General features: G+C 40.7%; 2 protein-coding genes across 7 annotated transcripts in view; both read left to right on the forward strand.

The window, feature by feature from the left end:
* Positions 1 to 27360: 27360 nt before the first annotated feature.
* E2F3 (E2F transcription factor 3) lies at positions 27361 to 103680 on the forward strand. Of its 2 annotated transcripts, none has more exons than XM_087438076.1 (7): positions 27361 to 28100; positions 91430 to 91541; positions 92815 to 93016; positions 94275 to 94433; positions 97509 to 97623; positions 98889 to 99024; positions 100142 to 103680. In XM_087438076.1, exons 1-7 carry the CDS (start codon positions 27705 to 27707, stop codon positions 100402 to 100404), a joined length of 1383 nt encoding a protein of 460 aa, XP_087294202.1. In that variant the 5' UTR covers positions 27361 to 27704; the 3' UTR covers positions 100405 to 103680. The 2 variants fall into 2 exon arrangements, with proteins under 2 accessions (XP_087294202.1, XP_087294201.1); XM_087438075.1 differs by having other exon boundaries at positions 27363 to 28100; positions 92797 to 93016.
* A 34488-nt stretch (positions 103681 to 138168) lies between these two features.
* CDKAL1 (CDKAL1 threonylcarbamoyladenosine tRNA methylthiotransferase) overlaps positions 138169 to 144179 on the forward strand; it is a 657675-nt gene continuing 651664 nt past the window's right edge. For 3 of the 5 annotated variants that reach the window (XM_087438080.1, XM_014788718.2, XM_087438079.1), the window contains exons 1-2: positions 138169 to 138258; positions 139044 to 139087. The gene's annotated coding sequence lies outside the window, so the exon portion shown is untranslated. Of the gene's footprint in view, positions 138259 to 139029; positions 139088 to 144179 lie in introns of all 5 variants that reach the window. The other 2 variants (XM_087438077.1, XM_087438078.1) reach the window with 2 other exon arrangements.

The following is a 144179-nucleotide window of genomic DNA, read 5'->3' on the forward strand; positions in this document are numbered from 1 at the left end:
ACAACCTGATTACCACAAGGCTGCCACGCTGTGAGGAAGCCAATCCATATGGAGGCCAAGTAAGGCACTCCAGGAGACAGTCCTAGTCTTTGCATCCTGCCAGTCCAGGCGCCAAACTTGTGAGTGAATAAACCTTCAGAGTATTCCAGCCCCCAACTGCTGAGTCACCCCCAGCCTTCAGGTCTTGCTAGCTGAGGCCCCACAAGTCATGGAACAGACTATCCATCCCAACTGTTCGAATTCCTGATTCACAGAATCTGTGAACTTAATAAAATGGTTTCTAAGTCAAGTTTCTGGGTAATTTTTCATGCAGCGATAGTAACTGGAACAAACATTTTTAGGGTTCTTGATATTTCCTGTCAAATTGTTTTCCAGGCAGCTTGTAGCAATTTGGTCTCCCACCTGGAGTATATGAAAGCTCCCATCTCATGGCACTTTCTCCACGCTGACACATTTCAAAGTTCATCTCTTGTTTTATTTTCAAATTTTTACTATGGAAAATGAATGTTCACAAAAATGAGAAAAGCATATGAACGAATGCCCATGTACCCATCACCCACTTCAATAATTCTCACTCATGTTTCATCTCTTCCCCTTCCAACTCCCATTCCTTCTTTCTATCAGCAGAGCTGTTATATTTCCACATCACTCTTCTTAAGTACAAGTATATTTGTTCCTCTTGGTCAATGAAGACCAAGACTTGCCGGAAATAGCTAGACTAAACAATAAACAACAGCAGAGTTAGAAAAGAAGATAATAGTTACTGCATACTAAATAGTTTACATACAACGAGCTAGGCACTATTTTAAACACATCACACATAATAATCCATTTAAGCCTCACAGGAACTCTAAGAGGTAGGTAAAATTAATTATATCATCCCATTTTACAGATGAGGAAATAAAGGCACAGGAAACTAAGTAACTTTTTTTTTTTGAGGAAGATTGGCCCTGAGCTAACATCTGTTGCCAATCTTCCTCTTTTTTTCCTTTTTGATCCCCAAAGCCCCAGTAGATGGTTGTATGTCGTAGTTCTACATCCTTCTAGGTGCTCTCCGTGGGACGCCACCTCAGCATGGCTTGATGAGCGGTGCATAGGTCTGCACCCAGGATCAGAATCGGCAAACCCTGGGCTGCCAGAGCCGAGCACGCAAACTTAACCACTACACCACCGGGCCAGCCCCGAAACTAAGTAACTTGTTCACGTTTGCACAGCTAGCTAGTAAGTGATAGAGACAGAAATTGAACCCAAGCAGTCTGGCTCTGAAGCCCACGCTGGTCATCACTCTACTGCATCACTGCTCTTGAGGGAGACCCATTTCTGTGGCTGGTTATAGCAAATTAGTTTGTATGGCACACTGAACTAATTCTCTGATCTACCATTACCCCAGTTATTAGGGAGATATTTGAAAGGTGGAGATAATACATGGTGCCATTTGATCAGAAGGCTCAAGTAGAAGTATTGCTAGTTTATGTATGGAGCCTTGTAGAGAAAAAAACCAGGCCAGAAAGGAGACCACTGTGTTACAACCTAATAAGATCAGGGTTTCCGCTGCATATGGAGTAGGTCTCATTTATATTAAAAGGAAAAAATACAACTTCTGGATTAATATGGAGGACTGAAGCTGCCTCATTGCTAATTCCTAAGGAAATAATAGAAAAAAGTAGAAGAAAGTCCTCTCAAAACTCACTAGCAGCAAGGAAATAGCAGCAGATGAGGAAAGGGCACACTCCAGTGCTATAAACCTCAAAAAGGTGGTCCAGGAAGGACACAAAATTCAGGAGCCAAGCAGGGGAGCATCTTGGTAGGGCTGTCAACCCCAACGCCTTCTCTCAGGAGTCATAGAATCCTAAGCATTCTCATCAATATTCACATCTCCAAAGAGCCCACCTGTCTGGTTATCCTTATCTTTTCTGTTTTCTGATTGTGGTGAATGAAAATGGCTGCTGGGGCAAAATCGGGTGAAATAGTCAACAGGAATAACATGGATGGGAAAGCTCCAGAGCTACCCTCTTCATTGCAGAGGGGATCTAAATCTTGCAGAAACGGAGTACACCAGGTGGAATGAAGGTTGACACAGAAATAAGCACGGAGCTCAGAGTTTCTAACGAAGAGTGTGCACAGCCTCAGCTGAGCCTCCCTACCATGCCCAAGGGCACAGACAAACAGGAAACACCGAGCCTGCCAATTATAGCACTTTGGAGAAAACAAGCTGGTCTCAGATAACGTGGGAAGGTGGTCTTGAAGTCACCCACACTCCATCAGAGCAAACAGGGGGTTTAACAGAGCTGCCCGAACTTGAGCAAGACGTAAGGAATCAGCCCCAGCAAGGAGGCCCTGGTGCCTGCAGGGCTGGGGGTGGAGTGGGGGTGGAACGACAGAGTCTAACAAAACGACAGAGTCTACACACACCGCAGCCTGCATGAAAATTTAACTCAAGGAAAAGAAAGAATTGCCCTTACCAGAGTCTCAAGGACAAGGCAGAGCCATCCTGTGATCAGGGCCTTCAAGAGAAGACTATCATAGAAAGGAGGGATTGAAGAGAAGAGAAGCAACAAGACAATACCCAAGTGCAACATTCTCTTAAAGCCCAGATTGGAAGGCCCTTATTCCTTTGTGTGATTTGTTAGGATCCCCATTGAATCCTCAGAAGACAGCTATTTGAGCACCACAGTGTGTTTGGCACTAAGCTGTTTTCATGTGTTAACTCATTTAATCCTTACAGCAGCCCTATGAGATAGATACCATTACCATCCCATTTTACAGATAGGGAAACTTTTGCCCAAGCGCACACAGCTAGTAAGGTGGTCTGGATTGAGAGTCTGTCCTCTTATCCAATACGCTCCCTTGGTTCTCCTTTACTCAAAAAAAAGGTTTAATCTTCCTCCAAAGCTGGAGGAGCCCATTTGACTTATGAGGAGAACTCAACACAGCCTGCCCAGCCCAAATTAAGAGTTCTTTGAATCTCCTCCCCACTCCAATCTCCAGAGAGTAGCTGGGAAGGAGGAAGGCGGCTGCCATCCAATTATACTTTCTTTTGCTAACAAACCTTATTTTACATGTAAATAACCAGTTGAAATTAATCTCATCTCTATTAGGTGTTAAGATCTTTCTCTTAGGTAAATGAAAATCCCTTCACCAACAGGTTTAGCTTCCCAGGCTGTAGACTACACCCATACATAAAACTCCCACACAGGCACACACAGCTGGCAGCAGTGTTTTAACACAGACATAATTATGACTCACAAATAAGCATGGCTGGAGCATAAAGCACACAACCAGAAGTTACATAAGCATGGATGACATCTATTTTCTACTAGAGCAGTTAGTACATGACGCATAGTGGATTGGAGATTAAATTAACAGAAGGTAGAATAGGCCATTTATTGTAATGAATTCTAGAAGTGGGGGGATCTGTCTTGTAATCACTAGTCCACTGTGGGGAGTGTAATATTCCACCAACTAACAATAAGCTGGATGATAAGCCCAAATGTTGCTTCCAGAAAGGCATTTGGCCTGCAAACCACTGACTCTAGAAGCTTTCTCTCTGGACTCAATATCTCATATTCTCTAGAGTTCATTATCCTTTAATATTTTCCACATGCATATGATGATGGGTTTGGATAGCTCCAAGAAAGTACCCAAGTTGTTTCAAATTCCTCAAATGAAGAATAGGAGAGAGAGACAAAGCCAGGATCCTCAGCTCAGAAGCTTGAGAGAAATGTGAAATGCCTACAGCATGCAGGGCAGCAAAAGCATTTTACCCAAATGTTGTTCTCTCCTCCCTATTTAGCCTCCTCTGTCTTATTTGCTCCTTAATCCTTTTTTAAAATTTTTGATGTATGAGTATATGGAAAACTTGCAAGAATAAGAAGGATAGAAGAAGTTGATTATGGCCTTACCTCCAATGATCTATTCTTTATAAATATTATCATATATTATTATTATTATTATTATTGCTTTCTCTCTGGTACACTCACCCGTTGGCACATGTAAAAGTGTTAATTGTGAAGGTAAGAAGGTGGAGAGTACAAGTGACCTCATACAGAGAAGAGTGACTGAAAGCTGTATCTGCAAAGGTAAAACGCCCTCTCCAAGGAGCTAAAGTACAGGAAATGGTAAAGGAAATGATCTCATATCTTGGGAGACTCTGGGGCCATCCCTGAGGCAATCTTGGGTGTTTAGATTCAATTTAGAACAACTCAGTAAGAACCTCTACTATTTAGAAACACCATGGGTATATAAGTACTTTGGGTGGGCACATGTTTAGGAGACAGAAGAAGGAAGTACATCAGTGGAAGAATTAGGAAGAGTGACAAGAGAAGGAGAAGGACTGGGGAAAAACAATTTCAAAAAAGCCAAGAAAGTAAAGAGTTTAAAGAAGGAAGGGGAAAGTTAAAAGTGTCCAAATATTAGGCTTCTTGAAAATTTTTACTCCTTAAAAAAAGTCCTTTCCAGATCCTACATATCCATCTCCCACTCTCTCTCCAACTATTGTCCAACCACAAACACTCTTCCTCAAGAGAAGTCCTCAGTCTTTTTCTCACTCTCAACCTGTTGCTGAGAAAGTCAATCTACTTTCACTGTTTCAACTACCTCCCGTCTACACACTGAAGACTCTCAAATCTTTTCCTCCTGTCTAGACCTCTCCCTGTGGTTTAGGCTCATTTTTTTCAACTACTGGCTAAACAATTTCACCTGGATGTCCCACAGACCCAACTGAACTCTTCATCCTCTTTAGTCTGCAACTCTCAGCTGGACTCACATTAACAATTATCCAAGCTGGAAACCTGTGTGTCATCTTTGATATCTCCTTCTCCTTCAATGCTCATTTCCAATCCCTGAGACTTGTCACTTTTGGCTCCTAAACATTTCTCAAGTTCATCACCCCTTTCCAGGCTGAGTTCCTAACAATCATCTCTCTCCTCTACCATCACTGTGGTCTTCTGTTATCTGTCTCCCCATTTCAGGTTGTGCCTCCCTCAAATCCATCCTTCCCACATCCTCAGAGTTACCTGATTGCAAAGATCACCATTTCACTCTCCTGTTTAAAACTGTCCATTTGCTGCCCATTATCCATGGATACTATGGAAACAACCTAACTATCCATCGATGGATGAATGGATAAAGACAATGTGGTATGTATACACAATGGAATATTATTCAGCCATAAAAAAGAAGGAAATCTTGCCATTTGCACAACGTGGATGGACATTGAGGGCGTTATGCTAAGTGAAATAAGTCACACAGAGAAATACAAATGTTATATGATTTCACTTATATGTGGTATACCAAAAAAAAAACAAAAAACAAAAACAAACAAACAAAAAAATCCACCAGCTTATCAATACAGAGAACAGATAGGTGGTTGCCAGAGGGAGGGGGTGGGGGGGTGGGCAAAATGGGTGTCAGTGGTCAAAAGGTACAAACTTCCATTAAATAAATAAATCATGGGGATATAATGTACAACATAGTAACTACAGTTAATAATACTGTATTGCATATTTGAAAGTTGCTGGGAAAGTAGATCTTAAAAGTTCTCATGACAAGAAAAAAAATTTTGTAATTGTGGTAACAGATGTTAACTAGACTTATTGTGGTGATCATTTTGCAATATATACAAATATTAAATCATTATGCTGTATGCTTGAAACTAATATAATGTTTATGTCAATTATATCTCAATTTTTAAAAACCTGTCCATTTTATGCCCATAATCCATTAGATAAAATCTATATGGGCCCTCCATCATCCAGCCCCTGTCTCCCTCCTAAATCTCCCCTCAATGCTCCCTTCTCCAAACTCTAACAACAATGTACTCCACAAGGTTCCAAATACACAAAATGCTATTTTATTCCTCTGTATCTCTGCTCATGCCCCACCCCTAAACCCAGCTCCGCCTGACCATCTCACAGTCATACTCTAACACTCATCTCCACTTTGCTTTCTCCAAAAACTGTATCTGATTCTTCCAGACTAGTTTTCCCTCTGGTACTTTGTACATTGTAGGATTTTTTAGTTCATGCAGGTAAAACACTCTGAAGAGTGCCTGGCATATAGTTATCACTCCATTTTAAGCTATACAGCTCCCATCACATCCCATATTGTGTTATAAGTCCCTGTTTTTATTTCTGTTAGATACTGATCTCCTTGAGGACTTGCAGGATACCATTCATTTGCCTGTCCAGATCCACTCTCTGCCCTTCTCCTTCCTGCTCAGCTCTGGGAGGCTGATGCATCAATTGACTGCATCAATTGGCTTCCTCTCTGACTGGCTTCCAATTGGTTTGGAAGGGGCACCTCAGGGTAAGGAGAGTGAGGTCAAGGTATTTCTTTCTTGCTAGGTTGCCATCGGCTGACTGTGCCCTTGACTGAAGGTCATGCCCTGTCAGGAAGCATCTCTACGTAGCTTGCTGGTATTTCTCCTTCACCTCCCATGTTCTAATAGCTATGCCTCCCTGCCTCCACCCCCACCCCTGGCCATTTCAGGCCTAAGGATAGTAATTCCCACTATTACTAGCCTTAGGAGACTATACTATCTCATGTGGTTTTCCTAAACTCTGTCTACATTCTCCTCAAATGACCCAATTTGAAGTACCATCTGTTTTCTGCTAGGATCCTAACTGATACAAGGACAAAGATGGCTTCTTATTTATCTCTGTAGCCTCTCATCCAGCACAGCACTTGGCATATAGTAGATGCTCAATAATGATTGAGTTAACAAAAGTGTCATCCTACTGCAGTCTGTCAAGTCATGCCCAACTATGTCTGAGACAACAGAAAGTGGTGGTAATTAATAAGCTAATTGAACTTAGGTTCAAGAGGAGATAGAAGGAGAGGTAGGGGATTAGTCTCAACAGGGGACTCATGATTAGAGGAAAGAGGTGACGGTCTGAATCTTTCTGGTAAGTTAAGGAGAAATGAAGTTCACCTTTGGAATGTGAAAAAGGTTGGGACAATTAGTATGGGAAATGAGATATGGAAGACATAGAAAAAAAGAATCGTCAATTAGCAGAGAAAGCTGAGGTGATGTTAGTATTTGTTTGCATTTGCACATATGTATAGTACGCCAGGGCAGCAATTCTGTGACTTGGATGCAGGAACAAAATTCAAATAAACATTGTATTGAGGTCTCCTATGTGCCAGGCACTGTGGTAGGATCTGGAAACATAGTAATGAATGAGACACAATTTCACAGTAGAGAGGGGAAGACAAAGACAGAAACAGATCATTTCGAGACCATCTGATAAGTATTATGGTAACAGTCTGTGGGGAGCACCAACAGACACGGGAAGTGTTGTCCAACCCAGGCTGGAAGAGAGAATGGAAAAGAAGACCAGAAAGGCTTCCTGAGGAGGTGAGCTCTGACAGGTGTTCTGAGAGAGTCAGCCAGATAAAGAAGGGCAGCCTAGAGTTGGAGTAAGTACAGTGAACAGAGGGCCAGGATCCAAACACTATGACCTGCTTGGAAAACTCTGTTCCTTTATCATTAGTTTTAATTACAAAAGAGATCATCAAAACAAGCCTATAAATAATTTAAAGAAACCACAAGAGGTTTTCAGAGTAAAAACAGAAAGTCTGCTTTCACCTCACTATTAATGCCCCTCTGTCCGTCAGAGATAAACCCTGCTAATAGCTAGGAAGGTTTCCCAGATTTTCTTCTATATGTGGTGGAATAATATTTTGGTATATTAATCAGTTTGGTTTTGTCTTCAGTATTTGTTGTTTTTGTTTCTGATGGTTTGTGGGGGGTTTTTTGGTAATTCTTATTTATTTGTTGACCTTTTTAGTCACACTGCCCACAAACACATGCCATTGAAGCAGGGCCATGAGGCAGGGGCATTGCAGGAATCAAGATGACTCATGGCCAAAGCTGTAGATTCCAGAGACCTAAAATAAAAGTATTCTCAGTTCCCAAATCTTGGTGTTACATATCAAAATCAAAGCCCTGGAATATTTGGGGCTAAAAGTTTATGGCATGAACAGTAGTTTGGAAGTAGAATGGATGAAGAGCGCAACTTTCATGCCACTAGAGACTGGGTAGGAAGTGGAGGGATAGAAGGCACAGGACATGAGAAGGTGAGTTTGTGTGGCCCAGGATGAGGGACAGGACTTGAAGCAACACATCTATAGAATAGGAGACTGCCACCTTCCTCCCTGTGAGCAGCAGAGAGCCACCAGGCGATGTCACAGAGGGTCTAGCAGAGCCACTTGAGTAAGCAGAGCCAAGGAATACTTACACTTTTCTTCTGGTCGCCCTCTGGCAAGGGCTTCCTATAAACAGCAGCCAGCTGGACAGCCATTAATTGTTCAGCAGATATGGTACCTGTCTATGCCCCAGAACTTTGCCCTTTTCAAAGGCCCAGGCCATTTATAGGCCTCCGAGATGGCGCGTGGAGCCAGGATACATAAGTAGTGATGTGGTAAAGCAAGCCCCAGCATCTGTATTGGGTGGCCTAAGGAAAGCCAGCTTGCAACCTCTCTAGTGCTTGGACAGAGGGCACCACAGCCCAATATACAATTGTACACAGTTGCAGATTACTGTTTAACACTCACTGATCATACTACATAGACTGTTCCATAATTTGATAGTTTTATTTTAGCACCTGGAACAGTAAGGATGAAGTAAGTCCTCAAGAAATATTTGTTGAATAAATGAATGATATGTGGGTGATCTTTCCATGCAGAACATACAGACTTCCATTATTCTTTTTATTGGCTACACAGTATTCTATCATATGATATAACCTATTTAACTACTTCCCTACTAACTGACACTTCAGCAAGCATATTTCTGTAGATTAGATACAAAATGCAACTGTTGAGCCAAAGTACATAGACATTTTGATGGATACTGCCAAATTGTCCTCCAAAAAGGATATACCAATTTATACTTTTTGCAAAGGTAAATGATATGATAGCCAATGTTGACCAAGAGTCTATTGTACCCAAGGCACCTTCCCAAATATCCTGCATGGATTAATTTGTTTATTCCTTAAAATAGCTCTTTAAGAAATGTATTTTTATCTTCATTTTACGTATTTAGAACCTGAAGCATAGACAAGTCAAATAACTTGACTAAAGTCATGGATTAGTAAATTGGACTCCAGAGCATATGTCCTTATCCATGTACCTCTTTAAGGGAAGGTGTGTCTTACCCCACACCTTCATTAATAATAGGGATTTACACATTTTTGCCAATCTCTCACAAGATAATGTGGGTGAACATACTATATGAGCCCTAAAGTGGATGTAAAAGATAAAAGATTAGAAAGTTGACTCCATGTGGCTACTTTTCCAGTAGATCCAGGTTTTATTATTTTTGTGACTATATGAAAAGTTCTAATGTACTTGTGGACAGTGTAAGAGCATTGGTAAGGGATCTGAGTTGGAGACAGCAGAATCCACTCTAGCTAGTTTCAGCAGAATGCACTTATCATTGCTATTTAAACTGATAGAATTTCCAAGAGGGCCAGAACCAAGTTTGGCAGCCACACAGCCAGGCACAATGCTGCTGGGAGAAATACCAAAGTACACCAGGAGCCTGTCTAACACCAGGAAACCTCTCAGCTTCTGCTGAGACCAGTGAACAGCAGACAGTGGTGCCACCATCCAGCTACCCCCAAAGAATCACAGTCTCCACCATAGGATTCTGTCTCCCCACGGGCTGCCAGCTCATATTGTTTGCTCTACTCTCCAAGTTTCCGGTAGAAGCGACTTGCAAAGAAGTCTGAGAAATGTACAGTTAGCTTTCTAGCCTCTGAAGTACCATCCAGAAGGGTTTGGAGTGAGTTCTACACAACCAGCAGATTCCACTACAAATAAACATATGATTTTTCTCCATAAGGATTCAATAAAGTTTTGTCCTCTGTGAATGAGGGGGAAAAAAAGATATGATCTATAAATATCTTTATTTTTCCTGAATTGGCCCTTTTGCAATTTGTCTTAAACATGAGGACAGGACTATGAGTGAGAACTAGTGGCTCCAGCTGTGAGGAGAACAAAGAGCAGAACTGGAAACCAGCAAAGATGTAACGTTCCCAAACCAAGCAATTGATCACTTGTTAATGTAGGTATAGCAGTGGTGGGTATCAGTGGCATTGTCCCATCAGCACTGACTTCTCTGCTTCTGAGAAGTGCACTCCCTATCACCACTCCCATCTACATGGCTACTAAAGGACCTTCCTTATTCATTTATGCTCTTTATAATTCTTGCACAACTGCATCTCCCCAGCCAAACGTGACTGATCTAGGGGTGGGCACCTGACTCAAGCTAAGAAAATGAGTGCCTTTACTGGTAGTTTTGAATTTGTGACTCAGAGATGGAACCCATAGGATATGAAACGAAAGCTGTCGGTAGCCCTGAGTTTTGCCAAGTAGAGGAAGGCAGTCTGCAGTAAAAGAAATGAAGCCAACTCAAGTAAGGAAATCCATGGTCACAGAGCGTTCCAGTAGTGTTTAAGCTTCTGGTTCAAGTAGTCCCTGAGACTACGCTGCATTACAGCCCTCTTGTGACTTACAATATCTGATCAATTTTAAGACACCATCAGTTAAAAGATGCACCACAATGCTATGTATGTATTTTATGTAAAGACACTTGCAATTAAACTATAATGTGCTATCAGTTGTTAGGCTCATTTTATTTCAGAGATATTTTTAAAAATTGTAATGCAACTTTCAGGATCAATGAAATAGAGCAGTTGTTCAACTCTTCCTTGGAGTCTAAGCAAATTCAAGTTGGCTTGCTGTTAGTTACAATCACAAGAATAAATAATATATTATGGACTTACATATGGGAATATGACGCAGAGATAAGTTCCGACCTGGGAATAGGATAATGTGAACAAGACATGGCAGTAAGTGTTTCTTAAGGGAAAAATTATTTCATGCAAGAATTATAAAGAGCAGAAATTACCCTGCAAATAATTGTGATTGCCAGTGTCCTTATTTGCTCCAATATTACTTGGAAGTACTCTAGTGATTCATCTTGAGGTGAAGAAGTAATGATAGTAACAATAGTTTCAAGCAAGTCAATTAAGATGTTTTCCTATAATTATCAAACATAAATACAACTTTGAATATTGGTTAATATACATGAGCATCTTCTCAAGAGTTAGAAAGTCCTCAGAATCCATCCTCCTAATATGATTAAATCGTATTCTAACAATTAGTGATGAAAGAAAGATTCAAACTAAAGAAAGCATTGAAACTCCACAAATAAGTAAACTTTTCTTTGGTAACAAAACAATTTGGAAACTCAGATTTCCCTTTGTCAGTGCAGGTAAAGGGCCCTATCTGAAAGCCTACAGAGATTTACAAACTGTTAAAGATGGTAATCCCTCCGAAAAGAATTTATGGAGCTAAAACGAGAATTCATTCTTACAGGTTCAACTGTCCTGTAGCCCACTTTTACTTAAAATTTGGCTTGTGGTCTTGCTTCTGCCATAGCATGAGCTGTGAACTCACACAGTCTGCCAGATGGCAGTGGGAAGCCCATTAGTTATGCATCGCACATCCTGATCAAAACTGAGAGAAATTATGCTCAGATTGAGAAGAGATGCTCGAGAGTAAGGCAATGATTAGAATTTTCTGTGTTTTTACAGAAGATTTCACACAATCGTTGTCCATAAATAAACTCATTCTTATGATCTGTGGACCCAAATCTGGGATAACTTCCAAAGGAACCCTTCTCATGGTTTGGGTCAAAATGTGTGCAGTTCCCATGATATTCATTAGAGAACCTTAGAGCTGATGCCCTTTCAAGGTTATCTCGAAAAGTCTGAGAATCAGAATGTAAGCTACAACATTAAGTGTTGTGCCTTTCAGAGGAGGTCTGTTCTTTAATAGGTACTGGGGAGGAAATAGAGGACTTCAGTTACAAAGGAAACTTATTAGAATCTTCGAGAGAAGAGGCTTAATGAAAATAAATGAGAAATGCAGTGTATAAATACTGCTGATGAGGAATATTCTAAATGCTACTTTGAAAGGGGTGGGGGGACCCAAAGTGTATAAAAGACCATTAACTGATTGTAAAGTTTATAATCTTTGAAATAAAATATAAGATTGTGTTTATCGCTCAACAAAATCATGAAACTGTATTGTAATCAAACATTACCAGTTTTACGCTAAGTAGAAGACATTTATATAAGGGCTTGTTCTAACGTACTCTCCTGAGAAAAGATCTTCCTTTTTGTTGTTTTTTTTGTTAGTGCCATCCAGTCGATTCTGACTCCTAGTGACCCGTGCACAGCAGAGCAGAACCCTGCCTGGTCTTTTGCACCATCCTCTCACCTTCCGGCACTATACCAGACAATGCTCTGTTGCTATTCATAGGGTTTTCATGGCCAATTTTTTCAGAAGTGAGTGGCCAGGTCCTTCTTCCTAATCTGTCTTAATCTGGAAGCTCCGCTGTCCACCATGGGTGACCCTGCTGGCATTTGAAATACCGATGGCATAGCTTTTGGCATCACAGCAACACGCGGCCCCCACAGTGTGACCACTGACTGGCGGGTGGTGTGGTTCCCTGACCCAGAAATAAATCCGGGCTGAATCTTAACCACTAGACCACAAGTTTTGTTGCTTAACAAGAGCCGATCATTGAAAATATGTCCATGGAAGCCAGTCCCAGCTCTGCTTTGAATTGTCTCTTTGGCAAGGAGCAAATGAATAAATATTTCTAGTCCTTGGTTTCCCCATCTATAAAATAAGAATAAAAATACCAGTCTTTCCCCATCTACTGAGATGCTGTGAAGAAAAATATCAGAGAGCGACATTTCAAAAGGGGAAAGCACTGTCTCAGACAAAGAGAGAGAAAAAAATCTTTATGCCCTGTCCCCAAATTTTCTGAGAAAGCTAGGCTAAATCAACAGATATTCACTGAGTGTCTATTATAACTCCCAAATCAGCTCTGAGGGAAGCTTAGAAGACCACAAACATGCAGCTACAGTAATAGAAGTAGGGAAAATAGTGCTGGGGTCTAAGGTGAACATGGCCCTCTACTCACGCGAGACACAACGTCTACACTCCCTGCTCTCGTGGAGCATCCACTCTAGCACCCAGGGGAGCCCTGGAGCTGCGGTGTCCAAGCCTGGCTCCACAAAAGAATCACTTAGGATGCTTCCAATCCCTGGCTGCCTCTCCCCAGATCCAGTGAATTGGAGCATCTGGAATGAAGAGGGATATGACTGGTAGAGGTAATTGGATGACATCACTGGACTTCGAATTTGAACTTGAATCAGTGTGGCTTTGCCTTTATTTCTGTTCAGCAAGATTTTGTTTGAACAGAGAATTCAACATCTACAACAATGCAAAATCTTTGATTTTGAAAAACCATAGATCTAATGGGTTTCCTTTTGGGTAGTAAATTGTTTCTAGAGTTTCTTTCATTTATTCAACAAACATTTATTGTATGCCTGTTGTGGCACTAGGGTCTTATAACAAACTTCTACATCCAGTTCCAATGTGAGGGTGGTTTCCCCACCACCAGCAAGCAATGCTCCAGATACCAGCTGGGTGTTGTACAACTCAACTCAATTCTGACACTGTCTACCCAGAGAGAGCTTCAGGTTTCACAGGTTAAGAGCTCAGTGCCCCAAGACTGCCCCCCACTTCAGATGCCAATCACAAGGTCAGGTTCTCATCTTTGCTTCTGACAATCCGGCTACACATTGGAGGCTCCAAAAACCCTCTACTTGGGTTCGATTAATTTGCTAGAGCAGCTCACAGAACTCAGAGAAACATTTTACTTACTAGATTACTAGTTTATTATAAAAGGATATAACTCAGGAACAGGTAGATGGCAAAGATGCATAGGGCAACGTGTGGGGAAAGGGCACAGAGCTTCCACGCCCTCTCTGAGCATGACACTCTCTCCAAATCTCCATGTGTTCACCAACCTAGAATCTCTCCAAACCTCATCCTTTTGGGTTTTTTGGAGGTTTCATTACTTGGGCATGATTGATTAAATCATTGACCTTTGGTGATTGATTCAACCTCCCCACTCCAGAGGTTGAGTAGGGCTGAAAGTCTGAACCCTCTAATCACACAGTTGTTTCTCCTGGCAACCAGCCTCCATCCTTAGGTGTGGGTCCAAAAGTCACCTCATTAACATAACAAAAGACACTTATGTCACTCTCGTCACTTAGGAAATTCCAAGATCTTAGGAGCTCTGTGCCAGAAACAGGGAGGAAGACCAAATATATATTTATTATTATAAATCACAATATCACAGGTCTCAGCAGTGAAAAGACCAAGTCCGAGCTCTTATGAAGCTATTACCAACAAGGACTGGACATCCAGGCCCCCGGTTTTATTTTTTTAGGTCTTATTCTTTAACTAAACCAGATGTTCTTCCCATAATCCACACATTCCTTCTTACCCCACCCCCTTTCTGCCCTCTCTTCCCTCCAGAAAGTCATTTCTATTTATTCGCACACACAGATTCTGACGTTTGTTCATCTGAAGTATATTATCCCTGCATATTTCTGCCATTGGTTCTGAACCAGGCAGCACGTCTGTGTAACATGTGCCTGTTCCCTTGCTTCATTTTCTTCTGTTTTATATTCGATGTGACATGTGGGAAATACGTCTTGGAGCAGGATGTTTACATGTACATACCTTGGGTAGATATGATTTGATGGGCAACGTAGACATAATCAATCAATCGACAAATATTTATGGAGACATTCCTGAACATATAAAACAATGTCCTCAGTCTCCAGAAGCATATCGAGCTTCCTGTGAGGGACAACTCAGTAAAGGTCACAAGGGCCTACCCTGTCCCTTCAGTAATCTGAGAGGAGGAGAAGGGAGGATTTTAAAGGTGACAGGCAAATTATCTCCTCTTGTAGTCCAAAGCCAAAATAATGACTGCCTAATAGTGAACAGTTGCACATTAGGTTCTAGCTCTCTGTTTGTCTGTGTGGGTGGGTGGGGGTGCGTGTATGTGTGTGTGTGTGTGTGCACCCACGTGCGCGCGATACAAGAACAGGGCTAGTGGGTACCTAGAGGGATAAACTTTTCACTGTTCATGGTGGATATCTCACCAGCTTTGGGCAGGATCGAGATAAGGTAAACTCTAGATAAACCAACTAAAGGGAAGGTGCCCCTCTGAGTGTCCTTTTCTCCTTTGTTCCTCCTGCTCCCCCTCAGCTGGGCTTTCTCATCATCACCACCTCATCAGCACCAACTCCCATCTTTCTGCTCCTAGACCACTGTTACCCCATGCCCCACTGTGTGTCCCACCTCTGTACTAGGGTATGAGGATGAAGCACTCTACCGACCCCCCACCTCCATTCATCAATAGGGTAGATCCAGCTGCTCCTGGGTGTGTGGACCTTCCTTCCTTTCTGCTCCCAAATGTCCTTCCTAAAGTTGGCTGATCAAAGAGAGAGGATGACCTTCCCAGATAGAGAAGGACCATTGTCCACATAAGGAGTCTACCAGTCTCTCCAACAATGCTCCAAGCTCTTGTTATTGTGTTTTCTCCACTACCAAATCTAGCCTCTCCCATCTAGACTCTTTGACTTCGCTGGTCAATTTTAGCAGATCAAGTAAATTATTCTATGCTAATCGGCCAATGGGAAAAGAGCCCTGGAGAGTCTGAACACTCATCCTCTACCTCTTTCAGGGCTTATCTGTGAGTTATTACAACCTCTAAGACAATGTCCCTATCTTTGTTTCCTAGCCCAAAGAAATGACTCAAAGGGAAGGAATTTTAGGCCAGGGTAAGAAGGATGGGAGATATATTAGAACCACAGGGCCTTTCACCTTATACTATTACATATAGGTCATCCTCAACACAAAACTAGCTTAACAAAAAAAATTCAGTGACCTTTTTGCAAGCCCTCTTATACAAGGAGAGAAAAAATTAATATATACTTCAAGTAGCATTCATGCTTTATAAATATTCTGCCATGGTTTAAGTTGAAAAGGTTTTCATACAACCATAACATGTAACTATTTCTCTATACATTTCCAATAAAATAATCTCAGGTTTTTTAAAAATTTATAATAAAATCTTGAAAAAATAACCTTAGGGATTAAATGTGGACTATTTGCTCTTTTTGGAGGGTAAGGGAGGAAGATCAGCCCTGAGCTAACATCCATGCCAAGCCAATCCTCCTCTTTTTGCTGAGGAAGACTGGCCCTGGGCTAACATCCATGCCCATCTTCCTCCACTTTATATGGGACACGGCCACAGCATGGCCTGGCCCCAGACTATCTGCTCTTAAACCAAGGACACATTATTTTTCTTTGAACTGTTAAACCATCATTGAGTAACTGAAAGATAAAAATCGTAACATTTCTGGCTTTTTATAAGAGCTTTTGTTTTGTTTTGAACAACTTAACATATAAAAAGAAAACTTTATCCTTACCAAAATATGTGATTATTTTTTTAATGAATAATTTGCTGGCAAAGGCATTTACTTTTGCTATGTAGAATTTATTAGAAGAGAATTTACCTGGTGTATTAGTATCCTAAGTCTGCCGTAATTTGGTGGCTTAAAATAACAGAAATTTATTGTCTCTCAGCTCTGCAGGCTAGAAGTCTGAAATTAAGGTGTCAGCAGGACATAACCCCACTGAAACCTGTAGGGGTATCCTTCCTTGCCTCTTCCAGCTTCTGGTAGTTTGCTGGCAATCTTTGGCATTCCTTGGCTTGCAGCTACATGCTCTAATCTCTGCCTTCATCATCACATAGCGTTCTCCCTGTGTCTCTGTGTCTTAGTAGGGCCATCTTTTAGGACACCAGTCATATTGGATTAAGGGCCCACGCTATTCCAGTATGACCTCATTTTACTTAACTAGTTATATCTACAACAACCCAATTTCCAAATAAGGTCACATTCTGAGGTACCGAGGGTTAGGACGTCAACAAACCTTTTTGGAGGGAAGACACAGCTCAACTCATTTGGGATCTGCAATTTTATTTGAGAATGACTTGGAAACCAGCTCTTGCTCTCTGGAGAAGCTGGGTACTCAGTTTAAACCAATGTTCCACTTCAGAGCTGTGTCATCTATAGGCCACTGGCCATTTAGGGTGGTATGACTTGTAGAAAGAGTATTGAATCAAGAGTATAAATATCTAAGTCAGAAATTCCGCTCTACATCCATACATCTATTTATCCAACAGGCACTTACTAAGTATGTACTATGTCAAAGCACCAAAAAGGCAAAGTTGACTAAAGAAAAAAAAATCTACTCAAGATATTCACAGTTTAGTGGAAGAGAGAAAAATAGAAAACAATAAGAAATCCATAGAGTGTCATTTTAATTCACATGCTATGGAAAAGGAGAAAAGGAGACCCCTAAGTCTGCCTGAGTTGTCTGGTGTAATTCACTATGATGTCTTACCCAGACAGATCAGAGATTGGCAAACTTTTCCTGTCAAGGGCTACGTAGTAAATATTTTCAGCTTTGTGGGTTAAACTGTCTGTTGCAACTACTCAACTCTGCCCTTGTGAAAGCAGCCCTAGATAATATGTAAGCAAATGTGTTTGAATTTCATTTAATTTTCCACATGTCATGGGATATATTCTTCTTTTGATTTTTTTCAACCATTCAAAAATGTAAAAATTTGGCCCAAGGGCCACAGTTTGCCCATTCCTGACCTAGATTATTGTCAAAGCCTTGGCCTCTCCAATATATTCCCCATACTGTAGCCAGAGGAATCCTTCTAAGACCAAATCTTATCACGTCACACATCTGTCTCAATGACTTTTCATTGCCTTCAGGATAAATTCCAAATGTCTTAATAATTGTTTATAAGGTTCTCCACAATTCCTTGCTGAACCACTTTTGTTTCCTGCAACAAATTACGCATTCCATATTCCTTGCTCCCATTCTATATTATCTAAATAATTCCTACTCATTTTTCTCCCTAACTCTTCCTCCAGGAAGCCTTCCCTAAACTCTCCCCGAATCCTGGGTTAGGTTATTCTTCTGCAGCATTTTAATAGCACAATGTATTGCCTCACATCACAGCACTTACTATGTATTATAATTATTATTATAATTCTATTATTATTCCATTCTCTAGCCTATATCTTCAAGCTTGGTGAGGACACCCTTAAGTCTATCTGTTTCTCACTTAAAGTTTCTAAATTGAGATCTGGCACAAAGTAGATGCTCAATAAACATTTACTGGATAAATGAATAATATGAGTTGGGGGTTGTCTGAGGAGGCTTCACAGAGGAGGTGTTTCCTGAGCTGAGTCTTAAAAGATAAGTAATAGTTTATAATTTTGACAGGGAGTGTTAGGCATTTGCAAGCAGAGTGACAGTTAATCAGACATGGAAGTAGGAGAAAGCATTTGAGGAACTCCAGGTAGGTCGGTATGGCTGCAGTGCATGCTGCCTGTTGGAAAAGAATGTGAAATGAGGCTAGAGAGATAACCTGAGAACTTGTAGGCTAAGATAAGGAATCTAGTCTTAACTCTTCAGGTAATGCAGAGCCTCAGAAAGACAAAGTTTGTTGGATTTACATTTTAGAAAGTTTACTTAGATCTCATCGCCCATGTAGATAGTCTAGATCCAATTAAAGTGCCGAGGTAAAGTAGACAAGATCATTTTGGCAGTAGGGTTGACTGGAGTTTGAAGCCAATCTCATATTAGGAAATAAATTTGGAGTCTGCAGCAACAGTGCATATAAGAAATAAGGACCACATGAATTAAGGAAATGTTGGTGGAAACTTAGTGAAAGTGTGTATTTGAAACTCAGGATAAATGGCCAGTTGGAAATATAGAATTAGAAGAAGTCACAGCCTATCAATATATGCTGTCCAATTCATTAGCCCACAGATGGCTATTTATATTTGAATTTCAATTAATTAAAATTAAATAGAACTTAAAAATTCAGTACATTGGTCACACTAGCTACATTTCATGTGATCATTAGCCATGTATGGCTAATGGCCACTGTATTGGACAGTGCAGAATCTTAGAACATTTCCATCACTGTAGAAAGTTCTATTGGACAACACTACACAGACTGTAGCTGAAGCTTTAGCTAAGGTCAAGATTGTCCAGAAAGTTCCTCAAGAAGTTAAACACAGAACTACCACATGACCCAGAAATTCCACTGTTATGTATATATCCAAAAGAACTGAAAGCAGGTACTTGAACAGATATTTGTATACTAATGTTCATAGCAACATCATTCACAATAGCCAAAAGGTGGAAGCAACCCAAGAGTCCATCAACAGATGAACAGATAAACAAAATGTGGCATATACATACAATGGAATATTATCCAGCCTTAAAAAGGAATGAAATTTTGATGTATCTTACAACATGGATGGACTTTGAAAACATCATGCTAAGTGAAATAAGCCAGGCACAGAAGGACAAGCATTGTGTAATTAGACTTATAGGAGGTACCTAAAGTAGTCAAATTCATAGAGACAGAAACTAGAATAGTGATTACCAGGGCCTAGGAGAAGAGAGGAATGGGGAATTATTGTTTAATGGGTACAGACTTTCTGTTGGAGATAATAAAAAAGTTTTGGGTATAGATAGTGGGGAGGGTTACACAACAATATTTATTTAATGTCACTGAATTGTACACTTATAAGTGGTTAAAATGATAAATATTATGTTACGTATATTTTACAATAATAATAATAATAAAGATTGTTCCGAGAAAATATAGAACAGGAAGAGGATAGTATAGAACAGGAAGAGGAGACAGTTGAAAAGAGATTTTTAAAAGAATAAAGAAGAAAATGAAGCCATCAAGGAGATCCAGAAAATCAGAGGGGTGGAATGGGAAACAAGAGGGTGTGCTGTCAAGGAAACCAAGGTGGAAAAGAAAAGTAATTTTCTACCCACAGGCCCGTTTGTAATATGCTGCCAACAATGTTCCCTATTTAAAACCCACAAGAAAGAGGTACAACCAGACTACCAATTATGAAAAGGTGGCTTGTGTTCCTCTGTTTCCTCCTATTCCAGATCTCATTCTCATCATTGCCTAAGTGAATTAAGTATCTTGACTCCACTTCTCTTCTTTAGCTTGCTTTTTCAAGTTTTTTCTGAGAAACTAGAAAGAAAACAGCTCATAACTTTCCCTTCCCTTAATGCTTGTGGAGATGTTTGCCTACATGGCATCGTTTCAATGACAATCCTACATGGGTGGGTTCAAAATAAATGCTTAAAAGGAAAGGAAATGGGAGCGGGCCTGGTGGTATAGAGGTTAAGTTCGCGGGCTCAACTTCAGAGGCCCAGGGTTCGTAGGTTCGGATCCCAGGCGCGGACCTACACACCGCTTATCAAGCTATGCTGTGGCAGCATCCCATATAAAGTAGAGGAAGATGGGCATGGATGTGAGCCACGGGCCGATCTTTCTCAGCAAAAAAGAGGAGGATTGGCAACAGATGTTAGCTCAGGGCTAATCTTCCTCAAAAAAAAAAAAAAGGGAGGAGAGGTAGATCTGAAGATGGCGATGAGGCAGCATCATACTTCAATCTCTCCTTACCCCCACATGAAAACAGAAAGGACATCTAGATAGGAAAACCAAAAACTCATGGGCAATATTTACAACAAAACTTGGTGACAGAGTAACCCCATGAATCCCAGTGTATAAGGAAGACGGACAGAACCAGGTGGTACCTGTTGGACCTAAGAACAAGAGAGCCACTAAACAGCCAGCAGATCTTCACTGGGATGCGGGTGAGCTGACGTGGGAACGGCAGCTGAAACTGAGACAGGTTTTGCCTTCCAGTAGCAGGCAAGAGCAAGGCACTGCAGTAGGAAGGTCTGAAGAGACAGCAGCAGTCCAGTCCATGTCCCTCTCAAAACTGACCCTCAGGGCTCCCTTTTAAGACAGGGAGACACCGAGGAGGAACTGCTAGGAATGGAATCAAAATCAATCAGGACAGGGACAAGAGAGACGAAGGAAACGGAAGGTCTAGACTAGACTGAAGTAGAGGGTGGAGGACGCACAACAAGGGAATCTCAGAGAGTAAGCCTCCATATTCATGACAACAATAGAAGATGGAGCTCTGTGAAGATAGACAAGCCTATCTGAACACTTCTCACTCTTAAAGTCCAAGAAAACGAATTTCACATACAATGAGCAACAGAAAAGTATTGAGGATAAATATAACATAAAATTATTATAAGAAAAAAGAAAATAAAGAGCATGCATGATTGCTAAGCTCACAGAACGAGGGACAAGCAGACATTGCATGCCTCAGATTTGCCAAAGGAATCAAATCTGAGTCTGATCCAGACTGTGGCTCCAGCTGCAAATCTGCAGGAAATGCAGAGGACAGAGGAAAATGGTCAATTGCACCATGAGTGTGCAATCTGCCAAATTCAGACTGTAAGGTTAAATGGTCCAGATTCTTTGAATGAGTTTCCTGGAGCTGCTATAATAAATGACTACAAACCTGGTTGTTCTTGGAACAACAGAAATTTATTCTCTCACAGTTCTGGAGGCCAAAAAGTCCGAAATCAAGATGTCAATATGGTTGATTCCTTCTGGAGGCTCTGAGGGAGAATCCGTTCCATGGCTCTTTCCTCGCTTCTGGTGACTGCCATCAATCTTTGGTGTTCCTTGTTTGGTAGACACATCACTTCAGTCTCTGCTTCTGTTTTCACATGATCTCTTCCATCTTTCTCCTCTCGTTTTCTCTTATAAAATGACATTGGATTTAGGGCTCACCCTAATCCAGGATAATCTCATTTTGAGATCCTTACTTTAATTATTCTGCAAAGACCCCTTTTCTAAATAAGATCAAATTCACAGGTTCTGGTTGACATATCTTTTGGAGGGGCCACCATTCAACCCACTACACTCTTCAAGATAAATTGTAAGATAAATAAAAGGATGGATGAGGAACCGTAGATTCAGTGACTTAGAAGACATATCAACATTTTTTAAATGGGCAAGACTTAACTATAGTTCCTGGAGATGCATATTTGGGTGATAAAACTTTTAAAACACAAGGAAGTGAAGACTAAAAATATCAGGCTAATGGTTACTTTTGGTGGGAGGGAAGGGGTTGTGATCAGGATAGGGCATGTGAAAGGGGTGTCAGGGGTGCAGGTCAAGCTCTATTTCTTGACCAGGGTGGTGGTTTCAAGGGTGTTCATCTTATAATAATTCATTAATCTACACATTTGTTTGGTTTGGTTTTCTGTATCTGTATTTTTTGTTTCAATAAAAGTCTGTCTCAAAAAGGCAAGGAAACACATACCTTTGAGATAATATCTTTCTTTTCCATCCAGTATATTTTGTCTGAATCACATTATTTGTTAACTGAGCAGGAAGAGCTTTCGTAAAAGAGGCAATTTACAATCACAGTACAGTCTAAATAAATAGTTAACGCTAACAATGGTAACATTAGTTGCTCAAAAGATACTACATACAAGGGAGTTTTCTGTGCCATAGTTGCCCAAGAAACCAATTCATAGGGCAGAGATTGCTAGGTCATGGATGACTGTATGGCAGTGTTTCTCAAGGTGTTCTGTGGATCACTTGCATCACAATTATCCTGCTTATAATGCAGATTCCTGGACTCCAACCAGAGATTCAGATTCCAGAGATGTGATTGAGAGCAATGCTCTATGTCAGATGTTCGTCCTAGATTTATTTTAAAACACAGAAGCTCTAACCAAACAGTACCTTCCTGGTCAAAGAACTGAAGACAAGAAACTCTACACTGGTATCTAACTCACTATCTGTAATAACTATAATGGTCAGTTTTCTAGGATAAGCACCTAGAAATTTTGTTATTAGTGTTTGATGAGGTAATGGCTTAAGGACATGCTCCTCTTTCTTCCTAACCAGGGACATAAAGCAGAGAATGTTATTTCTATGTGGGCAACTAACGGAATTGCAATAGAATAGCCTTAAACTCTTAAACTAGTCTTCCCCAGACCCTAAAATTTAAAACTATATACTCTAAATCAAATGTGGCAACCAGATTTGGCTGAACTAAATGAGGCACAATTTAAAATTTAGATGTTCCAAAGACTTTCTGGGCTTATGAGCAGTTTCCTTAATCTCCTAAATCTATAATTTTTCCATCTGAAGATTTAAAATTGAATTCCCACAAAACTGTTTACTAGCATTGTTTCTTGGGAGTTATTTATATTGATCTTATGGATATTGGCAAAACTGTACTTCAAAATTGAAAATGAAGACTTTTAGAGAAGATTGTAATGTCAAACTTTATATATATATAGTATGTACATATATACATGTATATATGTGTATATATGTAAGTGCGTATATGTGTGTGTATTAATAGAGCTTGTCATGTTAACAGGCAGGATGAGAAGAGGCAGGAAGGAAATCAGAAACACCCATCAAGGAATTTAGGCACAGGAGTGGCGATTCTAGCTGTAGCAATGGGAAATAGTCGGAAGTCCAAAGTCATACAGCTGACTCTGGCCCTCAATCTCTAGTGCTTAAAGAAATTAGCTGGAGGGACTTGTGAAATGAGATTCTTGGGCCCTGCCTCAAAGGATTCTGATTCATTAGGTTGGGGTAGAGCTCAGGAATCTGTGTTTTTACAAGCTCCTTAGGTGAGTCTGTACCAGGTGGTCAGCAAGTCATACTTTGAAAAATCTTCAACAGGGGCTATAGCCCAGGCTGGCAATTAGTATCATCAGTGTCCAGCAAGGAACGGTATCTTGGCAGCAATGCAAAACAAAGTGAATAGCAGCTAAGAGGTTTGAAGGTTCAGGTAGGAAGGCTAACAGACTATATTAGTTTCCCAGGGCTGCCGTAATAAATTATCACAAACTGGGTAACTGAAAACAACAGAAATTTACTCTATCACAGGTCTAGAGGCCAGATGTCCAAAATTAAAAAGTTGGCAGGGCTCTGCTCCCTCCAGAGGCTCTAGGGGAGACTCTGTTCCTTGCCTCTTCCAGCATCCGGTGGCTGTTGGCATTCCTTGACTTGTGACTGTTCTTTACAACCTCTCTCTCCATCTTCACACAGCTGCCTTTTCCTTGCTGTGTGTCTCTCTTCTGGTTGTCTCCTTTTTTTTGTGAGGAAGATAGGCCTTGAGGTAACATCTGCCAATCCTCCTCTTTTTGCTGAGGAAGACTGGCCCTGGGCTAACATCCATGCCCACCTTCCTCCACTTTTTATATGGGATGCTGCCACAGCATGGCTTGCCAAGCAGTGCGTCGGTGCGCGCCGGGATCTGAACCAGTGAACCCCAGGCCGCCACAGCGGAGCACGTGCACTTAACCGCTTGTGCCCCCGGCCGGCCCCCTCTGGTTCTCTCTTATAAGGACGCTTGTCATTGGATTTAGGGCCCACCCAGATAATCCAGAATGATTTTATTTTGAGATTCTTAACTAAATTACCTCTACAAGGACCCTTTTTCCAAATAAGCTCACAATCTCGGGTTCTGGAGATTAGGACTTAGAAGTATTTTGGGGGAGCCATCATTCAACCAACTACACAGGCCAATTCTGGGACAACTAGCTGCCTTGGGCCACTGTCAGAACAAGGGAAAGGGGGCTGGTGGTTGGGAAAAGCATTCTGGCTCTAGTGCTAGAGAGTCTAACCTTCAAGGGAAGGTCAAAGGGGCTCAGATTTAGGAACCATCCAGAAGCTGGCCACTAACAGATGAGCTGGTTGGAGCAGAAAGAGCAGCAGAGCTGACTTTATTTTATTATCCTGAACTTCTGAGTCAGAATTCTATAATCCCTACTAATCAGGACACCACTGTGCCCCTTCTCTGGGAAGAAGCTCAGCTGCCACAGCAAGTGGATATCCAGGGGCAGTAGGGAGATTAGAAGCTAGAAGTCAGATTGGACTACAAAGAGCTACAAAGCACAATCAAACAAATAAGTAGAATTATAAATAGCAACCACTTATTGAGCACCTGCTAGATGCCTGGGACTTTACATTTATTATTGCCTCTTTTCATCATAACCCTTCAATATGTGCATTGCAATATGGGTTCCCATTTAACATATGAGAAAACAGGCATCTAAACATTAAAGTTATATAGCTAGTAAGTGGCAAAGCCAGAATTTAAACCTAGATTACTCTGGCTCCAAAGCCTATTATCTTTCTACTAAAACATGCTACCTCTCCACAAATTAATAGCCTATCTCAAATTATAGCATCTTAGGGCCAGCCCCGTGGCGTAATGATTAAAGTTCACGGGCTCCGCTTCGGCGGCCCGGGGTTTGCAGGTTCAGATCCTGGGCACAGACCTACACACTGTTCCTCAAGCCATGCTGTGGTGGAGTCCCACAAACAAAATAGAGGAAGACTGGCACAGACATTAGCTCAGGGACAAACTTCCTCAAGCAAAAAGAGGAAGATTGGCAACAGATGTTAGCTCAGGGCCAATCTTCCTCACACACACACACACAAATTATAGCATCTTATCTTCCAACACTTCTTCTCTCTTTGAACCCTTCCTTCCACCTCCTCATCCTGGGGTTCACTAGACATAAAAGTCAAAACATCTGTTTCTCTACCAACTGCCCTACATTAAAAAATATAACTTGCCTAAGGTAGAATGACAAATATTTCAAAGCTTTCTAAACCAGAATCACAGATGTGGAGCCAGATTGTGAGCACTTGCTCCATTGTGACCGTGTCATATTCATCTTACTGAAATCATTTGTGGGGAGCTCCATCAGGCATTCTGTACACAGTCCCAAGTCCGAGGCTTGTCTCTATTCTTAAGACACAGGCCTATAATCACTGTGTATGCTATACCACACCTCGTCCACAACCCTCTCTACCACCACCAAATGCATGCCACCAGTGATGTTCTACAGGTGGTAATATCCAAGTAGTCACAGTACTAGTTTCCTCCACAGTGACCCATAGTGGAAGGTGACGTTGATGGAACAAAATCAAGGAAGTACAAGGTACTTCAGACAAGGTAACAGGACTGAAGTATTAAGGAGTCCTAGCCTGAACTGACATATCTTTTCAGGCCTTTTATAAAACTGAGTATATGAGTTTCGGGAAATTATTATTATTAATAATGATAATACAATAATAATGATAATAATAATAATAAAGTCTTAGGAAGGGGCTTGAGGTATTGCAATCCTCATCATCCAGCTCAGCAGCTATTTTGTACAATCCCGTGACTGGAACTGTAAGTGATGACCTGACACGTACACCTTTCTCCACATTCCTGCAAGGGTCCCTTTTCCTGCTCAGTCTCACAAGAGCAATCTTCAATTTTAAGATCCATGCATACTTGCACCAATACAGAAGTCAATTTGACAATAATTTAATATTTTTCTACTAAAAAAATTCTTTAAAAATATTTTGAAATAGCTTCGGGTCGTCGTGTTTGCTTTTAGTCAGAGAATTTGCTAGGGAAGCGAGACTGTAAAGCGCCGGTGCGGGCGGGCAGCGTTTGTTGGGAGCAAGACGTCATCGTCGGAAGCGTGTACTTCTTCGGATTACTGTTTGGCGGATTAGACACGCAGATCAGTCCTAGGTTAGCCCTGATTAACAGCCCTCGGTGCTTCTGGGCCGGTGTGTGGGGGGGATGTCTGCTGGACTCGAACCAATACTCGTGGTAAGATTGCACTCGGCAAAATATTCAGAGTTAATTTTTACTTAAACCCATTCCAGGCAAATAATGAAGCTACCAGGAATGATCTGTCATGTTAACTAAATGGTGCCCACAATCACGTCAGACGAACCTTCTGCCCCCACGATTCTGTCTGCCCACATGCTTCTGTCTATCAGCCTCGGCCTCGGGATCAGCTCTCGCCGCGGCATTGGTTGGATTTCAGGAAGCGAGAAACCCACGATTTAAAGGGCTCAGTTTCCACCTGCCAGGCATCGTCCGCATGGTCCAACTCGCCTTTGGCACATATTCGGGAGAATCTCCCACTGTTCATCTATTACACTAACTGGTCAAAGGAAAGAGATTTCCCGAAAGTGTCCCCTTGGTCACCTTGACAGTTTCCAAAAGCGAAACTTGCGCTGTAGACTAAATCGACACTGAGTCTGCGGGGCGCTGAGTCCCAGCCCAGGTCAGCAGAGTCTGCCCGGGGGGCGGGCGGGGACGGAGGCGGAGCCTGGACTGGGCGGGGTCTTCCGTGGGAGAGAAGGAAAGACTTTGCCCCACCTCCTAAAACCCCTGCTCTCTCCCAGCCAATCAAGGCGGCCTATGCAAATAGCGCCCCTGTCGCCTCAGTAACCATGATGCACGGCAGCCAATGGAAACCAGCAAGTTGCGGCCCGGCTCCACGATAGGGACTGAAGTAAGAAGATAGAGACCCAATGGGCTGTGGGAACGGACCTCGGCGGGTTGGGGGGCGGGGATATGCAAATATGGTTTGAAAAGCCGGCGGGAAATCTGAGTTTCGCGGGAGGACCTTGGCGCGTAAACCGTATCCCTTCATTCATTGTCAGCAGCAGCTTCCTGGAGCCATTTTTCAGCTGCCGGCCCCAGCACTCGGGCTGCCGCCGCCGCCTCGCAATCCGTTGCATCGGCCGCCCCCGACGCCTCCATCCCCCCTCGGGGCCCGATATCCGTGCGGCCGGGACCCTCCTCTCTCCAGAGCCCCGATTATTTTTGGCCCCCGGGGCCCGTGCGGTGCGGAAAAATAAAGAGAGAGAGAAGGGGCTCGGAAGCGCCGGGCGGGGAGGAGAGAAGGAGAGACTTGGAAACTCCGACTGCAAATAATAAAGAAATTGAAAACAATACATTAATATACCATAGCAATAAAAAGAGCAGGAGCGAGAGATGAGAAAGGGGATCCAGCCCGCCCTGGAGCAGTACCTGGTGACCGCCGGGGGTGGGGAGGGGGCGGCTGTCGTCGCCGCCGCCGCTGCAGCCTCCATGGACAAAAGGGCACTGCTAGCCAGCCCCGGCTTCCCCGCTGCCGCCGCCGCCGCTGCCGCCGCCCCGGGCGCATACATCCAGATCCTCACCACGAACACCTCCACCACCTCCTGTTCCTCCTCCCTCCAAAGCGGCGCCGTAGCCGCCGGCCCCCTCCTCCCCAGTGCCCCCGGCGCGGAGCAGACCGCCGGCAGCCTCCTCTACACCACGCCGCACGGACCCTCCAGCAGAGCCGGGCTGCTGCAGCAGCCACCAGCGCTGGGACGCGGCGGCGGCGGCGGCGGCGGCGGCCCTCCGGTAATGCCCTCCCGTTCCCACCGTCCCCAGCCCAGGCGGGAGGTGGGCTCGCACCGCGCGGGGTGGTGGGCGCGCTGCGGGCTGCCCCGGGAGAGCGCGGGCCCGAGCACCGTGGGCCTCGGCGGCTGGCCCTCCAACGAGGGTTTATTGTTACACTTGTGTGCTCCCGCCGGCGCCCGGAGGGTCGGGGGGCTCCGCCAGGAGCGCGGGGCAGCCGGGATTGCCTTGGCGCGAACCACATCAAACACTCCGAAACTTTTTGCGGCCCCCCGCTTCTTTTCCTGCACTTTTCCCTACCCCCACTCTCCCCTCCCCTCCAACTCGAAGCTTCCTCTTTCTCGGGCGTAGGAAGGGGTCACGCCCCGGATGGAGAAGGGGGTGGGGGAGGGAGTAGTGAACTGGGGAGTGGGGGACTCTGGGGGGTGGAAACTGAGGGACTGATGGGGTGATCGTCCCCCGCCAGCCTCGGAGGCCAGTTGGCAGCCGGGGGTCCCTAAGGCGTGCTCGGAGCGCAGGGGCTCTGCCAGGCTCGCTTGACACATTTGGGGATCTGTAACTCCCGGCAACAAAGGGGCTGGGGGAGGCGGAGGAGGGTGTTTGGGGTGGGGGAGTGGAGCTGGAAGCCGGGTGTGGGCTGGGGCGTGTGCTGTCTGGGGGTGAGGGGCTAGCGGGCTGGCGCTCCGGCCTGGGCGCATCCTGGCGGTGGCAGCGGCGGCGCCCGCGTGGCCCGAGCGCCCGGGCCTTCGTCGCCGGGCCCCGGGCCTGCCCTTGACCCGCCTCTCCCCTTGCCCCTTCCTTCCCCGCCCTGTCCCCTCCCCGCCCCCCGGCGACGGAGGGCGGGGGCAGCCGTGTTCCCGTCCCGCCGCCCGGGTCTGTCCCTCTCCCCGGGACCCGCCGGTGACGTTTCGCACACGTGCGCGGAGGACGCGCCTGTGACTGGGGAGGAGGCGGCGGCGGGAGGGGGCGCTGGAGGGGGAGAGGGGGGCACCCACTTCCTCCTGCTCGCCGGCTCCCTGGCCTGGGACGGTCCCGGCGCCCTCGCACCCGCCCCCGGCACGGCCACCCTCCCTCTCCTCTCCCTAACCCCCCCACGGGCGCCCGCCCTCGCCCGGCGCCGCCGGTCTGTTCGGCCCTCCGGGCCCCCTCTCCAGCCGGCCCCCCCACCTCCCCCCCGGAGCCAGGCTGGTTTCGGAAATGCCCTTACAGCAGCAGGTTAGTGACCGGGACGGCCCGGGGGCCGCTGCCGCCGCGGGGGCACCGGATTCTGTTGGGGGCTGAAGCCGTGAGGGTAGGCGGTTGAGCGGGGTTTTGGAGTGGGAACGGGGGGTTGGGTGCTTGAGGGAAATGAGTAAGCAAGAAAAATCTAACTAAGTAAATGCCCCGGCCTCCGGTTCTAGGAACCTCGGGGCGGGAGTGTCCGCCCCAGGGGGTGGGTATGGTGTTTACGTGTATTTTTTTCTAGGGGGCCGATGGATGGGCGATTGAAAACCAGAGGGGGGCTTCTCGCCAATGGCCGAGTTGAGCTCTGCTTTCTGTCTTCCTTCCCTTGTGCTGGAGGGGGAGGGGGGCGGGTCAGAGGGTAGGGTGTCTGTAGGATTCCCAGGCCACCCGCCACCCCCTCCCTTTGTCCCTGTAATTTATAAAGCGCCTTTGAGAGATGATTTAGGTCAGTATGCGGCTTCTCTTTTTGTTGATACTGGAAAGAAGTGTGGCCCGGAGGTCTTCCCCCTTTCTCCCTTTCTCTCCTTCAATCCCTTCCTCCATGCCTCCTGTCTTCATCCTCGTGGTGAGGCTTGGCCCCCACGAGGCTAGAAACGAACCAGACTCAGTTAGATAAATGGTTGGTTGAGAATACCAGTCGTTGACCTCACCTTGTCTCAGCTCCATATGGGCTTATTTTTTAGAGAATCAAGATTTTGCAGGGGTCTTTAAGAAAGTCAGCACTTAGGCAGCACTTTGGGAAATGAGATGATGGGTTTTGGAATAATGAACATTTTTATTTCCTTGCTCTTCCCAGTTTCTCCCTGGGTTGGATCTTAACTGCTTTCTAGCCCCGGAGATACTTGCTGGGGATGTATGATAGAGTCTCAAAGAAGCTCATCGTTTTTTAGTGACTAGGGTCTGCCAGCAGGGGGGAAACAGTGCAGGACCTGCTTACACATAGGGTATACGGTGTGCTGCATTCTCAGTCACAAGAATGTTCCATGCTTTTATTAGCATTAAATATTATTACTGACTTGACCGAAACATGCTTGGACATATTTTAAGCATATTTTCCCCCCTACACAGTTCTGTTACTATATTATAAACCTAATCTGAAACAACCAGCTATTGACATACTTCTTGGATGGGATTCAGATTTAAGGGAGGGTAGTTTTGATAATGGGAAGTTGTGAGACCACCAGATTGTGTGGTTTCTTTTTAATCTTAGCTGGCTTGTTTGGCCAGGTCTTCAAAATGATCTGGCCAAACTTATATGTAGTTCATTGTATTTAAGTATTTAAAGTATAAAAAATTACCCTCACCACCTTCCAAGTTATTTCAAAACTTTATCCTCAACATGAGATTATTATTCCAAAATCATGAGCACTGAATATAAAGTTTGATTTATTTTTTCTTATCAAAATTATATTAGACTTCTATCTATTTAAGCCTTGAAATTTTGTTGATATTTGTTCCCTAAGTGGGAAGGACACTATGGGGATACTTAAGTGATGAACAAAGAGACCATTTAAATACTTTGTCTTCAAGAAGAGGTGAGAATTCTTGTCCAGGTGGCCAGAGTTACAGACCTACCTGGTTCTGATTCCATGTTCTGTCTCAAGAATGTAACATCTAAGAACTTAGCCAGGAGCAAATTCTTCAACTTTTTGTAGATGGGAAAAGAGATATATGAGTACTACCTTACTGGCTGTATTGCCTCTGTCATTTACAAGTTGTATGATCTTAGGCAAATAACTTAATCTCTCAAAACAGTTTCCTCTTTGGTAAAATAGAAACAATAACAATACTAACTTTAAGGTTCTTTTTAAGGGTTAAATATGATAGTGCATGTAAAAGACTTAGCACAGTGCCTAGCAAATAGTAGATGCCCAATAAAATTAGTATTCAGAAATTTTTTTTGTAACTTGGAGAAATCAAGTAAGACCACGTGTACACTCTCCCTTTGCTTGCCTATCTGAGTAAGATGGTTAAAAGTTTTCTAAAGTGATATGCAATTAATTATTTATACCTAATTAATTTGAGTTTTAAATCTACAAAACATGGCATTCCTAACAATGGGTAAAATAGGGGCATGTCAGTATCACAGGCCTATATAGAGATGGTGGTGTTGAACTGGTGGTGAAATGCCCAAGCATGAGCTTGTGCCTTGAGTTGTGACAAATTTAGATCCACTCATCCTCACTTTTGCCTGAGTTCCAGTGCTCCCATGACTCCATGGACCTGCCAACTTTTGGGTGCAGTGGCTTTTATAGGACTAAACCCTCAGTCATCACCAAGTCAGAGACATGTGCTAGATAAATTTGATTTTAGATGGCGAACTGTTGGAAATGGAAGAGCTCTAGAGAAACCATAGTCAGAAGTGCTATTTTCTGGAACAGAATGGACGTCGTCATTTTCTGCCTCTTCTAAAAAGAAGCCCAAATTATTTCATTCTACTTCTAGAAAATTTGGAATCTATTAATGCAAGAGACGATAGCCTGTCACATCTGATTGAATTTAATCCAGTCATAGCAACGCGGTGATTATACTTTGGGAAAGAACCCCCAATTCTTGAAGTTTCCATGTAAGAATGGAGGACTCATAGGTGCTATAGCTGGGTCTCTTTTTTTGTGTGCAAGTATAAAAGAAGAAAAATACTGAGTTCCTGTGGTTCTGTACTCAGTAATCTTGCTTCTGCTGAGATAGATGGTTGATGCCAAGTTTAAGTTAGGAGAGAATTTTTAGTCACTACATACCCCAAAATGGAAGTTTTAATATAATGCAGTGCCCAGACTCGAGCAGTACAAATAGCTCCACTATAATCAGCACCCAGGGTGCCACTCTAATCATCATCTGCAACAATGCACCCTTAAATGTGGCACTGTGAGTGAAGGAACCCAAGCTTACAAACAGGAAAGGATTTTTTTGTTTTTCTATAATTCTCACCTTGTATAATACTTGGAAGAGTAGATTGGGAGATTAATGTTGTGCTGTGTAAAGCTAACTTGAACACAGAAAATAATATTCGAAGCTTAGACATGAATAAATAACAGCACCTGGAGATTGAAAGACTGTGGGGAAAAGTTGCTTTTATTTTCATTTCTCAGAGATATAATGCAGTAGTTTTGTTTTAACTCTTCTGTCTTTATTGCCATCCCCAAAGGTATACCATCCCCACCTTTAACACCTTTTGAAAGGACTTGGACCCGTTTGGCAAAGCTTCCAATATTCATAGTTAATTTTCTGGCTGGTTTTCTAACTTAATGTGATTTACAAATATTCCATTTATATGTCCACTTTCTCAGACTAATCAACTCTCATTCCTTTTTAACCACCTACTTTCAACTAACATTTTAAACTAGGATGAGTGAAAATCATCAATTGCCTATGCTCATCAATTCAAGTCCCTCATAGATTCCCATGAAACCACTCCAAATGGTGCAAAGCAAAGAAGGTAGATTTCGGTTCTTATCAGATTGTCTGTTTCATTTTGGTTTTTAAAGAGAGGAACTTCCCTGAATTCTTTGAGGTACTAAGCATGTGGTTTAATGCATGTTTTCATGCTCGATAGCAGCTTAAAAATAGTGTTTTGGGGACTGTATTTACAATTGCTAAGAAGCATTTTTTCTACTAATCATTTTTCATGGGACTAAGAAAGAAAGATAACTGGGAAAGCAGTAAATATAGGAAACCACTAATGGTATCTCCTTCCTCCTCCTCTGATCCTCTCTTGGCTTCAAAGAGTGACTTGGAAAATGTATCTTACACAAAGAAAAGTTATACAACAGAAGGTACAGAAAAGCAGCAACTAAGACGGAGGCAGGAAAGTTGGAGGGTGGGGTGGGGTTAACATAGAGGGATAACGCACAGAGCTTTTGGTTCAGTAAGAAGGAAATTGGTTTGTTTTCTGTTCTCGCTTTTGCTTCAAACACTGTCCTCCAAAAGCAGTGTGTTCTTAGAACTCGAAAGAACGTAGAAGTTATAAGAAGGCATTGTCAGTGTCCCCCCAACCTTAACTGGGGGTCATCCTTGTGGCAGTGGCTGCCACAATCATCTACAATATAACTTTGAGAAGAGCGAAAGCCCACTGGCTGCCAGATTACATCACAAAGCCCATGCACTTTGCTGTGCTGGAGAACCTGAGCAAAGCAGGCCACTGTTTAGCTTGGAACCTAAGGCAGGGGTTTATGTCAGCAGGAGGCTGACAGCAGTGAGAATTGACAGCTGATGGAATAGGGAGGGGATAAAAAGAATAAAAGTAATTGACTTTAGTCTGCTTTCTATTACTGCAGCCCAACTGGGGCGATTTGTAGTGTCCAGGCAACATTCTTATAACTTGACAGTCCCTAAGAAGAATACTTTAGGTTAGCATGGGCAATAATTGATATTTCTGATGGTCTTCGAATCCTAACAGTTGAGAGCTGTAAAGCAAGAGGCATTGTCTGACCCAATCCTCTTCATTTTGCAGGTGAGGAAATTAAGACCCAATGCAGTTAAGTTACTTGCCCAAGGTCACAAGCTAGCTAGTCGCACAGCTAGAACGGAAACTGGAGACTTGAATTCTTAGAAGAAGCCTCATTCACCAAGAGAAAGTTAACTATATCTTATGTGCCCTGTGTGGGAAAATTGGGATGTGTAGAATGCATTTTAGATTGCCTTCAGGAATGGTTACATTTTATAAAAATGTACATATACAGAAGTATCCTTTGAACAGTGGCTTTCCAGTAACAACTCATTCTCAAAGATACAAAATAAGCAAAGCTCCTTTAGATGCTAAAAGAAAGGGAATTTTAAAAAATGGAAGGAATGACCGACTCCTGTAAAAACATGATGGTAATATTTTTAAAGCTTTATTTGTTATTTGCAAATTTGTTTTCTATGTCTATGACATTTCTGGTGCTCAAATAGTGAAACATATATACTTCACAGAGAATAGAACCTAAAAGGATTTTTGAAACTTTTTTCAGGGGAGGGGCCCGGTGTGGCTCTGGCATTTGGAGGTTTTGTCCTGGGCCATCCATATCCTGAGTGACAGTTGTTTTCAGAGGTCCCTGGGCCCTTGCCCAGTAACATTAGACTAGATGCTCCTCTTCTAGGAACATTTCTGGTTTAATAAAGTGGCTGACCAGTTAACTCTTTCAGAGGAAATCACCATCCCCTAAAAGACAGAACTAATTTCCTTAAAATGTCTTCTTTTACTCGTGGAACTGAGAAAGCTTAAAAATAGAATCACTTCAAGTCCTGAAGCCTAAAAGTGAAACATAATCCAATGTGGCTGTAGTTCACCAACTCGTTAGGGGCAGGGATATATGGCTTGTCTGTAACCCACAAACGAGAAAGGTGCGGTGTGTAGGGATACGATCTTACAGCCAATGAGCGGTAAGTAGCAATTGGTGATGAGAGTTGTAGTTATCAGTGAAGCCGATTTCCCCTGGAACATTTTTTGGTGGATGGAGTCCGTCTTTCAGGGACTGGAGGAGCTGAGTGCCCTTGGTCCTCCAAGCCAGCTCATGCCTGGCTACCCCGCAGATCTTTTGGCTCTTCCAGCACGCTCTCCACTGACTGCTGAGAAGGGCTTCTCATGTTGTGGCTCTGGACACGGGGGGGTCACAGAAAGTGAACTCGGAGCTTACAGATTTCATCCCTCCTTTCCCTTTTCCGTTTCTCATGCTTAGAGCTCCAGAAATAAATAACCAGAGCAGCAGCCCTGTGACCCCACACCATCCTTTCTGAGCCTTTCTGTGTCTGGCAGCCCTTAGGAGAGGAGGAGGCCCACGTGTATATAACCTGCATCCTCCACCTAAAAGGAGAAAGGAAGAGCAGCGGAGTGTACGAGTCAGATGGTGGATCCTGCAGCCTGGGTTCCTATTCTGGTTCCGCTTACTAGCTCTGTGACTTTGGGCTCATCACTTAACCTCTGTGTCTTAATATCTTCATCTGTAAACTGGGGAAATAATAAGGACCTACCTTGTGGGGGTTAGGAAGATTAAATGAATTCATATTTGTAAAGTGCTTAGACCAGTGTCTGGCATGTGGAAAGGATTATGTGAGTGTTCAGTAGATACATGGTGGAATTGCCCTTCCCCTCCACAGCTGTCTCTTGGGCTGTCCTTTTGTGTCTTATTTTCTGAGCTAGCCCTAGTGTTCATTTAAACCCAATTACACCTCTCTAAAAAGGGTGGTGATGCAGAGGAGGAGTGAAACATGGGGGCAGTTTTCTCCTAACATGGTCTTTCAGATCTTTGTGTCTCTTGTAAGCTGTCCATTGACTTGGGAATAGGAACAGAAGAATAAGCTTCTTATTATAATAGTACTATCCGTAGTCATAGTGTCATGACTAAGATCTTTATTTCTGTGATTAAATGTGTTAAGAAAGTTGCACTATTAACATGAATTGCACTTTTAACATGATTTCACTTCTGTACAGTAAACTGTGGCTTAAGACTGAATAGCAGAAATCAGAGTATCTGAGTGCCCTGGGCCCTGGCAGACTTGAAGGCCCCAGTTTGGATGGGGGTGGGGGTTGGGGCTGTCTTGCTCTCCAGAGGCAGTGGGACCTGCCTCTGGGCCTCCCTCTGCCCCTGCTCTCCCCCTCTTGTCTCCCTCTCACCCTTCCGTTTTTTGTGTTATGTCTGTTCCTCCCCTACCCCTCACCTCTCCCTCTGCCTGGCTTTTAGAAGAATGGCAGAACTGCAGCCTTCATTGGCTGCTTCTGTGACTTATCAAATTAATTACAGCCTTTTCCCTAGTGTTTGAAGTATGGTGAAATCTTGCCTTTCCCGTTTTGCTTCCCATTCCTCCCAACTCGGATGCTGGGCTGCAGGCATGGCACGGTGTTTAAAGTGGCTACAGGTTTCCCTCTGGTGCATTGATTTGCTCATGGGTTCTTTCTCCTCCCGGTCTACCTGGCTCCTCTTGTTGCCATCCTTCCCACTGGTCCATCAGGGAAACCCGCAGAGCCTTCCCTGACTCCCCAGGGGCTTGGACCCCTCCCTTCTGTCGAGTTACTGCTTTTTTCCTGTAGCACATCTCAGTCTCTTGGTGTTCTTGATTTACTCCTCCAAACGTGCAAGCTCTGAGAAGTCAGTTTGTGCTTTTTCATCATGTAGTCCCTGCAATGCCTTCTACATTGTAGACTCTCAAATATTTGAGAAGAGGCATTTTCATTAGGCACCTACAGTGTGCTTGGCACCCCGGTCATCCTGTTGGGGATGCAGAAGTATGAGGTGTGATCCTTCCACTCTAGAGTTTATAGTCTGTTTAGGGAGACAGACTTTAAACACAAGTTTTATCGCAAGCAAGACTCAACAGGAGTCAGGAGGAAAACAAGACTCATCTAGTCCTCAGTTGTGCGGTGTGGACAGGAAGCGCCAGCTGGGCCATGAGAATGGGCAGGCCATGGCTCCCATGGTCATCGGTCTTAGAGCACATTAGGGTGCACATTTGAATTTTGCACATCTGAGCATTTTCAAAAAATAGCAATACCTGGGCCTCACCTAGACCAATTAGAATCTCTAGGGGTGGGATCTAGACATGGGTATTTTTTTTTTAAGTGTCCCAGATCATTTTAATGTGCAGTCTCTGTTGGAAGCACTGAGCTAGGTGGAGTGGAAAGATTGGGGAGATTGTTCATGGCTGGAGAAACATCATGAGGCAAAGGTGGGAGGCAGAAAGTGGGTTAGCATAAGAAGAGACCAGTTGGACTGGAATCAGTATGGGGGAATAATAGGACCTAACATTGGATATGCTGGTATAATTAATCTAGAATAGAGACTGCCTTCCTTCCAGGGCCAGGCAGGGAGTTAATTGGGGGGTGGGGGAAGGTTGTGCTTGAACAAAGAAGAAATGCCCATCAAAAGGGGGCCATGGGACCCTGCCCCAGGCTATGGCTGCCAGAGGGGAAGGCAGGTCCCGTTTGTTGCCAGATCTTCAACCTTCTTAAAATGCCAGAAATCTACCAGTTTTAAAATGTTGGCTTGATAAAAAAGGAAAATGTGCAAGCCAAACAAAATAGGCCTCTACGCCAGATTTGGCTTAAGAGCTGCCACTCAGCAGTCTCTGGTCTATGGGATAATAATAGCTAATGTTTATCAAGTGCCCGTGTGTATGGAGGACACTAAACTAAGTGCTTTACTCGCATTAGCACATTATCCATATAACAACCTACGAAGTGGGTATTATGATCATGCTTGTTCTGCACAGAAAGAAACAGACAGTGAGGGGTTAAGGGGCTGACTCAGGGCTCCACTGATGTGTGGGGTGACCAAAATTGAACCCAGGAGCCTGGCTTCAAAGTCTCAGCTTATTCCGTTTTTATCCTCTATAGTCTCTAACGTATTAATTACGTAGTAGGAACCCAAGATACCTGTCAAAAAGAAAGAATCCAATGTTTTTCCAGGCTTACCTGATAATCAGAATTGCCTATAGCGCTTGTTCCAGATGGAGATTTCCAGGCTCCACCTCTGTTCTCCTCAGTCAGAGAAGCACCAATGTCTTCTGATCTTCTGGAACATTTGGGATACACTGCTGTAGGTAGTTGAGCACAAGCAAAGGTTCTTGAAGCTGGAGTGACCAGGCGATGCAGGAGCCGCCTGCAGAATCAGTGCTCATTTTGTTCATCTCAACTCCTTCCTCAGTTGGGAGAGAGCAGCCCTGCAGACCCCAGGGACCTGGCCAGGTGCCCTGGCACCACATGCCCACCTTTGTGGTACCAACTTCTGGATTTCCAGGTCAATGCCAAGGCAAACCATCCAAAGATGGGTTACCCAAGACCCCAAGGAGGTGAAACAAGAAGGGGCTCCCAAAGGGTTGAGAATCTTAGCTCAGGAGGTCCAAGTGAGCAATACTACTGCGTGCCAGACACCAAAACACCAAGTGGGAACCAGCATGGCACGCTGCACACCCTGCCCTCAAGGGTTTACTTTGTTCTTTTTTGTTTGTTTTTTTTTGTGAGGAAGATCAGCCCTGAGCTAACATCCATGCCAATCCTCCTCTTTTTTTCCTGAGGAAGACCGGCCCTGAGCTAACATCTATCATCAATCCTCCTTTTTTTTCTCTTTTTCTCCCCAAAGCCCCAGTAGATAGCTGTACATCATAGTTGCACATCCTTCTAGTTGCTGTATGTGAGACGCCACCTCAGCATGGCCGGACAAGCAATGCATCGGTGCGCGCCTGGGATCCAAACCCGGGCTGCCAGTAGTGGAGCGCGCGCACTTAACCGCTAAGCCACTGGGCCGGCCCTGGGTTTACTTTATTCTATAGTAGGAAGGCTTTTCCTTCTGTTGGGCCTGGGCCTGCCTGGAACAGGTTACCAAGTGGACAAAAAGCCAGAAATTTCCCCGGGAAGAGAATCAGGACCATTTAGAGTATGGATACTATACAAGTGATGAGTCTAGAAACAGGACAGCAACAATGACAGTGTGAAAAGGCAGGATGGATGTGAGCGAGAAGGAGAAAAGAAATACAAGACCTGCGACTCCCAAGATGTTTACTCCTGGTGCTGGAAGAATGGTTGAGGCTGAGCTTTTCCTCCATCAGGGTGTGCGCTGTGTGGAGGGAATGGTTAGACTGGTATGAGTTGGTGGTGAGTGGCGCCATGGGCCGTCCGGCTTTCTAAGAGGCTCGGCCCAGCACTGGGAATGTGGCTTTGGCGTAGGGGTTATAGCAGAAGTCTTGATGAACAATAGTGAGCCAAGAACTTGTCTCCCTAGCTTTAAAAAGCAAAAAATTGATCTGGTACCACAAAAACCTGTCATCATTTTCACTTGTCCCTCTGTAATAAGAAAATGAGACAGATTCATCAGGTTAATTTTGGGGGATCAATACTGTTAGTACTCCCAGAGATGAGCCATCAGATGTTATTTATTATGTGCTCTACCAGGTCTGGGCCTGGCTCTTAGCTGTTTTGAGAAAGCCCCCAGTTTGCAAGCTCTCAAAGCAAAGAGCCAGCTGGAGGGTGCTGTGCATAAAGAAAGGTCACATAATTATGTCTTGAGCTAAGATGGCTTTTTTGACCGTATTTCCTATGCTCTCTGATTTTGCTGATTAAAAAAAAAAATCTTGAATTTATTTTCTTAAACTCTAGTATATTAAAGTTTAAAAATGAGAGTCCTTGAATACTCCTCTGGAGGAAAGAGTCGTGTAAATTCTAAGTATCTTTATAATTGATTTTTTTTTTTTTTTTTTTTTTTGGTGAGGAAGATCAACCCTGAGCTAACATCCATGCTAATCCTCCTCTTTTTGCTGAGGAAGACCGGCTCTGAGCTAACATCTATTGCCAATCCTCCTCGTTTTTTTTCCCCAAAGCCCCAGTAGATAGTTGTATGTCATAGTTGCACATACTTCCAGTTGCTGTATGTGGGACGTGGCCTCAGCATGGCCAGAGAAGCGGTGTGTCAGTGCGTGCCCAGGATCCGAACCCAGGCCGCCAGTAGCGGAGCGCGCACTCTTCACCGCTAAGCCACGGGGCCGGCCCCTATAATTGATTTTTAAATATGTAACTTGTGTTTAAGCCTATTTGCAGCACTCCTTGAATTGACCAGTTTTGTTGCTATATTAGGTAGCAAAACTTATGACGATCACACTAATAATGTGGTAAAGTTTCTAACTTTTCATGTTGCTGTTTTCCTTGTTAGCATCTCAGACACCCTAATTCTGGGACTAGTCTTTAGGAGACGAGGTTTTCAGCCCTGGAGACCCGTGACATGGCGGTGTGGTTCAGAAGGAACATAGGACTTAAGATCTGGCTCCAGAAATATGTGTCACTTACCAGCGTGTGACCCTTTAAAAATTATATCTATGAGCTGTAGTTACCTAAAATAATGTTTCTGTCTCCTTCAGTGGTGGTGGGAAGGATTAAATGAGATAGTGTTTATAGGAAATGTACTGTGTGTTCCAAACTTGGTACCCCGCCCCCCGCCACCCTCCCATGGTAGGAATTCTTGAGTGTTGGTTGGGTCTGAATTCTCAGCATTTTTACCCACTTCGGGAAAAACAAACGATTGGACAAATGCTTACTTTGTGCTGAATGCACTTCCCAGTATTCTGGGTGTTTCTTAGGTAACTAAGATGCTCTTCTTGTCCTCAAGGAGTTTGTCAGGAGATAGGGGAGATGAAACATGTTCTCCAATAACTGAGACAAGATAAAAGACAGTGAAGGCTGTAAGAAAATATCAATGAAGTTTCTTAGGCATCCAAACTTGGAGCAGGGAGCAGGGAGGACAGAGAAGGGTTTGGGTAGTTTGAAACTGGAGCAGGGTTTCAGCACTGTTGACATTTTGGCCAGATACTTTGTGGTGGGAAACGTCCTGTGCATTATAGGATGTTTAGCAGCATCCCTGGCCTCCACTCACTAGATGCCAGTAGCACCGCCCAGTTATGACAATCAAAATTGTCTCCAGACATCGCCAAATGTCCCTTGGGGGCAAAATTGACCCCCATCCCCACCATCCACCCCCATTGAGAACCACTTAACCAGACCTTGAAGAAAGGGCAGAAACAGAGACTCATATATATGCATCTTCTATATACAGTATACATTTAAATTTTAAAATATGGTATAAAAAGGTAAATGATTCTCACAACTGGATTCTAACTTTGGCATGCCTAACCCTCCCATGGAACCCCAGAGCTGTGGTTCACTGCTCCCACTCTTGGTAGATGATACAGAGAAAACCTGCTCTGTGTAGCCAGCTGAAGCCTTGTCTGTTTTATGATCAGGCGTACTATGAATCGGCCACTTGAATCCTCTCTGCAACTTGGAGAAGAAAGGGTCAAAGTCTGCGGTTCAGGGAAAGCCAAGGAAGTTTTGCATTTATCATTTACTCCACTGGGTCATTAAGAGAGACCTTCTGCTCAGGACCAATTTCTCAGCATGGTTGTTGATCCCAGCGTCACCACTTCATAGTTAGATTTGGGCACATCACTTCCCCTCTAACCCATGTTTCTTCACCTGTCAGATGAGGAGAGTCAGGGTTCCTACCTCATAGGGTTGTTGTGAAAATTGAATGCCATGTGTGTAAAGTGCTGGCTTCAGGGCTGGCTGCGTGCTAAACACTCCAAAATGTTTGTTGTCGTCACCATCTATATTATTACTGTTGTTGTTGCCATCATTGTTATTAAGTTGAGCCTCCCTTTCAGGGCAATTCAGCTGTTAGCAGCCATTCCCTTTGTTGCTGGTGCTTCCGCAACTGTTTTCCCTTGCTTACCCATCCCCATGCTGGCCACAGTTTCCACCATGCAGCGTGCTGATTCATTTGACTTATTTAGCAGAAATGTATGGAGCACCTAGTACATGTCAGCCCTTATTCTAGGCTCTGGGGATACAGCAGTGTCAACACAGACAAAATTCCCTGCCTGTGTGTGGCTTGACTCATAACTGATGAAGATTTTGCCACATAGTAAATACCCTATTCCTGTCTTTGATGGATTCTGGTCTTTTTTTAGAACAATAGTTCTTAAATGTGTGGCCCCAGACCAGCAGCAGTACTTGGGAGCTTGTTAGAAATGCAAATTTTCCGGTCATACTCAAGACCTACTGAGTCAGAAACTCTGGGGTGGGACCACGTGTGTAGGGTTTAACAGCGCCCCCCCCCCCCCAGGTCATTCTGATGCACCAAGTTTGAGAGGCACTGTTTGGGAAAAGATAGCTCTCAAGAAAGGGTGGGAAAGCCAAGGCCTTGAGTGGGCTGCAGCGGGGATGTGGCGCCATCAAAGGTGTTGCTCATGTAGTGCAATTCTAACAACAGCAGAGCTTACAAAAGGTAGTCTTAGGTGTATCAAGACAGTTCAAAACTGGCAGTACCCTTTGATCTCTTCCTGGGCCTGGCATCCCTCCTTGATGTGGGAGGACTCTGGGAGGATCCTGCGTGCCGCAGCACAGAAGTCAAGAACAGAAATTCTTAGCCTTCTTTGGGCTTTTCATCATCCAGTGAACAGGGAAACTGCTTCCCTCCCTTTTCTCCAGAGACTTTTGACATGTTTGCTTGACAATTATTTTCCTTCCTTTAATTCCTTCTCTTTTAATCATCCTCTTATCTGGCACCGTTAAAAATCTTCATATCTATAACCAAATTGCCAGCCAGATGTACCAAGGCTTATCTGGAAATGAAATGGTTGCTCCTTTTACATGTCTGGTAATTTGGGTATTTAAAGATATTGTGAGGAGAAAATGAAATGAGAGACCTTGGGAAAGCTTCCAGCCTGGAGCTGGGCACAGAGTGATCAGCCACTCAATTAATGTTGGTGCAATTCCTGACCCTATCCCCAACTCTCAAAAACCAATAAAGGCGTTAAATAGATACCACAGTTCTTTGTGTGAAAAGCTTTTGACTACCCACAGTTAGAATGGATATGAATAACCATCATATAAATTATAACCAAAATAATGGAATCAGAACTTTTGATTACTTAAAACTTTTATTAACTATATGTGTAATTAAACTTAACTTAGAAACTCAAAAAAAAAAAGTAGATGTTACCTAATTTTTTTTTCATGAAGATAGATGGAAAAAAAAAACCCTAATCAGATTGGCAGAAATTCCTTACTTCCGCACTAGCCCAAACCTGAGTCTGCTTATAACTAACCTGTCCATTTAGCAGCCATTCTTCAGTTTACAAATGCTAACTAATTACTGTCATGGTAAAAGGAGTGTTTGGGATGGATTGATAGTTCCTTTTGATAAAAGGCTGTGTGTTAAAAATGCATGTGAAAGATTAGAGGGCTGTATTATGGCCCAGGTTTGTCTTGGTGGTTCTCTTCTAAAAATGTCTCTCTGGCCATTGGTGGGCATTTCCTCTCCCTTTCCGTCCACCTTCAGCCAAAACAACTTCTGGTTACAGTGACAGTTTTAAGTTTGTCATTTGTGGTTGATGATATTACAGAGGTTGGGAAAATAAGGCCAGCAGTACTCATTTCTTGCTTCCTGCCTTGCTTGAGAGTGTGAGGATCAGCTTTTCTAAGTCCTTGACTTTAAACGTCTGCTGCTCTATATAGCAGGGGTGGCCAAGGTGTGGTCCCTCAACACCCGCCACCTCTGCAGGTCTAGCATGACTCAGCTCCTGCCTTCCTTTCCAAAACCAGGTCTGGGGACCAAGGTGTGGGCCTCCTCTCTGCCTCGTGGGGTAAAAGAAATTGGAATGGAGCCATGCTGTCTACATAGTTGAGTTTTATAAATATTTGTTAGATGGATCTAGACATGTATTGTCACATTTAACAGTAACGAGTTGCCAAGTGTTGACCTCTTGAGTCTTGCATTTCTTTTGCTGTAATATAAGAATAATGTTAAAATGGCCAGCTAGTTGGCTGCCTGTTTTAGGTAAGGTAGGTCTGCTATTTTGGTACCTTGGAGAGATGTCAATGGGAATAGACATAGGCCCCAACTTTGCATGATTAGGAACTCAGATTTGTTGCTCTGGAGGACTACTTGGTGTTAATCAGAGTTCTGAAGACTGGTTAACTAGACTGCGAACTTATTAATTTACCCTGAGAAATATAAGTGCCAAATGGACAGTTGCAGAGGTTGGTATTGTCTTGTGTTCCCAGTCAGAAGGTTATCGACTGAGTCAGAAGAAAGGAGCGGAATGATCCTATTAGTGTCCTCCAGCTGTGATTTCTCCTGGAGTGTACCTGCAGAGGTGGAGTCCTGCTGGCTGCTTAAGGAGCATGATGGACACTGTCATTTACTCAGGTGTCCAGTGATGGCTGTTATGAAACACTTTGTTTGTTGCCCCCCCCTTTTTTTTTAAGAAAATACTTGTTTTTAGTGCATGCTCATTATTTAAAGAAATGAAACACTGTGTAAGTCAATGGAGCAAAATTTAAAATACTCCCTCCTCGTCCTGCTTCCCTTCCCAGAGAGAACCACAATAACTTAAGCTTGGCCTTTCTCTTTCATATCCATTTGCAAATATGTATTTTATATAAGGGTGCAAATTGTGGCTTACAGTTTGTACTAGCAAGATATTTGGCATATTTCCATATTGATGTTCATTATTTGTAATAGCTGCACTGCCACTCATATGGATATGCCAGAATGTAGTTAGCTCTTCCCATTTTTTAGTTTAGCTTTCCCAACTAGAAATTAGTTATTTCTAATTTTAACTATTGACATTATAAACAGTGCTACCTTAAATATCCTTGTACATATGTTTTTGTGACGTGTCTTTCTGTAGGCTAGATTTCTATATATTGAATTTCTGTCCCAGGGCACATATAGTAAAAAGCTGATAGATGAGACCAAGTTGTCTGCCAAAAAGGCTGAACCAACTCTTATTCCTACCACCAGTGTAGAGAGTGCGTGTTTTCTCATACTCTTTCCAACACTGGATAGCATTAGTCTCTTTGCAATTTTGCTAGTGATGCTAGATAGTATCTCCTGATCTTTATTTTGTGTTTCCTTAATTATTATTACTGTTACCACCACCACTGCTGCTACTATTACTGCTACTGGCTATTATTTATTGAATGTTTTTATGTGCCAGGATTGTTTTAAGCACGTTACATGAAATTTATTAATTTAAACTTCAATATCCCTATGAATTTGGTATGATTATTGTCCTCATTTATGGACGATGAAAGAGAGATGGATTAGTAAATTTAAGCATCTCTGCCCCGATTTGTATTTCTGTGAATTGCCCATTTGAATCCTTTACCATTTTTGTTTACAAGGCTATTTATAATTTTCTTATTGAATAATTGGCACTTTTAATGAGTTATAGATATTAGACTTCCTCTGGTGTGTGTGTGTGGTAAATATTTTTTCCCAGTTTGTCATTTTTCTTTTAATTTTATCCATGAGATATATTTCTCTCTACAGAAGTTTAGCTCATTTTTTAATATATAAAACTACAATCTTTACAGTTAATGAGTTTGATGGCTTGTTTTGGGAAAGCCTTTCCTAATCCCCAAATTATAACAACATTCTGTATTTTCTTCTCTCGACGTCATAATTTTATTATTTTGATCTTTAACCTCTTTGGAAGGGTGTGTGTGTGTGTGTGTGTGTGTGTTAAAGATCTGACTTTATATTTTTCCCAAATGGATAGCCAATTATAGTAGTGCCATTTATTGAATAATTCAGCCTTTCCCCTTGAATTGGAAATGCCGCTTTTATCATATTAAAGTGTGTGTGTGTGCGTGCACACGTGCATGTGCGCACAGATCTATATTGGTCTGAATCTGGACCTTCTCCCCTGCTCCATTGATATCTTTGTCTCTTTCTAAGGAAATAGCACAGGGCTTTAAATACAGTAGCTCTATGGTATGTTTTTCTATAAATAGGAGAAATCCCACCCTCTCTCATCTTATACTTTTTTTTCATTAAAATTACAGTTTTCATCATTACACTTTCTTGCAATTTTACAGATTGGGGTTCTGTCTCCCCCCATCCACTGTGAATTTAAGGTAATAAGAAAGATGATAATTTCCCACCTTATTGAATAGTTTTGTACACCAGGAATGGCAATGAGCATTTTACGTATATTATTTCATCTAATGACAGCAACTTCCTCTATAGATGAGGAAAGTGAGGCTCAGTGGTTAAGCAGTTTGTGCCAGGCTCCACTTCTAGATGGTGGTAGAATCAGGATTCCAGACCAAGTGATTTCTAACCTCTCTTTTAACCCTGATGCTACCCAGACACACGAAGTCTCCTCACTGGGTGTTTACAGCTCTTTGTCTAGGATGGGTTGTTAGTGTCTCCATGTTCTGCAGGGCAGTCAGTGGCATTTACAAAGTGTTTATTGTGTGAAGTGAAAGACCTAACAAGATCTCACCTAAGGACTCACATATTGGGGCAGCAAGAGTTTAAAAAGTCAGCTTTGCCGTGGATATTTGTTCCAATTTAGGACATGAGTCAAGGTGGGACCACAGTGTAAAATAGAAGTGAGAGCGGAGAGAAATCATTTAGCAGATGCCTCTTCCTGGGCCAGACACATGTTTAACCCTCCTTCAGCTCTGAGAAAGATGGGTCTGGGTGTGGTTTGGAATACAAAGGGGAGGAGGACACAGCCCTGGATGTGAAAAGATGGGGCATGATGGTGGGAGAGGCCATTGACACAACTCCAGGAGTTTCTACCTTTTCTTTTTTATAGTTTTTTGTTTATTGCAGTAACGTTGGTTTATAACATTGTAAAAATTTCGGGTGTACATCATTATCTACCTTTTCAAAGAAAAGACAATATGTGTAGCTCTCTAGTGGAGGAACAAAGGTCTGTGATGGATCTGGAAACACTTCCCTAGAGAGGAGCATTTAAACTGGGTCATTATTCCTCTGTGTCTAAATCAATCTGCCTACCAGTCTAAGCCTTCCCTTCCCACAGATGGTTGCCTCTTGATTCGATTTCTCTCGGGTGCCTTCTGTTGATTCTTAAGGGTGAACATCAGGAAAGTAATTTTCTTTGGAGAACTTTGAAACTGCCTCCCAAACAGAAGTCCAGCTGAGCTCCCACCGGGAGCCTTGGAAGAGTAAACCTATTTATTAGTAGTAGTATATTGATTTTGTGTGTAAAATGGACCCAGAGGCCTGTGACAATGAGTCCATTTGAAATTATAATTTAAAATATCTAACAGAATAGCTGTGCAGAAATACTACCCCAGAATATAAATGGTTAGATGCTTAGTGAATTTCTCGTGTGCATGTAATTAAATTGGCAATTGGTAGGTCAAGTTTGTTTTCATATTCTAAATCTTTTTATTTACCTTTTCTTCAACAATCACTGTGTAAAGATAGAGGAATAGCCAGACCTTATAAAAATATATAGTTGTGCTTTGTTGTTCATTTGTTTGTTTAATCAGTCCACATTGTATTATAAAATAGAATGCACCTCATCAAAGAATTCTCCTCTTTACTGCATGACTACATTCTTAATTTTGTGAAAGCCTACAAGGTTTCCTTCCAGATTGAAAGATAAATGTATAATTATTTTGTTATTCGTTTAGCACATGCTGTCCGACCTTGTTTCGTATGTCTGCAGTTATGGCTGGTACATCTACTCCATTCACAGCCTCCCTAGTCCTGGTATCTCTCTGATCACCACCTAGTGTCCCTCCAGGATTATGACCACAGGTGGGCCTGCTGGGGCTGCCCTGATTGTGACCGCTGCCAGTGCTAGTAACCCTGACGTCCGTGGCATTGCCTCGGCTGACTTGGCCTTTCTCTCTCTCCCGGGGTTTAAGTTTTAACTCTGCTCACTCTGCTAGCAGTTTTTCTCCACATTTCCTTTAAAATATACTTTTCACTTCTTCCTTCCCATCCCCCCTTAATACAACTGCCCTGGCATCCTGGCTTTTTCCACTCTTGACAAATGATCTGTCCACTGTAACTGTAGCTCAGCTGTGCTGATATCTGTTGAAATTAGACCTAGAATCTAAATGTGGCTTCATGAAATGATGGGTGAGACATTTTTCTCTTCACATAATCTGTAGTTGACTGGCATCCCAAACCACCTATCTGTACCTTCTCCACTGTGATGTCAGGGGTGAGGGAAATGGGGTAATATGTGTCAGAAAGTGGTTTAGAATTAAAAGTCCTATATAAGGCGCAGTGTTCGCTGTCTTTTGCATCTATAATAAAGTAGAGAGATGTTCACCACCATTGCTGCCTGCCTTCCCTAAGCATTTTGAACCGACTTCAACCTAACTGCATTTCTTATCGTGTAATAGGAATCAAGACCCTCCCTATGTTCGCTCCTATGGCTACTTACCCTATTAAGGTTTTGTAACCCAGAGAGTAAATGTTTCATTTATGCTTCGGGGACTGAGTTACTCAAACCCTTTGCATTTGGTCCTTTTTCTCTTAGAAGGTCAAAACAATAATTTGGTCCTGAAACTTCTGAAATTTAGGTAGGTGACAAATGTGACTCTGTTTGTGCTGAGGCCAGCCAGACTGCTCGGTGATTACTTACATGGAACGGCAGGCTGCTTGGGAGAGGGGTTGGCCAAGGCCTGGGCAGCAGAGGGGTTTGCTGTATAGTCAGACTCGAGGGGACCTGGGACCTGGCAGGTGGTTGGATCAATTCTTTCACCTCTAGGCTCCAGTTTCTTATCTGTCTAATGTGAGTGATCTTTATGGCTTCCTTCCACTCAGACCTTCCATGACTTTGTCCACTAAGCCACAGGGACTCAGCACCATGGCCTTTAGATTCTTGGGGGCCTCGGGGAGGTTTTGCTGCTCAACATGGCCACTCATCTGCCACCATGCATTTGGAGTACCATTGGAGGTGATTCGTGCCTTGTGCAAGGAGAGAATGCCACCGTGGGAGTTTCATCCCTCCCGCCATGCGCCGCACCCCTTCCCCCCTGATGTCTTGATGTCTCTCACTTCTCCTCTTAAGTCCTAAGGGTTAATTATGATGTTTACTATTTACATTTGCATTCCTGATGGTGCTCTTTCAAAGTGAGTTGGCACCAGCCTAAGTAGATCTCAGAATCAGGGTGTGGTTCTCCTGGCCTTTGAGGTGGGTGGCAGGCCTGGGTGAATGTTACAGTCATTCAGAAATCGCTGTATATCACTGCTCGCCGGTTGCCGGGACTGGGGTCCCTGCCCACCAACAACTCCCTGAACTGCCTTTAAGTTCTTGCAGCGATGGTGCGAAATACTGAGAAATGTTATTTCAGGGTAATAGGTGAAGAAACAGAATGAAGGTCAGAGACATTTAATGACTTTTTCCCCCAAGATGAGAGACCTGGTTAGACTTTGGAGTTACTTGGGTTTAAAATTTCACAAGCTGTGGGAGCTCAGGCAAGTTATTTCACTTTTCTAGAGCTCAGTTTCCTCATCCCTAGCATGGGACCATTCATGATCTACCTCTCAGGTTGATGGAGTGACTGAATGAGAATGCATGTCTGTTACATGGCAAGTGATCAGAAAGGTTAGCTCTTACTATATGTGGTGAGCATGTGGGAGAAATGGGACTGCGAACAGGTCTCGGGTCTAAATCTTGTATTAGCACATAAATTCCCGTGTATGAAGAGAATCAGAAGCATCTTTAGATAGACAGACCTATTTATTTTAATTATACTGTAAATATATTTAGAACAATTTTGATCAGCATGGATTTGGTGCAATTTTGCTGTAGGTTTTTTTTTTCCTGTCTTTTGTTATTCTAAGCTGCCCTGCAATGATATTTTTAAAAATTGCTGGGATTTTTCAGGACTGTGTACTTGCCAGGGGAGAGCCAAGACACTAAAGGCTCTCCTAGGCCAGTGGTTCAAAACTGGGGACAGTTCTGCTCCCCAGGGAACATTTGGCAATGTCTGGAGACATTTTTGGTTGTCATAACTGGGGATGGGGGGCATCTAGTGGGTAGAAGTCAGGGATGCTGTTAGGCATCCTCTAATGCACAGGACAGCCCCCCTCACAACAAAGAATTATCGGGCCCAAAATGTCAACAGTGCTGAGGTTTAGAAGCCGTGGTGTCAGGTAATCCTGTTCCTACTGTAGGCAGGCTTTCTCCCGTTATTACAAAGTCATATAAGTCTTTTCAAATAAGGCATATTCATTTTCTAAGGTATATTGGTTTTCCGTATGAAAAATATTCAAAGTCCTGAAAATCTAGGACCATTTCTCAAACTGTAAGGGGAAGAGGAGGCTGGAAATTGTTTAGTTCTTTCATATAGCTTGAGATGTGCAAAGCTTTTTGATCCAATCAGAAATCTTCTCAATAGCTTTCTATTTTGTGTTTTTTTGCCAGTATCACATAACCCACATTGATGTTTTAGTTTTTGTGAGCACTAAGTAAACACTGGCAAGCTATACAAATAAAATGTGTTCTTACTACATTTTAATTGCTCTCTTTTAGACAAATAATACATGGCCTTTTGTTCTTACATATTGATTTCTAGGAGAATTTTAATATTTGTTTTTAAGCTATTTTATTTCTTTCAAATTGAGACCCTAATTGTTAGGATGAACCATCAGTTCTAAAATGAATCCTATCTGTTAGAATAGCAGCTTGTTCTATCTAGTCATGCTTTTTGAGCATTCTGCTGTGGTTTATCAAAGTTAAAACAGGAAGTTTATAATTTAAATAGAAATTCTACTTTTAAATTCTAATTTTGCTAATTTTCCATTCTGGAATGTTAAGATAGGTAGGATTGCCACATAAATTATAGGATGCCAAGTTCAATTTGAATTTCAAATAAATAAGAAATACTTGAAGTAGGCCCCACACAATATTTGGCATATACTTAAGAATAAAAAATTATTTGTTGCTTGCCTGAAATTATAATTCAACTGAGTGTTTTGCATTTTTATTTGCTAAACCTGGCAACCCTAAAGATAGGACTCAGAGTATTGGAAAATACCAGGAAATACCACTAATGTCTGGCATCTTATTTGCCAAAAAGAAGGAAATAACTTTCTGAAGGCAATTTGGGAAATTTGTTATCACATTTGTTGGTCTTTCAGGGCAGCTTGAATAAACTGGAGTTAGAATTCTCTTACTGATGTTCAGAAGTGCCATATATTTGACCTAAAAACTCATTTCCAGAGGTGAAACCTGGATGGGAGAATCCTTTTTATGGTTTGGCTTCTAAGGATTACCTAGAACTTAAATGAGGTGATTATACAATGTCTAAACTCTTTCTGCTGTTCATAAGCGGTAGAATTCATTTTAGAGCTGGAGGGTCAGTTAGAACAAATGGAACAGGTTGATTGTAAAAGAATTAGATTGGCTGTGGAAAATAGCAAGAAAAATGCCCAACCAAAGTTCTCATTTAAAATAGAGAATTTGCACGAGTCTGCTGAAAGTGAGCATGCCCAAGTGAGTCACCACTCCTCTCCTTTATCTAATGACACCCATATTTACCTTTTGGGAGGAAAGCACCTGTCATGGGTGTCAGCATCTTTACATCTTTGTGGCCTCAAAACGGGTCCATCGCAGAATCTTGCTGCCCTCAGCTGCCCTAAGGATAATCTAGAGGAAGAACCAGCCAGGTCGACTAACTCCATGTTCCCGCTGGTCCCACATCCTATCCCTGTGGCCCACCTTTGTTTTCAGCATGTCTGATTGCTTCACTCAGTGTCCTTCCAGCTCAGATCCCCCCCCACACGCACTGATGACATCTTGCTTCAGGTGCATGCGGCACTGCTTTTTGCTTCCTCTTAAGGAGCTTCGCTAGGACCAGTGCCACACACACTACAACCTACAAGTCGAGGGAGTTAATGTCCCTGGAGGCAACCCTCCACCCTTTGGGAATGGAAGGAAGCCAGTGGGTAAATGTCCCTGCCTCCTAGAACAATTCCAGAGGGCATTCTGGATGCTTCCTGGGAGGCCTCAGCGGAATTAACCCCTGTTACCCATAGCCATGACCTAGTTCACACACCCTTAAATAATACACCTGCCTCATGCTCCCTGCCCCCTAACTCCTGCTTCCTAGATTACTTCCAAATAAACTACCTGTGCCCAAGTCCTTGTCTCGGTCTCCATTTTTGGAAATATCTGAATTGAGACACCTGTTACATTAGTTTGCTTAGGCTGCCATAACAAAATACGACTGACTGGGTGGCTTAAACAACAGAAATTTATTTTTCACAGTTCTGGAGGCTGGGAAGTCCAAGATCAAGGTTGGGTTCAATCAAGGCCAACAGGGTTGGTTTCCCCCAAGGCCTCTCTCCTCGGCTTGCAGATGGCCGCCCTCTTGCTGCCTCTTCACAGGGTCCCTGTGCAGTGTGCACCCCTGGTGTCCCCGTGTGCCCGAATCTCCTCTTCTTAGAAGGACTCCAGTCAGATTGGATTAGGGCCCACAGTAACAGCCTCATTTGAACTCAGTCACCTCTTTGAAGACCCTCTTTCCGAATGCAGTCACATTCTAAGGTACTAGGGGTTAGAGCTTCAAGATAGAAATTTTGAAATGGACACAATTCAGCCCATAACACCTGTGAAGAAGAAAAACTTGATCTAGAACACAGGCTACCCCACCATAATTATTTGGTCCCAAGTGTGTGGCTGTTTTCAGAAAACATTTCTGTCTTATCTACTGTAGGGCCTTGGGGAGGTGGGTCTATCAACTTAAAGGGGGAAAATCACATTAGTTGGCTATCTTCCTTTAAATTTATGGAGCAGCCTCTGTGTGTCCACTTTCGCTCCATGCATTCTGGAGAAGACATGCAAGGCAAGGCTGCTGCTAGGCTAAAGGAGCTTAAAGTCTAAATAAGAAGTCAAGACCATTAGACACATCAGTGGAGAACGGTTTAAGTTTGTTTGAGACAAGCTGTATGGTATAGACCGTAAACTTAGAAGTTTAGGAGAGACGTGCGGCATCAGTGGGGCTGAGTTTCTTGTCACTGAAGGAATGGTCAGATTATTAGAGGTATGGTTGAATTAGGTGATTTATGGAGCTTCTGCCCTGAAATTCTCTGACTGAGAGATCAGTATGGCCTGGAATATGTGACAATGTGATAGATGGACGGAAGAAGAGAAGGTTACAGGAGAAATGAACAGAGTCTCTTCTGGGGTTTTGGAAGAGTCTAGAGGGCTTGTTTGAGGGAATGGGTGGAAATGTCGAACAAGGTGTGGTATGGTTAGGTGTGTTGAGGAATAGGGAATTTTTTATAAGTTTGAGCAAGGGTCCCATAGTACAAAAGTGTTTAAGGAAGATGTATTGGGCAGTGTTGTGAGGGAGAGAACACAGGGCCAGGGAGGGGAGTAGTGCTTTAGAGTAAAATAAGTTATAAGGTAAGAAAGGTCTGTTCCAAGCTTCTTCCTGCCTCAGGGCCTTTGCACTTGCAGCTCCTTCTGCCTGGAATGGCCTTGGCCCGCATCTTCCCCTGAAGCCTTGGCTCCTTGTCATCAGTGACTCAGCTGACACTTCAGAAAGACCTTTGCCACCAGCCAGTCTAAAATGCCCCTCCCCCACCAGTCACTCTTTATGCTGTTTTCATGTTTTATTTTCTTAACGTTAATCACCATCTGAAGTTAGGATCTTGTGTTCACCCAGTGCCTAGAATATTGCCTGGCATTTACTAGGTGCTCCATGAGCATTTGCTAAATGAATGAATAACTTGAAGTAGGCTGGCGATGCGTGGACTAGCTAAGACTTGGGAATTTGGAAGGTCACTCAAGGCTTCCTCAGCTCCTTCCTAAAGTTTGTTTTTGTTTTTGTTTTAAGCCAGACTTATCTATTGACTCAGTTCAATTCAAACATTATGCTGTGATTTATGCTAATTTGATCTCAGAAATCAAAGATGAATAAGACCTTAGGAGATCACAGTCCAGTGTATGGTTCTTAACCTGGGTCCCTGAATAGAATTCTAGAAATTACTTCTTTATTTTTACTACCCTCTAACAGGAATTTAGCATTTCCTTCCATTATGAATGTAGGCAATAAACCACAGTAGTATTGGCAGTAACTATGACTTTGTCACCCACAGAAATCACAGATATTTTCATATCACATTACAGTCATTGGCAGGTATCTTGAAATATTGTATATTCTCATCACGACTTCAAAATTACAGTAATTTTTTGGCCTGCTACTGGATCTTTTTATTTAATGCATTAATTTAAAAAGCATGTAGATTACTGTATCATAAATTTCTTGTTAATATTTTGAATTATATTTCAACTAAATTGAACTATATTTCAACACAGGGTATTTCCTTTATAATCTATAAAAGGTATAATCCTTTTATAGATTATATCCTATCTATAAAATAGATAGGATAAAATCCTATCTATTTTATTTTAGGTATATAAAAAATTAGCCTAAGAAGGGGTCCATAGACTTCATCAGAAGGCCAAAGGAGTCCATGGCCCAAAAAAAGTTAAGAACCCTGGTGAAATTATATAAGAAGAGAGGTCCCATCACCTCAGCTTACATTATATTTGTGAAAATTCCTATCGAAAATGATCCCACCCCTGCTCTGGGTTTATTGATTCCTTTTGAATCTTCTTTTTTTTTTTTTTTCCCTCCCAGATCTTTTGTAAATTTCGGGATGGACCTTTTGTGAAAGATTCTTTTTCTCATAGTTTGGTTGGAAGAGGTACTCACCTTGTCAGGACTGTAAGAGGATATTGCAAGCTTTGATGATTGAGCAGAAAAATCTTAGGACAGCTGGTCAAAACAAGCTTGTCCTGTCTTGTGGGAGGGACAGAGCTTTCCAAATGATCTTTTGGTTAAATTTTTTTTAATTTTTTTTTTTTTAATTTTTTTTATTTATTTATTTTTCCCCCAAAGCCCCAGTAGATAGTTGTATGTCATAGCTGCACATCCTTCTAGTTGCTGTATGTGGGATGCGGCCTCAGCATGGCCAGAGAAGCGGTGCGTCGGTGCGCACCCAGGATCCGAACCCGGGCTGCCAGCATCGGAGCGCACGCACTTAACCGCTAAGCCACGGGGCGGGCCCTGATCTTTTGGTTAAGACCTTAATTAAAAACAGCCTAAATTCACTTGTGGCAAGAATTTATTAAAGGAAAATAACCATGAGCAAATCCCTGTTGTAGTATAAAGAAAGAGGAGTGCTCTAGTGGGAGCCAAGAGGCATGAATTCTGGTGAATTTAGCACAAGGGGACAAGAAACCTCAGACTGGTCACTTAACAGTTTGTGATCCATATAATTAGGAATTGTATTTGTCACTAAGATCTCAGAATCTCTCAACTTGAAGTCACTATGATTTGTGGCACAATTAGATATAAACTGTGAAATCAAGGTATCAGAAGAAAAATTTACAAGTGATACATCTCAGTATGCTTCTTCTATGCCACTTAAATCTTAGACCCACTGAAAGTATCTAAATGCATCAGTGAATTTTTCAGTATTACCACAAGCATCCTGCATGCTCTTTCTCAAAAAAGTATATAAAGAAACAGGTTTCTTCCAAAATGCTGTTATTAAGTTTAACTTGTACAGTGGAGCTTCACTTCTTTGTGTCATTTAGGACCAGAAGGGGGCCAGGTAACTGAATATCCCTTTCCTGCCTGGACACCCCATTCATTGCTGCAGGCTTTATGATGCTTGTGGTCATCTTTGATATGAGGGAGCGATGGGTACCCCACCTGGGCAACCGTGAGCAGAACCAGTGGTTTCTGCTCTTCAAAATTAGCAAAGGCACATGAATATAATCAGAGTATGGCAGATGGAGAGGAGGTGGGGAATCTAGAGAGTGACCGCTCCAGGCATAGGCAATGGAGAGGAGGACACAGGAATATGGCGCCAGAGCCAGAACACTTGGCCCCACCCCGGTGCTCTGCACAGCACAAGATGCAAATAGGTGTGGCCTTGGAACAGTGAGTCCCTTCTGGATTATTTCAGAATATTTCATAGTGATTTTTATTTGTTCTTCCCAGCAACAGCTCTTTGAACTAGTTTAGTGGTGTATCCACTTTACAGAGGAAGAATTTGAGACCTAGCTTGGTTATAACTCACCCAAAGTCATGTAAAAAATTAATAGTCAACCCCGAACATGTGGGAGATTGGAGCATTGCGTGGCCTTTTGATTCGATAGTGAAACCAGACCACTGGAGCATAATAAAAATCGTAGAAGTTTACCAAGCCAATTTTTTAACTTAAAAAAAGAGAAGGAACAATGAGCGTTACCAAAATTCATTGAATTGCTAAACACCAAAGTTAAGGAGGTACAGGCCATAAGAAGAATGGGCTCCTTTTGTTATTATAAAGCAATAATAATAACAGCAATTATTATTACAGCTCTTTCCTTCCTTGCTTTCTTGTCCCTCTCAACCTCCCCTGGGGAAAAAGAGAAATTTACCAAAACTAAGGTGGCACGCTAAAGAATTGTCTCTATGCAAAAGGAATGTTTGCGTGTTCTCTTAGAACATTTACAGTAGAATGGAGATTCTAGATTGTCTTCCTCTTTCTCTGTCCCTTAGATGCTTTCCCCCACTAGTAGTCCTTTTTTCCCTCCTCTCTTCAACAAAAGTCCCAGGCAGGAGTAGGACAACATAGAGGCAGAGGGAACACGCCACCTGTAATTTAAGCCCTTGATTCTAGTGAAGTTCTACTACAGTTTTATACGAAAGTGTAACAGTTAAGTCCCCTTAGGGAGTGGGAAAGTCTTTCATACCTTTTAAAACATCAGAAATCAATATTCCTAGGTGGGATGTACTACTGAGAAATGGAAGTCTCTCAGTTGGACCTAGCTTATGTGGAAAGTAAAACATCAGTCATTACCAACTACAGGTGATTGGTCGTTTTGAATAGAATTATCAGCTTTTGAAATGGCACCAGTTTAAAAGGAATAGTTTTTGTCTCTGGGGCAAGACTGTTCTTATTCTGGTTTCTAATAGCCTTGATTTATCTGAAGAGTATAAAAATTGGCTGATGCATATCAAGTTTGGAGATGGATCTAAGCGGCATTGTAACCTACAGATAACATTAAATAATTCTAGAAATGTTTGTTCTGTAGTGTTTATATGTTGTTTTACTTCTTAGCGGGCAAAAGTTGGTAAAGTGCGTTTTTGAACCCAGTTTTCATTTTGTTAGGGAGAGTGGAGACCCATTGACTTGGAGAAGCATCTAATATCCAGAGAAGGAAGAAAGTCCACACTTTGAATTCTGAGTACGCATGAACAGAAAAAAATGAAGCCACTTAGTTTCATAATCAGCTCGATGTCGAAGGGACTTAAGAGAGTCTTTACTCAGTTCTCTCGCTTTACTGATTAGGAAACCAGGTCCAAGAGAAATCCCTTGCCCAGGGTCAGATGGAGCTAGCGGAAAGCAGTCTTCATCATTACCACCTTCCCATGCCATCAGTATTTTCAAGCCAAGCTTGGTTATAAGATTTATTTAACGACATGTGTTGACTCTGAGACTATTTGTGATGGTGAATACCACAGATTTGACAGGGTAATGTGATCTTTTTTATCTGCTTTAAGTTAACTTTAGCCTTTAGCGTGGTGTGATGGAAAGGGCACTCAACTTGGATCCAGAAGGCTTGGGTTCAAGTTTCAGTTTCGACATTAGCTTTACTTCAGCACATCTGAGGGCCCTATTTTCTTAATCCATAAAATGGGAATCGTAACACTCACCCGGATTGCCTTACACAGTTGTGAGAATTAATAATGAAGGGCTTTGTAAATGTATAAAGTACTCTATAAGCATAAGGGTGTTAATCTCACACACCTTTGACGATGGGCTACAAAGACGCATTTTCAAATTTCGGTTATTCTAATTCGCATAATCTTACAAATTCTCTTCTAATTCTCTGAAACTCTTTGCAAATTTTTTCTCTATTTTTACTCTGAGTGTTTTTTCCCTTTAGAATTTCTTCTTGGTAGGAATGATAGCATCTCTCTTCATCTGGGCTTTTTCTCAAGATGTGTAAATTTAAAGGATTACCTCCAGTGTAATCAGTCAGCCGTTTGGCCTATTTGAAAGTTTTGATTCTTTATTCAGGATATGAAAACTGTGTCCTAAGAGGCCGTAGGACACTTAAGCAAATGTTCAAACATATTGTGAAAATCCTCCGATGTTCTTTACTGGGGAAATGGAGGATTGGGTATGGTATGTGATACGTTCATCCCCTTAAAACAACCCACCTAGGCACAGCCTTGGCAGCACAGATTGGAAACAGACTTGGTAATTATATTCTTTAGTTCTTCTATGAATATAGCCGATCAAGGCAATTTGGGCGCCAGCGTGAATTTTTAGGCGCGAATTATCTAGTTAAGTTGGCCTGATAATTGCCAGCTGTCCCCTTTGCTCTTGCTCTGTAGACCCCAGCCTGCATACTTGTCTTCTGTTTACTCATGCAAGCAAGTTGCTGGTTTCCATTTTCAAACAAAAACGAACGACATATTAGAATGGTATTTTAATTGAGCTGTTTTTGCTGCTGATTGAAAGATCCCCCACCGCTTGCCAAAGGAGTTGACCAGATCAGAAGCCACTGATTTGGTTGATTTGGGGGCTTCCCTTGTTGACTTTGGGGAAGACTTAAATATAGTACAAGAGATTTGGAAGTTGATGGTATGAGGTTTTGTGAAACTTTCAAAACTTATCTCAAATTCTGACCAAACATTTTTCTACTAATTTTCCTAACAAAATGGAAACTCCAGCTGTATAAATAATGATTTTTGTTTGAAAATATTTCTTCCCTTGTTTTTAGAACCATCGGGGGAATTAAATTATAAATAAGTAGCAGCAAAGAACTACTTTGTCAATGTGAAACAGAATGCAAAATTGCTCAAATTTCGAACTGAATTCTAGAATGTAGAGACCACCCTTTAGCATGGGTTGACAAGGCAAGCTGCCCTTTGGGGAGGAAGAGGAGGCTGACTCATGTTTCTTTTTGTTTGTTTGTGTCTTTATTTTACTTCTTAAGTTATTTGCCCATTTCTCTGTTGGATCTGATTTTAATATGGCAGTTCCTTCCATATACTCTTAACTGATTACAAGAGCAGTGACATGTCCCTCTGCAATCATCTTTTTTTCCTCCCATTTTTTCTTAAAAAGAAAGAAAAGGAGAATTCACATTTCACTGACCTCACAAACCTCCTCCTACTTAAGCATATATAAAGGAATACTTAAATTTTGACCACCACTTTTCTTTCTGTGTTTGTGTTTTGTTTATAAACTACAGTGGAGAAAGGGGTGACACACCAGCCTAGCCAGGATGCTCTACCCAGTACTTCTTCATCTCCTGCAGTGAAATCTCCTTATCAAAACGTTCCGTACCTGGCCCCTTCATCACACTTTCTCGAACTCGCATGACTGTATATCGAGGATTTACTCATATCATTGAATTATGGGCTTCATCACATATTTTGAACCCATCTTTTATCTTTTTCAGTTGTTTTTATTATATTCTTCATTCCACAAATACTTAACCGATGCATATTTTGTGACAGGCACATTACTCCCAAAGAAATCATAATGATTATTTAACTCAGTTTATCTAGAAAAATTATAATAACTTAGGTTACTAGTATCAACATTATCTTACTCTGAACATTTTTTTAGAATTCCTCAATGGAAACAAATGGCTGCTGTGCATTTTTACCGTAGGCCCAGCCTACTTGCTGTCAAGGCAGTTATAACTGGAGAAACATGTCCATCAGTCCAAAGAAGAAAATTCCACCCAAGTCAGGGAGAGCAAATGATTCACCCATCTGCACTGGGGAAGCTTGGCCCCTTTTCTGTCTGTCTCTTTTCTGTCTCTCGGGCTTCTTGGTAGGAAGTCAGTGATACCAGTAGAAAAAGCCCATTTTTCTTAGGATTTGCTCTGCTCTCTGGAGAAACTGAAGTTTTCTTTCCAAAATGGTCTTAAGTGTTGGTAGTTACCGTCTCTGTGAAAACTCATTAAGAATGGCTTATTTTCCTTTGGAAGGAGAAGTCACATGCTGGTGCTCACAATGGAATACCAGGACTGAGGATAATAAGCCTCCTGCTTTAACTCTGCTTCCCAGATTTATTTGAGCCTTCTTCTGCCAGGAGTAATTTCAGTGGACATTTTAAATGGAGAAATGTACAGATGGTCAAGGAGAGGGAAAGTGGTCAGAGGTAGGCGTGGGAAAACCTTGCAATCCCAAGAGGACAGACAAGGGAAGGACCTGCAGGGTGAGGGCATCCTTTGGGAATCCTTGTTTTGATTGTTTGTTGGTTTTATGGTGGTAAAATATACATAGCATAAAATTTATCGTTTTTAGGTGTATAACTCAGTCACATTAAGTACATTTATAATGTGCAACCATCACCACTACCGTTTCCAGAATTTTTTTGCTATCCCTAATAGAAACTCTGTACCCATTAAACAATAACTCCCCACGCCCCTCTCCCTCCAGTCTCCAGTCCCACTGTTCTACTTAATTGTCCCTATGAATTTGACTACTGTAGGTTCCTCATAGTGGAATCATAGAATATTTGTCCTTTTGTGTCTGTCTTATTTCACTCAGCATAATGTCTTCGAGGTTCATCCATGTTGTACCATGTATCAAAATTTCAGTTCTTTTTATGGCTGAATAATACTTCCATTTGCCAGCCCTGGTGGTCTAGTAGTTCAGATTTGGTGCTCTCACCACCTGGACCCAGGTTCGTTTCCAGGTCAGGGAACCACACCACCCGTCTGTCGGTTGTCATACTGTGGCGGCTGCATGTTGCTGTGATGCTGAAAGCTATGCCACCAGGATTTCAAATACCAGCAGGGTCACCCATGGTGGACAGGTTTCAGCGGAGTTTCCAAACTAAGACAGACTAGGAAGAAGGACCTGGCCACCTACTTCCAAAAAATTGGCCATGAAAACCCTGTGAATAGCAGCAGAGCATTGTCTGATAGAGTGCCAGAAGGTGAGAGGATGGCACAAAAAACTGGGCAGGTTTCAGCTCTGCTGGGCACAGAGTCACTTAGGAGTTGAAACTGACTGGATGCCACTAACAACAAAATATTCCATTGTATCTATATACCCCCATTGTTTATCTATTCATCTGTTGATGGACTCTTGGGTTGTTTCCACCTTTGGGCTATTGTGAATAATGCTGCTATGGACATTGGCGTAGAAGTATCTGAGTTCCTGCTTTCAATTCCTTTGGGTATATACCCAGAAGTGGGATTGCTGGATCATATGGCATTTCTGTTTAACTTTTTGAGGAACCGCGGACCTTTTACACAGTGGCTGCACCATTTTACATTCCCACCCGCCTTGCACGAGGGGGGAACCCTTGTTTTGACCCCTCTGAATGTCACCTAACTCTAATTTGGTCACCAAGCCTCATTCATCACTGGGTTTCCCATGAGTAACTGTTTTTGCTGCTTGGTTGGGGAAAGGAGCATTTTTGTTTTGTTGTTACCTGGTTGGCTAGCCAGCCTGTTTGTGATGTGCAAGGCTTCCTGTGGCTGTGGGTGTCCGATGCTCTGCTACTTTGTATTCCTTCCTGTAAAGGGAGCCAGCATGGTGAAGTCTGCTCATGCTGCCTCCTCCAGGAACAATCTGCCTTTGAGTGTTTTCTTTCTCCTGGTAACCGTCTTCTTAATAGCTGCTGGTTCATCTAAATGAAAAATTTATCTTGTGCTGCTTACCCAAAGGAAAGGCTCCTCACATGTCAGATATTATTTTACCAATTACCTTGGTAACTTCTGCACTTTTTATTTCTTAAAGCAAACTTTAGAATTATTTGAGTTTCTATAACATTCAGCTTTTTATATCTTTTTATCATTATGCAGTAATGATAAATTAAGCAAAGTTTAGAGTTATTTGGAAGGCTCTAACACCTTCAATTATATATGTGTTTGTGTGTGTGTGTATTTATATCTGGACACGATTCTTTTCATTGACCATTGTAGACGAAGCCTTTAGTGTACATTTAGGTTTCTCGAGTAATCATTTTTAGAGAAATCTCAAATCCATTTTTTTATTTGACCTTTGAAACATTTGTGTGAAGTAGGTAGCTCATGAGCACCACTATGTTCTTTTGGTAGAGAAGGAAATGAGTGTGTCTGTCAGCAAGGAAGGCTGGACCTGCCCAGGAATTCCCATTGGGGTATAGTGGGGGAGGGGCCGGCATAGAGGAGACATCATTAGCGCTGCCCACCGTGGGAGGGGGCCAGAGTGGAGACAGAGATGTCTCCTTTCACGTCTGTGACCTCTCTCCATAGTCACACCCTTCTCAGGTTCTCATTCTTTTTCTCTTTTGTCCCAACTCATAACTTCCCCGTAAACTCATAACTGTTTTACAGAATAACTTTCAACTTTTACACTTGTTCATCTGAAATCCCCAGCATGCGATTATTAATAACATTTTTTGAACAGCATAGTGCTTCAGATACTGTCTCAGGCTATGTGAATTCCAGTATCTTTTTTGCCTGTGGAAATTATTTAACAGTTAATTGTGTGTACCGATATTGCATATCTCTCATCGAATTAAGAGTTATTTTATTTTATTTACTTTACTTTAATTTCCTATCAAGTATTTTTTCATTGGTTAGTTTTTAAAATGATAGAATGCTCTTCCCAGCTAGATTGTAAGCTTTTTAGAGATAAAAGTTACATATTAGTGTTACCGTGGTGTCTTCTACACTGTGGGTACACACCACACATTTATGATTTGATACAGTGCTTTTAGGCAAGGAGATTTTTTTTTTTGGTAGGGAAGATTGGCCCTGAGCTGACATCTATTGCCAATCCTCTTTTTGCTTGAGGAAGACTGGCCCTGAGCTAACATCTGTGGCAGTCTTCGTCTATTTTGTATGTGGGTTGCAGCCACAGAGTGGCTTGATGAGTGGTTTAGGTTCGTGACCGGGAGCTGAACCCGTGAACCCTGGTCTGCCAAAGCAGAGCACACCGGACTTAACCACTATGCCACTGGGCTGGCCCCTCGGCCAGGAGATTTTTAATATTAGCTACTCATGATTCATAACAAATTTAGCATTTGAAATAAACTTCATTCAAATCCTTGAGATGTCCATTTTTCACTAGAGCTACATAGTTGACGCCTTGGGCAGATTAGAGTTTTGTCTATTTCTTAGTTCATTCCTTCACGAAACAAGAACATCTGGTATCTAGTATGATCCCTCATACTAGAGGGATCTAGTGGGCCCTCAAAAATTATTAGTTTCCACCTCCACCTCAAGTCAAGGCGTGGGTCTGCTCCTCTTTATTCCATTGTGTGTGAGCTCCTTACTCCAGCTGTATCAGGAAGACCATGCAGGAAAGCAGTGTGAGCGCTGTCCTTGAGGTTCTGCACGAGGTGTGTACATCCTCACCCAGAAGCAGGACCCTTGGAAATGAAATGTTATGTCAAAAACAAAAAGAACAGAGAAAACACACTTTCTTAACCATTCAATTCAAGACTTTATTATTAAGTCTTGGGAAACGTTGCAAGTCAATCCTAAGGTCTTGGGAAGTCCCCTGGAGTCATGAACCCCTGGAGTCACGAACGGGCGTGGTAGCCCTGGGGTGTGGACCTCTGGCACTAGGACCTCTGGGCTTTGTTCTGATGCTAAGTTCCCCGAGGGCAGGAACCACACCGAGTCCACTGGCCCAGCACAGTTCCTGTTACAGAATGGGTGCTCAGTACATGTCTTTTGAAATGAACTGCGTGGGCCCTGCCACTGCTTGGGCTCTTGGACAAATGACAGTCTTCTGAGCCTCAAGCTCCTTCCCAGTCGGGGTAGGGAGTGGACAGCAGGTCACAATGTATTGTTCCTTTTGTGTAAGGCTGAGTATATTTTCTCCAGTTTTCTAAGACATACATTTTTTTCATATGTCCATATGTGTTGATCTCTCTCTACATTTGTTTATGAAACAATGGTACATCTTGCAATCAGTAGCTTCTTAGAGCTGAGGACTTTGTTTTCTCATCATTCTTGGAGAGAAATTGGGTATTAGAACGACGGGTTCGTGTGTCCACTTTGCCACTTTCTAGTTGACGTTAGGTTTCCTCCTCTGTGACAGAAGTTTAGAGAAGATGAAATGATGTTGTTTAGCACAGCAATCTGACTTTCAGCAGAGGATCAGTACATTATAATTATTTCACCGAAAGATTAGGGACTTACACTTGAAAGCATTAGGCGTGCCTACTCGACACATACAAGTGTTGTGTAACCCCACGGGCAGCATTTAAGGTTGGAAGCATTGCTGACCCCTGGTGTAAAATATCTGTTTCTGGACCAGGAAATGCAAAGTGAGATTTGTAATCCACCTTCTGTATTATTTTTGACGTGATAGACAACTCGTACATTTAGAGGGAACCTAGAAAGTTAAAAGTGAAAACAAATAAATCTTGATAACAGAAAAAGCAGCTTCATAAATGTCACTGTTTTACTGCATCTTTATAAAGAAATGTAGCCACCCTGAACCCAGAAGATGATAGTTTTTAAAATTGTCTTTCCTGGGTAATATCAGGATGCAATGAAAGAAGTTGGATTATTAGCATATTAGCTTGTGGCTTCTTGTCAGGGAAAATAGGTAGGTCTTCAGAGTGTAGAGGAGAGAGCAGCCTCCACATTATCCTGTTTAATGTCATTTTGAAGGGGAATAGGACCAGCCAATGCCTGGTGTTCTGCAGCTTTTGACAGACGTGGGGGAGGGGCGCTGCCTCTCTTGTGAGGCAAGAGACAAAGGGACCCAGGGGATAGATGAGCTAAGCAATATGCATTATTAGTTGTGTGTGTGTGTTTGTGTGTGTGTGTGTGCATGAGAGAGAGAGAGAGAACCACACACAGAGACAGGGTCAATAAGTCCTGTCATTTTGCTTTATATCCGACAACCCACTCCCACCCCTCAGCACAGGACTGTCATCATAACCCTAAGCTGCTACTTTCTCTGATTGGGCCTCGAAACTTGAGCAGATCTTGGAGGCAGGTCACCACTGCACCAGACTGAGACCCACAGCAATCTTCTGGAATTCTTTTTTTTTTTTTTCTGAATGTCAGTGATTTGCACTGATCTAGCCTCCAAGGATAGGGGGCAGGATGAAATAGAGAATTTATTTTTATATTATGTCATCTTGTGCAGAGACTGCTATATAATCAGGAGTCAGAAATCTAAAGGATTAGGCTGTGAAGTCATTTCATCCATGAGTTGGGTTACAACACATTCATTCATTGTAAGCCGTCACCAACAGAAGAACTCCCAGTCATCACCATAATTTATTCTTGCCAGTAAATGGGGTTTTTGAGTGACAGAATAAGCTATCAGAATTAAGCAGCCTAGAGTTCCAGTCTCAGACCTTTGTGAGACCTCAAGTACTACCATGCATTTTGGAGAGGAGCAAATGGAGGCCCAGAGAGGGGAAGTGACTTGCCCAGAGTCACACAGTGAGTTAGGGCCATGTTGAGGACTAGAAAACTGGTGATTCTTGATACTCTGCCCTTGGGTCTTTCCACTCCACTTCCTGGTGACAGAATGAACAGGATTTTACTCAAGTTTCACTCCTGAGGGTTGATATGAAAGGTTTTTTCACTTGTCCAACCCTGTTCTCTTTTTCCAGGTAGATTATAGGTAGTCATTTTAGAAGCTGAGCAAGGGATGCTGAAAAGCTAGGTTGTATCGTGGGCTCTTTTTGGTTTGGTTGTCAGGAGAGCTCTCCAAGCATAGCCTAGAAACATCTCTAGAGACATGGTAATCAGCTCTCCAAGGAGTGCTAGTGCAGACTGGCATGTTCCCGTGCTTGCTCCTGTATATCCTGTCAATTCCTGGCGTTGAGGAGAAGTCGCTGACTTGTTTTCTTTCGTTGACATATGACAGTCATAGAAATGTAACTCTGGTGCCTTGACATGTGCCCAGAGTAAGTTAAGTGTGTTTGTCTTTATTTTTAAAAAATTTTATATAAAGCTTATATTAAATTTTTATAAATTTTATATAACAGCAGTCTGAGCATAGGGGATGATTTTTAAAATATGATATTTTAGGGAATATGTAAACCTGGCATCTCTTCAGGGAGACATGGAGGTACTAAAAAACCTTGGTTACTGTGACTTATTTGTATATTGTAAGTGGTATACTTTGTACAGTATCTAAAGGTGTTTCCTCATTTTGAATTAGATGAAAGACAGGTTTGAGAGGTGGGGGAAAGGTAAATTGTATTTCTTGTCTGATCTGGGGAATTTTATATTCCTGAAGTCTATAATTAGGTGCTTATGTTGATTGTTTATTTATTAAAACAGGTGGGGGAAACTGGGGGCGTGAAACATTCTATGGCAAACATCTGAGCTTCACTTAAAAGCTAAAAGCATGGGCTGCAAAGAAATTTAAATTCATTGACTTAATTGGAAGAGACTATTTATAGAAATTGAACGATCCAGTAAAACTAAAAGCCTGGCTTCTTTCATCTTCAGAGACCTGCTCTAGTAAAGGCTGTTCTGAAAAGCCCTTGCCAGCAAAGTGGACTTTGCCATCCAGCGTCTGGCCTCCTGGAGGTCAATAACTTTGGCCTTAGCCCTATCATTTGACTTGTATTTGCTGAGTACTTTTGGCAGGGAAGGGTTGGGGAGGCTTTGAATTGTGCTGAAAACATGTAAAGAAAATATTCATAAGCACCAAAGTTTTCTCATTTAATTCTACAATTTGATTTCAATAACTATTATAAAGGAATTTTTTATAAGAAAGGACACTTGAAAATCTTGCTCTCAGGCCTGTTCCCATCCACCCTGCCCTCCTATGCCTTTTACAGGTCACCATTTCTATGGGTTTCTTGTAAATTCTTCCGTTGTGATTGAAAATTCAAAAAATTAAAAAACATTTTTTATTTTCCCTTTTTTCTTAGGAAAGATGACAACTGTATGTTATTCTGCACCTTGTTTTTATATTTAATGATATACTTTAATGAGCTTTCCACGTCAGGACATACAGAACTGCCTCGTATTTTTTTTGAGGTATATAATATTCCATTGTATGGATGTGTCAGAATTATTAAATCAATCTCCTATGAATAGACTCTTAGTTCTTTTAATCTTCTGCTGTTATGAACAAGGTTGCATGTTTATCACTTAATACACGTGCAAGTGTGTCTGCAGGGCACACAAGGAGTGTCCTACAAGGAGGGTTGACATTTTGGCCAGAGGATATGTATGTGCATATGTGCTTGTGATGGTGTTGATTGTCCTTCCTAGGGATCATTTCATTTTGCACTCCTACCAACAACTTTCATGAGAGTTTCACCAACAGAGTGGGTTATCATACTTTTGGGTTTTTGCCAATCTGATACACAAAATATATCTCGATATGGTTTAAGTTTGCACGCGTTTTTTAAAAAGTGTGAGGTTAGACATCTTCTCATATGTTTAAAGGCCCTTCGTATTTCTTTTTTTGCAAACTGTATGTTCCTGTTCTTGACTTGCTCTTCTATTGGGTTAATGGTCTTGTTCTTATTGATTGGTAGGGCTCTTTATATTATAGGGAGATGAATTAGCTCTAAGTCCATGATATGATCTCCAAATATTTTTCTCAATTTATCATTTTCTTTAGTCGTTGAGGTTTTTGTTTGCCCCATACAGAAGTTAATTTTTCCATAGCATATTTTTTTTCCCTTCTTTCTTTTATGGCTTCCAGATTTTGAGTCACAATTAGAAAGTGGAATCTTCCACTATCCCCCTTCCACTCACACATACAGAAATTGACCCATATTTTCTTTTTGCAGAATTTCTGTGGGGTTTTTTTTTACGTTTCAATATTTGCTCCATTTGAGGTTTATCCTCTATTCTGTAAAGTACGGATTCAACTTTTTTGTTTCCAGATGTTACTCAATTGCTCTAACCACTTGTTTAAAAAGCCCACCTTTACCTCCACTTAATTGCCAAATTATAAAATAAATATTTGATAAATGAAAAATAGCCGCTATTCCCTTGTGAAACAAGAAACCTTGGGTCAATGTTTTTTGGAAAGAATGTTTAGGTCCTTCTCTCTGAACATAAGACAGCTCTTCCGCTTTCTCCTCCAAGGGTAACGTTTACTCGTGAGTGGATGAATGAAGTTAACTGAACCCGTCTCTTCCTCTCTAGAGGAATGATACAATTTTTTTTTTTTGAGGAAGATTGGCCCTGAGCTAACATGTTGCCAATCTTCCTCTTTTTCTTTTTTCTCCCCAAAGCCCCAGTACATAGTTGTACATCCTAGTTGTAGGTCCTTCTAGTTCTTCTATGTGGGACACCGCCTCAGAATGGCTTGATGAGTGGTGAGTAGGTCCGTGCCCAAGACCCGAACCGGCAAACCCCAGGCCGCAGAAGCGGAAGGCGTGGGGACTTAACCACTACTACACCACTGGGCTAGCCCCAGGAATGATACCATTTTGCCTCTTGGGATAAATCTCAAAATTTCTCTTAAGATGATGTCTCGTTTCACTCAAAGGAATTTGTCTCTTTATCACAAAGCCTGACATAAGATAGAAGCATTTCTTGTTGCTCAAGGATCATGCCGTTTGCGAGTCCTTAAAACAGGGATTCTAAAGGTGTGGTCCCCAGAACAGCAGCGTCAGCATTACCTGGGAACTTGTCAGAAATGCAAATTTCCATCCTTACCTACAGAATCAGAGATCCTGTTTGGTGGGGCCCAACAATCTGCATTTAATGAGCCCTCCAGGTGATTCTGAGCATGCGCAAGTTTGAGATCCATGGCCTTAGAAGTTATATTTAATCTTTTAGTGGCAAATTGCAACCCTGTAGTGCTGCCTTCTAGGTCAATAGGTATGGTCTTTATCTTCTTGACATGGAAAAATGTAAAGACTAGCAGGAAACGACAGTACCTGTTCTTTCACAGTGGTGTCCTTAGAGTAGAAATCTGAGTTTTTTCAGAAGTCACAAGGATACCTCACTAGTGCTTTGGGCTAGTACATCTTACATCCAAAATCTCGCCATTTGGGTCAGTGCTTCCCTTAGACATGTAATAAAAAACCAGCAAAACTGGTTTCTATAATATGCTAGGAAGTTTTGTAGCATTGAAGACTTGTCTTACCCCATAAAAGCATCATTGTTCCTTCTCATCCTTTGCCTCTCTGCCTTTAAAAATAATTTGATATCAGAATAGAAGACATATTTACCTCTGATGACTGTTAGCCACACCATAATTGTGCTTATGTTTGGCAGGTTGAGGCAGACTTCCCATAAACAGCAGGACCTTCTGAGCCTCATTGCCAACCAGGGTTCAGCTTAGAGCAGTGGTTCTGAAACTTTGCTTTACATTAGAATCCGCTGGGTAGCTTTTAAAAATCCTCTACCACCCAGACCACACTTATATATCTAAATCCTTATCTCAGGAGTGGGACCCAGGCATCAGAACTTTTTAAATTTCCCAGTCGATTCCAACGTGTATTCAAGTTTGAGAACCAGGACTTGTGCATTTGTCTTAAAGATATTTTGGTTATAACAAAAAGGCCTATAACAGGGATCAGATATCCCCCATGCAAGAAAGTGATCGTGAAAATGCCAAATAAATACAATCAAAACAAGAAATTTGTAGTCAAAATAGTAACTTGCTTGAAACTTGAATCACCTCCTTTTTGGATGACTTTCTCATCTTTTCAAGAACCCATGTTTTAGCATGTATTCCTTTCTGCATCCTCTGTATTTCATGGTAATAGTCTTACTGATTTTATTGGTTATGGGGAAAGTGACAGAGTGCCAAAGGGGTCAGCATTGGATTTTCCCATTGGCCCCGCTTTGAACCACTTAGCAGACTGATTCAAACACTCTTTGGAAACTTGGACCTCCAGAAGTTTCTACTACCTTTGAGAGCTCCTGCGGAAGCTACGGTCCTTTTTAGACCTTTTCCTGCCTTTTGCCCATCAGGTATTGCTTTGTCCACATCAGCAGTTGACAATCAACCCTAGAAGTCCATGAGTTTATTTATTGACCCTACTGTACAATTTTCCCTATAGTGAGTCACAGTTGGCTGAAAAGGGGAGATGAGGACTGAGTACAAAATTTTCTAAACATCCTGCTTTTCCTGAAGACAGGGCACTGCTCATAATAAAGTGAACATTCTTTTGCAGTGGCCCTGGACAAGGGTGTCCCAAATGCTTTGACAAGGGTGCCAATTGGTCATAAACAGTGTGGTAATGGGGGGTGGGGGAGAAAGAAATTCTCCCTTCCCTTTTATAACTCAAGGCAACTCTAGAACCAAAGCCTTAGGAACCCAGGGAAAAGAGCTCATGAAATGATCCAGCGGCTGAGGCGTGGCTTGGCCACACCTCAAGTTTAATAGTTGAAGGAGCTGGGGAAAGAGCTCATGTGTTTGGTTGTGAACTAAGTCACAGATCAAGAGACTTTTGGTATTCTTAAATTTTTGCTTAGGATTCTATGATTGTTTTGAAGTGTATTTCCCTTGCCTTATGTTCGTAACTGTAATCTAGTAAAAATTTCTGGTGAATTTAGCGTCTGCTGGGTTCTGGTCAGTAGCACTCATGCACGGAATCTTGCTCAGAGGAGGTAAGTGCCAGTGAACAAAAAAGGTAAACTTCATTAGTAGGTGAGGCTTCAGAGATGCTCACAGGTGCTGAGGGCCTGGAACGTATTCCAGGGATTTTTCTAGTCCTCTATTCACTTCATACAGTTGAGGAAACTGAAGCCCAGGAAGGCTCTGGAACTTGGCCAATATTGCTTGCCATTCCCCTACAGTCTCCCAGGTAAAATTTTTTTAAGTTATATTTTGCAAACTGACAAAAAGAATTACATACTAATATGATGGAACTAACACTCATTTTACTGTATCTATTCTTGTAATTTCTTATTTTATTCACCTTTGTAAACCACTCTGCGAATATCATCAGTGTGTTCTCTTAAATTGGAATGTGATTCAAATAGTTCTCTCTTTTCCTCCCTGCTTTTTATGAAGTGACTGCCTACACACACACACATGCACATATTTTAGTGAGCAATGCAGTGTGTGAGTACAAATAGAAACAGATTTTATAAAAAATTAATGTCAGTCCATTAGTTGAAAAAAGTACCAAAGTAATTACAAGATTATCAGTTGTTTAATAAAACTATCAGGTTTTTTTGGATTGGTTAATTTTATTTTGTAAAGCTCTAATGTTCTCAGATCTGTAAACTTGAATGAACTAATTTGTAGAGATTGTGAAGTTTTATTTATTACACAATTAAGTGTTTGTTATGTTTTTAAGTAACCAGGTACTTATTTTGTAATCTCTAAATGCATACTCAGGTGAAACCTCATGTGGCGTTCTTTGAAGTTCACTTGAGGTCATTCATCAAGAAAATCTATGCATTTCAGGTTTGTGAACTCACTTTGCCACAGGTGAGATTTCCAAGTTGAGAACCAGCGGGAGGAGAGGCAGTGGGAGGATCTGATGTGTGTAGGGCTTCAGAGATGAAGAGTGTTTCTGCTTCATGCACTCCCTTGCCTACTGCTGGAAATAAGTATAGCCTAGGGAGAAATTGTTCTCCCAACTGTCAAGGTTCAACTAGAGTACTTTTTGAGATCCTTAGTTCTCTCCTTAGTCTCCCAATTATTGGAGAATATCTATTGAGGTAACATCTAGTGCCTAGAATTCTTGTACGGTATATACTAGAGGTAATAAAGAGATAAACGGATTAGAAAAAAAAACCCACCTGTATAAAAGGAGACAAGCTCTCAGAGTGGCCACCTAGCTGTACCTGCCACTCACTATTGGCCCCTGAGAGAGCCTCATTTGCTCCACATGAGCTAAGGTCCTGTTCAAATGAATTGTTGCTTTTCCTCTAATCATCGAGCTGCTGAATAGAGCCAGGTCCTTGATAAACTTTATAGTTTGTTATTGATTTTATCATTAATAAAGGTTAGCATTATCATCATCCCCTTCCTATACAACACACTAGCATTCTTTTTGGAAACTCATTTAGATAAAGACCATTTTTCTACGTGTTCATTGAATTCAATATTATCAAGTTTGTGTATTTTCAGAGCTATTCTATCACCACTATTCCATCCCACATTTTTCACAGCATTTATTCCTAGCATGTTTTCCAGATCTTTTTATGTGCATTTGGAAAGTGAACACAATTTCATATGTATTCATTAGCAGTCACTGCTGGAGGCCTTTCTGTTTGATTTTTCTTCTGTACCTAAAAGATGGTAGCTCATTATGAAGTGGAAAAAGCTAAGCCCTTGTTCTGAACCTTTAGTGGGTAAGTGAGAGGCTTCTGAATCATATCTCTTTCAAAATGTTTGCCCACAGTAGTATAACAGAGAGTTAAAGTCCAATTCGTGTGTCAGAACCTGGGGAGTCAGAAAATTGCAGAATGTGAGTGGAGGAATTGGACTCAAAGAGTTGTACTTTTTTTGTTTTGATGGTTGTATTGTTTTGCCCATAAATCTAAAAAAAGAGGATCCATACTTTGTGTATTCCAAATTGAGGGGTCTTTGAGTCCTAGATCAAGCAGTACAGTAGTCCCCCCTTATCCGCAGGGGATACATTCCAGGACCCCCAGTGGATGCCTGACCGCAGATAGTACTGAACCCTGTATATACTATGTTTTATCCTATATATCCATACCTATGATAAAGTTTAATTTATAAATTAGGCACAGTTAGAGATTAACAACAATAACCAATAATAAAATAGAACAATTATAACGGGGCCAGCCTGGTGGCGCAAGTGGTTAAGTGTGCGCGCTCCGCTGCGGTGGCCCGGGGTTCGCAGGTTCGGATCCCCGGCGCACACTGACGCACCACTTGTTAAGCCATGCTGTCGCGGCATCCCATACAAAGTAGAGGAAGATGGGCACGGATGTTAGCTCAGGGCCAATCTTTCTCAAGAAAAAAAAAGGGGGGCGGGGAGGATTGGCATCAGACGTTAGCTCAGGGCTAGTCCTCCTCACAAAAAAAAAAAAATAGAACAATTATAACAATATACTGTAATGAAAGTTATGTCAATGTGGTCTCTCTCTCAAAATATCTTTTCCAAAATATTTTATCATACAAATTTAATACCTTTTCTATCTTAACTAAGCACTTTATTACACACTGTGGCCATAACTTTTGCACTTGAGGTGCAATAGCAAAACTAGCGTGAATTTCTTTCTTCTTCACAATTTAATGGATAGAAAGTTTGTTCTTACTATAGATCTCAGCAACCGCAGCATACGATTTTTTTTCTTTTCTTATTAAGTTGAGAACTTGCACTTTTTCATTTAAAAGAAGCACTTTATGCTTCTCTTTGGCATATCCAAATTGCCAGCATCCCTACTCTTGCATTTTGGGGCCATTATTAAGTAAAATAAGGGTTACTTGAACACGAACACTGCAATACCAAGACAGTGGACCTGATAACCCAGATGGCTACTACGTGACTAATGGGCAGGAGACATCTACAGTGCGGATATGCCGGACAAAGGGCTGATTCACATGCCAGGCCGGAGGGCGGTAGATTGCATCACACTACTCAAAACAGCCCGCAATTTAAAACTTATCGATTGTTTATTTCTGGAATTTTCCATTTAATATTTTCAGACCACGGTTGACCGAGGGTGACTGAAACTGTGGAAAATGAAACCGCAGAGAAGGGGGAACTCCTGTACCTAGCAGTGTACCTACAGGAATCTGTCTGCAGCAAAAGCAGCCCATTAGCAGTGCTGTTCACTCACCCGGCCTGGCTCTCTTCGTACCGTTTCTCCCAGACCATTTCTCTGTTTCCTCAGCCTTAGAAAGCTCACTAGTGGGCCTATTTGGAGATAGATTTCTATTCTTTGTTGTTTCTTTGAAGAATGTTGAATTCTCATCTTAGGGCCAATACATGTCTTATCAGTATTACTTTAACTCACTTTCCAAGGATTCAATCTATCCTTTAAACTCTAGGAGATTTCTCAAAAGTAGGTAGGCCTGGGGGTCCGGCCCGGTGGCATAGTGGTTAAGTTCACATGCTCCATTTCTGCGTCCTGGGGTTTGCAGGTTCGGATCCCCAGCGTGGATCTACACACCGCTCATCAAGCCATGCTGTGGCAGCATCCCACATATAAAATAGAGGAAGATAGGCCCAGATGTTAGCTCAGGGCTAATCTTCCTCAGCAAAAAGAGGAAGATTGGCAATGGATGTTAGCTCAGGGGCCAATCTTCCTCACCAAAAAAAAAAAAAAAAAAGGTAAGCCTGTTGGTAAAACTCTGTCATTACAAAAAGGGTAAACTTGCATTTTTGGTGTGGGTAGTACATTTTAAATAATCTGTTCCCCAGAAACAGGATGCTCCTTTGGAAGTTATTGGGGAAAAAACAATTGGAATAATGGAGGCTCTTCCCTCATCTGCCCCAGTCTGGGTTTTTTAGGATGATTCTCCCATCTCAAAAATTGCTTAATCCCATATTTACTTTGTTGGGTATCATATGAATTGGGGTCTATGTAAGATTTTCCACAGTTGTTTGCTCTTTAGTGATATAGTCAGGAATAGCTCCCGTGGGAGGAATGAACTCGCAGGGATTATCTGAAGAGACTCATTGATCCCAGGAACAATGACCCCGGCTATAAAAGCCAAGTAACACTTATACCATTAGATGAAGAGACTATTCTGAAATTCTCCTGTTACCGATATATTATGTTTAATATTGTGCTTCTGAATAGTCAGTGTATCTGAGAACTGACATCAGCATGTTTACATTGATATTTTTAAATACAAAGAAATTTTCACTTTAACAAATTAAAGGTTTGTTAAAAGGACCCACTTTCCCTTAATTAAAATAATCTATATGAAAGTACACAGGGGCCAGCCCGGTGGCATAGTGGTTAAGTTCGTGCGCTCTGCTTCGGCGGCCCAGAGTCCGCAGGTTCGGATCCTGGGCACGGACCAACACACGGCTCATCAAACCACGCTGTGGCAGGCATCCCACATAAAATAGAAGGAGATGGGCATAGATGTTAGCTCAGGGCCACTCTTCCTCAGCAAAAAAAAAATAAATAAATCCATAATAAATAAATAAATAGTTTTTTAAGAAAAGATAGTACACAGTAGACATTGGATAAATTTTAGTTTCCTTTCTGAAAATTAGGGAGTTACCTAACAACAGGGAAGTTGAGAACTGATATTATAGAAATGGCCAATAATCCTAAAATCTGAAGGCTCCCGTTCCCCCATTCCCCCATTCCTTTCTTCCTTCCTTCCTCTCATCCTTTCATTCTTTCACTAAATTTTGTTCTTTGTCATTCTTCGTGGAGGCTTCCCTGGGCCCTATCTCCCAGAAGCCCAGCCATCTCAGAATTTCTTGTGGCCTGGTTGGCCCCCACTCTTCTCACCTTTAAATTCTAATTCCTCAAATCTGTTATAATCTCTCTGGTCCCTGGGCTTTTTTTGTTTTTTAACATGTGTTTCCTCTGTTTGTATTCCATTTTCACTAATTATGAATTACAACGATACTGTGTTCTCACACGCCTTCTCTCAGAAGTATAGAGTATACTGACTTCCTCCACCCTTCTCCTTACTCCTCATTGATGGATTTCCTTCGAGGCCTTTTCTATGTATTTTCAACAGTGGGTTTTTTTTGTTTTTACATAGGAGACCATACTACAAATACTGTTCTGACTTGCTTTTTTTTCTTACTAGATAAAGCCAAAGATGGACCTCCCCATAGAATACTGCAGCTACATAATGTTCTGGAGTTACTATAGAATGTATAGGTCTATAGAACTATATAAATATGTGTATAGTATACATAGTGGGTGTGTACTATAGAGTGGTTTATTAATCATTTCCCTATTAATGGACAATGGAGATTTAGGGGTTTTTTTAACTTCCCCCTGTTAAATATCACGCTGTAACAAACATCCGTGTACATGCTTCTACGTGCACATTTTCTTTAGTGTTTCTCTAGGATAAATTGATCCCTAGAATTACAATTGTAGAGTTAAACGACATGCATGTCTAAATGGTGATAATACTGCCAGATTACTCTCCAAATGATTGGTCACATTCCCACTCTTCCCCCTCACTAGCTGACTCCTACTCATTTTTTATTTTTTTAAGTTTACTGTAAAATATTTCAGAAACAAGGGGTACAAAGAATAGCACCATGTAATGAAATTAACAATACAGGTGAAGGCTGTTTTTTCTCCTCAATTGCATTGTCTCTTTTTCTGTATATTTCTTTGTGTTTCTCATGTTCTTCTATATATGTATTATGTATGTATATTTTTACTACATCTATATTATTCTAATGCTATGTAATAACGTTTCCAGTGTTTAAAAATTTTATATAAGGGTATCGTGTATATTCTGTGGTATATATTTTTTTACTCAATGTTATATTTGTGTGATTCATCTATGTTGATAACTAAAGCCTGGGTACTAATGCTGCTCTACAAATTCTTGTTCATGCCTCTTTGTACTTATGTGCAAGAGTGTATGGTGCATGCTGAGGAGTTGATGGTTTTCACTAAATATTGATAAAACTTTTCTCTAAAGGAGTTACACTCCATGCCCCCACAAGCAGGGTGTAAGTTTCACATGTTTGCAACACCTGATATTTTCAGAGTTTGCAATTTTTGCCAGTCTGATGAGTGTGAGAAGGTTATTTCATTTTAATTTACATTTTCCTGATTACATATTTTAATATTTTGACCATTTCATACCCTCTTCTAGGAATGGCCAATTCCTATTTTTCAGCTATTTTTCTCTTGAGTTCTATGCCCTTTTCATACTGGTTTCTACTAATTTGTTATCTGTTCTTCATAATAATTCTTAGGAGGTTATGAGCAATGCACATATCCTCTTCTCATCTGTGGCTTGATTTATTAAACCCTTTTGACAAGGAGGGTTAATTTTAATGTAATTTTTCACGTGTTTGATTTGTGCATTTCTGTCTTGTTTAAGAAAACCTTCTTTCCCATGAAGTCAAATATTTTCTTCTTTGTTTCTTCTCGTAGCTTTAAAGTTTTGCTTCCTTCATTTCAGTCTAGAGTTGAATTTTGTGTGTAGTTTGAGGTAGGGATGCAATTTTATTTTTTTTCTCGGGTAAACAATGGTTCTAGCACCAGTTATTAGGTAGTCCATCCTTTCCAGTGATCTGCGATGCCCCGTTTGCAATATGCGACGTTTCCATGCATGTGTGGAATTGTTTGTGGGTTTTCTATTCTGTTCTCTTTGTCTATTTGCCTATCCCTTGCCAGTACCCATTTCACTAATTACTATAACTTTACAATAAAACCTGGATATCTGGTAGGGCAAGTCTATCTTGTTCTTTTTCTTCAAAATTGTCTTGGTTATTCTTGGCTCTTTGCACTTACCCCTACTCATTCTTTAGGTCTGCTTAAAATTATACCTCTTACTTTACAATAATATGCTTCCATTTCTCCCCTCTTGCCCTTTATGCTAGTATCGTCATGTGTTGTACTTATTCATATCTTATGAAATCCATGATACAATTTACTATTTTTGTTTAGACAGTCAATTATCTTTTAAAGAGATTTAAATATAAGGAGGAAAAAAAACCTCACATATTTACCCATGTAGTTACCATTTGTTATGCTCTTAATTGCTTTGTATAAATCCATGTTCCCATCTGGCATCACTTCCTTCTGCTTGAAGGATTTTCATTAATATTTCTTCTAGTGCAGGTCTGCTGGTGAAGAATTCTTTCAGCTTTTGTGTCTTTGAAAAAGTCTATTTTGCCTTTGGATTTTGAAAGATATTTTTGCTGGGTATGGAATTCTAGTTTCTTTCAATACTTTTTTTTTTTTTTTTTTTTAAAGATTTTATTTATTTATTTTTTCCCCCCAAAGCCCCAGTAGATAGTTGTGTGTCATAGCTGCACATCCTTCTAGTTGCTGTATGTGGGACGCGGCCTCAGCATGGCCGGAGAAGCAGCGCGTCGGTGCGAGCCCGGGATCCGAACCCGGGTCGCCAGCAGGGGAGCGTGCTCACTTAACCACCAAGCCACGGGGCCGGCCCCTCTTTCAATACTTTTAAAGGTGTTGCCCCACTACTATCTGGCTACATTGTTACAAATGAGAAATTTACTGTCATTTTTATTTCTCTGTTTGTAACATATCCCCCCCACACACACCGCTTTTAAGATTTTCTCTCTGTCACTGATTTTGATCAATTTGATTGTGTTGTTCCCTGGTGTAGTTTTCTTTATGTTCCTTGTGTTTGGGATTCATTGAGCTTCTTGAATCTGTAGGTTTATATCATCTATGTCTCTACTTAACTTTCTGAACATATGGAATACAGTTACATTAGCTTTTTTTCTATGTCTTTGTCTACTAATTCCTACATTTGTGTTGGTTCTAGGTCAGTTTCAATTGATTGATTTTTCTGCTGAATATGGGTCATATTTTCTTGCTTCCTTGGAAGCCTGGTAAACTTTGGGTGGACAATAGTCATTGTTGGGTGCTAGGTATTTTTGTATTTCTGTAAATATTCTTGAGTTTTTTTCTGAAATGCAGTTAAGTTTCTTAGAAAGAGTTTGATCTTTCAGGTCTTGCTTTGTTAGGTGAGACCAGAGCGGTATTATTCTGGGGCTAATTTTGCCTCACCAATGAGACAGCACTCTTCTGAGTACTCTAGCCTGTGCCTCATGAATTATGAGGAGTTTTTTTCAGTCTGACTGTTAGGAACGATTGTCAGAACAATGTTCAGGCCCTGTGGGAGCTGTAGGCGCTGCTTTCTATCCTTCCAGGTGTTTGTTTTTCCTAGCCTTGGGTAGTTTCCTCACATGCACACACTCATCGGTACTCTGCTGGATCCTCAAGAGGGACCTTCTGCAGATTCCCAAGACTCTCTCTGAACCGTTTTCTCCTTTCCAGTAGTCTGTCCAAATTCTAGCTACTTTGATCTCCCTGACTCTTAGCTGCATCTTCTCAAGTCAGGGAGGTTATTGGCTGCCACCTGAGTTCTTCCTTACTGTACTGCCACCTGGGAAGTCCCAACCCCCAAATACAGGAATTGAGTTGCCACTAAGTGAAAGTTGAGTGAGCAGAAAAGCAGCACTTTTTGGCCTTTGGCTCAATTGTACAAGTATTGGATATTCCTAACGTGATGTAAGCCTGGAATTCAGTTTTCAGCTCTTTGTATTTCTTAAAGTAACATTTTACTACTTTAAGAGGAAGTTCTTCAATTCGTTCTGAGGTTCATAAGTCTTCCAAAAGTATTCCTACTTCTTGGAATCCATTTATCATGCTGCTGCACTGGGAGATAGTTTGTGAAACTGTGTCCACCAGGGCCAAGTGCCCTGTCCTCTGGAGCCAGGGTGATAATTAAACACATGCTCTTTTTCAGAGATTTAAGGTGCTAGCACTATGCTGCAAGCCATTTTAGCAACTATGTTGTGAAGTAAGTTTCTGTGAACTCACTGGTTTAGAGTCAGAATAGGTACCCTGATGTGTCAACAGTAACTCAATGGGAGAAAGTTTTCTGACAAAAGATTTTTTTGGTACTAGTAATGAAGCAATTGGGTTACTACTCTCTAAAATTGATCTGTCAAACCCCTAGTAAGAATTTGTTTATAGCTCTTCGTTGCACCTGTAAATTATATTTTCAGCTATGAATGTTGAGGACATAAAAGGTAGTATCTTTGTGTGTTTAGTTATTATTGTTTTCTATGGATGGGATGAGGTCCAACTGTTCAAATGGATAGCTCAAATTTACTTTTATTTTTAGTACTAGTTTCTAGTCCTTACATTTAACACAAAGCATGACAGAGATGTAATTCTATTACCCAAAAATATGACTGGCTTTCTCATTTCATAAAATTTTAGTGTTTGGTATAAGCAATATAGATATCCTTTAATAAAAGCATTAGTAAATGGCAGGAGGATTATGGCTTATCCTGTGAATCCACAAACTGTGGCCAGCAGGCCAAATCTAGTCTGCTGCCTATTTTGTAGATAAAGTTTTATTGGAATACAGCAAGGCCCATTCATTTATGTATTCTGGCTCTTTCTTTCTACAATAGAGTAGCTCTAACAGAGCTTTGTCCCACAAGGTGTAAAATATTTACTACCTGGCCTTTTGCAGAAAATGTTTGTCAACTCATGCTTTGTTCCATTGGTGTTGTAGGGAGGTAAAATCTTAAGACCAAAAACTAGGAATCAGAAAGGAAATTAGAGATAAACTAAATAGTAGTCTGATGAAAAATTCAAGAACCTTATTGCGGGGAGACGTCTGAGCAGCAGAAGTAGAGCCTAAGCTTTATAACTGCCCATCACTGAATATAGTTTAAATACTTTTGCCAGCCTCCAAATTGGAAATTCAGATATCTAAAGAGAAGAATTCTTAAATTCCATTTTATGGGCAATAACTACATAGTTAACGTTAGCAATAATTTAAATTAAAGAAAAGCACGTTATGAATTTGGTAATATGAATAAATTTAAAATCCTCTTTTAAGTTAGTGGTTTAATTGCAGTTTTCTCTGCTGTTTATTTTTCTGTAAAAGCATATAAAATTTATACCTTGAAGGGAATAATAACACTTAAACATTGTATGAGGGATAAAAACCTTTTGCCCAGTTGGATTTAGAGACCACTATGACTCGCAGATATAAAGGGTCATGATGGCACTTCTCTTATTAAAAATATTACTCATTGTCTGTTATTTAATTCAGAGGTTTTTGCTTTTTAAGATCAACATTCAATTATTGGGATAGAGACTTAGGTAGGAAAGATATTAGGGCTTCAGCCCTTATTCCATGCAAAAGAAACCATTATTTTAAATCATTGAAAATGAGAGAAGGGCCTTTAGTAGACAAGATAATTCAAGAGATTTCTGGGATACAAAGAATGGATGGAGGAGTGGCATTCAGTAAAGTAGAACAGAGGAAGCTATGGCCAAAGAGAGCATGAGTGTGCTCTGGAGGGAGAGCTACAAAAGCTCGAGTGTGACGAGAACCAAGGGTAAAAAGGGGATTCATGTGAAGGTCTTTATGCAGAATAAATGTCCAGAATCCAGGAATCTCTTCCCCAGACACATAATTTTTGAGAAATCTTCTCAAAATAAATGGATTGGCTGCATTCTGGGATTTAAGGATATCACCTCAATTTGAATCCCTCAGCTCCCAGCTGTCATTGTATTGCTTTATTTTCAAGTATGAACAGACACAAAGCTTGACTAGTCATTATAGAGTGAGACCAAGATTTTTTTACAAAAGATAGGAAAAGATGACCGTGGAGAAAACAGATTAAACAGGAAACAAAAGAAAACTTTAAAAGAAGTAATTAGTGACATCAGAGAGGCTCTCCTATTCATAAGACAAGAATAAGATGCTGTAAAAATAGATTGATCAGGGAGCAAAACAAACGTTCTTGGGAATTAAAAATCTAGTTGCCCAAATTAAAAAATTTTTTTAGTGAAGTGGAAGCTAAATTTGATGTAAGGACGAGGGAGTAGAACAAAAAAAAACGAAGAAATGGAAAACTGAAAATAAGAGCTTTAGAGGATCAATCCAAGAGGAACAGTAATTCCGGAAAGATTAGACAAACATAATGAAGGGGAATGATTTATCGCATAAATATTTCTCATAGCTAAAGGCCAAGCGTGTAGTTTCTAGGAGCCCATGAATTCCTTACACAGTGAATGAGAAAAGACGCACACCTGAACACGTTATGAAATTTTACAATAAACGTAGGACAGGCCTGGAAGCTTGCAGAGAGGTTAAAAATCGAATAGCTTCTGTAGCCAGCCTGGTGGCGCAGCGGTTAAGTGTGCACGCTCTGCTTCAGCGTGTGGCCTGGGGTTCGCAGGTTCAGATCCCGGGCGCACACCGACGCACCCCTTGTCAGGCCATGCTGTGGTGGCGTCGCATATAAAGTAGAGGAAGATGGGCACGGATGTTAGCCCAGGGCCAATCTTCCTCAGCAAAAAGAGGAGGATTGGCATTGGATGTTAGCTCAGGGCTGATCTTCCTCACAAAAAAAAAAATCGAATAGCTTCAAAGGAAGGAGAATCAGTGGTGACAGGTTTCTCATCATCAACACAGTATAAAAACCACTGGAGCAGCACCTTCAGAGTCCTGAGGGCAACTGATGTTCCACCTTAAACTCTTTACTTAGCCAAACTACCAAGTATGAGGGTGAAATACACATTTCAGATATGTAAGACTAAAATTTTCTCCTCCACACTGCTGTTCGGATGTGTTCCAGGGAAACAACTGATTAACCATGGGAAACAGGAAACTGACTGTTGCAAGCAACAGAAACCAAGTCTGGCCAACTTAAGCAGAAAAGGAATTTATTGAAAGGATATTGGATAACCCACTGAATTGTCAGGAAGATTAGAGAACCAGGATTGGAGAACAGGCAGGAACAAAGAAGGATCAATAGCCAGAACCACAGCTAAAACATCAAACCACAGAACAAGTCCAGCAACACTAGTCACTTCTCCCAGGCTCCCACAGCCATCACCATTGCTCTGCTTTGCAGGAGCAACTCCAGACTCCAAATCCAGGGTAGGTGTGTCTGCCTGTCAACAAGCCCTTGCCCAGGTTCTGGGCAAGCTGGAAAGAGCACTGGGAGTCTTCAGGTTTTATGGTAGGAAGGTGGCTATCCCTCCCACCAAGACTGACAAAGTGGGGAATTTCCTAACCATAGGAGGGAAGGTTCAGAGCCTGGGCAGTAAGATAAAATGACAAAGGTCTACCTCAGGCTTCAACACTGGATGCAGTGAGGGAAAATTGCAGAATGACAGCCATGCAACAGGCCTGGAGAACAGTCTGTCTAGGGTCCAGACAGCAGGAGGTCCAAGAGCTTTGGGAAGGAGAAAAAGTAGGGACTTGGTAGAATATCTGATATGATAGAGAAGTGGAAAAAGTTGAGGATGTGGTGAAGGCATATGGTGCCAACAATCAGGAAAGACAACAGCAAATTCCAAAGAAAACAAATAGGCTTTACAAGAATGGAAATGCAATCTCAGTATACTATTTGACTCTGCGGGAATGATATTTATGTAGTAAAAATGCACAGCACTGGTTTTTAAGTTAAACAAAATAGTGATGTAACTATTGGGAGAAAGGATGGAAGAAAGGTGGGTGTAGTATCACTGAAGGAAGTCTACATATAATTAAAATGTCTAAACTGAGAAATAGCTGTGAAAGCTTATTACAGATACAGAGGTGACCACCAAGAGAAATAATAAAATTGGTTCCCCTGGGGAGGTAGCCATTATAGGCTCTCTGAGCTAGTGGATTTTTAAAAATCATGTGCATCTATTTATTTTTAAATTGTATTAAATTATTCTTTTTTTTTTTTTTTTTTAATCTTTGGGATCAAAGGTTAGGCAAAGAGTTTTTATTTTATTTTATTTTGTGTGTGTGTGAGGAAGATCAGCCCTGAGCTAACATCTGCCAATCCTCCTCTTTTTGCTGAGGAAGACTGGCCCTGGGCTAACATCCATGCCCATCTTCCTCCACTTTACATAGGACGCCGCCACAGCATGGCCTAACAAGCGGTGCATCGGTGTGCCCCCGGGATCCAAACCGGCGAACCCTGGGCCGCCACAGTGGAGCCCGCGCACTTAACCACTTGTGCCACCGTGCCGGCCCCTAGATTATTCTTAAAAACAAAATAAATGTATATAGAAAGGAAGGCAGTCACTAGTTCATCAGTAAATGGCTTCTATTCTAAAAGTTGTGGGTCAGTTTGAGATTCCTTTTCCTTTAGAAACATTCACATGCATGTCGTTAGATGCCAAAACTAGTCCACAAATGCAAGTTACAGTGAAGTTAAAATACCCTAGGCGGGTAGTTTAAAAATCAAAAGAAAGGGCTGCCCTGGTGGTGTAGCAGTTAAGATCGCGCGCTCTGCTTGGGGGACAGCTGGGGTTCGCAGGTTCGGATCCTGGGCGAGGACAACGCACCGCTTGTCAAGCCATGCTGTGGCGGCGTCCCTTATAAAGTAGAGGAAGATGGGCACAGATGTTAGCTCAGGACTAATCTTCCTCATACAAAAAAAAGATCAAAATCAAAATGGCCAAGTTTGGGGTCCATTCTATTAATCCACTGAGAAATGATGGGGGAATTTAGCTGGGGCAGTGAGGCAAGCGTGGAAGGGGACACCTCTGAGGGGGACACATCTGAGAGAGAAGAGGGAGATGTTCTGCTCACCAACTGGTGGCGGCTGGGATGTGGGATTTAAGGGGAAATCTCCACAAGATAAAATGCACACTCGCTCCTCCTGTTGCCACATGCCTCCATCAGGGCTTCCTGCATGCCTGGTCAGCTCACCAGTTCTGAGATAATTTGATTTCTGATGGGGCGTCTCACCTAATAGATCACAGAGACACTGCCCTTGTTAGATTCTGAACTTACCTTACCTCTCGCTGAAAAAAGCCAGAGAAGACCTTAGAGCTCTTCATCTTAGGTAACCTCACGTGAATGAAAGGTTGACACTGGGAGTGTGGTTATTAGCCTGGCATGCAAGGGCTCATGATCTCTGGCTCACTTCTTCATTCTCTGCACCAAAGCCCCTCCCTTGCCACCAGCACCTCCAAACCAAGGCCCTTCCAAGCACAAGCAGAAGCTTGGACAGCTGGCTCAAGTCCCCCTGACTACCACTCTCTTCTCTGCAGGACAGAGCCCATTTGCCTTCCAAGACTTGGTTCAAGCACCATCACCTCTAACCGGTCTCTCCAGATCCCCACCCACTTCTCCATCCAACCCTCCTACCTGCCCTCCTGCCCCCAGCCATGGGCGCATTGCAGTATTTATCATGCGTTTCCTCTTATTTGTTGGCCTGTACACTCTTGTAGCAGGGACCACCATGTCACCTTTATAATCATCTGCCTGTACAGGGCCTGGTACACAGCAGGCACTTAATAAATATCTGAATGGGTTTTAAAATGGTTAACCAGATTGAGTTAATATATAGTCACAACTGGAAACTAGGTATTCTTTTCTTTTTTTTAAAGATTTTATTTATTCATTTTTTTCCCCCCAAAGCCCCAGTAGATAGTTGCATGTCATAGGCTCACATCCTTCTAGTTGCTGCACGTGGGACTCGGCCTCGCGTTGGACGGAGAAGTGGCGCCTCGGGGCGCGCCCGGGATCCGAACCCGGGCCGCCAGCATCAGAGCGCGCGCACTCAACCGCTAAGCCACGGAGCCGGCCCTAGGTATTCTTTTCTTAAAATCCTCGTGTCCTAACCCACTGACCTAATGGCCAGAATCCAAGTGGGATTCAGCTGTGGTCTGGGCTCAAGCTGGAGAGTCCCTCCTTTGGATTATTTCACTAATGTACTTCACCTGATCCTCATTCTTTTTATTTCCATTTTCTTCCTATTTCCCTTCTTCCTCTGCTCAAAATGCCCTGTCTCATCTTTGGCCTTGAGATAAAATGTATCACATATCTAGTTCTTTCCCTTGCCCAGATCTCCCATTAACTGAGGTAAAGGGAGTTTATTTTAGTGTTCACGGTTTGTTAACCTACAGCAGGCCAGGCCTTCTTCTTGATTCAGTTTTTTCCTGTGGCTCAGTTGGATGGTAGATAAGAACACCACTTCCCTTCTCACCTTGAAGCTGGGATGCCCGTTCTGGTAGCAGATCCCATTTCTGTTTTGAACCCTTACCCATAATGCTCAAACCATACACACTGAATGAGTGTAAACCACCTGACTTTTGTTTAACCCCAAACGGAAATGATTTTTGTTTTTCTTGTTATGCAAGTAATCCATGCTCACTTTAAAGTGATTTAGAAATAAAAAGCTAAGAAGAAGAAAATAAAATCACCATAATCCTACCATCCAAAGATTAACACTCAAACTATTTGGTATAGATCCTTAATACTTTCTTTCTATGCATATAATTTTCCCACCAAAATACAATTTTACTATTCATAGCTGCTTTTTTAAAAAAAACTTACATATGTAGATGTACATCATTATTAATTGCATAATACTCTGTTATATATATATACAATAACTTACTGAAATTTTCTTCTGAGATTGGCCATTTATGTTGGACATATGTGGAAAAATATAAATATTCAAGGAACTGGCTGTGCTGTTTTTGATAGACAACCATAGAAACAACATAGTTCTCAGAATATGCTCTAGGAAGTGGAATTGCTAGTTTGAAAGGTAAAAATTTAACGTGTATATAGACACATCACTTTGTAAAAGCCAATCAAATATTATAGAACTATAAACACGAAATTGTTACCCCATATTTAATTTTACTTCTCAGAGATAACCTCCATTAACATTTGATGTGGATCTTTCCAGACTTATTTTCTCTATGGATACATGGAAAATTTTATAGTGAGGTCTATAGTTTTATAGTTTTTTACCCCATGAGATCATTTTATACAGGTCTTTCTGCAACTTTAATTTTTCCCTTTTATATTTCTTGAAAATCTTTCCAAATATGTAGAGATTAATTTCCAGCATATTCAGAGACAAGTACAAACCCATATACACATCTACACATACGTATACATATATACAAACATGTATTTAAATATCCCCCTTACAGGTTGGTAATGTTGGATCTTAGTGATTTACCTGTCAAGAGACTTCGTACCTGTCAAGAGACTTTGGGAATTTATTCCTTGGTTCATTCAAAATAAATAAGTAAATTTGACTGAGTGCATGCCGTATGCAAAGCTCTGGGGAAACTAAGCTGCTTAAGACCTGAGCTCATGGTCCAGGAGGAAACCTGGAGCATACATGTGTTATGATGGTAAAATCCTGCTGCATTGGCAGCCCAAAAGTTGCTGTGATAGCGGAACAGGGACATCTCAATCAGTCCAGGGAAGTCATGGTCACTGACAAATTATCTGAACAGATGTGGGTTCAAATTCTGGTGTCTGTGACTTATTAACTGAGACTAAGGTTTAGGTAAACCTTAACTTCTCGGCCTCAGTGCAAGATGGATATAGTAATACCTACCCTCTAATGCCATCGTGGATATTTATTGGGAAAATGGTTACAGTAAAGGAGTGTTGAATGTCCATTAGTAGATGTCTGGTTAAGTAAAAAAATCATGGTATATTAATTAATACAGTGTTATGCAGCTGTGAAAAATAAGATCATTCTATGTATACTGATAAGGATCAAACTCCAAGATGTGTTATTAATAGATAGTATATGGTTTGCTACCATTTGTGTGAAAATTTTTTATAAGGTGGTGGTATATATCTATATATGTACCTGTATTTACATAGACTATCTAAGGGATATTGAAGTAACTTCATAGTGTTTGCCTTTGAGGAAGGGAACTGGGGATGAGGAGTGGGAGAAATATTTACTGTCCCTGTATATCCATTTGTGCTATTTGAATTACCATGTGCATTTATTATGTAAAGGAAAGTTTTTAAAAATTATGAATAAAATAAAACTCTTTAAGTTTATCATAAAGTAAGGTGGTACCAATTTAATGTATCTTCCAATATTTTTATATGGCAATTTTTCACAATCATTTCATGAAGTGGTTATAAGCATGGACTTTGGAGTAGGCATATTTACTGACTGTGGGATCTTGGAAAAGTTATTTAAGCACTCTAAACCTCCATTTTCTCCTGTAAAATAGGAAAAAATAATAAAACTACCTTTTGGGGTTGTTCTGAAAATGAGATAACATAATCAAATGGAAAGCAATTAACATGGTGCATGATATATTGTAAGCACTCAAATGTTCATTGTGTTATAGTTAAGACTAAAAGGCTATATCTATCAGGACTCATGGTTGCAAGTGGCAGTAATCTAACTCAGTTGTCTTCTACCTAAAAAGGGAATGTGTTGGCTCACACAAATGAAAGTCTTGGGTAGATCTTCCTTTGGGCATCGCCGTGTCTGGCACCTCACTTGAAGGCATTAGGACTCGGTCTCTCTCCAGCTCTTAACTCTACTTTCTTCTATGTTGGCTCAGTTCCCAGGTAGCTCCAGGCTTATGTCCTACCAGCCTAATAACTCTCAGTGAAAAGAACCCAGTACTTTCCAACAAAAATCCCAGCATTGACTAATTCATCCTGCTTTGGTCATGAGCCCATCCCTAAACCAGTTTCATTAGCCAATGGACTGGAATACACTGATTAGTGGGCCTAGATTATGAACTCACCTTTGTCACTTTGATGGGAAGGGTCAGCCTAAGATGTTGGGCAATGTCAGGGCTTTTGTTTTCAGGCTTGGAGACAAAGAAACCACCAGAACTAAGAACTACAGGAGAAGTTCCTTCGGCAAAGGAAAAAAGAGGGACGACAAATGCAGGGCAGGCAGGAGCTATGGATGTTCCCCACAGCCCACTGCTTGGCTCCTGACAGTTATTCCTATTATTTTCATATATGTGTTTTCAGACATGCTTAACAGTGCAAGTGCTTCATTACAGAGGCGTGTTGTCTTAGTCGGAGTTGAGGTTCTGAAGTTAGCACATACCTCATTTTTAGTAAAACTGTCCTTGATAATACCACAGGAAGATGCGCTGTGGGTGATCTTCATAGCATCTCTCCTGTCCAGCCTTTACTCCTGCTTAGAACCACATGGCTGGGCCTTCTGTTGAGCACCAGATAGATTAGTTACTTTACTGGTAGGGGCCATGTAATATGAAGATCTGGTTATAAACAGAGTAACTCTCAGTTCAGCGAGATGTTCACACTAAGAGCAAACAAAAATTGAGACGTTCGAGAGAGGAGATTTTCATCCGCCCTGGTGCTCAGCCCAGACAGAGACTACCCACATTGTGTAAATCCTCCCATATGATTTTCTGTTTGTTTTACCTAGCATGAGTGCTTGAATTTGCTAAAGTAAGCATTAAAGTAATGCTGCTCCATCATCTATCAAAATTTTTAGCCTTTCCGCAAAAGAGACCCGATTATTGTACCCATCCTCAGATCTAGGATCTACAAGTGCTATGTGGTCCAGTTCAGCCTACATTCAGTAAACAGTGGATGAAAGATAACAGGATAACCCAACAGAAACATCCATTTGGAAAAGGGGAAATGACACACAGTGGTCACCTCCCTCCTGTGGCACGTGATGTCCTCAACAGGAATAGCAGGCACTTGGGGACCTGGTGGGGACATGACTTGCTTGTGGAGCCAAGATGGCCTCCCCAATTCCTGCCCTCTGGGAGGGTTTTCTGGGGCTCCCCTTCTTTCACAGCTCATTTCTTTTTGGTGTAGATTTGTAGGCTTAGTGATTGATTCCATTAGAGGCTGAGATATCATAGGCCTTTGCTTTCTAGACTTAAGGATTCTCTGACAATAGAAGTGCCTTTAAAATTCAGTAGATTTTCTGCCTAGTATTTAGATTTGGTCAAGTATATGGTTTGGTGCTTGGTAACCAAAGTCACATATCCTGACTAGTCCTGGTCCTTGAAGTTGGATCGCAGTTTCTTAGCAACACATATCTGGAATTTCCCCAGCCTACAGCTTACTGCTACCATAGCCCTTTGCCTCAAAGCAATTTGAAATAATAGCCTGGGGTGGGGAGGCAAAACTAATTTGCCCAGACTGCTGGCCAGTAGATGGTTCTTTATTGTGAGGGTTCAAGGAGAATGCAGCCTTAGGGGCCCAAGAGTGCTGGGTCCCAAACCCTTTTCCCATTTTGCCTTTCTTCTGTGGACTTGAGCACGGGCAGAGAATACAGCTTTATATCTTCTTGGATTGCTTTCTACAGAAAGAAAAAGCTCCATAGCAAAGCTGTTTTCTTCTTCTCTACTTTTAGGTAAGCCTCAAATAAAACTTGTCTCTATAATTTTTTGAAGGCCACAAGAAGTGACCAACACATTCTGCCACTCTAACAAGGCTTGCCAGCTATGCATTGCACCACAGCCCATCTTGACTCAGCCACTTCCACAGGCTGACACTTGCAACACCACCCTTGGAGGTTCCCAACTCAAAGTGCTTTAAGCAAAAAGGAGATTTGATTGGCTAATGTAACTGACAAGTCTGGGGAAGACCAACTGTTGCCCCCAGTGTAGGACCTGATCCAGAGTTTGGAATGATGGTCTCAGACCCCTTTCTCTCCATTTCTCCACTCTGCTTTCTCCTGTGGAGGCTCCATTCGCAGGTGGCTTCCAGCTACCAGCTTATCAACCTTACTGGGAAGGCACACCCTCTTCTTGCTGGTAGTTCCAGAAAATTTCCTGGCGTTGGCCTTTGTGCACCCAGCTTTGCTCATGTGCCACCCCGACCAGTCAGTGGCAGAGGTGGGACAGTGGTCAGCAGCCAGGCCTGGATCACCTGGGTGCACAAACGCACTTAGGCTGTGAGAGGGGAGGTGTTCTCCCCAAAGAGCAGTCAGGGAGCTTTTGCTCAACGAAGAGAGAATGTTTGCTGGTCCAGCCAAAACAACAGGCCCACACGAGGATTTGACAGAATATGTGAGAGGGGAAAATTAAGAAAATAAATTTGCTAATTATCATTCCTAGGCCTTTAGAGTGATGTTTAGCTCAGCATTGCCCAATAGAAAGATAATGTATGCCACAAAAGCGAGCCACATAGTAAAAAAATACGTATAAAAGGAAACAGGTGAAATAATTTTAATACTAGCTTATTTAATAATATTTTATAAAGCCAAAATATTATTGTTTTAACATGTAATTGATATGAAAATTATTAATGAGATATTTTACCCTTTTTTGTGCTAAGTTTTCAAAATCCAGTGTGTATTTCATGCTTACAGCACATGTCAGTTTGGATGAGCTACATGTGGCTAGTGGATACTGTAGTGAACAGAACAAGTTTAGCTGATAACTTTCCATAGAGAAGCTGGATATCTGTCGTCAGCTGATAAGTTATTCCTTCTGTTTCTATGTCATGGGGAGTTATTTTGAAGTTGTGAATCTCCTCATTAGAAGATCTGTCCTAAAATGAGCCTAAATACACATTGCCATGTAGGGTGTCTAGTTGGTGCCCCTTCCGTCTGAACACCCATCACACCCATATAGCGAGTACTCAGCAATTACTTATTTAGTTATCTATCTTCTCTCCTGGACTTTAAGCACTAGGAAGACAGGAACTCTTATCTAGCTTGCTTAACTCTGTTCCCTAAGCCCAATGCCCAGTACGTAGACGATACTAAGAGGATACTTGTAACATGAAATTAAATCAAAAACTTAGTTGAGGACTTACTAGCCGGGTTTGATGACAAAATGAAGAAGGTAATACTAGTTGAAGCCCAAGATTGAGTGTTTGCAATATTTGTTATTCTGATGAATGACCATTTGTAGTCTGTGACTAGTTGCGTTACTGTTCAATCACTCTTTCTTTCATTGAATATATATGGAGAGAGAGTGATTGAATACCTACAGAAACCCAGGCTCTGTGCCAAGCCCTAGGTATACAAAGATAAATGGGACACAGTCCCTGCCTTAAAGGAAATGAGAAACAGATAAGTAAAATAACTCTTATATCCAGTTAGTGTTAGGATACACATAAACACAGAGTGTTTGGGGAGCACAAGGAAGGGGCTCCCACCCCGGTCAGAGATGGAGATAGGCAGCAAAGCTTTGCTGGGAAAAACTGAATTTAAGTTCCACAATGTCTACTGGATTCTCAGTATCTAGCCCCATGCCCGGCACATATGTTGAACCAGTGAATAAATGACAAAGTGGCTCCTGAACCTGATCCTAAAGGATCGTTGGATTTGTTGATCTGAGTGTAGACAGATAATCATCGCAGGTGAAGAGGGAGTTTGCGTGACAGCCCAGCCCCCAGAGCCGGAACCCTGACTGTAGCCCTGGCTGTAGGGAATGACACGATCCTCAGTGAGGAGAGGCAGGGGTGGTGAGAGGTGGTAGGAGCCTGCAGCATTTGGCTGGGGCCCAATCACAGGCAGCCTCGCTCCTTGTGATTGTCCGTGGGACCAGTGACGAACTATTGTGCTTTCTTCCTACAGGCAAAGCGAAGGCTGGAGCTAGGAGAAAGCGGTCATCAGTACCTCTCAGATGGTTTAAAAACCCCCAAGGGCAAAGGAAGAGCTGCGCTACGAAGTCCAGATAGTCCAAAAAGTAAGGGTTCTTTCATCTCTGACTCTCTTTGGTGTGGGCTTCCCAACTTTCAAAGCTTGTGGCTAAAAGGCTGCCAAGGTGTGGATAATTTTGGCATGTTTTGTTCTTTTTCATTTCTGTCTGTGCCTATCCAAAAAATAAATACAATGTCTGCAGACAGCCAGCGAAAAGTTTACAGTCACTCCAGTACTAAACACTGACTTCAGGGGAGGCCTCTTTAAATGGGTGCAGATTCATTTTTCAACTCAGAAGACAAGCTCTTCAGCACCGTTCTATAATCAAATTTAATGTTAACTTTCCTTATTGGACATGACTTCAGAGACTGAGGCTAACTGGGTGTCGAGGAACTGTGCCAGAGTCGGTGATGTCTGTGCCAGCCTCAATCTCCAGCTCAGCATATGGTGGCAGCATGAGAATTGATTGAGACCAATCAATTGCAGCTTGATTGCAATTTCCCTTTCCACCGAATACAATCATTGTTTCTTTTGGGAGAGAGAGAAAAGTAGGTTGGAAATAACTAAGTAGTCCTTTATGTCTTTGGCATTTAATGTAAAGGCTAAATTAGACTTTGTTCTCTCCTTTTCTGAAGTTTACGAATTAAGCAATCCACAAATTGTGTGCAATGCTCAATTAAACCCTTGACCTGTGCACCTTTAAAAGAATAAATGTCATATTAAATAAGGATATTTCATTCAAGAGAGATGGAGAGATTTGATTGAAAGACTTTCTAGGTATTCTTCATCCAAATGAAGCACTATTTGAAAATTTGGTGAACAAGTTTTTTACACACACAGACACTGGAGTCTGAGAGGCCAGTTAAAGTTGGGTCCATCTGAGCCCGTCATGAAGTGCTGGAGAGATTCGTAGCCTGGCCCCATCAGGTTAGGCTCCACATGTGCTGATCCCACAAGGCTACAGCACTTTTTCATTCATTCAACAGATATTTTTGAGCACCAACTGTGAGTGAGATACTTCACTAGACCCAGGGAGTAGGGTAAGCCAAAGTAGAAACTACTGAGAAATTCACAGTAAAATGCTTTCATCAATCAGGAATTTTTACTGTCTCTTCCCTGTCTAATAAAGCAATTTCATAGCTTTTTATTACTTACCCAAAACAACAGCAACAATGGCTTTGCTTCCAATACTAATACTTGGGCTGCAGTGGGAAAGAGGGCTTGCTTAACTGCAAAGAAACCCTTCATTTCTTTACCTTTCCCCCTATCCCCCACCCGCTCGGTTTTTGTTTTTCTTTAAGCTCCAAAATCTCCCTCAGAAAAAACACGGTATGATACATCACTTGGTCTGCTCACCAAGAAGTTCATTCAGCTACTGAGCCAGTCACCTGATGGGGTCTTGGATTTGAACAAGGCAGCAGAGGTGCTGAAAGTGCAGAAGAGAAGGATTTATGACATCACCAATGTCCTGGAAGGGATCCACCTCATTAAGAAGAAGTCTAAAAACAACGTGCAGTGGATGTGAGTATGAGTGGCGCCCCCCTGCCCCCGTTGCCTGGCTCTGATGGGGTCCTTTCAGGCTGCGTCTGCGTTTCTTCCAGCCCCAGCTTTCACATTCATGCTGCGCTTCATATCTTCTCTCACCTACTCTTTTCTTCTCACTCCTTCTCGCTTCTCTCCTCAACCCCTCAGCCAGAAGTTCAGAGTCTCTTTACAAAGAAACCTTTTGTTTAGATACTATCAGAGATGAAAGGTTTTATATTGCATTAGCCTCAAGCAATGGGGATCCTGGGATTAAATGTAGAATGCTGTTCATCTGTTCCATGATGTCCACATGTGTGCACACATGTGTAATCTAATACATGCTTACACATGTGTTTGGCTTGTCTCTAGTAGGAGTTTGGAAATTAACTATGGCTGTGTGTTGACACATCTGTGTATATGCGCAATCTCAGGCATCTTTGTCCATGGTTCTAATAGCAGATTAACTCTCTGTGTAAATTAAGGCAAGACTTAAATGCCTCAGTTCCTTCTGGAAAGTGGGGATGATAACACTTGTCACCTATACACCCACATCTGTGATTAAATGTATGGTAATGTCATTTGTGAATTATGGACAGAGCACTAGAACAGCCAGTATTTTAGAAGGAACTATTAAAGCATTATTGGAAGGAATAAATCTGTTATAGGTGGCTTTGAAAAAATACTACTTCAAACATGGTAAGATGAACAGATAACTTTTTTGTACTTTTGTGGAATTTTGTGATGATTCAGTGACCCATTTCGGCCTGTGATTTAGAGAAACCTGTTGAGTACTGCTCTTTGTTCTTGTGTACAGCACATCTGCCTCTTTCCCTAACCTCCTTTTCCTTTTCAGATGTTGGTGTAAGACCCTCAGAAATCTATCTTTCTATGTCTTTCCATCCTTTTTTCTCTCCTTTCTTTCTTTTTCCCCCCTGGGAGGCATGTGGCAGGAAGGAGCTCCCTCCTTGTGCCCTTTGAATTGGAGCCTTCTGAAGAAGCAGGCCTCCTCTGGAGGAAAGAAACCTGAAGATAGCAGTGTTTTTTCACTTAATTTCTCTGGTGTGAAAAGGGAGGGACTATACATATGAAAAAATATGTATAATTGTTCTAATTTTAACACTTGGCTAATAAGCAGTGTGACCTCCTGTATCAAGAGGGGATGTTTACCCAAAGGACCGTTTCTCCCTGCCCTCCCTTTCACCTCTCCCCTTTGGCCTCTCGAGTAGCCATGAAGAGTCTGTGTTTGGGCTTCTAGGGGCTGCAGTCTGTCTGAGGATGGGGGCATGCTGGCCCAGTGTCAAGGCCTGTCAAAGGAAGTGACCGAGCTCAGTCAGGAGGAGAAGAAATTAGATGAACTGATCCAAAGCTGCACCCTGGACCTCAAACTGTTAACCGAGGATTCAGAGAATAAAAGATATCCTTTGTGCCACCTGTTCACTGGGAGTTAGTGCCTTCTAGACTATTTCCAGAGTTGACAATCTGACTTTTATGCACAAGGTAGAATTTTACTCTGGTTTCATGCAAGTAAGTGTGTGTGTGTGTGTGTGTGTGTAAGCCCACTTATCTGTGTCTTAGGAGTCAGTATTTATGGAAAGATAGTCATGGACTGGATCCTATCATATCTACTTTGATAACCAGGTGGGAACTGTTTTTTAAAGCACTTTATTCACGTGTGGTTGGGACATATGGATACGCTCATAGCGTAAGGCAACGCTATTATAAGGTACATGATGTGTCAGGATTAACATTAATGACAACATTCAGCAGATTCATCTTTGGCTTCCCAGATTTTTGGTGGGTGTTAGCTGTCACTATTGGGGTTCTCGCGTTCTATTTTCTTTTCATCAGATATTGGAGCAATTGGAATTTGTTGAATCTGTCTGATTGAACTATAGTTGAAGGAATTGAAAGAGTGTAGAAAAATCATTCTGTAACTTTTTAAGTGCATTATGCTGATTCACAACACCAGAAACTGATTTCGGAAGCACCCCAAGGCCTGAGAAATCTTAATTTATCCATTCAACTACAAACATTAGTCCTTGGAAATAAAAACATAAAAAGCCAATTCTTGTTCTCAGCTGGCTGACAATCTGTTGACCATCCCAGGAAAACCTACTGTTCATCATCTCATTTCAGATAAAAGAAGAGAGAGATTACTTCATTATGTTGACAAAATTTTCAATATTCTCAGTGATTAGTAGAAGACAAAACCCATATTTTAAGTTACCTCATCTCTAATTTTAGTTCCAAACTTCTGATTATTCCACATTTACCCTTTGTTAGGTAGAAAATAAAATGTGTCCTGCCCAGTGTCTTCTAGTGTCTCATCTCCAGGCTTTCCCTTAGAGGGTATGGGGATATTTATTTTCCAATTCAGGCAGTTTTTTGAAACTACCGTTGTTCATTTCCTGTTGACCAAAGGATTAACCTTGTCAGCTGATGATTAGTGAGGTGGAGAAGAGGTGTGATGATTTGAGCTCCCAATGGTGGCCAGAATGAGTTTACAGGGGAAGAAACAAGAATAGCTCTGGTGGGGTTATTTCATTCATTGTTTAGTTGGGAGCCCCGTTGAGGAGGAGATGTGGTGGTTACACATGATTGGCAGCTTTCTGGAATGTGTAGCTTATAGCGTTGTCACCTACATTAGCTTTCTCTGGGGCCTTTGTTGCAGAAAATGAAACTTTCCTTGCAGGGGGCTGCTAACCCAAGAAGCAAATTCAGGAGGGAGCCACATGGAAGCACTTTTAAGTTTGTCAGATTAAAGAACATGTTTGCACAATTTATTTCAATTCACCATTCAGTTCCGAATTTGGTACAGCTTGTTCACAAATGTGTTGAAATTTTCCTTCCTGCAGCATGTTGAGTAATTGTAGATGAGTTTTTATTTTAATAAGTTCTTGTCACATAGCTTTTTGACAGCAGGCTGTGGGGTAAGTACCTGGTTATCAGTTTCCCCAGTGTTCTCAGTAAAAACTCAGGACTGTCAAGTCTTCTATAAAGGCACCCGTTGGCTTCCTTGATGAGATAAATAGTGACCTGAAACCCAGAATCCTGCACGAGCTGTCCTATCTCAAGCTCAGCGCTGAATTAGCTGTTGTCTCAACTATTGAGACTTAAAGAAGATAGTCTGTGATAGACGCCCCTAAGTGTATATGCAGATTTTGGGTGAATGTGCTTTTTTTCTGAAGAGTAGGTTCATAGCTTCCTTCAATTTCTAATGAAAAGCTACTATTCTAAGGGACATCATTTTCTCTAGGCTCTCTAAGCCCTATTTCTGTATTAACTATGTTAGATCACAGACTCTATTTGCTATATTATATTACCTGCAGAAATGCCGTCATTGAATTGTGATTTGCTGTTTTATCCTAGGCATTTTTTGTGGGTTGATATAAAAAAAGCAGCTGGCTAAAGACATTTTACATTAGTTATGTTACTCCATGTCCCTTATATAAGAAAGCTATGCAACCTGTTCTCTTTTAAGCAAGCTTGCATGAATACTGTTATATATAACAGTATATGTATATATAACAAATATATACCTGTGTGTTAACATTTATTTATATATGTATACATATAACAATATATATAATATAACATATAATAAGTACCATATTCTTTCATGATATCCTCTTAGGTTTGGCTGCCAGGGCACTTAAAAGAATTGTTCAGTGCTCAGAAGTAACTACCAAGAGTACTGAAATGTTATTCTGCTCTCTTTTCCTAAATCAGTGTTTCTCGAATTCATTCAGGTTGCAGAGCATCTGGAAGATGCTTACCTCCGTGTGAACACTGAAATATTGATAGTTAATAATATCATACAAAGGATAATTTTTCTAACAGAGAAATAATGACACTCTTATCAGTAGGCAATATATAATCACAACCAGCCCAGGTGTACTTAAGAAAAACAAGCTATCTGCCTGAGCAGTATTCTGAGTTCTTCCACTAATAATATCTATTTGCTACTCATTCATTTGTTTGGTTGGTTGCTGACTCTTGCTAATAGTCAAGTAGCATGTAGAAGTTACTGGAATTTCCAAGAAATTATGGTTAATAGAGCTTAAATTTCTTCTGTAAATTGGGATCTGCCATCATTCAGTTTGAGTGACAGAACACTGCATTGGAGTTCATGGACTAGCTGTGCTCCAGAGAAACCTGCTGTGAAAATCCCTGACCAAATTGGGTTTTGGTTTTCTTTTGAGAGTTTATTTTAACTATTTTGTTTCTGTGTTTATTTTAATATTTTAAATAGCCTTGGACTTTTTAGAAATGGGCAGGAAAAAGCTATACATTTCTCTTGTTGTTTAAAATATCAACCAGAAAGGAAGATTCATGGGAGATCTCAAATATTTAAAGATCTAGAGAGAGACACAGATATATTCTTGTAAGTCATAAAATACTTTAAAATGTTTCTATGCATCTATTTTGTTATCTTCATAATGGTTACATCTGAGGCAATTAGTTGGAAGATTTCCTTAACACTCATTACGTTAGCTTATGTTACATATCAAGATATTCGAAAAATTAGTGGCCTTAAAGACCAAACTGTTATAGTTGTGAAAGCCCCTCCAGAAACAAGACTTGAAGTGCCTGATCCAATAGAGGTAAGGAGATTACGTCTTTGTTCATCTGCAGAGATCTTTTTGGAATGTCTAAAATTAAAGAATCATTGACTTATGGTTAAGGTCTGTATCCTCCTAAAAACTTGATTGTTCTTTCACATCTGTTTTACTTAACCCCAGCTTTAAAAACATTTCAACAGTTTGTTATGTATTGAGCGTCCCAAGAGTCTAATTTTAACATAGCTGGGCATTCAACTCAAAGTGGTGTATGGTGCCCTGTCTCTCTTCTACTTTCTCTTTTTCATAATTTGTTATCTGGTGGTTCTGATTGGTTTGAACTATTGGGGAATTTTATCTTGATTACTATGGATATGGTCTACCCCATGAATAGAGATATAAATGTTTAAATCTCCATAACTTACATTAGCACATTTTAAGAATTTAATATTTATAACATGTTTATTTTTAAGAAATCAAATGAGACTTTGGGTTAATTGGTAGACTAGACTATTGTAAGAAAATAGAGAGCGTATTTTTGCGATTGGTTTCAGAAATACTTGGATAATGTAGGCCTAGACTATACGATAAGGAAATGTAGTAAATAGAAAATAAAAAGTGAACTTTGCAAGCTCCCATCTAGGGTAGAGTTCTCACCTTAAATGATAATAATAGCTCTATGACCTAGATGAGAAGAATTTTAAATATTAGTGTGCTGCATTCTCATATTAAACTCAGTTCCTAGCACTTAAGAATACTGTTCATCCAATGGCTATTAAAGTTCAACATAAAAAAGCTCTACCATAAAGGAATAATAACATGGAAATACTGTAATTGGAACATTTCACGGACCTTTTAATAGTTTGCATCAAAGGAATATATTTAAAGAACACAATTCACCACCTGTAGGGCAGGGGTCAGCTAACTTTTTCTTTAAAGGGCCTAGACAGTAAATATTTTTGGCTTTGTGAGCCATACATTCTGTTAGGACTACTCAACTGCACAACTCTGCCGGTATAGCGTGAAAAAAAAATTAGCCAGAGGCAATACATAAACAATGGGAATGGGTGTGACTCTGTGCCAATAAAACTTTATTTACAAAGCCAGTTTGGCCTGGATTTGGCCCTCAGGCTCTAGCTTGCTGACTCCACTCTAGGGGATGACAGTGGTTGATAGAGGTGCACTACCAGTGAAGAAGCAAAATGAACAATGAAAATTACCCTTACTTTCCGTTTTTAGATGGAAATTACTATAGTCTCCATTTCTAAAGGAACTTTCAGTCTGAACTTCTCTTATTCTTCTGTTCACAGAGCCTACAAATACATTTGGCAAGTACCCAAGGACCCATTGAGGTTTATTTGTGTCCAGAAGAGACTGAAACACACAGTCCAATGAAAACAAACAACCAAGACCACAATGGGAATATCCCTAAACCCACTTCCAAAGGTAAAAAATTCCACTTTTGTCATTTGGAAACTATGTGAAAAATGAAGATGACTAGAAGGATCCTGTATCAGAACCTCAAGTCTAGGCAAGATACAAAGTCTTTTATTATTGTTGTTAAGGTAGCATTTCTTAAAAAGGCATTCTGACTAGTTTACAGAACAAAATAATGATCTTGGGCAAATGACTCCTCCACCCCTAATGGAGTCCCTTCAGGCTTTTGCTGTTGGCAGAAACATTTCCTTACAGTGTTTTGGAAAACCGGTTGAGATGAGGAGTGAAGCTGTGAGCTGTCTGGGTGAATCATTAGCTCCACTTGACCACACATCTTTGAATGATGCTGCAGAAATCATTAGAGAGGGAAATGAAAAAAGTTTGGAGAGAAAAGCCTTTTGTCAAAAAAGTTTTATCTTAATTCTTTCCCTCAATGTGAGAGGATATGGGAAGAAAACCCCAGGAAAATAAATCTAACTCTTCCCACCACTGTCACTACAGCAAAGGAAGCTCTTTGCGGTCCTTTTTTTCAGTTTCAGATTGGGGATGTATATTTAATTTTTTCCCCTCCTGTCTCCCCGTATAGCAGCAAGAATAGAAGTGATTTAAGTGAATAGGTCTGGTTTAATACCAAGCAAAAAAAAGTAAAACTGAAGCCCCCCCCTTTTTTTTTACCATAGAAATTCCAAATGGATATATATTATTATTTGTATTTTTAGAGGTATCTTTAGCAAGCTGGTCATTCAAAACAGACTAGAATTGGTGAGTTTCTACTAGGGAGCCAACTTTTCAGTATGTATGTTTTGTTTTGCTTTATACGATGACTAATGAATATCAGAGAAAAGTTTTTGAACTTGTAGCCTCTAATCTTGGAAGCTATTTGTATTCATGTTTGCTAACAGTAGGTATGTTAAAAGATGAGTAAGCAGACTAGAACAAAGAAAAGTGGACGAATCACTCTTTCGTGCCCGTTAGCATAAGAGGCGATCTGTATCATGATGTCATCTTACTGTTATTAGTGGAGGGTATGTGCATTTGTAACAGCAAACATGTACATTCTTCCAGAAAAACTAATTTGATTTTCTCCTAACTTATGTTTTTGTTTCCACCAATTTTCTCCTTTCAGACTTGGCTTCAACCAACTCAGGACATAGTGATTGCTCGATTTCTATGGCAAACCTTTCTCCTCTGGCCTCCCCAGCCAACCTTTTACAGCAGACTGAGGACCAAATTCCTTCCAACCTAGAAGGACCATTTGTGAACTTACTGCCTCCCCTGCTCCAAGAAGACTATCTCCTAAGCCTTGGGGAAGAAGAAGGCATCAGCGATCTCTTTGATGCTTATGATTTGGAAAAGCTCCCACTGGTGGAAGACTTTATGTGTAGTTGATTATGCTTTGTGTGAACTCCCCTTATAAACCAATTATTTTTTTATTATGGAACCAGAACATCTGTCATGCAGTGTTGTCCCTTCCTACCTTCTTCCTCCAAGATAGTATCATGAAGTAAACTACAAACTTCAGAAAAAAGCTGACATTTTAATGAATTTAAAAAAAAATTGTCTAAACGCACAGTTGCAGGCTCCCTTGGGAAAGCCCTGCTTTGCCCCAGGCTCCAAAATCTCCTGGATGAGTCAGCAAGTGAGAAAATGTGCAATCAGGTGTCTCTCACCCGTACTTTCCCTCCCTCCCTCCCGGACTGGCTTGCTGTGCCTGACGGATGGGCTGTAGAATGGGGTCTAGCCACCTGGCCCACTCGAGAACAGCAATCTTCCTTAATAGCATTTCAAGCCGTGCCTTCTCCGCAGAATGCATGTCTTTTGGGGTCTGCTAATATGGAATGGAACTGCGGGAACTGTAAACTTGAAGTCATGCGAAAGTATGAAATGGATTTCTTCAGCTCTTCTTAGGAATATTTAAATTACTGTCATAATTCAGTTTAAGCTATGGACCGTGTGTCCCACTAGGAGGTCATGAGAACCTCCACAGCCTTTCGATGAAGAACCTGTTTTGAAATATTTGTTGCAGATACAGAAGAATAGTAGAGTTCTGCCACTCTAAGCTGTTGTGGATTTTCCTGTCTCCATAAACCACTCCCACTCCCCTGTCCCCAACGTATTTGTAAGTCTAAAGTTGATTTGTAGCAAATGCCTACTTAGGAGTTCTTTGTGGATTGTTTTAGACTTTTTATTATTTTAGCCACCATTGAAGCATTCCTGTGGCACCCATCACCATTTCAATTTAATTGTTTACTTTGAAGAAGTTTTTGCTAATTCAAATTATTTAAGCAGAGGTGGAGAACCTCTACTAATCAGAGCATCTAAACATGTGTGATCTAAGGTGAACAGCCTCTGCAAGAAGCATTACCCCATCTTGCTTCCTTTCTTGGGAGGGGGAGCTTGGAGCGAGTCGGTCCTGAAGCTCGCTGACATGGGTGGCCCATTTGAAAGAGAACCAGGTCAGATGACATAGCAGTCCCAAGGAGCAGCAGGTGTGAATCCCTCCGTCCTTAGGCTTCCCGGCCCCCATGACCGGGGAAAGGGCTCTCTTACACTGCACTCAGGGAGACCACTTCTCAGGATGGGGTCAGATGGAGAGGCCTCTAGGGAGAAAGACATCCCCATTGTGTGAGTGGCATTCTATCCGTGGCATTTACTTAAGCTGGTGAGAACGGGAGCTCCCACCGTGTCGGGGGCTGCAATAGTCCTGGCCAGAACCCGTTCCCCTTCGTCTGTGAAGGAGTAAGTTGGACCAAGGGAAGTCAGGATGTAGACAATGAAGCAAGAGAATGCCAGGGCATCTCCCACTTTACTCTTCAGGAATGGTGTCCCAAGTTAGAGGCTTCGTGTCAGCTACAAATCCTACCAGTTATGTCCAAGAATGGCTTTCCCATTGGCCAGGGGAGATGGCCATCTCCCGTTGGGAATGTGGCATAGTACCTCAAATCCATTCCTTGGATGCTAAAGACTGCGGGAATGAGGGAGTCATAGAAAAAACAAACCTCAAAACGAACAGTTAAATTGAAATGCTATGTGCCTGACACAGTGGTGGGCACATAGTAGGCACTCAATTCATGTGTTTAATTGAATTGGAAATATCCCTGAGGAAAAAATACAAAACAAAATGAAAAACCACGGAAGCCCCAGCCAGTTTACTCTAGGTAGATTTCCACAATATGCAAAGTGGTGGTGGGGTCAAAGCAAATGACACCAGCACTTTAAACTATTTGTGTAGGTATGCATGGGTGTATGTTTGGGAAGAAAAACAAAGGTGCAGATTATCCTCCTTTTTCTTCTTCGGCCTCCATCCCCAGCCTCCTCCCCTCACACACACTGGACTTGGTACAAAACATCCATGTGGTCCAAGATGAAGCAATGGGGCGGAGGAGGGAGGGGGAGCTTTGTGTCAAGTGCCTACTGGAAATGCACTGTGGGGTTTTTTCCTGTATGGGAAACCGTTTATGCCAAGCTTTTCCCCATTTCCCATATTTATCTCATCTGGTTAGCTGCCTCTGCTTGCAGCTTTGTGTGATTCTCTTCGCCAGCTGCACAAAGCTGATTTTTTCCAAAGTCTCAAGACTGAGCTCACCTGGCTAGGTTGTTGTGTGTTTTGTTGAATTTCTCGTTAAAACTTTTCGTAATGTAATGCCGTATTTATTGTTTTAAAAATGAAAGGAATACTAATAAGTCTTAAAAGTTCCTTCATGCATAAGATTTTTTCCAGTTAATGGGCTTAACTGGTGTACATTAAGTAGACGTCCATACTGTATTCTGTTTGCATTAGTCATTTTCTTTTTGACATAGTATCTGGCACACAAAGTGGGTTAGTACTACAGTATTTGTGTTACTTTAAGTACTAAGTATGCAGGTTTCTTGGTACCATTGAGTTGCTGCTATTAAAGCTCACACATGAAATGGCTAAAAGTTACAAGTGTGCAAATTATGACTGCGTGAGCCTTAGAAAATAAAATGTATAAAGGGCAACACATGAGCTGTCAAACAGTGTTAGGTGTGTGTTTATATGTACAGATTTGTGCATAGCGATCGTTTTATTTAAGTTGATATGTAGTCTACTCACATTTTCATTATCTAGCAATTTTGTACAAAGATAGCAATTAATTTGTAAACACTGCCAGAATATTTTCTAGCTGGTTTGTAATTTTTTAAGAGTGCTATTTTGTTTTTGTTTTTTGTTGTGGTTCTTGTTTTCATTCTTGTTGTCGGTGTAGATCTGTAAATAAAATCGCAGTATTTAAAGCTTTAGCTTTCAGGAAAAAGGAAGTTAAGGACTCTGTGTGCATGACAACTCGCCTGTATGAGAGGAGGGATTTGAGGGAAGATGTCTTGCAGAGTGAGTCGGGTGGCAATTGTCAGATTGTGGGAATGTCTTTTCCTATGGGGTACATGATTTTGTCAAACGGAAGTATTTCTCCCGAAATTGGGAGTAGGCAAACTACTAATCGGTTTAGCTTTATGTTGTATGCTAGTTTAAAAAAAGAAAATATGTAATATAATGTAAAAAAAAAAAAAGCTTTTATGATGGATTTTGTAAATAGATTTGTTACAGGGTAACCTGTTCCCTAGCTGTGATCTTACCACTTCAAATGGGTGTAATTTGAATAAATTTTGTATGATAAAGGATCAATAAAATGATTTTTTTTAAGAGTTCAGACTTGTGGATGGATTTTCTTACTACTGTCTTATGCTTCTACATTAATTTTTAAAGACACGCTGCTTATGCTAAGCAAAATAAGTCAGAGAAAATCAAATACCATATGATTTCACTCATAAGGGGAAGATAAAAACTACAAAACAGCAAACACATAGATATAGAGATTAGATTGGTGGTTACCAGAGGGGAAGGGGGGAGGGAGGAGGGAGAAAAGGATGATAAGGCACATGTGTATAATGGCAGACGGTAATTAGTCTTTGGGTGGTGAACATGATGTAATCTACACAGAAATCGAAATATGATGGATGCCTGAAATTTATATAATGTTATAAACCCATGGTACCTCAATTAAAAAAAGAAAGTAAAGCTACTTAAATAAATAAATAAAAAGAAAGACACATTTTAATAAGTTAAGGGGAAAGTTGAACAAAAGCTCAAAACATCATATGCCTTACCATTTATTTGGGACTTGGGAAACACTGAGCAGATGTTTATTGAGCATCTGTGGTGTGCTCGCCACTCCAGGAAGCAGAAGAACTTACCATGTCTCTGACAACTTGTAGACACCACTCACAGATATCAAAGGAGTTTTACACTGAGTTTTACACTATTATGAGGAGTTTTATTCCTCATAAAGAGTATGAAGCCAGTAAATTTTATTTCTCCAAAGTGGTAATTACCACCATTGTTCTAGATTCTGTATTTCTTATAATGCCATCTATGAGCAGACTAGGATTTTTTTGACTGCAGTGTCACACTCAACTCCGAGCTCATCATCTGAAAACTTCAAAATGTTGTGTATTACACACACACACAATCAATACTCAAGAGTATAAAGTAGAAAAAAGAAACATTCCCTGACCCCCTGTCTATTAACCCCAGGGGTAACCACTATTTTCATTTTTCTTATCTGCGTCCTTCCAGTCTAGCTGTTTTCCAGGCATCTATAAACACCTGTGTGCATGCACGTATGTATTTTAACATAAATCATACCTAGTATGTGCTGATCTTTACCTTTTTTTCATTAAATACATTTTGGACATCTTTCCATGTATGTACTTATAGACCATGTTCACTCTCTTCAAAGGCTGCATAGAATTCCAGTGATTAAAAATTTATTTAGTAATTTATTTACCTAGAAATTTCTTGTTTGAGAAATATTTTTGTTTGTTTTGTTATAAAAAATACTATACAGTCATGTGCTGCATAATGACATTTCAGTCAACAACAGACCACATATATACAGTGGTCCCATAAGATTAGTACCATGCAGCCTAGATGTGTAGTAGGCTATACCATCTAGGTTTGTGTAAGTACACTCTGTGATGTTCACACAATGCCAAATTCACCTAACTACGCATTTCTCAGAATGTGTTCCCATCATTAAGTGATGCATGACTGTATAAGGTTTATTGAATGCTTATGTTATGCCAGGTACTATTTTTTTAATGTATAAAAATACATATAACATAAAATTTATTGTTAGTGACATTCAATACATTCACAATGTCGTGCAATGATCACAATCATCTAGTTCCAAAATATTTTCATCACGGCAAAAGGAAACCCCATATCCTTTAAGCGGTTATTCCCCATCCCTCTCTACTCCCAGCCCCTGGCAGCCACTAATCTGCTTTCTTATCCCTGTGGATTTGCCGATTCTGTATATTTACTATAAATGGAATCACACAATATGGGACCTTTTGTGTCTGCCTTTTTTCACTTAGCATAACGTCCTCAAGGTTCATCCAAACCGTACTACATATTAGTACTTCATTCTTTTTTATGCCTGAATAATATTCCATTGTGTGGATATACCACATTCTGTTGCTCCATTCTTCAGTTGATACACCTTTAGTTTGTTTCCACCTTTTGGCTATTGGAATGCCAGGTACTATTTTAAGTATTTTATATGATTGCTGTATGGCTTTTTTCAAAGCATACGTCACTAGCTAATATCGTATATGCTATCTCTCTCCTCTTCTAGAATGTAAGCTCAGTGAGAGGAAGTACTTTTTATTGTTCACTATTGTGTCCTCAGTTCCTAGAATAGTGCCTGGCACATAATAACTAATGCATATTTGAATGAATTGGTCCTGTTTTGCAGTTCAGGAGTCTGAGGTTTAAGAATGTTTAAAAAAAAATTAAAAAGTCCAAAGGCAACACAGTGGGGTAATGAGCTCAAAGGCTTTTTCACCTGTGTTGTCATCTGCTTCATTTTGTACCTTGTACTGGACTTTTTTTTTCTTTCACATTTTTGCATTTCAGCTTTAGTTCTGCCTAGAGTCTTGTTTACCTAGAGTTTGGGCACCTGATTTCTATCATCCAACATAGCTGCTACCCTACCCAGGGATCTGCACATTTGGTCACCAGGTATTCTACAGTCAAGCCAAGTCAAGTCAAGATAAAAACTGAACAAAATGATACACAAATGCATTTATTCTTCCAGGTAGACTACTGAAGGCAGAGGGTGGTGGGAGCTAGCAAATAAAACAAGAATTGCCCACATACAAAAGCAGTTGAAAAACGTAGAAAAGCTAGATTTGAATCAGTCACGTAGGGCTGCATCTTTTAAAAAGTTGTATATGTGACTAGGATGTGTAAATATCCTAGTTTATAATTCAGAAACTTCTGGAGTATTATTTTAGAAATGGGCTTGCTCTCCTCTGGGGAGAATTTAGAAATCAGTCTCAATAATATTAAGAGATAGAAAATGAAACCATCATAGAAAAGTTAATTTTATTCACAATTCAATGCCCCTTAAGAGACATAGTTGTTCATTTATTCATTCAGTCACTCTTTGAATGAGCCTAAAATAATTGCTATATGCCAGGCACTGTTCTAGGTTCTGGAATCCAAATAGAAAAAATCATATTTCTGTCAACAAGAGGAAGCTTACAGTCTAACTGGGAGAGAAACGAGTTTTAGCTAGGAGAAGTAAATACTGAGGGCCAGATCTTGAAAACAGGATTTTTCTTTCTGAAGGCATCTTGGGAAGACTTGGAAGCACAAATGGTTAGAGGCAAAAATGGAAGTGAAAGGAGGCTGTAGCCTTGTTACTGGAAAGCTTTACAAAGCAGGAGAGATTCTGATCTGGAGTGGTTTAGGGACCTGTGCACCAGGATGCAGGAATGCTTGCAGAAGATTGCCCAGGCAGGCACAACTCAAATGTGAATAAACCAGTGGATTCATTTTATAGGATCTAGGGAGCTGGGGAGCCTCAATCTAGGCCTAGACTACAACCCTGATATCAGGAAGGAAAATGACAAGATTACATGGTAGGTCATGCATTGGGATATTACTGAGAATTCCTGCACTGGCTACTTAGGATTAACCAGCCAGGAGTCAATCAGAAGTTAAAAGAAACAATATTCATAGCAGGAAGTTGCAGTGATCCATAGAATGCAAAGAGCAAGCTTTTCATTGTGCCCTTAAATCTGGGACTTGAAGACTGAAAGGCCTATGGAACAATTTATTAAAATATTCTGAAATGCTTATAACACTAGAAATTACTATTATGCCTTTTGTGTGTGTGAAGAGTACTATCAAAAAGTTGTAGAATTCCTTATGCTGGAGTGTCTTGGAAGTGCTGTGGGAAACAAAAGGAATGAAGTCTCATGTTGACAAGGATGTGTCTCAGAAACGGCACTGGAAACCCCAGCAGGGCTTCTGTTGGGATGTTTTAGGCCTTGGGTATACACCATACAACAGAGTAGATAGAGTTAGTTCCTAGGGGGAGGGGAGGATGTTTGTATTTTTCTCTTTCCTACATCAACTTCAGTGGCTGACTGCACACAAGTCAGAAACATGGGAATTAAAACCCAGGGACTTAAGGTATACAAACAAACCAAAAACATTCATCAAAGGCTAGTTTTTCAACTCAGACAAAGCCATGTCAACTGCTAATGATCAAAGAGTCACAGAATTTGAATTGGAAGGCAACCACATACCCAACAAGGATCTGGTTTTCTCATGTGACAATTCAGTGATCAATTTTTTTTCCTCAAGAAAACAGTCTCCAGAATCCTAGTCCAAGGCTCGCTCTTCTATGTCCATAAATTCTCCTAGTTCCCTTACTGAGACATGCGCATCAGAAACCTGCCTCTTCCCGGTTTTAGCCCTGGAACCATAGCCTGGCTGTCATGGTTAATTCATCATTTTGAATTAACATAAGCTTCTGGAAGATCCGTGTCCATATTGTCCATTAGCACTGTAATTCCTTCTACTCTTCCACATCGCTTTTCATGGGTGCCTGCTATCATTATCCTCTGTGCCTCTATGCTTATGTGCACAACAACAAATGGGAAGAGATGGAACCCATTGGAAGTATAAATTTGGAGGACTTCTCAGTGATTCTTTTGTCCTCAGTCTTTGATAAAAATGGATTTGCTCTATTTAAATAGAGGAAGAATCAAATTGGCAGCAGCTTCTAAATAGGATATTCCATTTCCCCTTTGAAAGACTCAGGCTTCTCTTCCTGTACAAACCACTTTTCAGCTTCTGAAGCCTTTAAGACAGTTTTTCTGCATAATCAAAGTCGGGGCATTTGCCTTAGCTGAAGCCTAAATTAGACTGTGTGTCTCATCCCTGAATAGTCCTTAGCATTCTATGGAGCTTTACAGTTTACAAAGTATTTTTATATTCTTTGTCTCTTCGTCTAAAGCCATTTGTAACTGATGACAACAGCTGCAGAAGTAACTAATCAATCTAAAAATGACAGAAAAATATGTGGACAATGATGTAAACAGAGGAAGAAAAGCATTTAGCTTTAAGCCATACTCTGGTGACCCAAGCAGCAAGAAAGGACACTGCAATTCCACAGAATAGACCTGAAATAATGACATCAGTGAATAAAAATTCAACTATGTCAACAAAGAGAGCATGTTTAAATGGGTTAGGGATGGGAATAGTGATTGTGTGTGCTTAGAAATAGGAGGAGATAGAACTAGAGCTAAGATGCTTAAAAAGAGCCCCAAGCTAAATTCTGTCCTTGGCAAGAAACCAAAGAACAGGTGTTCCTTTAGTCAAAGAAAAGGTACCATCACCATTGACTCAGAGTTTAAGTATCTATTAAGAGAACAAATTGGGTGCTAAAGACAAGGGAAGGCATAGGGGTGTAAAGAAGGAAAGGAGAAGGTAGAAAGTATAGAAATAGAAATAATTCCCTTACCTAGTCCTGGGAAGGAGAAAAACCAGCAAGTGGGGGCCAAATTTAGTTGTAAGTACAGAAGAATTGGATAGGCAGATTAGATAGCCAGGATACCCTCCTGTTATAAAACATCTAGATTGCATACACACAAAATAATTTTATTGTGTTGCTGAGATCACAGGAAATTCCCAAGGACCAGAAGAATAAAAAAGAAAACTGAGCTGAAACGAAAGGTTGAGGAGCATACACATGGGAAAGATAGGTATACCTAAGGACAGCTACCAATTTCATTGCCAGTATTGGTGCTAGAATTAAGAAAAAGAAGTCTTGGGCCAACAGAGAAAGATTGAAGTACTGAACTTAAGACTCCCAGTTTAAGTCAGAGAAATTGGAAGAAGGCTCTAGTGCTCCAGATCATACTCATCTCCCTGGCTTTCAGCAGAGCAAAATCCTCTCTGGACAAAGCACCATTAACATAGGACCACAGACAGATCTACCAAATATGAGCTAACAATTAAAGATCATCAGGTACATAAGGAAACAAACTAACATTAGTAACAGAAGCAACAAACATCATATTTAGACCTCAAAGGGTTTAAATAATGGAATTATCAGATACAGAATATAAAATGAGTATGTATGAAGTGCTTAAAGAAATAAAAGATGGTATCACAAAAATGAGTAAGCAACAAGAGATGATCAAAACCTGCCACGTAGATTATAAAAAAAATAAAACAAAATGTTAGAAATTAAAAATACAATCGTTGAAGAAAAGAAAAAAAAATGATGACTAAATCAGCAGATTAGATAACAGCTAACAGATTAGATAACAGATATCATAATAAACTGGAAAGTCAATCTGACAAAATTACCCAGAATATCTCACAGTAAGAAAAAAAAATGGAAAATATAAAGAAATATTAAAAGATAGGGAGCAAGGACTGGAAATTTGTTTTTCTGTAAAGAGCCAGATAATAAATATTTTAGGCATGATGGGCCTTGAGATCTCTTTCATAACTACTCAGCTTGCCCTTGTAGCATGAAAGCAACCATGAACAGTATGTAAACAAATGAGCACGGCTGTATTCCAATAAAGCTTAATTATGGATTCTAAAATATCGTATTCACTTAATGTTCACTAGTCATGAAATAATATTTCGCTTTTGATTTTTTTCAACCATTTTAAAAATGCAAAAATTGGTTTTAGCTCATGGTTTTACAAAAATAAGTAGTGGGTGATTTCTGGTCCAACATGTGAAGAGTGTGGAAGTTGTCACTCCAGTCCTCATAACAAGAAAAAAGCTGAACAATGTGAAAATCAACAACTCTCCTTAGGTCCATCAGAGAATTGAGGTCCAGGATAAACTACTACCCTGAAAACTGGAGAGACAGGTGAATACAGAGAATCATAGCTTACCAGGAGCAGAAATGGCTACTGGAACTAGCAACTGGTGTGAAAACCTAAGGGGCAATTGGCTAATTGTTGGGGTCTGAATGTGGACTAGCTTGAGAGGTAAGGTCTTCTTAGGCTTAGGAAGAGCCCTCAAACTTTCACCAGTTTTTCCTCCAGGAGCCCCACCATGTCCTCAGGGTGAAGATCTGAGAAATTTCCCTCATGCTTCTGGCAGGGGGAGGGGAAAAGTAGCTATTTTGAAATATGCCCAGAGCATTCTGTTCGCCTCAAAAAAGGCTTGCTCTCAAGGAAAATGATTTTACCAGAGCCTAACAAATGTGGATTTTGACTGAGCCTAAATGATATGGGGTAAAGGAAATACCCAGTTCCAGCCACTTCTAGCTTTCCTGTCCTACCTAAGTGGTAGAAAAAAACACTGAGACTCTTGTGAATGTCACAGCTCAGAGGCACTAAAATACTGAGCTCTGATCATAGGATTATAGAACGCTTTCCCTCTCCTACACCTCACCACCACATCAATAGGACTGTGTATAATAGTGGGGGACTACATGGAAAGACCTGCAAGCCTCAGACTCTATTTAAAAGGGGGTCTCTAGGAAAACCTACAGACAAAAGGAAAGACAAAAACAAGGAGAAAATTTTAGCCACTGACACCAGAGCTACAGCAAACAATACACCTAGCCTATCTCCTAGCCAGATAAACATAAAACGTCGCAATAACGCCTGTCTTCCTCAGTGCTTTTTACCTGATACATAATGTCTGACTTCTTATAAAAGATTACAAGGCATGCTAAAAGACAAAAAACAAAGTTTGAAGAAACGAAGCAAGCATCAGAACCAGACTCATGTATGGTAGAAGTTTGAGAATTATGAGACCGGGAATTTAAAATAACTGTGATTAAGATGTGAAGGGCTCTAATGGAAAAAGTGGACTTCATAAAAGAACAGATGGGCAATATAAGTAGAAAGATGGAAACTCTAAGAAAGAACCAAAAGGAAATGCTAGAAATTAAAAACACAACAACAGAAACGAAGTGTGCCTTTGACAGACTCATGAGTAGATTGGACATGGCCGAGGAAAGATTCTCAGTGAGATAATGAGCTCAAGGCCTTTTTGACCTGTGCTGTCAGCTGCTTCATTTTGTACCTTGTTCTGGACTTTTTTTTTTCTTCACATTTTTGCATTTCATCTTTAGTTTTGCCTACAGTCCTGCTTACCTAGAGTTTGAGCACCTGATTTGGGAGGTTGTGTGAGTCTAAGAATTTATACATTTATTCTAGGTTATTCCACTTTTTGGCATATAGTTTTTCATAGCATTCTCTTATAATCTTTTGTATTTCTGTGGTATCCATTGTAATTTCTCCTCTTTCATTTCTAATTTTATTTATTTGAGCTTTCTCTCTTTTTTTCTTAATGAGTCTGGCTAAGCGTTTGTCAATTTTGTTTATCTTCTTAAAGAAACAGGTCTTAGTTTCACTGATACTTTCTACTGTTTTTCTGGTCTCTATTTCATTTATTTCTGCTCCAATTTTTATGATTTGCTGCTGGCTTTGAGATTTATTTGTTCCTCTTTTTCTAGTTCTCTTAGGTGTAGTTTAAGATTACTTATTTGAAATTTTTCTTGTGTGTTGAGGCAGGCCTGTATTGCTACAAATTTCTCTCTTACAATCACTTTTGCTGCATCCCATAAGAGTTGGTATGTTGTATTTTCATCTTCATTTGTCTCTAGGTGTATTTTGATTTCCTCATTCATCCAATGGTTGTTCGGTAGCATGTTGTTTAGTTTCCATGTATTTGTGACTTTCCCAGATTTTTTCTTATAGTTGATTTCTAGTTTCACTGCATTGTGGTCAGAAAAGATGCTTCATATGATTTCAATCTTTTTAAATATATTGAGGCTCGCCTTCTTTCCCAACCTTTGGTCTATCTTTGAGAATGTTCCATGTGCACTTGAGAAGAATATGTATTCTGCTGTTTGGGGATGGAACGTTCTATATGTATCTATTAAGTCCATCTGGTCTAGTGTTTCATTTAAGTCCACTGTTTCCTTGTTGACTTTCTGTCTGGATCATCTATCCATTGACATAAGTGGGATGTTGAGGTCCCTACTATTATTGTGTTGCTGTTAATTTATCCCTTTAGGTTTGTTAATAGTTGCTTTATATACTTTTGTTCTCCTGTGTTAGGTACATGTATATTCATAAGTGTTATGTCCTCTTGGAGGAATGTCCTTTTTATCATTATATACTGCCCCTCTATGTATCTCATTGTCCTTTTTATCTTGAAGTCTGCTTTGTTTGATATAAGTATGGCAACACCTGCTTTCTTCTGCTTGGAGTATCATTTTCCATCCCTTCAATCTGAGCTATGTTTGTCTTTAGAGCTGAGATGTGTTTCCTGGAGGCATTATATTGTTGGGTCTTATTTTTCAATCCATCCAGTCACTCTGTGTCCTTTGATTGGGGAATTCAATCCATTTACATTTGGAGTGATTATTGATATATGAGGCTTTATACTGCCATCTTATCTCTTTTTTTCCAATTGTTCTATATTTCCATTGTTTCTGTTCCATTGTATTTCTGACTGCCATTTCAGTTTGGTAGTTTTCTGTGATGGTTTTCTCAGTTTTCTGTTCATTTATGATTTGTAGCTCTGCTCTGAATTTTTTGTTTAGTAGTTACCACAAGGTTCATGTAAATGATCTCATAGATGAGGTAGTCCATTTTCTGATAGCCTCTTATCTCCACTAGCCGAAGGAGGTTCCATCTCTTTCCTCTTCCCCTTCTGAGTTATTGTTGTCACTAATTATTCTTTTTTGTGTTGTGAGTTTGTGACTAAATTGAAGTGTTTATATTTATTTTTTATGCTTTCCTTCCCTTTATTTTTTATGTTCTAATTAAGTGTTTGCTAACCTGTTCTGATATAGAGCTGCAATTTTCTGATTTTGTCTATTTATCTCCTTGCTCAAAGCTTTGTAAACCTTTGCCTTTTTGTTCCAGGTAGGAGGGCTTCCTTCACCATTTCTTGTAAGGGAGATCTAGTGGCAATTAATTCCCTCAGCTTTTTTTTTTTTAATCTGGGAAAGCTTTTATTTCTCCATCATGTCTGAAAGATAGTTTCCCTGGACAGAGTATTCTTGGCTGAAAGTTTTTGTCTTTATGTATTTTGAATATATCATTCCATTCTCTCCTAGCCTATAAGGTTTCTGCTGAGAAATCCACTGAAAGCCTGATAGGGCTTCCTTTGTAGGTTATTTTCTTCTGCCTTGCTGCCCTTAATATTTTTTCTTTGTCATTGACTTTTGCCAATTTTACTATTATATGCCTTGGAGAAGGTCTTTTTGTATTGATGTAATTAGGAGTTCTATTGGCTTCGTGTACTTGTAAGTCCTGTTATTTTCCCAAGTTTGGGAAGTTCTCAGCTATTATTTCCTGGAACAAGCTCTCTGATCCTTTCTCCCCCTTTTCTCCCTCTGGAACACCTATACTCTTTATGTTGCTTTTCCTAATTGAGTCGGATATTTCTCAAAGAATTTCTTCATTTTTGTAAAATCTTAGTTCTCTCTCCTCCTCCACCTGAAGCAGTTCTAGATTCCTGTCCTCTAATTCACTAATTCTGTCCTCCATAACATCAGATCTATTTTTTATGGTTTTTAGATTGTTTTTCATCTCCTTAATTGTGTTTTTCATATCCAGAATTTCTGCATGGTTTTTTTAAGGGCCTCAATCTCTTTGGTGAAGTATTGCTTCTGCTCATTGATTTTAATCCTGAGTTCATTGAACTGTCTTTCTGAGTTTTCTTTTAACTCATTGAGTTTCTTTATGACAACTATTTTAAATTCTGTGTCATTTAGATTGTAAATTTCTGTGGTTTCAGGATTGGTTTCTGGAGACCTGTCATTTTCCTTCTGCTCTGAAGTGTTACTGTAGTTTTTTATGGTTTTTGATGAACTGATCCTTTGCTGGCACATTTGTGGTAGTATCAGTTCACAGAATCAACCTGCCACTGCTGGGGGAAGCAAGAGCTGTGTTTCTGATCCCACCCCTTCTGCTGAAACTTGTGCAGTTACCCACCCCTTCTGCTGAAACTTGTGCAGTTACAGCTGTGTTTGTGTGCCGGCCACAGCTGCTTGGCATGTCGCTCTGGTAGGGGCCGGGCCTCTGTGCTCAGCAGGTGGGTTGTGTATGTGTGGGCTGGCTCTGTGCTCTCGGGTAGTTTGGCTTAGTCACTGCAGTTGGTGGGTGCCCCAAACATTATTCTGGATGTTTCTGTGAGAGTGTTTTTGGATGAGATTAACATTTACATCTGTGGACTTTGAGTAAAGCAGATTCCTCACCATAATGTGGGTGGGTCACATCCAATCAGCTGAAGGACTGAGTAGAACAAAAGACTGATCTCTGTGTGTGTATACATACACATACATCCTATTGGTTCTGTTTTCTGGAGAACTCTGACTAATGCAACAGCTATGTAGTAGAAACCTGTTCAATGTCTGCTCCCCCTCCACTATTACACCATAGTGTCACAAGTGGGCCCTCTGATATTACATAACCCTCATTTCCTAGACTCAGCTCATTGAACACAGTCTCTTCCCCAGGAATTAGAATTGGGGTTAAGAGAAACTAGTGTCTATTTATTGAATGAAGGAGATGTAACCATTCCAGAGTGTTGCATAGCCATCTTCCACAAGAACTGAGTAGCAGAGAAAGCCATGGCAATTAGAGAAGAAGGAATTCCAGGAGTTAAGAAAAGCAGAGATAAGAGACAAAGAGAGAGCAGTGAGTTCCACATGCTTCCTAAAGCCAGCAGCACTCTCACCCCAGAATTCTCCTTATAATAAATTTTTCATTGCTTAATTGGGCTTGAGTTTGTTTCTATTACTTGCAACCAAAAGATCCTAACTAATATAACCTAGTGTGTCAGACAATTTGTCAGCCACTAGGGATTCAGAGATAAAAAAGATTTGGTTCCCAGGCCACCCTGCCCCCAACTCCCCACCAAAAAAAGACATGGTCCCTTCCTGCAAGGAACTTCCAGTACCCAAGGGAGAGGCACACATGTAAGCAGATAAAGTCTATACAGTATAGCAAGTGAGGAGATATTTAGTGTTGCCAGATTTAGAAAACAAAGACAAAAACAGGATGCCTGGTTAAATTTGAGTTTCAGATAAACAACGAATGCTTTTTTAGTATAAGTGTTTCCCGAGTATTTTATCTGGCAACCTTAGAGATATATGGTATACAGATGTTAGAGAAGGGGGCTTAACTCAAACTGAGGTGTCTCAGAAATCTTATTTTATTTATTTAGTTAGTTAGTTGGTTAGCTCTTTCCTGGAGAAAGAATGCTTGGGTTGAGTTTTGAAGGATAAGTAAGAGTTCACCAAGTGAAGAAAGGTGGGAAGAGTATTTGAGTGAGAAAGAGAAAGCAGTGTGACAGAAGGCACAGAAGCATGACACAGCAGTGTATGTGCAGAGAACTCAAACACCTTGCTTGGTATTACTGAAGCTTGCAAGTGCCAGGCAATGAGATTAAACATGTCAGTAAATGCACTGGGATTAAGATGATATGCTAAACACAAACAATGATTTCCTTTGCTGTGTACACACCTATTGGAGTGTCACAAAAGATATGTTAAAAACAGTTAACTCACAATGCCACTAGAACATGAGAAGGGCTGTAGGCAGCAGATAAAAGAGTTGAGGAATTCCTGGAAAATAGAACATTTATAACATCAGATTAGCAAAGAAACAAGATGGAGAAACTGTAGCCAAAAGACAAACAGGAGAAAGTCACTTCAGTGGTATTTCAAGGGTAAGAACAGATATTTTTAAGGAAACCCCAAGTTCATTGTCAATATGCAGAAGAAAAAGAGAAGGATCTGGATGCATCATTATGACAATTACCAAAAGATTTCACTGGGAACAGCAGGATCTGCTGGATCGCCCTCACCTCCTCATGTGCTAGCTGACAGTTTGTTGCCAGAATAAAGGCATGAGAGTGTTTTTTTCTAAGCATGGCAAGGAAGGGTTAGAGTTAGAATAGTCATGGATATTTGGGTCAGAGAGCAAAGCACAAGCCAGAGGTAACTCTAGACTTTGGTCAAGACTAGTGAGGGTGAAAAATTCCAAACTAAAGTCATGAGCACTGCTCTCTAAAAAGAGAATTGTGTTTCAGAAAATAAGTACAGAGCCCCAGGTCAGAGTAAGGTGCCTCCAAAACCACAAGGCATGCTCAATCTCTTGTTCTCTTTCTCTCTCTCTGTGTACATACATAAATATATGTATATATTATCTTTCTACCTTGACAAATATTCCTTCATAACAAAATTTTTTAAGTATGCAAAGCCATGGTTTTGCAAAATATCAATGATGTCTGACTTTAATTAGTATTGCACCTGTCTAGATATTCTGATGATGGACCAATCACATTTAGATGTGTAAAAAAAATCTGTAATTTGTAAATTATTATAAATTTATCCTCTAACATTTATATTTCTTGACAATTTCGGTGAAATCACTAATTTTGCTTGTATTGTTATAAGCAAGATTTTCATGTAATTTTTGTTCCATTGACAATAATTATCTGAGGGATTAAAAATAAAATGTAATTCTATTTAAAACATACAAAATTTAAATTGTTTTTATCAAAATGTGTAAATTAAAGTATATGTGAAAATTATTTTGCATATGTTTTCAAAAATGTTATTTTCTTCTAAATTATTTAAAATTACTGACATTAAAGAATGAACTACAAATTAAAGTTCATGAATATTGAACTTTTGAATCAAATTACTTTTTTTTTTTTTTTTTGGTGAGGAAGATTGGCCCTGAGCTAGTATGTTACCAATCTTCCTCTGTTTTGTATGTGGGACATTGCCACAGCATGGCTGATGAGTGGTGTAGATCCGTGCTTGGGATCTGAACCCGTGAACCCTGGGCTGCCAAAGCAGAGTGTGCCAACTGAACCACTACACCACTGGGCTGGTCCCTGAATCAAATTACTTTTAAAGCTAAAATATAAATTTAATTTTTAAAAATTTTATTTAAATGTTATTAATTTTTAAATAAAATACACTAAAAACTAGTCACAAATTTAGTCTTCATTGTCCATCTAATTGCCAATAGAAAGAATCAGCATCATCATCATGCTACATGCCTATTACCTAAACATATATATACAAATTTAAGAGTAATATGAATTATTTAATATTGCAAAATTTTATTCAGCTGTCACATACAATTGTGTCAAATATTGAGCTAACTCAAGAGAACCTCCAAATCCACAAAGGCAAGCAAGAAGATGGATGCTCAGCCCTCTTAGAGAACAATCCTTCATTACACAAAAAACTACTGCATTCATCTTGAGAGAAAGGATTCGTTACAGTAATTAATTTGTATTTTCTTTTTCTTCACTGTTTCTGCCTCTCAAATCCGCCCTAGTGAAATGATACCCATTTCTGAAATTCACAGGGCACAACTTACAAACTTTCAAGGCATTTGGACAGGATTGTCTTTTTTGTTTCAAGGTCATGGACGTGAGATGAGGAAAAGTGTTTCTCTGGGGCTTGAACAGTGTTAGCATGAGAGCAAATATTTAGGGATGCAGATCTTGCTGTGCCAGGACTGAGTGCCCAACCTAAGTGGAAAAGGCACCTATGTATTCTTTAATAACTTATTTTTGTGCAGAGTCTTTTATATCCAGGTCTCAGAGTGTGCATGCTCTTACTCTTCACCTTGCCGCATGATCCAACTCTCACCTGCAATCATCAGAAATAGTTTTCTGTGATCAAAAGTTGGACCCATTGCTAGGTGACCAGAGAGTCTCATTTGGGCATGGAAATAATCTGCTTAACATAGACCCACACAGTAAATATTAACAAGAAAGAAAAAAGTGAAACAAAGAAAGAACCACCAAACACCTAAGGAAAATCAATACTATAAAAGAGAGGTACCAAGTGCAAGAAATAAGAGAATTAGCACTTGGTTACACTGTGTTAATAAGAGGAGAGGCAGGCAATAGCCAGATCCTGACAGGCCTTATTGGTTATGCTAAGAAGACTAGACTTTAAAGAGCTGTCAGAGGGTCAGTGAAAGGTCTCACCAGGGAATGGCTTTATCATTTTTATGTTGTAGACAAGTCATTGGCTGCAGTGTGAAAAACAGTTTTGAGGGGAATAAGATTAGAGGCAGGAAACAATTTAGCAATCTATTTAATAGTCCAGATGGAAGTTGATGGAGGCCTGAAGTAAGGCAGTGGGAGTAGGGATAAAGAAAATAGTCTGAAAGTACTTAGTAGACATAATCATTAGAACATCATGATTGATTGGCTGTAAAGAATGAGAATAAAATCAGTCAAGTATAATATCCAGGGCCGGCCCCGTGGCTTAGCGGTTAAGTGTGCGCGCTCCGCTGCTGGCGGCCCCGGTTCGGATCCCGGGCGCGCACCGACGCACTGCTTCTCTGGCCATGCTGAGGCCACGTCCCACGTACAGCAACTAGAAGGATGTGCAGCTATGACATACAACAATCTACTGGGGCTTTGGGGGGGGGGAGTTTCTGGTGTTTTGACTGTCTGGATCATCGTGTTTTTGATTTTTGAAAAATGGGAGGAGAAGCAGATTTGGTTAAAATTAAAATTAGAAAATAATAGTCAGGGCTGGCCTGGTGGTGTAGTGGTTAGGTTGGCATACTCTCCTCTGGAGGCCTGGGGTTAGCAGGTTTGTATCCCGAGCATGGACCTATGCACCACTCATCAAGCCATGCTGTGGCAGTGTCCCACATACAAAATAGAGGAAGATGGGCACAGATGTTAGCTCAGGGCCAATCTTCCTCACACACACAATAATAATACTAATAATAGTGAAAAAAATAAGAGCAAATAATAATAATGGTGGATGACATCTATTGAACTTCTACTATGAGTTATCCATGGTTCCATTTTATTCTCTAAAATACCTACATCTATTATTCCAGTTAATGCTGTAAACATTCTGAAAGATGAATAGTATTAATTAGTCCCTTTTGACAGATGAGGAAACCGAGGTGTAGCAACGTGAAGTAAGTTGCCAAAACTCGCAGGTAATATCCCTAATAAACAATGTTATCATTATTGTAGCAAATAGTTTATTAGGGTTGTTTCTTATAACGTCTGCTTTAACCTATTGCTGCATAATGAAACACCAAAACTTCTTGGCTTAAAACAACAATAAACATTTATTATCTCCTACAGTTTCAATGGGTCAGGAATTCAGGAGCAGCTTAGTTAGATGGTTCTGGCTTGGGGTTTCTCATGAGGTTGCAATCAAGATGTCAGCCAGGGAGGCAGTCATCTGAAGGCTTGACTGGGACTGGAGGATTCACTTCATGTTGGCTCCTCTCGTGGCTGGCACATTGGTGTTGGCTGTTGGCAGCAGGCCTCAGTTCCTTCCCATGTGGACCTCTTCATAGGGCTGCTTGAGTGTCCTCGTGACATGGCTGCTGACTTCCTCAGAGTGAATGATCCAAGAAAGAAAAAGATGGAAGCTACAATGTCTTTTATGTCCTAACCTCAGAAATTACACACTGTCATTTCCTTAATATCCTATTGGTTATACAGGTCAGCTGGATTCAATGTGGAAGGAGAATACATAAAGATGAGCATCACTGGGGTCATCTTGGATACTGGTTGCCACATGTCCTTTAATCTGACCTCATGGCATTACATCATAGTACCTTTCAACAGTGCAGTCTAGCTCTCAGCTCATCTGACTTAACCCACAGATGGGTTTTTAGAGACAAGCATGCACTCTATACCCTTAAGGCAATCCTTTGTTAATATTGTATCTGTCAACCAAGCTTTAGTCAATGTTGAGCATCAGGAAACTTGACACTATAATCCCTGACAAGTTCCTTAAGGCCAATAAACCTCTTTTGGTGGTTAACAATACAGAAAGTCTAGCACAGCTGATCTCTGCCTACTTCTAAACCTCATCTCAGGCTACTGTCTCCCCATTCACTCATTCCAGCTTCACTGGCTCTTTTTGCTACATCGTAACCTTTGAATTTGCAGTTCCCTCTGCCTGGAATGCATTCCCTTGCTTCCTTACACTCTCCCTCTCTTTCGGCTTCTTCTTATTCTAGGCTTCAGCTTACAAGTCTCTTCCTCAGAGAAATTTGGGACTCACATGGGACTCAAATGGAGCAGTGGCCTCTCATAATTTGGGGCCCTGGGCTATGTCCTCCCATGAAAGGAGTGAAAAGAAATCTGCTCTGCCTGAGGAAAGCAGCTCCATTAGCACCCTCATGGTGAAGAAAAGGCACCATTTGTTATTATTGTTATGAATAATAACAAAGACAATTATTGCTACCATTTGTCAGTGGTTAGAGAGCAGTAGTACCCTTGTCCTCATCTCCTTTAAGAATTGACTTGCATAAAAACAAGAGTGAGTAAAAGGGACTTTGCTAAAGATGTCAAGGGAGAAATGAGAAGAAAACAATCTGAAAAAAATCTCCCTTAGATATTCCTGTTCCAAAGCAACTTCCTTCACTGTTCTGACATAGGGATTATTTTACCCAGTGTTGTGCTATAAATGTTTACCAACCAGCTCTTTAGGGGGTGGGTGGGAAGGATTCATTTGTAGAGTTGTGGACCGCTGTGGTGTAAATATTCTCATCATGGTTGATTTCACACTACCAACATGATGTCACTGAGCAAGGAGTTGGGAAGAGATGTCAATAATCAGCCCTTGGGAACCAATAGGGGTCAGCTCCAGCACACCCTAATACCCTGTCAGCATCAACCTCATTGTTTCTTTTCTTCTTCCTCACAGATTTACCCCATCTCTCACTCCTACCCATCAAACTTTGCATATCCAAACAATATTCAACATTCAGAAAAACAAAAGGCCTTCAGTTAACAGGATTCACTCTTCCTAGAAGGCAGTATGTTTTGATAGCAGACCTTGACTCTTGGGATCTTAGTCCCAAGAATCATATCAAAGTATTTCTTCTAAACTCATATAGTAGATCACAAGAGTAATTCAAGAGAATAGTATTTCCTCTCTCTCCTTATACTTATGTCATCTCATTCATAATTCCCTTAGCTGTCATTTGGGATAATATTATCTCAATTTTCCAGTTAGGAAATTGAAGTTCAGAGAGTTTAAGTGATCTGCCCAAATTTACTGCATTAGGAAGTGGTATAGCTAGGATTTGAAGCTATGGCTGTCTAATTCAATGTCTGGGCTCTTAATCCTTACCTTACATTGTGTGCACCTGTGAACCCATGCTGTGTCATCAAGCCCTGATTGGGAAGCACTGATATAGTCATTTTTCAATAAGCTACACAGTCTTCCCAGGATGTTGCTGGAGAATTACAAAATTAACACTATGACTCGTATAAACAAAGTGTTTTTTAAATAAGGAAATTCACAAAACTTTTCTTTTGGGTCAACTATGCACAAAACTCAGAGCCAGGTAGAGTTGTTGATACAAACCTGGGACCTCAGACATTTTCAACATTTGTAGAGAAGCGATGAAGAAGTTGTTTTAAGCCAAATCTCAGGAAGTGCTTCATCGTGGGGGCAATCCAGGGAATAACTGTTAGCTGTACAAAGCTTCAATATGTCAGGTGGGACCCTTAGAAAATCGGTTCACACTAGCTACACTCAGTTTTTGGTGGCCAGCATCTACTCTCCTTTATTCTAATAACTGTGCCCATTTTTGATCTGGGAAACCTCACCTCCCCCACTTTTGCTCCAGGTGCTTTAGGTAGCATTCCTACTGTGTCCTACTTCCAAAGAGTTTATGTGGGGTGAATTCTATGGTATGTGAATTATACCTCAATAAAGCTGTTTATTTAAAAAATAGAATTCATGATACTCAGTCTGGCTACCTAGAATATTACATTCTCCTGGCCACAGTGAATTTGCTCAGAGACAGTTATGTAACCCAACTGAGGTAATAAAAAGAAATGAGACTTTTGCTGGGATGTTAAAAGGTATACTTTTAAACATTTTTTTTTTCTTTTACTGAACTGAATCTGGGAAGATGATCCTACAGAGAGCCATCTTGTTACTCCATGGAGCCAGAGAATAAGACCAACCTCTTCAAGACAGGAAACTGAGATGGTATTTCCTGATGACATTTTTGTTTAACCTTCTTCCCAAACCAGCCTTGATTGAAGGGAGATCTTAACCAAGACTTTTCAGTAACAAGCCAATAACTTATCTTTCTTTATTTAAGCTAATTTGGATTGTGGTTTCCGTTATTTGCAACTAAAAAGAAGTTCTAAATGATGAAGAAATTCATACCAGTATTGGAGTACAAAAGACACTAAATTGTAGAATCATCCAAGTTAAGGTAGTTTCAGTAAGAGTGAAGACCCCTCTTTCATAGGCTGGAAAGTTGGTAACTCTTAACCCTTAATATGAAGTGTGAAACAGCAGGTCAAATGACTATCATGTATTTTATCTTGGGACTCATACCATTTACTGCCAAAGGATGGGATGTTAGAGGAGACAGTAGAGCAACGTCAGAATTTTAGAGTGTGTTGGCTATTTCTTATGGCGTTATGTTATGGCGCTCCAACAAGGAGAGCTTGGATTGTAAGTCGCCCATCTGAAGACTAAGAGCTAGCATCAACATTTTTAAAACACTCTTGATCCCATAGGTCCCATCCAACCACCTCCCCTAATGTACTTTTGCCTGACAATGTAAGCAATTATCATTTACAAAAAAATGTGGCTGGAATGCAGTCCTGAAGCAGATTAGCCTCACCTACCTACCCCAGAACATCATTTTGAATTCCTTCACACAGATGTGCAGATGAAGGCCTTTAAGCTAAGGGTTACAGAAGAACAACAGAGCACTAGAGTCTGTTGCTAGGGAACAGAAGACCATGGGTCCAGTTCTAGACTCAACTAGTTGTCTGGCTTTGGTTATTAGCACAGAGAATTGCATGGAAGCTAAATCTAACTAAGCTTCAAGTCTGGTAAACAAAGACTAATGATTATTTCACCTCTAAAGCTCTTGCCACACTATTAGTAGCTAAAGAGGTGTAACCTCAGGAAGGAAAATGCTCCCCAATGTCCATCTTAAACACAGCTGTGGAGGAAAGGGAATCGTTTTGGCCAGTTAAGAAACTCGCTCCACTACCAGGGCTGGGGACCTTGCTATTCCTGCCCAGCAGTGTATGATGTATACTGTGGATTGGGGACCACTGTATGTTTTTTCCTACTCTTCCCTTTTCCAAAGAAGGGTTTATGGAGGTTGGGTAACAAAAATAGAAGATGTCTAATAGATCACTACTCCACTTTTCTTCCTAATTCTGTTCCCCAGGTACTTTGATACTGGGAATAATGTGTTGTGTCAGTTCCCGTCTATCAGGAAGCAGATGCTGATGAAGTTAGGAGTGCAAAGGGTTTATTAGGAGGTAGGGGGAGAATTCACAGAAAAAAACAGCATTATACTACTCTAAAAAAATGGTGCATTGGTAGTAATGTCTGTAAAAGATAAAGGGGGAGCAAGTAGGATTGGGTAGGGAAGGCCTGCAGTTGACAATGAAGATCATACAAAGTCTGGGTCAGTGCAATGGACAGCTCTGTAGCCAAAATTGCAGTTACAGTAGTCTGCATTGGACAGTAATGGTTAGATATGTATAAGCCTGTCATGCTTAATCATTGCTGGGGGGAGGTGTTGCTCAGGAAGAGGGTGGCCTCAACTGAGAAGCTGGGGTGGGTCCTGAAGGTGCTGCCGATGGAGCCTGTTAGCTAGTTGCACTCTTCACAGCTGAGCAGCATGTTCTTTCTTTCTTTTTCTTTTTTTTTGTGAGGAAGATCAACCCTGAGCTGACATCCATGCTAATCCTCCTCTTTTTGCTGAGGAAGACCGGCTCTGAGCTAACATCTATTGCCAATCCTCCTCCTTTTTTCCCCCCCAAAGCCCTAGTAGATAGTTGTATGTCATGGCTGCACATCCTTCTAGTTGCTGTATGTGGGACGCGGCCTCGGCATGGCGGGAGAAGCGGTGCCTTGGTGTGCGCCCAGGATCCGAACCTGGGCCGCCAGTAGCGGAGCCCGCGCACTTAACCGCTAAGCCACAGGGCCAGCATGTTCTTTCTTGAGAGCAGACCTGATGGTTGCATATCTATGGCTGCCACAGTGTGTTGACCAGTGATTTGACTATCTGGGCAATTTGGTTCTCTCATTACCATTATTATCATTGTACATTGGGTATGTTTGTGTGTGTGCGCATGCAAGTACTTGCGTTATTTTTATCATTTAAGTTGGGCTTTGCTAGATTGTATGGAGTCACCCAGAGAACTTAGACATGTATTTCAACAGAGCAACTAGACGGGACTTTGAGTTGTCTTATTTTAAGGAAGTAGTAATTGTGTTTTGATTGCATATGGTATTCCAGTATGGAAGTGTGGGTATGTTTTAATGCACATGTATGGGAAGAAGGGTGTGTGAGAATGTTGAGCCGCTAAAAGGAATGAACTGAGTAGCGAAATTCCATTTTGCTACCCAGCACTCATTCGTCATTCTTCTAGCAAAAGTATCCCAATTTTCCTCTATAGAAGCACCCTATCCCACACAACCAGTCCAGGAGCTTTAGAGAGAGCTTATTCCACCCTTGCCTCCAGGGCTGGGCATGGTCAGCCTTAGCCAATCAATGCACTGCATCCCCTGTGCCATAGTGATTCTATAAGGATAGGCGCAAGACCCAGTCAGAGCCAATGACATGCAATGAGACTTTTTTTTTGAGATTGTTGAGTGAAAAGTAAATTTTTTTCTTTTCATCCGGACTTGAATCTAGAAATTGGCTTGGAAGCTGATGACAGCCATCTTGACACCTTGTAGAGTCTGAGAATGAAAATGAAGTCAAGATAAATGAGAGAGTCAAGAGATGGAGAGAGATGGGTCCTGGGTGAAATTAAATGAGGCTCTAAATCCATTTTTTGCGTGAAGTGTGATCCATCCTAAGATTTAAACATCCTGTTTTACTAAAGAAAATTTGATTAGTGTATATACATATGTGTGTGTGTGTGTATTTATACACACACATCACCCCCACACACATATGTATATACACACATATATACACATGCCGTTCCATTTATATTTACTTCTATATCTACTTTTATACATTAAAAATGAGTTCACATTGACATCTCAATTCAAATCCGAAACCACAAGGTTCATTCTTACTTTCACTCTTTTCCTATTTATGATTCTCTTATTTGACAGTAAGAAACTTGGCTCCCATTATCCTCAATATATTAACTTATTTGCTAAATCCTCCTGCATGTAACCAATCCCATTGTAGCCACCATGCCTCCTCCACTGTCATAGATCCCTCCCCATTCCACTTGGAATCTCTCTCTCTCTCTCTCACACACACACACACACACACACACACACACACACACACCGGCAGACACTATTCTTACTCTGCTTGGGCTCTGATACTTTGCATCAGGCTGGTACTGGTGCCGTCCAGTACGGATCTCCCCTTCACCCAGCTCAGGTTCTGACACCCTAAGCTAGGTCACCACTGGTGAGTAGTATCCATAGAACAGATGTACCATAGTTTGTTTAACCATTCACCTATTAAAGAACATGGTTATTTCTAGCGTGGGGCATTACAAATAAAGCTGCTGTGAACAGTTGTGTACATGTTCTTGTGCGAACATAGCTCTTCACTTCTCTGGGATAAATGTCCAGGAATGCAATTGGTGGGTCATCTGGGAAGGGCATGTTTAGTTTTCTAAGAAACTGCCACTCTTACAGAGTGGCTCTACCACTTTACATTCTCACAATCTAATGGCTTTTTCACTAAATTGTTCATCAAGGGCAGGGCAAGAGAGGGAAGACAAGGGAAGGTAAGAGGAAGAAAAGGGGAAAAGGAAGAGTTAGTAATAAACTATTACCTATATTTAAGTCTATGTCTTGCTTCTCCAATTTTTTTCTTTTAATCTAGATTTCTGTTTTCATACTATTGACCCATTGTTTTAATTTTTATTGCTAATTAATATTTTCTTGTAAAAGCACTTTTTACCTGTTCTTGTTAGCATTATTCTTTAATATTTTGTCCATTAAATTTTTTTTAAAAGCCAAGTTTATTGAGGTGTGATGTGTATACAATAAAATTTACCATCTTTGGTGTACAGTTGTAAGAGTTTTGACAGCCTAGAATCATGTAACAACCACCACTATCAAGATCTAGAATATTTTTAACACCTTAAAATGTTCCCTTAAAGGTTCCTTTAATGTCAACCCTTTCCTGTTTCCTATCCCTTTACCTTTTCCAGAATGTTATACAGATGGAATCATATGGTATGTAGTCTTTTAAGTCTGACTTTTTTCATGCAGCATAACGTATTTGAGGTTCACCCATATTGTTGTGTATGTCAGGAGTTCCTTCATTTTTCTTGCTGAGTCATATTCCATTGCATGTATGTACAAAAGTTTAACTATTTACTAGTTGAAGAACATTGGATTCTTTTTCAGGGTTTTCTGGTATTTTTTTAAATGAATTTTATAAACATTTCCTGATTTCTCCAAAAATTCTTGTATAATATTAATTTTTTTCCTTTATAATTTTATATTCTTTTTGATTTGCTTGCCATAGCTGCCTTCTTGTTTCCAGTTATTGTGTTTTTTCTCTCTACTGTGTTATATCTGTCATGTGTCCATTTTATTAGTCTCTTAAAAAATCAGCTTTTGATTTTATTTGTCAAGTGTATTTTTAATTTCTAATTTACTTACATACGTTTTAGTTTTATTTCACTCAGGAATTAAAAATGTTCTTTCTAAGGTCTTAAATTGAATGTTTATTTAATTAATTGTTTATTAGTAATAAAATAATTTAAAGACATATATTTTCTTCTATGAAGAGTTTTCCTGCATTTCAAGATTTTTGAGAAGTACTTTATTATTATTTTTAAATAAACTTTTATTGTGTTCTTAATTTTCTCCTTAATAAATCTATTATTTAGAAGAATTAAGAATTTTTCCATGTAATTATATTTTTTGTTTTATATTTTTGTTATTAATTTCTGTTTTTACCACAACTGATAGCCTAGAGAACATTTTGCATGCACTATAAATAGAGGTCCTCTACCTCATTTAATTTATTCCAAACATCAATTAATTCTATATTTGAGGATGTCCGGACCTTTTACATAATACTTCATTCACTCAATCTCTCTTTATTGACACTGGAGAATTAAAATCTCCAATATAATTTTGATTCTGTCAATTGCCCGTATTTCTAACAAACACATATACACACTAGGGCTTTGACACTTGATTCACATTCTTCTCTACCTAACCTCTGCCACTTTCCTAGGTAAATCATACATTCCATTTCTTAGTGTCTGAGTTCCTTAATCTCTACTCCAACTCTTACTTTCTTCCAACAGCCCACTCTCCTGGCCACATCCTGGACGTTGTTACAGTTTGGGACTCCTCTACCTTCGATATCTCACTCTCAGACCACATCCTTCCTCTCAATTCCTGACTCCCACAGAGCAGCAAACTCATCTAACCCTGCCCTCCAGCTCCTCAGCCCTTTTCCTTCTTCTGGTTGGATTTATCCCATTGTGGATTCTCTTTCTTCTCCACTCAACTTGACCCTTATTTTCAGCCACTTCAACTTTGTTCTCACTGGTACCTTCAATTCCCTTCCCCTCTTGTCTTTCTACTCCATCTGTCCAACAAATTCCCTACCCTGGGCCAATATATTCATCTGCCTTCTCTGCTACTACCCTCAGGGGCTGCAGGATTAGCAGAGATTATTGACTGACAATGAGAAACCAACTGGAGCTAGCTTCCAAGAAAGAAATTAACATGAAGATTCAAATTTGTACCCTCAGAGAACCAAGGGTCAAGAATATAACCTGGCCTTTAAAGGATCAGAATCAGGATTTCTCTCCTCATTTTTCATCTCAGCTTCTCTCTGCCTGGCTGCTTCTTTCTTCTCTCCTTTCATTCTCTCTCTCTAAAACAGCTTTCTCTTCTCCCACAGTCACATGGAAGCTCCCTGATACACAACTCCTCTGTTAGAGAGATGTCAAAACTGATACGGGACTCCCTTAGTTTCAATTTTGAAATCAAGGGGAAAGAGCTCTGATTGGCCCATTTTGGTCAGGGGTCAACTCTATATCAAACAACTAGAGTCAGAAGAACATGGTCATATTTTATAAAAATGGCAGCTGGGGACCCATAGTTGCTACCTTGTGCTCATCCATGAACCTACTGCCAGGGAATATAGGATATGCTGATGGGGCTGGCCAGGGTTATAAGTACTCATGAAATCCAGTACTGTGGTCAGAGGAATACTAGGTTCTGATTGAACTGGTCTTAGTCACTTGCCCACTAGTAGAGGCTGAAGTAGTCCATGGTTACCTGAACCATGTAGAAATTAGAGTAGGTTCTTCTGGATAAGGAAAAACAATGACTATCTGATATAGTTGCTAAATGATAGATAAGGAAGCTGAGAAACTTCCTGGTGATTAATTACCATCTGTTTATTGAAAGTTTAATATGTGCAGGGCCAGGCTACGAGCTGAATAAGGTTCTACTCAGTATATTTTCATTTCTTTATTTGAAGTTTTAAAAAAATCTTAGAATGTCAAAAGTTTCCACATTCCTTGCTAGATATCGAATAATTTTTTTTCCAAAGTCAAATATAAATGACTTTAGATTATTTTGGATTAACCATACCATTATTTCCCTGCATTAGTCAAGATGATCAATAGTCAATTAAATAAACTTATACATGTCACTTGTCTAATAATGCATCATAATTATGTAAAAACAAATCAACTTTAGGGAGTACAGTTTTGCTTAGAGAAAATTCATTTAGGATATGAATTCTGCCCATATTTATACATAACATAATTAAATATATGTTTTGGAAATAAATGCTGTAATTATTCATTGAATGTCTTTTTTACTAAACATTTTTTCTGCCTTTTTACAAATTTATTGAGAAATTATAGAGGGTAAATATAAGAAAACAACAAAAAATATGACAAAAAGTCTTGTTTCCTTTATTTTGTCCTGGCTTGCTTTTTCTTTTGATCTCTGCTCTTACTCTCCTATTAAATGGACAACAACTCCAAGAGAGTCTTTGAGAAATTTAGAATAACCGAATAAACCAAAACTGAATACTCCCTCTCCTTCCTCCCCTCCTAGATGTTGCACTTGAAAACTGGTTTCTCTGTAGCTTCAGTGAGTAAATTTTCATGAAACCAGCTGCTGCAAGGATTGTTCTGTTCTTTGGCAGAGAGTTTCTGTCTGGTAAAGCCCTCCCTGGCCTTTTCTATTCCCACCACTCACTCTCAAAGAGATTTGCTCTCAGTGGAATTGCAAATCTCTGAATTTCCCCTATAGATTTATCACTTGTAAGAAAATATGTGGAAAGAAGCCAATGAGAGACGTGGCTAATAGAGAGCATTTAATGAATGCATTTTTTTTTTTTAAACAAAAACCACAAGTGTCCTATGGTTAAAAAGAAAAAAAAGATTTTCTCCTTCCACATCTTCCTGGCAGTGACCACATTCTGATACTTGCCAGTGAAATATATTTTTAGTTGACTCTTGATGGTCACTGCTAATGTCTTATTAGAAAGCTCTAGTTTAAAAAAAGTCACATTTCTTTAAATATTATCAGCCAAATGTATTTGATTTTTTAAACCAGGTGAACAACTTTTATTTATTCTCGAAATATTTATATCTCAGGCACTGTGATATAATGCTTAGAAAATAGTCATCATCCTTTCTCAGGAATATCACCTTAATAGTTTCCCCCTCTCTGTACTATATCATCAATTTCCCCATCTCCAAGGCATTGTTTTTATTTAGCACGTAAACATGCTCTTGTTTCTCCTATATTTAAAAAAAAATTCCTTCTTTTTGAACTCACTTTCTCCACTGCTATAGTCTCATATCTCTGCTCCTTTTTGCACAAATCTTCAAAGGTTGTCTATATGTGTTGTCTCCCATTCTCTTCCCTTCTTCGCCCTTGAATCTACTTCATTCAACTTTTACCCACACCACTCTATTAAAACTGCCCTTCCAAGTTGCACAATCCAATGCTAATTCTCAGTCCTCTTCTTACTTGACCTGTCAGCATAATTCAACACAGTTGATCACTCCCTCCTCTGTGATGTACTTTTATCATTTGGCTTCTGAGATACCACATTCTTAGTTTTCTTCCTACCTCATTGATTGCTTCTTCCCAGTATTTTTTGCTGGCTCTTCCTCTTCTCCCTCATCTTAATATTGGAGTGTCAGGCCTCAGTCTTTGGTCCTCTTCATTATTTACATTCATTCCAGAGCTAATCTCATGCAGTCTTTTAGCTTTATATATCACCTATATGTCAATGACTCCCAAATTTATAGCCTCAGCTCAAACTTCTCACCTAAACTTCAGAATCATAAATCTAATTGCCAAGTTAACAATCCAATTGGATGTCTAATAGATATCTCAGGTTTAATAGGTTTAAAACTGGGCTCCTGAAGCAATGACACCCAGTAGCAATGAGCACACCTAGTACTCATATCTTGGTTTCTAAATACCATTTCCCACTAAAATGAATAACTCCTTGGAGAATTGGCTGATTCCAGATATGGGGCAGAGATAGGGAAAGATAAACTTGGAGCATCTTATGGTTCTAGAAAATAAGGAAGTGCTGAAAAAAAATGCAGACATGTCATAAGAACACAGAAGCCAACCTGAAGACCAATGGCCAAATCTGGGATAATTTGAGCATCATAATAATGCTAGTTAGAGATTATAAGCCATAGAATAAAATAAATCTCCATGAGTCCATACTAACATAAATAAATAATTGAACAGATAAATAAATTATGAGAAGGGATAGCTCATCTAATAATAAAAGTAGAAGGAAATGGAAAATTATCATTTGGCAAACAGCACAGAAATAATTGTTGCCTAAAAGAATCATTAAGGGATGCTAAAATTAGTGGGCAAATACATGCTGAGAAACAAGATACTTATATAATCTCAAAGTATCTTCCCACAAGACACTTACTAACAACAAAGGGAAAAATAGTAACTTTATTTCGGAGAGACCAAGTGTTCAAAGTACATCGCTGGTAATAAGACATACCAACATCATGTGTCTCCTTGATATGATCAGCTGAGCAGGGCATGGCATCACTTCTATAGTAGTATTGCCAAAAATTCAAAAACCAAATTTAGTCATGAGGGAACATGAGACCAACTCAAATTGAGGGACATTTTGCAAAATAACTGATCAGTATTCTTCAAAAGTGTTAAAGTTATGAAAGACAAAGAAAGAATGAGGAACTGTCCTAGATTGGGACATTTAATAGTATCGTATCAATGTTAATTTCCTGGTGTTGATAGTTATACTTTGGTTAAGTAAAATGTTATCATCTAGGGAAGCTGGGTGAAGGTTATACATGAATTAATTGTAATATTTTTGCAACTTAAGATAAAAACTGAAATTATGTGAAAACAAAAAAATAATAAAAGGAAAAAAAATTAAAAATACTCTGAATTCCTGATTTCCCTCTTCAGCAATCTGTTCCATCTCCATTGGTGGCAATTTCATTCTTCTTGAAGTGCAGGCTAAAAACTTTGAAATCATCCTTTATTTCTCTTTTGTTCCCCTCACACCCTAAATCCAATCTACAGGAAATTCTATGGGCTGTGTCCTCGAATGTGTCCAGAATCTAACTATTTCTTAGTATCTCTACTGCTACCTCCCTAGTCCAGGACGCCATCAATGCTTGCCTGGATTATTGCAACAGCTTTCTAACTGACCCCTTGACCCTCTTCTCATAACTCTCTAATGGCTCCCATTTCTTTCAATGTAAAAGCCAAAGTTCTGACCATGGCCCACAAGGCCATACACGATCTGGTTTCCTTCACTCTCTGCCCTCCTTTCTTATTACTCACTCCCTCCATTCAATCACTCTGATCTTCCTGCTGTCTCTTGAACATGCCAGGCATGCTCCTTCCTTAGAGCCTTTCCACTGGCTGGTCCCTTTTCCTTGAATGCTCTTCTGCCACACATTCCTTGGCTAACTGTCTTATCTTTTTCCAGCCTTTGCTTAAAGGTCTTTTTCTCAACGAGCCTACTCTGACCACCATCTTTAAAAATTGCAAGCCTTCACTCTCTGTTCTCCTTAATGTGTTGCAATTTTTCTGGCCATTTTGAGCACCTTTGAACACAATGTAATTTTAATTTATACCATATTTATTGTGTATTGTCTATCTCTACCTGCTAGTATATAGACTCTTAAGAGGGCAGAGATCTTGGTCTGTTGTTTTTTTTTTCCTGAGCATTTAGAACAGTCCTTGGTACACTGTACATACTCAATAAATATATTATTCTCTGACTCAATAAGCTTATTATTTATTGATTCATATATTGCTGAAGGACAGAGAAAACATCATATGTCTCTTCCCACAGATACCTATAAGCAATCAGGGAGTTAGACAACAGATATAAATTATTTTTTTTAAAAATCAAGAGAATACATAAAAATAAGGATTTTAGCCAAAATTCTTTTGTTTGCAAGGGTGAGAAAACCACTTAATTTAGCTTAAGGGATAAAAAGGGGGAATTTACTTGTTCACAAAACTAAACAGCTCAGAAGTAAACCTAGCTCCAGGCATGCCGCAGGTAGGGGGCTTACAGTTGTCTTCAGGACTTATTGATTTCTCCCTTCATCACCCAACTCTACTGTCCTTTGAAATAGCTATGGTCTCAGGCAGGTGTTCTCCACATTGTAGTCCGGGAGGCTCCAGCGGCAGATTCTCCTGGCTGACTGAGAGCCCAGAATTCACTCTGGCCTGGTGTGGGTTACCTGCCCTGTGGCAAAGGAATGTGGTGCTCTCATTGCTCTGGCCTGGGTCACAGGCACAGCCCCCAAACCACTTACACTGAGAGTGGGAGAAGGAAAAGATAAAATTAGCTACAGAATTGAGCCAAACCAATTTGTGTAAATTGATACAATAGAATAGCTGATAACAGAAGTATAGCACTCTGACCCCTAGTGGTGAGATTACAGGGAGAAAATTCAGCATGAGTCCAAAGGCAACAGTAGGTTAATTTATTTCACATGATGTTTTTATATGACCTTTTTTTCAATATATTTAAGAACATCAATTTCCTTCCCTTTTATCCTCTACATTGAAGCATTCACCCATTTGGGGCATATTTTCTTTTGACATAGTTCTTGTATCCCTTCCTTTTTCTCTATCTCTACTGTCACCATTTTTCTTCTTGATTTCTTATTTAGACTACTGTGATAACATCCTAACTTCTTTCTTTCCTTTCTTTTCTTTTTTTTTGGTGAGGAAGATTGGCCCTGAGCTAACATCTGTTGCCAATCATCCTCTTTTTGTTTAAGGGAGACTGTCGCTGAACTAACATCTGTGCCAATCTTCCTCCATTTTGTACGTGGGACACAGCCACAGCATGGCTTGATGAGGGGTGTATAAGTCTGTGCCTGGGATCTGAAACCGCAAACCCCAGGCTGCTGAAGTGGAGCGCATGAACTTAACCACTATGCCACCAGGCCGGCCCCTAACTTATTTCTTTACTTTCAATCCTTTATCCTTTATGAAAACCAACACCTGAAAAATCTTCCTAAAACACTGCTTTAGTTGTATAGTGTCCAGTTAGGGAATTTACTCCCACACTTAATTAATCAGATCCAATCAAAATTCCTGGGTCTAGCATTAATTTTCATGTGCCCCCTCATCCTTTTTGCTTAAGAAATTACAGTTAGGTTTCTGTGACATGTAATGGGAAGCTAACACAAATAATAATATTTTCACATAATACATATTGACCTGCTGAACTTTAAAAACTGATAACACATTACTTATACTTTTCTTATCTCTCATATGAGAAATAGATTAATCCATTTTAAATTTAATTCTACTAAACTTACCTAATATTCTACACAGAAAATTTCACAGAAATGTCTTATCGTTTTTCAAGAGTAAATTAAATACATGATTTATTTCTCATAAAAAAGATACTGATTGGTAAAAATTTATAAGTACACTGGCTAATTGCTAAGATCATAAGCTTACTCTAAAATATGTGTTTTTAAATTTTTATAATTTTCATATTTTATTCTTCCTTTCTTGGTTAGTGGCTGAAATAGTGAGTTCTCTAACTTCATTATTGCCCACATTTTCTCTTTGATTTTCACTGTAAAGACTAACATAAAAAATGGAGTTAATCACTCTGTAGGCTTATAGATTTTATTCCACATTTCTCTCATCATTTTCTTCTTTGTCTCCAGTGTTTTTTTCTATTTGAAACTTTGCATTTTTAATGAAAGTATACAGTTTCTTGCTTCTGAAATATTCATATAGAGTTGTTTAAAAAAAAACTGAAGTCAGACTACCTAAGCTTCAGTTTTCTCCTCTGTAAAAAGAGAATAATAAGAGAAAAATAATAGTACTTCTAATTTATAGAATGAATTACAGAGTTATTATGATAAATAAACTTGATAATTCACAGAGGGCTTAATGTGGTTCCTGGTACACATTTGTAAGTTCTTAAAAAATGTTAGTTTTTACTATTACTTTATAGATTTACTTGCATTTTTGTTTTGTTTTGTTTTGTTTTTGGTGGGGAAGATTAGCTCTGAGCTAACATCTGTTGCCAATCCTCCCCTTTTCGCTGAGGAAGATTGGCCCTGGGCTAACATCCGTGCTCATCTTCCTCTACGTAATATGTGGGATGCCTGCCACAGCATAGCTTCATAAGTGGTGCGTATCTCTGAGCCAGGGATCTGAACCTGTGAACCCCAGGCCAAGAAGTGGAGCACGTGAACTCAACCACTACACCACCCTGCCAGCCCCTGCTTGCATTTTTAATGTGTTTTTGTTTACACCAGTTGGTTTGTCTACCAGCAAACATTTATAAAGCATTTAATATTATATTGTGGGCTGAAAAAACAATAATAAGATAGAGTGTCTATTCTTATGAAGTCTACAATTTAACTTGAGAAACAAAGCATAAAGATTTAAAATTGATAAATAAAACGTGGTATATACATACAATAGAATATTATTCAGCCTTTAAAAGGAAGGAAATTCTGACATGTTACAACATTGACATGCTTGAAGACATTATGCTAAGTGAAATAAGCCAGTACAAAAGGACAGATATTGTATGATTCCACTTATATGAGATACCTAGAGTAGTCGAATTCATACAAATAGAAAGTAGAATGGTGGTTACCAGGGGCGGCGGGAGAAGGAACAGGGAGTTGTTTAATGGGTACAGAGTTTCAGTTTGAGAAGATGAAAAAGTTCTGGAGATTGATGATGGTGATGGTTGCAGAAAAATGTGAATGTATTCAATTCTACTGAACTGTACACTTAAAAATTGTTAAAATGGGGAGCCTGCCTAGTGGTACAGCGGTTAAGTTTGCACGCTTCGGATCCTGGGCACACACCAACACACCGCTTGTCAAGCCATGCTGTGGCGGCGTCCCATTTAAAGTAGAGGAAGATGGGCACGGATGTTAGCCCAGGGCCAATCTTCCTCAGCAAAAAGAGGAGGATTGGCAACTGATGTTAGCTCAGGCCTAATCTTCCTCACACACACACACACACACACACACACACACACAAATTGTTAAAATGGTAAATTTTATGCTATATATGTATATATATATGTATATACACACACCACAATAAAAAAGATTTAAAATTTAAATACTCGTGCAAGGGAAAATCAGAATTCAACACTACAATGTAACAGATAAACCAGTAAATTATAAATTATCAAATGTCATTTTAATTTTAACTATAAAATGTATCCATTTATTTTTTGAATAAATAATATATTTGCATGGTACAAAAATAAAAGGTACAAAATGGTATACAGGGAAAAGGAAATCTTCCTGTAGCCACTCAATTCCTTTTCCCGGAGACAGCCCCATTACCAGTTATTTACATATCCTACCAGAGATACTATATATATATATAAGTATATTCCAATAATTATACCCAAGCATTGTATACACTATGTTGCAACTTTGTTTTTCCACTTTAGAATGTCTCGGATACTGCAGTAAAAGCAACTCTGTTAGTTTTTAGGAACTGTATAGGTACCATAAATATATTTAACCAATCCCCATTGAAAAGCCAGAGAGGGTTTCCAGTCTTTGCTATCACAATCAATGTTTCAAAGAATCCGGCACATATGTCATTTTGTGTAACAGTGAGCATTTCTGTAAGACAAATTCCTAGAGATAGGGTCACTGGCTTTTCAAATAATTTAGATTAAAAATTTCCTCCCTTCTCATTTTCCCATTCCTCACAGCTATCAACTCAATTTAGGCTTTCATTATTTCTTCACGTCTGAAGCGTTGTCCTCAAACCTCTCCTCCTGAGATAATAATCTGCTCAGACACTTTCACGCTATCTAATACATCTGGGATTTGATCTAATGTCTTTATTTGAGCAAACAAGGCTCACCTTAATCTGGTCTCTGCACTTTCCCTCTCCAGCCTTCTCTACCATCACCCAACTTCACTGTTTTTGCTTTTATAATGAACAATAATTTATAGTTTCAGGCCTCCATGCATTTGCTCTCACTGTCTCCCCAGCCTGGAATACCTTCGTCCTTTTCCTTACTTCAACCCTGCACGAAGTCTTGACCTCCTCACGTAAGAGCAGGAACCTTCCTTTGTGCTTCACAGGTCCCCATGCATTCATCTTCCATAGTGATTGCTATTCTCTGCTGAAACTATATCCTTGAAGTAGCTGAAATAGCGGTAGAGAGCTGTCTTTTCTCCTTTGCAGCTCCAGCATCCAGCACAGTGCTTGAGGTCATGTGATGTGCACTCAATAAAATTTCTTTAATTGAACATAATCTTGGGGAAAAGGGGTGGAGTCATTCATTCATTCAACATTTGTTTATTGAGAGGTTAAGCGCAAGATTATGTGCTAGGCAGTGAGATTACAACCATGAAGAAGATAACCCAGGGCCTACTTTCGGTCTAGCGAAAGAGATGGGGCAACATATACGTACAATTCTAATTCAGCTGGGTAAGGACTGCAGTGAAGCCTACGCCACAGTTTAGATTTTTTTTATGGATATGGATGAGCAAAGGGTAGCATTTTCATTACAAGGAATTACAGTAGGAAAGGCATTTACAAAATAAGGCAATTGCCCCAAATCACTATGAAACCCAGAGTCAGGCATAAAGCTCATGATTTCTAACGTCGTGTTCATGGTCTACTGTCTTCACTTTTTGAAGTGGAGATGCTCTTCCCAAAAACAAGGTTAAATACAGTGTCTGGGGTAAAGAATAATAAAGCGAGATAACACATGTAAGGCAACCAGGTCAGAATCAGTAAACTTCATGAAAGTTCTCCTTCTCTGCTAAACCGCTAAGCATTAAAAAAAAACTCGCTCCGTGTTAAACTGTCTATATTAAATTTAATCCAACTATTCTTTACCTTTTCTACTCTCTCCTCTAATACGACCTCATTTCACAAAAGGAGAGAAAGCTAGTAAAATGTAATGAAAAGAGCAGGTTCTTTGGGAGTAGGTTAAAGTTGGATTCGGCACGAGGACGGTTACTAATAGCAGAGTACCTGTGGGCAAGTACTTACACTCCTGGTTTTCCTCTTTTGTAAAATAAGAGTAGTAATACTAAATAAGTCGGGAAATAATGTTTATGTACAGTGCTTAACACAGCGCCTGACACACAGTAAGAGCTCAGCAGAAGTTAGCTATTAAGCAATTCTAAGAACCCGGGGTGTTGGGAGTGTATTTTACCTCTCGCAACCAGAGGAACTGTAAGCGTAATCATTCCTAAATTAGTTAAACCTGCACTCGCACTTTGAGCAGTGATGCAATTTGATCTCTCCGGGCCACCGTCGCCGAGCATGCGTAAATAGACGTGGCGGGTCGTACGTGTCATGGCGAGCTCCATCTGAAGTCTGCAGTTTCCGGAGAGTGGCGTGTGGATTCTCTTGCTTGGAACTGGTTTGTTATTTCCCAACTACTGGGTAAGGGTAGCGGGTGGATCAGTGTGGGGCAGAGTGTGGCCAGAGCTCCTTTTATGGCGGAGCCTTGTTTCCCCAGTTTCAATCTTTCTCGGGCCGTTTGCTGGTTCGCAGTTAAAAGGGGACTTGCCAGCTGGGATGGGGGAACTGGAGGCAGGGAGTGAGGACAGGGTCGTTGGCCTTAGGTCCTGCAGGACTGTAAGGAGTATTAAGGGATCTCGTTCTTTATTGTCGAATCGAACTTTATTCGTTCTCCCACTTTCTCCGTTAGCGAATTTGTGGGACGGGACAAGGCTGTCGCAGTTCTGTAGCTTTCACAGAGTTGTATCGCAAGAATTTAAACTGAAGTTGGCCAGAAGAGCAGGTGTCTTGTTTTTTCACTTTTCGTTCTCGTTTACTCATAGAGCCTTTCTCTGAATCTCGGGGCGACACGTGTTTTTCGGGTGGAAGGTGATCTGGATACCTATCTCGTTGCCTTATTCGTGTTTTGTAGTCGGTCTTAGTTGAATCACACAGACGTGTTGTAGTGCTGCCTAGTATTTATTACTATAGCCAGACGCTGGATCCCAGTCCTGGCAAATAGGGCAGATGTCAACACACCTGTCCTAATCAATAAGAAATTGGAAGTAGTCAAGAACATCATTAATCTTGCTGTAAAGCAGTCTTTTATGGAGTCTAATCCCTTTTAGGTAGTTAAAGAGTCCTTACTGAGGTTTTGTGAACTTGTTGCGAGCTTGCTTCTTCTAATCAGTTTTTATTTTCCAGACTTATCTTTCAAGAGGATTTGAGACCAATTGGAGATAATCAAGGTACTCATTTATTTTAAAGCTTTTATGTTTGAGTGACATGTCACACATTAGAACGTTCAGAAAGGTAGCCTAATTTCTTGATAATTTTGCCACCATCGTGTGGAAACACCATGATCTCTATATCATGCCATATCACTAAAACTAAGAGACCTTGTCATTCATTTTACTTAACTTTTCGTCTACATTCAGCAGCACTGACCTTGTCTGCATCTTTGACTTGCTCTCTTCTGGTTGCATTCTATAACCCACTGATTTTTTCCTCTGGTGGCTGCTTCTTGGTCTCCATTATAGGCTGGTTCTCTTCTGTTAGGCATTTAAAATGGAATTCCTCAAGGCTTGGTCCTGTACCCTTTTCTCTTTCTCTCTGGATGATTTAATCTACATCCTTGTCAAAGTTGTTATTATTTTTTTGATTATAGCCATCCTAGTGGGTGTGAAGTGGTATCTTGTGGTATTGATTTGTATTTCCCTGATAGCTGATAGGGTTAATGTCTTTTCTTGTGCTTATTGGCCACTTGTATGTCTTCTTTGGAAAAAGGTCTGTTCATGTGTTTTGCTCATATTTTATATAGGGTTGTTTGTCTTTTTATTGTTGAGTTATGTTGTTTATTGTATTCTGATACTAGACTTTTATTAGACATATGATTTGCACATATTTTCTCCCATTGTTTGAATTGTCGTTTCACTTTCTTGATAGTGTCCTTTTTTTTTTTTGTGAGGAAGCTCACCCCTGAGCTAACATCCATGCCAATCCTCCTCTTTTTGCTGAGGAAGACTGGCTGTGGGCTAACATCTATTGCCAATCCTCCTCCTTTTCTTCCCTTTTTCTCCCCAAAGCCCCAGTGGATAGTTCTATGTCGTAGTTGCACATCCTGCTAGTTGCTGTGTGTGGGACGCGGCCTCAGCATGGTCGGACAAGCGATGTGTCGGTGCGCGCCCAGGATCCGAACCCGGGCCGCCAGTAGCGGAGCGCGCGCACTTAACCGCTAAGCCATGGGGCCGCCCCGTGATGGTGTCCTTTGAAGCATAAAAATTTTTGGTTTTAATGAAGTCCAGTCTTTTTTCTTTTGTTGCTTATGCTTTTGGTGTTATAACTAAGAAACCAGTGCTTGGTGTAACATCGTGAAGTTTTACACCTATGTTTTCTTCTATGAGTTTTATAGTGTTAGCTTTTCAATTTAGGTCTATGATCCATTTTGAGTTAATTTTTTTATGTGATGGGAGGTAGGGCTCCAACTTCTTTCATCACGTGTGACTATCGAGTTGTTCCAGCACAGTTTATTGAAAAGACTGTTCTTCCCCCCTCATTGAATTTTCTTGGCACCCTTGTTGAAAATCAGCTGACCAGGTAATGTGTTTTTGACAGGCAATCTAGATGATTTTATGAAAGAGTAACTCTAGGACAGTGATTATTAAACTTTAATGCACATCAAAATCACCTGGAAAGCTCGTTAAAGGTTACTTGGCTTTACTCAGAATATCTGATTCAGTAGGTCTAGAGTGAGGCCCAAGAATTTTTATTTCTAACAAGTTCCCCAGTGATGCTAATCGTGCTGATCTGGGAACCACACTGTGAAAACTACTGGTGTAAGACTTTGGTTCACAACTGTGGCTACACACATGAGAATTACTGGAAGGTTTAAAAAAACAAAGTTGATGCCCAGGCTCTGTTCCCAGAGATTGATTCAACTAGTCTGGGGCTCAATTATTGGTAAGTTTCAAAAGCTCCTCAGGTAGATATAGTGAGCACTCAAGATTGAGAACCCCTGCTGTAGGAGAACGGTGGTTCTCAATCAGGGATGTTTAGTGGAGTCACCTGGGCAGGTTTTAAGTTCACGTCCTTAAGTTCTACTCTTGGAGATTCTAATTCAGAATGGGACCCGGGTATTTGATATTATAAAAGCTCTCCTAATAAATCACTTAGGAAAGTAACACTACTGTAGGATGTTGCATTCTTTTTTCTTTTCATCGTTTTCAATATCTCCGTTTTCACTGACTCTGTTTTTATTCCCTTGATCAAACTTGATTTCCTCTACCTTTGAGAAAGAACTTTTTATGATCCTGTTGTTCCATTTAACTATTGTCTTGCTTTCCTTTTAGTGTCAAACTTTCATTTCCTTATTATTCATTTATTTAAAAAATTTCTGAGGGCTAACAGTTCCCTCTACCAGTTTGTTGGAAGTAAAAACTTTGTTAATAGAGATGAGTGAGATTGTTCAGGTGCTTATGACATGCAGCCAGGTTTAGGAACCTCTGCATTATGTTATAGTTGTCTCCTTTGTCTTCCTAGAGTGAATTTCTAGAAATAGAATTGCTGGGTCACAGGATATGTCTATTTTAAAGGTTGATATGTATTGCCAGATTGCCTTCCAGAAGGCAGTTTTATCATACTTTCAGCTAACGATAGGGTTTTTGTCAGTCTTTTTCTATCATTGGGGTAGATGAAAGATAATTTGTTGTTTAAACACTTCCTATTAGTGTGGTTGCACATTGATTCCTATGCTTATTGGCTATTTGCATTTCTTGAGTTGCCTGTTTTTCCTTTGCCCATTTTTTTCTGGAATGTATTTATTAGGGTCGCATTAGCCTCTTGCATTGTTTGTGCTTTGCCAGTGAGGCAGAGCCATAGTGGAGAGAACTTGGAGTTGAGAGAAGGCCTAGGTCCTAATTCTAGCTCTATTAATGTACCAATCTTTTAGCTTCTCTGAACTTCAGTTTTGTAAAATGAGAGGCTTAGCTATGTTCCTTACTTCCCTAACTATGATGCTCTCTGTCTACTGCAGCAGACCCCTCTCATCTTTCTTCCTCCATTCTGTTTTCCTTCAGTGGATCCATATACAATTGTGTATGGGATGTAAAAATTGTGTAATTTAAAAAAAATATGGCTTTTAATGTGTTATTCAATTTATAATCCTTTAGTAGTTCTTTAGTAGCCTTCAAAGGCACTACCCGGTCTTAGCCTTTCTCACTGATCTTAATTATGTTGTAGAATAATAGTGATTATTCACTATTGAATACTTCAGCTTCCTACCCAGTGTAAGAATTTCCTCCTATGTTATAGAAAGACTAGCCAAATTCAGCTTAAACAAGGTTTTTGTTCATTTATTCATTCATTCATTTAGTCAACAAATATTGTGAGCCTGCTTGCTATATGCTAGACATTGTTATAGGTGTTGTAGATACAGTGGTGAAAAAGAGATAATGCCTTTTCTACTTATAGAGCTTACACTGTAATGAGAAAGACAGATGCAGTTATATGTATGGCATCAGGTGGGTAAGTGCTATGAAGAGAAATGACGTATAAAGCAGGATTAGAGGTTAGTGAGAGAGTGTGGGGATGCTTGGTTAGTGTGTGGTTATTTTAGATATGGTGGTTAGTAAAGGCCTCTCCGAGGAGGTGTTATTTGAGTAGATACGTAGGCAGCAAGCCATACAAATATCTGGGGGATGATATTCCAGGCAGAGGAATAGCAACTGTGAAGGCCCCTGAGTCAGAAACTAGTTTGGCACACTCAGAGAATATCTAAAAGGTTAGTACAGTTGGGACAGAGTGGGAGGTGGCAGAGGGAGTAGCTAGGAGCCATATCTTGTTAGACTGGGTAGGCTACAGTAAAAAATATTTATTGAGAACTAGCAGTGTGCTAAACATAGTTCTAAGTACCACCTGGGATAAAGCACACAAGAACCTTTCCCTCACTAAGTATATATTCTAGTAGAAAGAGAGAGACAGTAACAAAATAATGAAAACATCTAAGCAGTGGTAAGAAATGTTGTGGTAAGAAAACACGGCGGGGAAGGGGGATAGGAAGTGTGTGTGTATGTGGTGAGGTGGGAGTTGCTTAGAAAGGCCTCACTGGTGGCATTTGAATCAAGTCCTGAGGGGCTTGAAGGCATTCCAGGCAAGAATAAGACCCTGAGATGAGTGCGTATGAACTGAGAGTAAGACCCTGAGATGATGGGTATGAACTGGCAAGGAAGCCTGTGTGGCCAAGTCCAGTGAGAGGGGAGAGTGGTAGGAAATAGGGTCAGAGAGGTAACAGGAAGCTGATTATATATATGCCCTTGCAGAACTTTGTAGTGATTTTGTCTTCTTACTCTGAGATGGAATACCACTGGCAGGTTTTGATCAGAAGCTTGAGATGAGCTTAGGTTTTAAAGGGATCCCTGGCTTCTGTGCTGAAAACGTCCTTCGGGAATTAATGGTAGAAGCAGGGAGACTGACTATGGCAGTAGTCCAGGCAAGAGTTGGTGTTGTTTTGGACAAAGAATATAACAGTGGGGTATGGTCAGAAATAGTCAGATTCTGAATATATTTTGAAGATAGAGCCAACAGGATTTTGTTGGTGGATTGGATTTAGGGTGAAGGAAAGAAAGGAGTCAGGGATGATTCAAGGATTTTTGGCTGGAGCTGGTAGAAGGTTGGGAGTGAGATGGGGAGAATTGTAGGAGGATCTGGTGTGGTGTTGGTGGTTTTGTGTGGGGTAAGTTGGGGAGAGGATGAAGAGTTCTGTTTTTGACTTTTTAAGTGTGAAATAACTACTAGACACTTAAACAGGAATGTTGACTAGGCAGTTGGACGTGTGAGTCTGAAGTTCAGGGGAGGACGGGGGCTGGTTATATAAGCATATAGTTGGTATTTCAAGGCCACAGGACTGGATGAGATCACCTAGGGTATGTCTGTAACTAGAGAAGAGAAGAAGTCCTGTAACAGAGCCATAGGGGCATTCCAACATTGAGAAGTTGGAGAGATGAGGAGGAAGCAGCAAAGGAGACTTGGGGAGTGGCTAATGTGGTAGGAGGAGAACTTGGAAAGTGTGGTGTCCTGGAAGCCAGTGAAGGAAATAGCTTAAGGAGGGAATGTTCAATAGTGTCAGATGCTGCAGATGGGGTCAGATAAGATGACTGAGAATTGATCGTTATATGTATTGTTGAGATTCGTTGAAATCATGACAGGCAATTTTAATGGAGTGGTGGAGGTGGAAGCCTGGTCGTGAGAGAATGGGAGGGGGAAATCAGACACTGTAAGTGTAGACAGCTCTTGTAAGGAGTTTTCCTTTAAAGGAGAAAAATGTGATGGAGATAATAAGTGGAG

The sequence above is a fragment of the Ceratotherium simum genome, chromosome 13, assembly GCF_057802395.1.
Source record: "Ceratotherium simum simum isolate JZ-2026a chromosome 13, ASM5780239v1, whole genome shotgun sequence".
Taxonomy (NCBI): domain Eukaryota; kingdom Metazoa; phylum Chordata; class Mammalia; order Perissodactyla; family Rhinocerotidae; genus Ceratotherium; species Ceratotherium simum.

What these genes read in the sequence shown, in the direction of transcription:
- E2F3 (XM_087438075.1), top strand. Translation starts at nt 27,705, where the DNA reads ATGAGAAAGGGGATCCAGCCCGCCCTGGAGCAGTACCTGGTGACCGCC. An exon ending in AAAAACAACGTGCAGTGGAT is followed by an intron (nt 93,017 to 94,274) that starts GTGAGTATGAGT and finishes TTGGGCTTCTAG; the next exon opens with GGGCTGCAGTCTGTCTGAGG. An exon ending in GAGGATTCAGAGAATAAAAG is followed by an intron (nt 94,434 to 97,508) that starts ATATCCTTTGTG and finishes AACACTCATTAC; the next exon opens with GTTAGCTTATGTTACATATC.